Genomic DNA, 118,745 nt, shown 5'->3' with positions numbered 1-118,745 from the left:
AGAAAGGCTCTTGGTATGTCAGAAAACAGTTCTTCACCCTTAGCGTGTGTGGAAAGATCAGTTACTACCATCATGGTAGACATGGTATTAGATTTCAAAGCACTTTGTTTCTCTTATGTCCCCCACCTTCAACATGTCTCTGACGTCAGAGCCCTCACCTTTCCTGTCTTCTGGAAATAATACAGTAGTTAGAACACGGACTCCTATATTAGCCTGTGTCCAATCCTGGCTCCACCAATGAGCTTTGGAGTTACTTCAGTTCTGTCTGACTCGATTTCCTCATCTGTAGGTGGGGATTATAACAGATTCAATCACTGTGTATTAGTACTTGCCACCTGGTATGTTCTTGGTCAATTTCTTCACGTTTAAGAATTTTGTCACTCTAGGTACCCAGGTTGCTCCAGTTGAGGTTAAATTAGCTCTAATGACTGGTTCATTGATTCTTTGACAGTTATTGAATTGACTGAACAGTTATTTGGCACTGTGTGCCAAGGACCATGCAAAGAACTATGAAGACACCAGTGGACCAAACAGATCAAAATCCCTGTCGTCACTTGGGTAGTGACCAGAAGACACACTAGACATAAACAGGTAAAACTCATACTAAGTTATTATATGCTAATAAGTTCTGAAGAGGAAAAAGGACAGATTTGGGGGGATAGAGGACTGAGTTTGCAGGTTGCTATATGCAATGTTATAGCACTCAGTAAACTCTATATAATTTTGTTTATTATTTAAATATATATAAGATTGTGATTTTAACTGGAACAGCAAACTAGTTCCATTATATGAACTAATTCCATATAACAAGGTTATCTGTTCACAAATTAAAAACATTTGCACAAACATTATTTTATTTAGCTCTTTGTGTTTAGTAAAAAAATGTCTCCATCTCTCTCACATATTTTCAACAAGAATACTTCGACCACTTACAAGCAAAGATTAGAGCCAAGAGCAAAGTGCTTTCTTTCAAAACCTTATTGCTATTGTGGATGATAGACACACTATTTAAACTCAGAGATGATGAACTAGGAAACCATGACTTCGGACTTAGCAAGGTTGTTTGTTTATCAAATCATCAGATCTGCATTTGAAAATATTGCAACATATACCTCAGACAAACATTCCAATTAAATCTTTCGCTAGAAATTTTACAACACAAAATGATTGCAAAGCCCCTCTAAAATAGTTTATAATAATATAATTTTGTATTTGAAATAATTAATATTTATTTTAATTAATTATTTAAGTCTTATTAACAGATTTATACCATTAAATATTTTAAATTTTAAAATGTAATCAAATATTTTAAATATAAGTAATAATATGATATACTATTAGCTGTAATAGAATATGATTAAATATCATTAAACAATGTAGTTTAATATTACTAAAAATATATTTAACAGTGTAACTTAAAACACTATAATATTTACTTTTTTATTTCAAAGACTGGGCTTGGAGAAGGAGGTTAGTTCAAACCACAGGCATCTGGACATTAATAGCCAACAGCCTAAGGTGGCGATCAGTGCCAAGCTTTCATATCATCAAGGAGGCATGAGTGTCCATTTTCTGCCTGGCAACAGCATGGTAAATTGCTTTGCGGGCCTCAATCAGGGTTCCCCTTTAAAAGGCAATCACTGAGAAAAAAAGTCTGCAATTGGAGTTTGGAAAATATGCTATTCGAATGTTTTTGTTTACGTGTCAGAGTTTAATTTCCCTGTTTGGATATACACACATAATTCAGGATGGTTCTTGTGGTTTTCTTCTATCATGAGTTTTGTATCAACACACAATATAGCTGTTGTGGTTAATTCACACAGAATGAGCAAGGTCTGTGCACTACACACCGAGAAATGGTTTATGTGGGCTATCTTGTTATAGTCTAAGACTCAAAAAAACAACTATTAGCATATCCACTTTGCAGTTAAGAAAACTGAGGTCTGAAAGGTTAAAAAAGTTTCTTAGGTTCAGATAGATGAAAGGTAGCAGAATTTGGGAATGAAACCCATATTTATCTAACGCTAAAGTCCATAACCTTAATCTTAACATTAACCTCGACATTAAACTGTCTTTAGCCAGGTGATGTTTTCAGTGGCTCATCAGCAATCTTTTCATCTTTCTGAAGTGGACTATCTAATTTATTGAATGGTCCTTTTAAGGTAGAAATGCATTTTATTTAGCACTATCAATTTAAAGTTTAGAGTAGTTCCCACTTCCCACCTTCACCCCCAAATTTAAAACAATGATAATAATAATAACAGGAGAAAAGCAATCCCTGAATTATAATATATTACATTCTGATTGTTGCTATAACTAATCATTTCTCAAGTTTTAGATTTGAATGAAGCTCTTGGAGGAATGGCAACATTTTAAGTATATTATTATCATTTGTAATAGTAACATTCTTTATATAAGACTTACATTATGCTAGATATTTCTCAGAATATATGAAATATACTACCTATTTCTCAAAGGAGTTACCAAGACAAAGATCTAAGACTAAACAGGGTTTGGACAAGAGACTAAATTTTGGCTTAAGTAAGTAAGTATTAGTCGCTCAGTGTGTCTGCCTCTTTGTGACCCCATGAACTGTAACAGTTTACCAGGCTCCTCTGTCTGTGGAATTCTCCAGGCAAGAATACTGGAGAGGGTAGCCATACCCTTCTCAAAGGGATCTGCCTGACCCAGGGATCAAACCCAGGTCTCCCGCATTGCAGGCAAACTCTTTACTGCCTAAACCACCACAGAAGCCAAAATTCTGGCTTACTGGGAACTAAGACTGTCCTTATGAATATGTCATTAGGTCAATCAGATTGTTCCCTGATCTCTAGAACTGTGAAAAGTTGATCCAACTAAATCCCTCTGACATGTGTGAGGTAACTAAACTTCATTGGCCTGTTCTAACCACCAACACCACTATGTTCACAAGATCACAATGTTCTGTGCTTTTGAGTCCTCTCCCTGGGACAACTCTGACAGCAAAGGAGAATTTATGAGTTAAGTGGGGATGATGGCCATCTCCGGACATGGGTTTGCGTTTTGGTCTTTGAGCCATTCACGAGCTCAAATTTTCTATCTCTAGTTTTGACTTTAAAATTTGCACAAATTTAGCAGTTTATTGAATTAACACTGGGCCCACCTACTTTCAGACTTCTTTAAATGAGATCACGTTTGTGTTGTTTAAGACATTTTCAATTTGTTACTGTGATTCTTAGTCAAGAGCTTCTAAAGTGATACACTATAATAAAAACAAAAGTATATGAAACGATAACAGATAAAAATGAAGCCTAACATCTTGCAGGTCATACAAAAGTGTTTGTGGGTGATAATAGTGGTACCAAACATGAAAATATTTACTGTCAAAAATTCACAATAACTCTATTTTTCTTTTTCTGGTAGCTTATCCTAATTACATGGAAAGGATGGATCCTAATTAAGCTTTAGGAGCACAGAGCTGTGATTTACTGGTAAGGTATGTTTCAGGTATTAAACAGTCTTACAGCCACAAAATTAAAAGATGCTTGCTCCTTGGAAGAAAAGCTATAACAAACTCAGACATCATATTAAAAAGCAGAGACATTACTTTGCTGACAAAAGTCCCTATAGTCAGAGCTATGCTTTTCCAGCATATAGTTTTTCTAACATTTCATGTACAGATGTGAGAGTTGGACCATAAAGACGACTGAGCGTCGAAGAATTGATCCTTCTTAATTGTGCCGGAGAAGACTCGAGAGTCCCTTGGACTGTAAGGAGATTAAACTAGTCTATCTTAAAGGAAATCAATCCTGAATATTCATTGGAAGGACTGATGCTGAAGTTATAGCTCCAATACTTTGGCCACCGGATGTGAAGAGTCAAACACCCTGATACTGGGAAAGATTGAAGGCAGGAGGAGAAGAGGGTGACAGAGGATGAGATGATTGGATGGCATCATTGATTCAATGGACATGAGTTTGAGCAAACTCTGGAAGACAGTGAAGGACAAGGAAGCCTGGCATGCTGCAGTCCATGGGGTTACAAAGAGCCGGATGTGACTTAGTGACAGAACAACAACCAAACTTGGTGCCCTATTTACAGTCAATATGGCTGTGTGTTTCAATATTATGTGTAGTGTGATTGTATAAAGCAGATCAACTACTGTTATCAATATTGTACTCTTTCAGTTGCTTTTATACCTACCTTGAATTCTCACTGAAATAGTCACTTTAAAACCCTGGCTCAGTTGTTTCGAAGGGACTTCTCAGCAGCGAATCCACCCCAAGCCATTTATTTCAAGTGTAAAAGAGAAGTATGATGTCTTCCATATGCCAGCTCCTTTCTGAATCTCAGCTTCCATCTGTTCCACTGGAAACTTGAATAGTCACAGTTTCTCAGAGGAACGAGAGAGCCTGTGAATGAATCTCAGGGGACCGAGCTGTGAGGGCTGTGGTGTGATCACTGCCCCCCTGCCCGCCAGGACGAGCACTGCCCTCATCACGAATGGACACTCCTTCTAGAGGCACAGACGCACAGCCCTCACTCCTAACACTGGACACCAGTTCAGACCTCGGATGCTTCATTGTGTTCAGACTTGGAAATGCCAACTAGACGGCCTCTGAGACTAATTCTATACCAATACACAATGTATTAATAAAAATCAGCTGCTCCCCTACCTAAAACACTTTGTGGCTTCCCTTTTCCCTTCAGACTGTCTAATTAATTAAACAGGGAGGCCATTAGTCTGAGTTGGCTCTAATGCTCTGGTGGTCAAGTTAAGCAAACCAAAACTTAAGCCTGTAAATGCCTCGAGGTTGAGAAATTGAAACCTGAGAACAATCCATCACGAACAGCCAACTGGGCTTTTCCCAAATGAGGCAACTGCTTAATCAGATACTTTCCTTGGGACTTCCCTGGAGGTCCAGTGGTTGAGAGTCCACGCTGCCAATGCACGGGGCCCGGGTCGGGGTTCGATCCCTGGTCGGGGAAATACGATCACATACGTCAAGCGGCACGGCCAAATAAAATAGATAAATAATTTCCTTGCTTTGTCTCTTCACTTAGCTGTGTGAGTCTCTCCCCTAGCTCCTGTTCGCAGAGCACTTCTACCCACTTCCCTCCTAACGAGTTCCGATGTGGCACTGCTGCATTAGAATCTATATTTGCTCACGTAAACTCTTAAAATTATTAATGTGCCGCAGTTTACCCTTTAACAGTTCAACATCTAAAACTCCCTAAAATGAATACGGTTTACAAGGGCCTCCTCAGCCTCCCTGCTCAGCTCCTCTCCCTCTGATCTCCTCCTGACATCAGCCTCCAACTGGCCAGAGCTCTTTCTGGTTCTCTTCTCCAGCGGCCTTCCCTCTCAGTCTGCACCACCTAGGAGATCCATCCCTTTCTCCATCTGACTCCTCTTGCCCATCCCTCCCACCACGTCCCCAGTGACCCTCCCAAGACTAGGTTGGTGCCCTCATTCCATGGTCCCCTGGGTCCCTCTTTCTGCTCACAGTTGGCACACCTGTAATCATTTGCTGATTAATTACTCTGCCAGTATTTGTATGAAGGCTGTATTCCTTACTAGATTATCAATCACTTGAGAGTAGAAGAGTTCTCACTGCTGACTCCTTGAACTAAAATTTAGCCAATAGGTTCAAGCATGTGAAATGGGCTGATATCTGAACATCACTTTCACATGAGTCAACCTAACACCTGTTCAACAAATACTTATTAAGCAAACACATTAAAAAACATTCACTGTGGTTTTAGGATTTCTGGGGGTGTGTGTGTTCAGCAATTGTTAACTGTTATTAAAAGAATCTCAAATCACGCTAATTTTAACTGTTATTAAAAGTGTTAAACGTTATTTTAAAAATCTCGTTATGCTAATTTTAAAAATGTACTTGGGTTTCACACACATCTTTTTCAAAGTTAAATACAATAATGAATTCTAAAGAACAGGTCCTACTTGAAATACATCAGTAGTTTCCCTCTACTGCTTTGATCTTAGGCCAGTTTTCTGTTCACGAGAGTTTTCTTCATTCTTCTGTAGATTTAGCCAAAACAGTCATACCTGGAGCTCCCGGGAGCCCCTACAGGTGAATTCCACAGGATCGCCCTCCTACCTGTGGAAGGAGGAACCAGGACCGGATTTAGATTTTGCACTGCCACACACCTGCTTCAGACACCATTCTTCACTTTCCCTTCCTGAATTGAAATGTTTAAAACCGCAACTTGTCCTCTCAGTTAGGAGCGCCTCTCCAGGGTTGCCTTGCCAAAACTCCCCTAACTTTTATACTGAATATACTGAATAGTTTACCCAGAGTGACAGTTCACCCAATCCAGCACTTGGTCAGTATCTGGGGTCACAACAACAGGAAAATAGGATGTGCGTGAACAACAGTCACAACAATTGTGTCTCAGGAGGCCAACCAGATGGCTCAAGACCCACCTGCCTTCAGTCCTTATAGCGACTCAACTCAGTGAACATGTTATCAAACCCATTCTACAGGTGAGGAAACCGAGACTTGAGCAGTGAGGTGCTGGAGTCAGGACTCAAACCCAGATGGATATATCTCTGACTCTCTCAGGCAAAGTTGCATCTGAAATTGAGGGCCTCCTTACTCTTTCAAGTCATTTGCAAGTTAATTGATTCCATAGCTTATAGACCTGAAAGGGGTTAATCATGGGAACTTTTACACATACGTTAATTTTTCACGTTTTTCCATATTATTCATCATTCTGCTTCCTGACAGTCTGCTACAGTGGAAGCATGACACTGAGGATCTATTCTCTTTTGTAAACAACTTTATTGAAATATAATTCACATACCGGACAATTCACCCATTTAAAGTGTGATATTCCATTGCTTTTAGTCTATTTACAGAGTTGTGAAATCATTACCACTATCTAATCTAAGAACATTTCGTCATTCAAAAGAGAAACCCATACCTATTAACATTCCTCATCCCCTCTCCCTTCAGCCCGTGGCAACCACTAATCTACTTTCTGTCTCTATGGATTTGCCTACTCTGGACATTTCATATAAATGGAATCACAACTGTGGCCTTTTAGGTCCACTTCTTTTACTTAGCGTGGTGTCTTCAAGAGTTATCCAGGGTTGTAGCCTGTATCAGTATTTAATTCATTTTTATTGCTCAATAACATTCCATTGTATGAATATACCACATTTTATTTGTCCATTCAACAGATGAGAAACTTTTGGACTGCTTCCACTTTGGGATGATTATGAATAATGCTGTTCATAACACTAGCTCCATTTGCTTCAAGCTCACCATACTCTCCTTTTATTCTCTAGTGATTACAATGAGCTTCCCTATGTCTGTGACAGATTACTAGAAAGAAAGAAGGCTAAAACCCCTGGGCAAGAGAGCAATATGTGGGTCACACTCTGGGTGATCAAGTCTTCCTGGTTTGTCCAGAAAGTGAAGTGAAACCGTTAGTCACTCAGTCGTGTCCAACTGTTTGCAACTCCATGGTCTACCCTTGGAATTCTCCAGGCAAGAATTCTAAAGTGGGTTGCCATTCCCTTCTCCAGGGGATCTTCCCGACCCAGGGGTCAAACCCAGGTCTCCTGCATTGCAGGCAGATTCTTTACTGTCTGCATTACCAGGGAATTCTGGTTTGCCCAGAACTTCTCCAGTTTTAACATGGAAATTCCTGCATCCTAGGAAAATTTTTCGTTCCGGACAAACCAGGATGGTTGGCCAATCTCAACTGGGACTTAGCTCAGAAAATAGACCCACTTTCCCAGAATGAGTTTTGTGGTTTCTGGTGGTGGTATAGTTAATTTTTTTAAACTGGCTTTTGTGGTACCTACTATCATTTTACATATTTCTGGTGATGGTATAGTTATATTTTTTAAACTGGCTTATGGAGTAACTATTGTTTTACATAGTTTCATTCGAGTAGAAAACCATTATTCTTTTAATTCCTGCATGGTGAACAATGCCTAAAAATTTTACAATTTCACATATACTACTTTAAAGTTATACATATTTATCTACTAGATGGTGAGTAGATAGATACTATTTGCCCTGCATTTTTATTTTCCTTGTTTGATATTTTTTAAGACTTTATCTTTGGGAGCAGGTTCACAGTAAAATAAAGTGGAAGGTACAGAGATTTCCCATATACCCCCAGCTCCTATACGTACATTGCCTCCTCCATAATCAAAGTCTCCCAGTAAAGTGGTATGTTTGTTACAATTGCTTGCCCTGAATATTTTTAGGCGGGGTACTAGTTAGTAATTAAAAGACCTCCCTAAAAGCTGAAGCAGGCTTCCCAGGAGACAGAGTGGTAAAGAATCCGCCGCCTGCCAATGCATGAGATGCAAGAGACATGAGTTCAATCCCTAAGTGGGGAAGATCCCCTGGAGTAGGAAATGGCAACCCATTCCAGTATTATTGCCTGGAAAATGCCCAGACAGAGGAGCCTGGCCAGTTACAGTCCACAGGGTCACTGAGAGTCAGACATGACTGAGCACCACTACCCCAAAAGCTGAAAAGCCTCATGTCCACAGGGTGGCAGTGTAACACTCCATGAAACCAAACGGAATTTAAGTAACACCTGTGTTAATAAAACCTGATCTTTATCTTTACAGGGAAATGGCAAAGGCCAATCAACTCCTCCAGAGATCAGTGGCTTTGTTTTGTGGGTGGTAAATGGACCCAGATGGTTAAGGATTGATGTTTCCAAACCACCCTGGAGCCCTAACAAGAAATACAAACTTAAAAAATTTTTTATTTTAATTGGAGGCTAATTACTTTACAATATTGTGGTGGGTTTTGCCATACTTTGACATGAATCAGCAATGGATTTACATGTGTTCCCCATCCTGACCACCCCTCTCCCACCTCCCTACCCATCCCATCCCTCGGGGTCATCCCAGTGCACCAGCCCTTAGCACCCTGTCTCATGCATCAAACCTGGACTGGCGATCTGTTTCACATATGATAATAGACATGTTTCAATGCTATTTTCTCAAATCATCCCACCCTCACCTTCTCCCACAGGGTCCAAAATTCTGTTCTTTACGTCTGTGTCTCTTTTGCTGTCTTGCAGATAGGGTCATCGTTACCATCTTTCTAAATTCAATATATATGAGTTAATATACTGTATTGGTGTTTTTCTTTGATTTATTTCACTCTGTATAGTAGGCCCCAGTTTCATTCACCTCATTAGAATTAATTCAAATGCATTCTTTTTAATAGCTGAGTGATATTCCATTGTATATATGTACCACAGCTTTCTTATCCATTTGTCTGCCAATGGGCATCGAGCTTGCTTCCGTGTCCTGGCTATTGTAAACAGTGCTGTGATGAACACTGGGGTACACGTGTCTCTTTTAATTCTGGTTTCCTCGGTGTGTATGCCCAGCAGTGGGATTGCTGGGTTGTTATGGCAGAAGAAATACAAACTTAATCAAACAGTTCAAAGGCTAACATTGCATGCCCTTGTTAAAGCTTTCTTAAACATTTCTTTTGACAAAATCTTAGAATCTTAGGGCCTTAAAAATCACAAAATTCAGTGTTTTCTGCCTTTTTTCCACAAAAAAACACAAAACACATTTTCAGACACTACACATGCCCCCGACATTTCATGAATTATAACTTCACTCCTTTCCCTCAATTTAAGGAAGAATTTTGAAATTCAGGTGAATGACAGGGATATAAGGATAATCTTGAATCTTGTCTAGTTTTTAATTTATTCATTCACTAGCTTCAGTACTTGCTTCATAGAAATAAATTACTTTTACATGCTTAACACCAAATCTCGACACATGGGTGTGTTAAAATTCTTAAACTGAGAAAACATAATTCTAGTCCAACCTTTCTTGAACATTCTTGAACCCCTTCCTTGAACATTCTCAAAGTTATCTGGAAAATGAGCACAAAAACAATTACCTTTAGTTTGAATTGGCTCTTTTAGCATAAATCCAATGCTGCAGACATGATATTCACAAATTTTTATATTTACTTTTGAAAAAAGAGTCTAGAAGGAAATTATACGTTTTACTGCAAAAGACAGCAGACTTGGAGTTTGGAAACTTTGTTCACATCATTAAAGGTAGGGGTAATGGCATGTCTTTGCAAGACGAAAAGACAACACTGAAATTACTGAGAGAAACCATTTCCCTGTCGTAGTTTCTAAGTCACGCACCAGGCCAGCGTTCACCTCTTGTTAATAAAGCAGCACTACAGATTCAACAAATGAGTAAAACTAAAGGAGAAAAAAGGAAACAGAGACTAAACAGGAATCTAGAGACATATATTCTGTCTCACTTTTTAATGTCAGGTCCCAACGTTCATGGCATAGAAAGCAATCTGATCTCTAAGGGTGCCTTGTGCTGCGATCTGTTTTCTTCTAGGAGTCTTCAGTCCTAATTTTACTTGTCTCTTGTTTGCCCATGTTTGACTCAGGTATTTATCATGACATTGCTGAAATCTGAACAGGTAGACAGTGACTATCTAATTTTCTCTAACTCTATCAAATTCTCTAAGAGAGAAGGTAGCATGTGTTTAAATTCTTGTCCTACTCTGTCTACGAACTTCTGTTTGGAAATTCTAAATGCCCACTTTTATAACTCTTGAAAATGGACACTGAATAGCTATAATTAGATTGAATAGTCATTTTTTGTTTTCAATATTGTTTTTATTATTGTATTAACAAGTGCCCTCCAGGACGGCAATTCACTGTGGCAGAGGATCTTTGAGGCCTAAAGTACATATCTAGGCCATGAAAGCTACTTTCCTCAAAAATGGGATATACTTTCTCTAAATTGCATTGCCTGATACATGTAGTGGGGCTCAGTCACTAATTAGTTAATTCCATCACTCTCTTCCACAGGAAGCCAGGCCCTTCCCACTTACAGTTTCTCAATAGATCCCGAAGTTTACATAACAACTTCCTGTTTGATAAAATAGGCAGTATAAGCACTGTTTTGCTATGAATGATGCTTTTGAGAGCTGTGTGTTTGCTGTTTCTTTTAGGGATGGTTGCTCACCTTTATAACAGATTTCAAGACCCATTCAGATAACTTGCCTATTGTTGGTTGCTCTGGAAAGCAATGCCCCTCTTCTGAGCTCATTAAGGTTTGTCCCCAAGAGCTTCCCCTGGAATTGCCTGCTTGGATCACTGAGAATCTGAGTTGCTAACAGAGGGGCCCTGAAAATCAAACTAGAACAGCCTGGGGGTGGCAATCAAAATAGCTACAATGCTTTGCTAACAAGTTGTTGCTGTCCAGTCACTAAGTCCTGTCCAACTCTTGCGAGCCCACAGGCTGCAGCCCACCAGGCTTCTCTGTCCATGGGATTTCCCAGACAAGAATAGTGGCGTGGGTTGCCATTTCTTCCTCCAGCGGTATCTTCAAGACCCAGGGATCGAACCCTCATCTCCTGCATTGGCAGGCAGGCTCTTTTCCACTGAGCCAGTTGGAAAGGCTCAAGGTCTAATCCTCACAACAGAGCATAGTAGATATTATCCACGGGTACAGACAAGGAAACTGAGGCTGAGAGACACAGAGATGTACCCAGTGCAGAGTGCTCTGGATTGGGGCTGATTCTCCAGCAGCACTCTGCGGTCTGGGGGCTCCTTCCCCAAGGACGATGGGGCTTCCCTGGGAAACATCTGTGTCTCTAGCCTTAGGGACAGCAGAGCAGAGGGTCACACGTCCCAACTCACAAGTTAGAAAGCTGGAGAGCTCCAGCTCCAGCCCCAGAACTGCTGAGACAGAATATTTGCCCTCCATCAAAATATAATCACTGGGGTTTGTTTGTTTGAAGAACATGTGGGTTCTATTTTTTATTGTGCTTAAAAAAAAAAAAAAAAAAACATAAAATTTACCGTCTTAACCATTTCTTAGTGCTAACTATATATGCACACTGCTGTGCAACAGAGCTCACAATTTTTTCATCTCACAAAAAACACCATAAAACAACTCTCCTTTTTCGCTTCCCCGCAACCCCTTCTACAAGCCTTGTACTTTGTGCGTCTCAGAGTCTGACTATTTTAGATCCCTCATTTAAGTGAAATCATGCAGTATTTGTCTTTTTGCCACTGGCTTCCTCTACTAAGCACAATGTACACAAGCTTCATCCATTTTGTAGCATATGACAGAATCGCCTTCTTTTAAAGGGCTAAATAATGTTTTGTTACATGTATAGACCACATTTCCCCTTTTTTAAGAGAGATATAATTGACACATACCATTGTGTAAGTTTAAGGTATACAATGTGTTGGCTTGATTGATACATTTAGATGTTGCAGTATGGTTTTCACTGTAGCTTTAACACCTGTGTCATGTCACAGTTTATTTATCTGTGGATGGACACAGGTTGCTTCCATCTCTTGGCTAGTGTGAATAATGCCATAATGAACATGGATGTGCAAATATCTCTTCAAGATCCTATTTTCAGCACTTTTGGATATATACCCAGAAGTGGGATTGCCAGAACATATGGTAATTCTGGGTTTTCTTTTATTTTTTGAAGAAACTCTATACTGCTTTTCATAGCAGCTGCACCATTTTGCATTCCTACTAACAATGCAAAAAGGTTCCAATTTTTCCAAATCCTCACCAAAACTTGTTATTTGCTGTTTTTTTTTCAATAGTGGCAACATTATTTTTTATTATGTATGTCTCTGACTCTTATCATTCCCTAACCTTGCCCCATTTCAAGGTTCTTTCCACTTTATTTATCTGTTTGTCTGAATTTTTTATACATCTGTTACTTCTATAATCTTTAAGGCAGTGAAGATACATTTTTAAAAAACCTGTTGCAGAAAGGTTGGCCAAAACCAACATTATTTAGGCATTTGATAACTTTGAGTATAGCATATGTGTTACTGAGTACTGAGAGAAATGATAAAATTGAATTGTAGATTTTTCGGAACAGTGTGGAACTGAGACTAGGAGATCATACTATGATCCAAATATCTCTCCATCATCACCTGTCTTCTTTATACCCACTCAAGTAAGGTTAGCATTGTTAGAAAAACTATCATCAGCTAAGGCATGTCCTAGACTGTCAAGTGAAAATCCATTTCCTTTGTTATGCAGACAAATATATTTATTAATTTAAGGTAAATAAAAATAAACATTGTGCTCTCCTGCCAACTTACACTTCTGCATAAATCTATAATCAAGTTGCTTAGAAAGGTAGAATTCAAATGTACTAGAACCTTATCTCATAAAATTAAAGACCACTTGCTGAGACAAAGTGATAAAATGATAAAGTTCCATAAAGAAAATGGTCTGCACTGAGGACCTATTATTGATGACAGACTATTTCCCACACATGTTTCTCCTTCAGTACTCACTATAGCCCTCTATATAAATATTACTGCTTTTATTATGTAAAATTTTTTCTAGTAAGGAAACCAATACTGAGAAAGGCCCAGTTATTTGCCAAAATTCATCCAGCTAGTAAGAGGCAGAGTTGAAATGTACATATTTGGGGTGCTTTCCACTTACTTAGTGACATTTCCATAAATGGAGAACTTAAAGCAAGTGAATACATAGAGCTTTGGATTCAATATCAATATTTTGTTTTTTTGCATCACCAATAAAAAAGCACACATTTTAATATAAAAAATATTGTAATTTCACAAGTGAAATCATAGAAGGTAAGACGTAACCCGATGGAGAGATAAGAGCGTTCTCATAGAATGGGGGCCAAAATCTGGGAAGAGCTAGTGTGGTCGGCAGGCTAGCGTTAGTAACATGTGCTCTAGTAGCATGCAGCTGAGCCGCACCCATCCCAGCCCCTCACTAATTCTGACACCAATGTGATATGGGCATAAGATGCACCCCATGTCTGTTGTAGACATTATTTAAAAATAAGAACAAATAGAAGTTCGATACTTTATGTTGTAGAGCTTCCCTGGTGGCTCAGTCAGTAAAGAATCTGTCTGCAAAGCAGGAGACTGCCTGAAATGCACGAGACCTGGATTCGATCCCTGGGTCAGGAAGATTCCCTGGAGCAGGAAATGGTAACCCACACCAGTGTTCTTGCCTGGGAAATCCCTTGGGTTCACAAGAGTTGGACATGACTTAGCAACTAAACAACTTTATGTTTTAGAATTCTGAACTGGCCCAGTGTCAAATCCACTCATGCTGATTATCATGTGTCCCTGCCGCTAACTAGCTGTGTGACTTTGACTAAGTCGCTTAACCTCTCTGGTACTATTTCCTTTTTCCAAAATGGGAACATTGGAATGGACAATTGTGCATTCTTTTCTAGAGCTAACACTCTAGGGTTTCAAAGTGTACTTTCAAAAATTTCCAAGGGCTCTCAGGATGATTGAGATCCCCAGAAGGATCACCAGCACAAGACCATCCATGGTCAGCCATGGTCTGCAGAGCCACCACCCCATACACCAATTCTTCCTGCCCAATTCCATCTTCTTACCCGGCGTTCCACACCCCCTCTCTCCTCTGCCCATCCTTCTTCTCTCCAGTCCTCCCCACACCCCACACTGGAATCAATCAGAAAAAAATTTTAGATAAGTATTTTTCTTAACTCACAAACATTGACTGATTACTTAGAATGGAACATCATTAGCCATTAACAGTGTTTGTCAAAACTAAGAAAAAGGCTCTATTCCCCTGAAAACGTGTTTGTGCTTCATTGAGGCACCTTATATATGACTTACCTTAGAACTGTATAACACTTTGGAGTTGCAAATGTTCTTATGTATAGTATCATATTCCTGATGAGCTTGAAAGGTAGGTTTTATTATCTCTCTGTTATAGATGAGGAATCCAGCAAAGAAAAATAGAACTATTTGAACAAGAGCTCACAGTTAGTAAATGACAGATCCAGACCTCCTAAATCAAGATCTTCTAGGGTGGGAATTTGAAAGTATACATTTTTACCTCTAATTTTAGTTTCTTAGAAAATCCCCTTCAGATGCATATACATCAATATTATGATTTTTAAAAGAGAAACACTACTCCCAAAAAATCCACTTCAAGAATTATATCCAGAGCATTGTTGTTTAGCCTCAGGATACCTTTAATGTTTTATGGGATTTTTTTTTTTTTTTTTTGCTTTTTTATTCTCCCAGTGCCACCTTCAGATAAGGTGTTCCACAAAGTACTTTTTGAGAAGATAGATGGATAAAAAGAAAGATAGATGCATAGATGACTGGATATATTAACCAAACAACAAATGAGTGAATGAATTAACGAATGGACTCAGACTATTTAGCTTTTCAATTATTGATGAGAAAATATTACCACATCTTTGTTAAAGCCATGTATTTAATCATTAATTTTAAAGCACATTTATCCACTTATTTAGTAAGCATTTGTCACTTTAATTAAGCATTATTAATTGGAAACATAAGATTGAGAATTACTCTCCTGCTTTTATTCATCCATTTAATGTGCCAAGAATTTCTGTTGCAAATCAACAGAGATCAATTATCTACCTCTTTAATGGACTGGAAAGTGTAAAATGACAAATTACTAAGCTTTTTTATCCATCTAGGATACAAAGAGGGCTTCCCTGGCGACTCAGACAGTAAAGAATCCACCTGCAATGCGGGAGACCTGGGTCCAGTCCCTGGGTTGGGAAGACCACCCTGGAGGAGGGCATGGCAACCCACTCCAGTATTCTTGCCTGGAGAATCCCATGGACAGAGGAGCCTGGCAGGCTAGAGTCCATAGGATTGCAAAAAGTCAGACACGACTGAGCGAATAAGCACAGCACAGCACAGAATACAAAGAACTCTGTATTAATTGCCCCAAAAGCTTTTCTTGTTTGACAGAGGCTTTCATCAAAGTTTAAGCTGCTAGTACTTACACCAGCTGACTTTTTTCCTACAAAGAAAAGAAGCAAAAAAGGCAATTTATCCAAGAACTATTAAAAGTAAAGATATATCAATAACGTGAAAGCAAGTTTTACTGGGTGTGTAGCAATTTGAGGTAAAGTTGGATTGGGTCATGAAAAGATTGTGGGAACCAAGAGAAACAGGCCTAACCAGCTCTTCTTGTTCCAAAGAATGGAATCTAAAATGAGTCACGTCTAACACTGGGAAGTGATTCCTTAAAGTCCCTATGATAACTTTACAGATAGTGAACAAAATTTCACCTGCTTTTAAAAATTTTATCTATGTGATGGGCAATATAATCACAAAATATTAATTATACATAAATAGTGATGTTCTTGAGGCAAAATCAAAACTCAGTTTTGCAAATTCTTGAGGAATTCACACAAAAACCTAACAGTGTTTTTCTGGTGTGGGTGAGGAAAAGGAATGAAGAAGACAAAAAATCCTAATTCTGCCCTACACTTCTGGAATGTTTTACCTCTTTACAATAATCACATACTGTATTTTAAGCAGAAAAATAATTCAAAACTTTATGCTCAGCTTCTGGAGTTTGCATGATCAATAGATAATTCCCAGCAAATTTCTACTGTCTATTACAAAGATGTTTTCTCATTCATAGTGATTCCTTCTAATTCAGGGCACACAGAGATTTAAGCAACTGAGTGAATATCAGGGCTGCAGAGATCAGAGTTCAGACACTGCAAAATGTGTGTTTCTAGTCCTATGAGAGGGGCTTCCCAGGTGGCACAGTGGTAAAGAATCTGCCTGCTGAGCAGGAGACATGAGTTTGATTCCTGGTCAGGGAGATTTCCTGGAGTAGCATATGGCAACCCACTCCAGTATTCCTGCCTGGAAAATTCCATGGACAGAGAAGCCAGTTGGGCTACAGTCCACTGCAAAGAATTGGACATGACTAAGTGACCAAGCACATACACACAGTCCTGCTAGAAACATTACTGCTGGCCCAAGTTTTCAAACACAGTCACAGTTTCCTCAGACTTGGACTGAAGAAATTAAAAGTTATTATCATTCTAAGTTGGACAGAGAATTTGCAAACCTAGCTACATATGTAATATAAATGTATTACAGGTTACTATTTAACTGTGTGTTTCTGATCAAAGTGTACAATTACATAACACAAAATATATATGTTGCAAAATCACAACATTCCCTAAAGCAATAGAGAACGTGAAATAAATACTGACAAACTACAGATACCTCTTTTGTTTAAAACTCTTACATGTTTCACTGGCTTTAGGAAAGGACTTGGAACTCTTAATAATGAACTTGGATTTATTACTTCGACAACTGTGGAGAAGAATAAGATATACATTTTTAGAAAAGTACCAAGAGTAGACTCTGTAAATATAGTAATTATTTTTAAATAGCATCATCAAGTCATAAGACTTTATCAAACAAGATTGGGAAATTAGGTGTGGTACATGAGCAATTTTTAAGATAGCTGAAGTTAGCTGTATTAAATAGCCTCTTAGTTTTAATGGCAATCTATTAAAGCTGTAACAGACATTTTCTTGCCTAACTGAACAGAATATATGGAGGAACACTTCACCTTTGTGCTACGGTTCAGGGACATCAGGGACTCTGCTGCGGGAGGCAAGCCGCGATGACTAAGGATTTTACACGCTGTCTGGCTCCCTTGTTACCTCCTTCGCTGCCTGTTTTTTCCAGAATGTCACAGCCCCTGTCTCACGTTCCCTCCTGGTATACCACACCCTAAGAACACAGTAATAATTGAAAGTAGCCAGCAAAAAGACTGATAAGCAAGCTCATGTAACTTTACTCACAAACCTGGGTCAACAAGCTCTGACATTGTGGTAGGAGATATCCAGGCCCCAGTCTGAGCTGCTGCCCTAGTCTCCTGCCAATGCTTTGTGATGGCTTAGCAGCAGTGGACCCTGACTGGGTGCATTCCTGCGGATTCCCTGACACATGCACAGAGAAGGCCCTCAGTCCAGGGGAAGGACAAAAGGAGGGAGAAGCCGGAGTCCATCTGGACTGAGAGATCCACGCCCACCTGCCTGCCTGCTAAGTCATCTCACCTGTGCAGCCCCATGGACTGTAGTCCGCCAGGCTCCTCTGTCCATGGAGATTCTCCAGGCTGGAGTGGGTTGCCATGCCCTTCTCCAGGGGATCTTCCCGACCCAGGGATCAAACCCATGTCTCACGTCTCCTGCATTGGCAAACGGGCTCTTTATCCCTAGCACCACTTGGGAAGCCCCTCCATGCCCACACCAGGACCAATTATAGAGGTGACTGGTCACAGACAACCCAGAAAATGCCCCTATATTAGCAACCTAAGCCGCCCTTATGGTGGGTAACTCACTCTGAGCTCACCTGCCTGCTCTTCCACGCACTTTGTTTCTTCAGACATACTTTGCTTCCAATAAATGTTTTCGTCTTTTTCACAGTCTTGGCCAAATTATTTCTTCAAAGAAGACAAGAACTGAGGTTCGTCGATTAATGCTTCACCCCTGGAATCAATGTCAAGCTCTGTTAATGGCTTCATTCCACTCTGGTGGTGAAATCATGACCTTTACGACTCAACTCAGTACTCAACAGGTTTTTGCCACGTCCATGCTGTATCTTGATCCAGGCTGGTAAGATGGTAGAAAAAATTAGTTGCCAAATAATAAAAGCAATGCAGTTCAGGTTAGGGAGTGCCTATGACAGTCACATTTTCTGGGTCAGCTCCCAATAAATAGTAGCCCTCTCCCCTGTCCCATTTTAAACAATTTAAGTAATAAAGTAAAAACAGAAGCCATTACCAATAGTCCTTGGTTGCAAATGTGAGATCCAACTAGGCCTGCTGACTAAACTACAAAATTAGGAAAATGTTCCCACCCAATCCTAGACAGCCCTGGACGGAAGCAGGCTTACATGATGGAGGCCTCCCTCCCAAGAAAACAGGAAACAGCTGAGTTGTGCATGCCTATTCTTTCTGATTTATCAACTCCACTTAGATGATGTTACATGAAATCATCTCAGCTTTCACTCTTCTATACAACCAGCCTTCCGTTACTCCATCTTTTCTTCATTAATTACCTTAGATTCAGAGGATTGAGCTAAGATACTCATTGCAAGTCACAGCGTCATCAATGTCTAGAGTCTATACAAAGCTCCTTTATGCTTGATTATTTATACACCACCCCTGTTTTCTTCCCCACTACAGGCAACAAAACTAATGTAGTTTATATGTTTTCTTGAGTTTACATGCAACTTGATAAAAAGCATTGTTGTTTGAGTGTGTGTTTTAAAACTTTATATAAATTTGCACACACAAAGTCCTATTCTGGGTCTTTTCTGTTTTTAATATCTGTCTATGTTGTTATATGCATATCAAGTTTATTTATTCTAAATGTTGCATGGTGCTCCAAGGTGTACAAACACCACATTTCACTTTGCTCAATCCCTCAAGTGATGGACGTCCTGATTCCTCCACATCCTCATGCGTGTCCCATTATGTTCCCAGCTGGGTCATAGAACTGTGGATACCTAATCTGATTGAGCACTGCCAAATTACTGTCCAGAATGGTTGCACCTGTCTACACTCCTTCCAGCAGTGCAGGAGGGTCCCTATTATCCAACGTCCCCACCAAATTTTATATAACTTTCTATTTTTGCCATTCTCACAGAGTATAAGATGGTGTTTCACAGCATTTAAAATTCATTATTGAGGCAGATGTAGATAACAGACTTATGGACATGGGGAGATGGGGATAGATAGGAGAGGGTGAGACTAATGGAGAGAGTAGCATGGAAACATATACACTAATATATGCAAAATAGATAGCCAGTGGGAATTTTCTGTATGACTCGAGGAACTCCACCTGGGGCTCTGTGACAACCTAGAGGGGTGGAACAGGGTGGGAGGTGGGAGGGAGGCTTCAGAGGGAGGGACATATGTATACCTATCACTGGTTCATGTTGATGTATGGCAGAAACCAGTACAACATTGTAAAACAAATATCTTGCAATAAAAACTTTTAAAAAATTCATTATTAAGTTTGGACAGCTGTTGATACACATGTTAGTCATTTAAGTTTCTGTAAATGATATGTTATACAATTTGCCTGTTTTCTGAAACAAGTCCTAGATTTTTTCAGGGTGATTTATATATATATATGAATATATTCCGAATGTTGGTTCCTTGTCTGTGTAGGAGTCACAAATATCTTCCCCCAGTCTTTCATCTACCAGTATGTCCAGAATGTCCATCTACCAGATTTTGTCCAGTATGTCCTTTGCAAAACAGACGTCCTCATTTTTTCTTCAAACTCCTAAATTATTTTTGCTTTATGGCTATCCTTTAGTTCTTTCTGAAACCTAAATGAGTTCATATTTCTTCTTATGACAGTTTAGTCTAGGCTACCTATATGTGCTGTTCCCTACACAATCAAGGTGAAAAGATTTATATGACCTGTTTTAGCTATATAAAAATAGTAGCTTTTTGCTTTCAATAAAAAAGCTGTTTTGTTTTAGTATTGGGGTAGTGTGGGCAGACAGACTTGATAAGTACAAAATATGAGTTGAATGAAAATATCCCCCAAATCCTACAGTGAATACAAACCGAATTGCTCCCGCCAATAGATTAATAAGTGGAAAGAGAGAAAGGGAACTGTCTGGACCTGCCCAAAAACTTACAAATCAAGCGATTCCTTGCTAAACTCACCTTTGTGTTCTAGGAAGTTTTGGTAGATTCCTGGGTCTTCCCTATGTGGACAATCATGTTTTCAGCAAACCACTACAATATCGTAAAATAATTAGGCTCCAATTAAAATAAATTAATTAATTTAAAAAAGGAATAGTTTTATTTTCTTTTTTTGTGATCTTATGCCCTTTCTTTTCTTTTTTTTGGGGGGGGGGGGTCTTACTGAACTGACTAGAGCTTCTAATGGTGAGAGCAGACATCCTTACCTTGTTCCCAATCTTGGTGGGAAGGCATAAGACTTTCATATTAAATATGATGTTAGCTATAGGAGTCCTGATAGATTTTCTTTATGAAGTTGAGGGATTTCCTTTCTATTTCTATTTTTCTGAGTTTTTTGGTGAGTGAGTGAATACCGAATTGCCAAATATTTTCCCAGCTTCAATTGATATTAACATGTACATTTTCTTTTTTAGCCTTCTAATATGGTGATGACAGTGATTTATTTTCAAATATTAAACCAGCCTTGTAAATCTGGAATAAGCCCCACTTGGTTATGGAATATAATTCTTTTTATACATTGCTAATTCTACATTGTTAGGGATTTAGAATATGTACTGTTGAGGAATATTGGTCTGCATGTTTCTGGGATGTTTTTTCTTTGTTTGTTTGCTGTCCATTTTGGAGTCAGGGTAAAGTTAGCTTTATAAGATGAATTGAAATTATTCCCTCCTTTTCTGTTTTCTGGGAAGTTTGTATATAATTGATATTGGTTTCTTTTAATGTTTGGTAGATTTCTCCAGTGAAAGCATCTGGGCCTGCAGATTTGTTTTTTGGAGGATTTTTACTTATGAAATGAATTTCCTTAATAGTTACAGGGATCTACAAAGTATTTCATATGGAGTGAATTACAGTAGTCCACATCTTTCAAGAAAAAAAGAGGTTTATTTCATCTAAGTTGTCAAATATATGTGTGTAGAGTTGTTTGTACTGTAAATGCTCCCTTGTGATGCTTTTGATGTCTGCATAATCTGTGCTGCTATCTCCATTTTCATTCCTAATATTGGTAATTTGTATCTTCTCTCTGTTTTATCAGTTTTGCTAGAGATTTGTCAAATTTTGTTTTTTTCCCCAAAGATCCAACTCTCTATTTTATTGATTTTCTGTAATTAAAAAAAAAATTTGCTATCATTGATTTCTGTTTTCACCTTTATTATTTCCTTGCTTCTTCTTGCTATGGGTTTAGTTTGTATTTACCTGTATTTTTGGTTTCTGTGTTCTTCTTTCCCTCCTTATATCCCAGGGTTTCTTCCATTAAAGTTCCCTTTCTATTTAAGGAATTTCTTCAGCCATTCTTTAAGATCTACTGGAGATAAGTTCTTATTTTTCCTTCCTTTGAGAATGTGTTGATTTCGTTTTCATTCTTAAAAGACATTTTCTCTGGATGCAAGATTCTGGTTGACTTCTTTCAGTACTTGAAAATAGTGTTCAACTTCCTTCCAGTCTCCATGATTTCTTATGAGAAATCTGCTGTCATTCTGATACTGTCCCCCACCATAGTAAGGTGTTATTTTCTCTTTCTATTTTCTAAATTTTTTGTATTTGTCTTTAGTTTTTAGAAGTTTAATTATGACTTGCCATTCTGTGGATTTCTTTGGATTTATAGTGTTTGAGATTCATGCACCTTCTTGAATCCTTTTTTTGTTTTTAAAGATTTATTTATTTATTTTATGGCTGCTCTGGGTCTTCATTGCTGTGCACGGGCTTTCTCCAGTTGTGGAGAGCGGGAGCTACTCTCTAGCTGCAGTGAACAGGGGCCTCTCATTGCAGTGATCTCCCTTGTTTCGGAGCATGGGCTCCAGGGTGCCTGGGCTTCAGTAGTGCAGCTCCCTGGCCCAGCTGTCCCGAGGCATGTGGAATCTTCCCAGACCAGGGATCGAAGCTGCTTCTTTTTAAATGACACATTTTGATAACACAGCACACAGTACATTCTAGAGCAAATTTTCTGCAGAGTAAATTAAGAGGCTTATAGAATTTCTATAATATCTGAACATGCACAAGAACAGGAAGAAATAAGCCTTACTGTCATCAAAGCCAGGCAGGTGGAAAAGAGACAGTTTTCTCCAGGGTAATAATCTGATCAAGCTTGTACACCAATAGAAGTGAGCCACTGACCCAGTACACTGTGCAGAAGCAAGCAGCTGAAACCTTAACAAAATCTGCAATTCCTCAGCTGGTCATTTCCACTGTTGTACTTCTATTCTTTGAGCATCCAAGCCGTTTTTCACACCTTAGTCAGCTGGGCATGATCAGCATGATGAGAACTTGCTATCCTTCATAAGTAGACCTTGTCCTCAAATCAGGTTGGTTTGTTGACTTGGCTCTGAGACGCTCATCCTGATAGTACTTCTGGCTGGTAGTCTTGACTTTTTACTTGGTCTCAGTGAACCTAACATTGCTCTCTTTTGTCTTTGATACTTCCCTGTCATATCTGCAGCTGGAAATCAGGTGTATTTGCTTCCTTCCAATGAAAAGTAAGACCAACCTCACTTCCCATGGAAAATTTGGTGACTGCAAGCTGGTGCACTGAATCTCAAATACATTCAACAGAGGAGAAAACTTAAGAATATGGGTGTCAAGATGTGAGCGGTCACCAGTCCCTAAATTTGATAAATAGTACATAATATCAAGTCCCACTGTTGAGTGTGTCCTAGTCCTCAAGAGATGCCTTAGGAATAAAGCCAACTGGAGTCACCTTCAAGTAGGGCCAGAAAACATTGGCCCAGGAAGTTGAATTTAATATCCTTGTTTTTAGTAGCTCCTCTGCTATAGACTGAATTGCTGTGTCTTCCCCAGAATTCATTTGTTGAAGCTCTAATCCCCAATGCGATTGTATTCAAAGGTGGAGCCTTTAGGAGGTAATCAGGTCATGAGGGTGCTGCTGCTGCTGGTAAGTCACTTCAGTCGTGTCAGACTCTGTGCAACCCCATAGACGGCAGCCCACCAGGCTCCCCCATCCCTGGGATTCTCCAGGTAAGAGTACTGAAGTGGGTTGCCATTTCCTTCTCCAATACATGAAAATGAAAAGTCAAAGTGAAGTCGCTCAATTGTGTCTGACTCCTTGTGACCCCATGGACTGCAGCCTACAAGGCTCCTCTGTCCATGGGGTTTTCCAGGCAAGAGTACTGGAGTGGGGTGCCATTGCCTTCTCTGCTCATGAGGGTGGAGCCCTAATGATCTTAGCCCCATAAACTAAGCCTGACAATCAGCGCCCAGGACAAATTTCAACACTTAAGTTGAGGGTTTGTGGCTGTTATGAGTGGGGTGTCTGTATAACATCTGTTAAAGACATGTAGTTCCAGGAGAAGTAAAAGGACCCTGGCTCAGCCTGTTTGCAGAAATGAGCCAGCCTCAAAATTCCCCTCCCTGCCTCTCAGCCAAACAACTCAGGTCTTTGGACTGCAGGTGGCAACTGTGATGACAGCAGAAGCTAGAACTCTCCTCCAAAATCCACACTGATCTTCCCCTCCATCTCAGTCTCCCACAAGAGAGTGGAAACAGGCCACTGCTAGTCATGGTCTCTTTTAAGCCTGGAGGGGGACGCTGCCCACCTGGGCCTCTTCTGAAGGTGTTTGGAAAAAGAACAAAATAGAAACTATGAGGTTACCCTAAATTTCACCCAACACACCACAGGAAACAGAAATAAAATTTCAAATCCATTTGGGAAAAAATAGTTTCAATAAATCACTTTCTTGGCTTCACAACTTGTCCAGCCTCAGGGGCTCTCTGAGTGTCCCCCAATTAGGTAAACTAAGAACCCATTCAGATCAAGTATACGAATGTTCTTCCAAAACTATTTTTTTAAACTACACAAATGTATTGCAGGCAGCTAGAGCTTGAAAGCAGGGATATTCTTTGAAAGTTAACACTGTAAATCAACAGAAAATGAATTGGAAACAGGATGAGGGAACATGGGAAAAAGTCTCAGCAGGAGAAAGCCTGACTCTCTCATTAACATCCAAAGAAGAAATGGAAATTAGAGAAAGGCCAGCTTAGGAGGCAAGCTAGACAGTGCTCTGTTAAGCCCTGTGCTGGGAGAGGATTTGGTCAGTTTATTCTAGCTGTGTGGCATTGGTGGCTTCCCTTGTGGTTCAGCTGATAAAGAATCCGCCTGCAATGTGGGAGACCGGGGTTCAATCCCTGAGTTGGGAAGATCCCCTGGAGGAGGAAAAGGCTACCCACTTCAGTATTCTGGCCTGGAGAATTCTGTGGACTGTATAGTCCATGGGGTTGCAAAGAGTCGGACACAACGGAGTGACTTTTACTCACTTCCTCACTCAGAGCTGGTGGCAGAACTGCACAGATGGGGATGACAAAGACTCTCTTCTTGATCAAACTAACACCAAACTCCTCCAAGCCCCTTTCTGATTAAGCCTCATCCTTGAGTCCTCTCTGACCTGCTTAGTCCAGTTTTAGCAAGATTTCTGCTAAGTCAGTTTAGGGAGAATCCCCCATCCTTAATGTCTGATTACCCCTGATATCTGATCGACTTCCTCATTCTCCACCTTTGATGTATAAATCCTTGACCTGCCTTCAGCAGGAATCCTGTTAAGTGGGTTCAACAAGAATCCCCCTCGCATTGATGTCTCCTCCTAGTATTGTCCCATGGATTCCTTGTCATTCTGCTCCTTGCCTGGAAATCCCCGGCTGTCTTTGCCATATTCAGAGGTGAACCTTGATCTCTCTCCACTATTGCCATACTCTTGACCCCTATTGCAATAGTCCTGAACAAAGTCTTTCTTACAGTTTTAATAAGAGTCAGAAAAAGATTGTACTTTAATAGGATTGAGAGGTGAGAAGGACAAACATCCTTACTTTGTTGCTTCTAACATTAGAATCCCTCAAGCAGTCAACTTTGCTTTTCTTTATGTTTACCTAACAACCTTTGATGGAGTCTAGCTCCCAAAGTCATTTTCAGGCTAAAGAGACTGTACCTCACCATCTTATAGTTCTCACTGATATTTAATATACTGGCATTGGTGCTGGTTTGTATGCTTCTGTGACTAACTTAATCATGGAGCAGTATACCCACGGCAAGCACATTGACAGAAAAGAAGTTTCTGGGCCCGCAAAAGAGAGGCGCAGAAGGTGAGACCTGGCCACAGTGAGCTACAGCATTTAGAATTACTGCTGGAGCTTAGATGACAGAGTGACTAGTGAACAACAGCAACCAGTTTTTGAAAAGTCAACAGGGAGTTAGAGATGAGGAACTAGTGTGGATAATACAAATTATTTTGGCCATTGCATTCAAAATTTAATCTTTCTTTTTTTGCACTGTTTACATTCTAAGACTCAATATACATCTTGTATTGTCACCCTTTATTGCTAAGATTTGCCCATGGCTCTATCCTGACTTGGAAATATAATTATAATGCAGAATCTGGTTCAGAGGTCCTGGTGGGGTGGAGACAGGAGTCTGTGTTTCTGGAAAGCTCCTACATGTTGCAGATGCTGCTGGTTCGGGGCACTTAGAGTATAAAAGGTGAGGTGTCATCGTCTCTAGTCTAGAGTATTGGTATAAACACCTAAATGGTCTCCCTGCCTCTTTTTCCAATCCATTCCCCATGCTGCAGCCGGTGTGGTCTTTCAAAAATGCAAATCTAACAAGTCCTACCAGTTTTTCTGCTTCCCATAACCCTCAGAGCCTCAGATCCTGCTGCTGTCTCCTTCCTCGCCTTCAGGCACCCACTCCTGTCTCACGCTCACTGTTCCAGCCCCCAAGAATTAGACTCCATTCCTGTAAGCACCTGTCAAGTCTAGTTCTCTGCCTTCTCACAAGTTCTTCTCATCTGACAAACATAATTTCTATTTCCCATCTTTACCTCTCCCATGTCCTCCCAAGTTATGAACCTTTCTCTCCTCTCTGATCTCTTCCATTCATTGTATTTATCAACCTATATAATTACTTGTCTCAAATTTCTATCAATAGATCATGAATGAGGGAGAGAGGTACCTGTATTTGTTTTAATTGAATCTCTGTCACATTGTTTCACATATAGAAAATATTCAAAATATATTTATTGAGTTGAATCAGAAAAGGAAGAGTGTTAAGGAAGCCGTAGCCTGTAAAGGTTTCAAACTGATACCTCATTTGGTCTACTCCAGACAGTCACAAACAGGGTTACTAAATATTAAGGACAATATTGATTAGGTCATCAAATTGACAATCTGAAGAACTGTAACTACTTTAAAATAAAACTAGGCTTGCAGTTCTGTTTAAATTCTGTCTTATCTAAACAATACAGAATACATTTTTTATACATAAAACAAAGGAGCCCTGACCAGCTGTTCTCAATTTTCACAGAAGGGCTAGCAAATATAAGCATAAATTATAGTTAGATATGCAAAATACAGAAAGATTAGATAGTAAGTAGGAGTAGGGGTTAGATAGCCTGTGAGAGACCCTTCTGAAAAATGTTTCACATGGTAAGTAATTTTTAGATCTTAGTTTGTGAGATGTTGTAAATGGATTCTAACAACTATAATCTTTAATAGCATCTTGGAACTTTACATGAACTTCAGAGATGCATTATAAAAGAAAAATCAAAATGGTACGAACTCAAGAATAAAACATGCACACAGGCCTAACATAAAAGTCTGTGTGGCTGAAGTATATCAATTCAATGAGGCTTATTTATTGTACTATATACAAAAGTATAATTGATAATCTGTTGCATTTTCATGTTTTTCTTTCACTATGCTTTTTTTTTTTGACTAGAGACTGTCTTTTTTAAGGAAAGAATGGCATCTGAAAGTACTAGGATCCACCTGGCCTTTTAGTTTTCTCATTACCTGATCCCAAAATTCCTGATCTGGCTCAGGATTCTGGTGTAAAATAAACTACTGGATTCCCATCAAGGTACTGTCTTAGAAATGATCCCCAAGGGAGCCCACCTGCCCCCACCCTAGGAATTCCTCCAGGTGAACAATGCTCCCATTGTTTATCTTCATTCATTATGCTCAGAGCCACACCTGGTAGAAGCCAGAAGCTGCCCATACCCACCTTCTTAGAAAGAATGAAAGAAAAAAAAAACAGGAAAAATGGAGTTAGGAAATGATTCAATGTATCAAAGTATCTTTTTGTGTTTTGTGTGCAAGAATATATAATATTCTCATGGGTGTGAATTTGCTTTCAATACAAATATACCAAACCTATTATTTACTGATTACTCACATGCTAGAATTAAAAAAAAAAAAAAATCTCCCTTTTTATTTCTTTATTTGTGGCTGCCCAAGGCCTTCTGTGGGGCTTCCCTGGTAGCTCAGCTGGTAGAGAACCCGCCTGACATGCAGGAGATCCCAGTTCGATTCCTGGGTCCCGCAAGATCTCCTGGAGAAGGGGTAGGCTACCCACTTAGGTATTCTTGAGCTTTCCTGGTGGGCTCAGATGGTAAAGAATCCGCCTGCAATGCGGAAGACCTGGGTTTGATCACTGGGTTGGGAAGATCCCCTGGAGGAGAGCATGGCAACCCACTCCAGTATTCTTGCCTGGAGAATCCCAGTGGACAGAGGAGACTGGCGGGCCACAGTCGACGGGGTCGCAAAGAGTTGGACACGACTGAGCGACTAAGCATAGTACGTCACTAGGGCTTCTGTAGTTGTGACCCCTGGGCTTAGTTGCCCCATGGCATGTGGAATCTTCCCGGACCAGGGATCCAACTCATATCCCCTGCATTGGCAGGTGAATTCTTAACCACTGGACCACCAGGGAAGTATGCTAGAACTTCTTATACATATTTTATCTTGTCTTTGTGACAACCAGGAAAGTTAGGTATCATACTCCCCAGTGAAGAGAAATCCAGAGAGAATCAGTCCCAGTCAGTGGCTGATCTGAGATCCAGACTTGTATCAACCTCATTTCTAAGCCTAAATTGTTTCCTCTAAGTTCTGCTGCCTTCCAGAAAGCAAAGCCCCAAAGATAATCTCATTGGAAGTTTCGACTAACTTTATTTAGTCAAAAAAATAGAGGAAAAAAGGAATGCATGTGTGAACAGACTCTATCGGGGGTATCCAAAAAGCTCGTGACGGACTGATACTGGACCTTAGAGAGGCTATTGGTACCCGCCCCGCACCCACCCTCGTCCCAATACATCCGCCTCTCTGCTTCCGCTGGTGTTGTTACCCAGGAAAACCGCAGCGCGCGGAGCGGTAGCGAGAAGGTTATGGTAGAGAGCTGAGGTCTAGCGATCTGGAGACGTCGGTCTTTAAAATGTGTATTCAATCTGTCCTCGTTCACTTCCACTACCTCTTTCCCACCCAGCTATTCGCTAATAGCCTTGTAATTCTCCCCTCTTCCAAACTGTCCTCCCCCAAACCCTCCTTCACCCGCCAGATAATCGGGATATGTCATTCCCTCTCGTCTGAACCCTCTGCGGCTGCTCCTTGCTCCGAGGATGTTTAAACACCCTTCCAGGCCCTCCGCGTTCGGCCCCTGCTCAGTACTCTGGCTTCCCACTCCCGGCCATGAACTCACCTGTTCGCCTTGCTCCCCCCACGCAGGCCCTTTTCTCCCTCAGCTCTTCTGCGCAGCAGGCAAGTTCTCCTGTCCCCCGCCTTCAGCTTTCCCGAGCCCCATTCTGAATGCTCTCTGAGCCTCAGCTTAGATGCCTCTTTTTAAGTGAAGCCTTTCGTGTTTAATTCCTACCTGCAGTCTCGACTCCTGCCATCTAATTAGACCTTCCTGGGTGTACACTGGAGCTCTTCGTCTACGATTGCAATTTTCATTGCATACTTGCCTGATTATTTTTAATGTCTGCCAAGGGTCACAAAGTTTTACCGCCGTGCCTGGAAGGCACACTTCTGAAACCTAGTAACTTTTCAATGAATGAATGAATGAGGGAACTTGAACTGGATGTTTTCACCACCATCATCCTACCGTGACAATATTTCGAGTCCCCCATTGCTACTGTCAATGGCATGCTCACCCCGTGGGCTTAGCAACGCCCTGGAGGAGCGTAGGCGGCGCGCCCACCGCTGGCTCCGGCACTCCGGGGACGCCCCAGGCACAGTGCGGCTCGGGGCGGGTCTCACCGCCGGGAGTCCTCGGGGCTCCCAGGTTCACGTGCACCGGGGAGGAGGGGCGGAGGAAAAAGAGAGCGTGTGCTGGGAGATCCCGGGGCGCCTCCACCCCGGCGGCCCGCCGCCACCCGGGAGCCACTTCCTCCTCGGGGGCCGGCGTGTGGGGCGGGGCAGGAGACGCCCCCGCCGGGCTGGGCCCCGGGCCGCCCCAATGAGATTCGGTGCCCGGCCGCGGCTGCGCCCAGTCCAGGCGCTGCGCTCGGCCGCGGAGGAGGCGGCCGGCCGGGGCGGCGGCGGCGCTGCGCGCGCCAAGGGGAAGCCGAGCCTGCCAAGCTGGCGCCCGGCGGGGCCATGGTGGCCGGCGCCCGCGGCGGCTGCGCGCAGGCGGGGGCTGTCCGGCGCGGCCTCCTGGCCCTGCTGCTCGCGGTCTCCGCGCCGCTCTGGCTGCAGGCGGAGGAGCTGGGTGAGTGGAGCGCGTCCGGCGGGCGGCGGGCTGGGCCTGGAGGGACAGCGCGCGGGGGGAAGTCGGAGTCGCAGCCTGTGCCTGGAGTCCCGCTCTCTCCGGCCGATGGCGGCTCGGGTCAAAAATAAGTTACTGCATTCCGATCGCTCCCCAGCAGACTCCTTCCTTCGCCCGCAGACACTTCGCGCCTCCCAACTTTCTCTCTCCCCTCTCGGTTGGTTTCCAGACTTCCTGCCTCTGCGGGCCCCGTGAGAAGTGACATGGCCCGGGGGGTCGCGAGATGAAGACCCCAGGCTTAGGGGGAGGATGTTAGTGGGGGAGGCGCCTCTCAAACCTTTTGACAGAGCTGCTGCCCACAGCCGGCCGCCTCTCGTCCCTGCGGGGCGTGTGAGTTTCTGGCTGGCACGGATGGTTGGGAAATGATTCCCCGAGGTCCGCCCTGGGAAGCCGGCAGCCCCAAACAGGCCGCCCCTCTAGAGTGTGCTGCTGCGCCCCGACTTGGAACCGTGTGACTCGGCTCCTTCTTGGGTGTCTGAGCGAGTCTCCCGACCTGGCTGATCGTTCTCTGGTCCCGGTCCTTGCCTTCAAGTTGGACCTAATTAGCCCACCGGCGAGTTTACTGCTGCTTATCCAGCAGATGAAAGCAGTAAGCCGTTTTACCAGCTGTAGGCAAATCCTTGAATTTAGTTCTTTACTGATCGCGAGGGGCAGCTTTCTGCGGAGTTTTCCTGTGGTTTCCCTCCTGCCTTACTTTTGCCCCTCTGCAACCCAGATGATTTAATGGCAGTGCATCTATCCAGACTATTCTGACGGCTCCCCACCCCGTGTTTTCTAATGGGACAAGAACCAATACTAAACCAAAGGCAGGCATTTTGGTCACTGAACCCTGTATTCTCAGTCTGAAACTTTGATAGTCAAGATGTTGGTTTTGGTTCCTAAATTAGCTTACATACCTATTTGTTAGGAAAGAAAGAAAGAAAGAAAAACCCTAAAGTTTAGGCAAACTGTGTCTTGGCACTGTAGCAGAATGCTAGGAATGTTGTAAAATATTGATAAATGTGTGTGTTTTTATTAAATATGTAGGATTTTGATCATGGGTGTTTTAAGCCCGTAGAAAATGTTTCCCAGGTCATTGTTGGAAGACGCACCTTCAGTATTGGACATCTATGAATAGACCCAGCAACGTGTTCCTATACTAGTCTGGCCAGAGCTGTCACCATCTTTCCAAATGCAGTTTTTTTAGACGTTATATCCATCCAGACTGTTAACTGGGTGCTTTATAGAGCAGTCTCTGGGAAGCAGTGTGACTGCTTAGATTCTTAGAGCTTCACATTTGATACTTCATTGCACAAAATTGTTGGAAGAAGATGTCATGTTTCCATGAAGAATCCTGTATATTTAGAACTTTAAAAGAACCAATGAAGGCATAGGTATTCAGTCACAAAAGAAGTAAAACTTAGATTTGGCATATTTACTGAAAAAAATCCAGGAACTCAAGTTCTGATATCTTTTGAGTGAAGAGGCATAATCAATGATTTTTTAGTACCTCTCATGTCTGTGGTATTTCGGATTAGCCCTTGATCACTTGTTTTTCAAGTTTTCATAAATTTAAGCATGCAAAACCATTTTAGGTTTTGAAATATGCTACTGGGTATATAGCTGTTTGATGATCTTCAGTGATATTAGTGTTCTTAATGTTTAAAAAGTAAGACTCGTGCCTTAGCGTGAGTCTGGTTTTGTTGAGAAGACACTGTTTATTGCATTTTACTATCATTGTTTTTGAAGGCAGCTTAGTCTGCCTTCTTGGCATTCTTGGGAGTCTTCTTGGCTCCCCAACCTGCTTGATCACCACTGTCTCCAGAAGCTTTGTAAAGCCCCAAACCCAAAGTCTGAATCAGAACATCCAATGGGTGGGGCCTGGGAAGATGCGATTCTAAAAAGTTCCCACAGGTAATTCTGATTCAAATCAGCTTTGAGATGGTGGAAACATCTGATATTGTATAATGTTAATTATATATATCATATATATTATTATAACATATATCATATAATACTGTATAATGATAATATGATAAAGTGCTACTACCATCTGTGTCATAGACCATTTATTTAATATTAGACTTTTATTCATTGTATTAGAAAATAAATGTAATAAATTAATCTGAATATTTTAGGCCTAGTCAATGAAATTACTCATTTTTTTAAAAAAAGTCAGAATCTGGTGACCCCTGAAGCTATACTGGTTCCTTGTAATACTGCTGCTTGCCTATGTGCTGTTTTTGCTATATATATATATATATATATATATATATATATATATATTTTTTTTTTAAGTCCATTCTTCTATATTCACTGCCAGGCAGGCCCCAGGCATTAGGGCTTGATGAGCACAATATGGGCTGATTTTTGCTCCTTCTTATGCCCTGCTCCTCTGGACCCACTTAACTAACGTTAAGCATTTCCACAGATTGTTTCACATCATTTTGACTTTACATAATATCACATCTGGGGCTTCCCAGGTGGCCTAGCTGTAAAGAATCTCGGTGCAATGCAGGAGATGTGGGTTCCATCCCTGGGTTGGGAAGATCCCCTGGGGAAGGAAATGACAACCCATTCCAGTATTCTCACCTGGAAAATCCCATGGACAGAGGAGCCTGGCAAAAGAATGACTTAGTGACTGAAACAACAGCCCTAATGTCACATGTATGTTGATCATTAGCATTGTTTCAGTTTGTATAAATCCATAGGCTTGGGCTTAGGTCTTATTACCTTATTATCAATTTTGTGAAATAAAATACCTTTCATTCATGTGAGGAATTGGTGCTAACTAAAAATCTCTGATTCTCTCTTAACCAAAATATTTGGAAATGGATATTAAAGATTTCCTTCTTGTGGTTTAAGTATTAGGAGAATAAAAATAAGCAGTTAATCTCTGTGGAAACTTGTGAGCATACAATTAGATACAGAAAATTTGATTATAAGATTCTGCCCAACTCTTAACTTTTTACTTTCAGAAGTTCTGCTTTTAAGCCATCCATCCTTTACATTTGGTTCAACAGGGGACAGCTGATGTCTGATGTTTTGGGTGAGTGGCTTTTTAAAAAGTACTCCCAATTTCTTCTGGCACTTTCTGCATCAGTGCATGCAGTTATCCCAGATTTTCCTTCATCTTGAAGGTCTGTCATTTGGTCAATGTGATGAACTCTAAGTTCTGGTGGGCAGTGACTGGGACTGTCTTTATCTTCATAGCACCTGACCAATAAATGTTTCTCAAGTTGAACTGAACAGTGTCTTTTTATTTAGAAGATATTTTCAAATTGTCCTCCTTAGAGGAAACTAAGCAATGAAAGGTCTACCAAAGTTCTTATGAAGGCACATCTGATGCTTCCACTAATTAACTGTGTTTCGCAAGCCCAGCTCTCTTGGCATGCTTATTTCTATACATCAGGATGCCTTCTAAATGCAAGTGCGGCAGAAAGAAGGGAGGGTGGCCACCAGAACAATATGTCTTTTGGCACTAGTAGGTGCAATCTATAACTGGCACCCTGAAACATTAAGTTATACCATATATTTCAGAGGAGAAAAAGTTGTGCTGAAGGATTAATTAAACACATCAAAGGATGTTATTAAAACAGGATTTGAACTCTGAAGTGTCTCAAACTATACTTACCAACTTTTCATAAGTTGAACCCTTTTACCTTAGGGTACCAGAGCAGACTAGAAAATCATATTAAAAACCACAACTTGGAAATAAGCAAGACATTTGACATTTATAAGAAACTAGATTTTTATTTTTCAGGTGCAAGGGAAAATTAACTGCAGCATGTAGCAAAGATTTTAGTCATGTTAAGGCAGTGGGGTTACGGGACAGGGGAGAGGGACTTGTGAAGGGAAATATTTCCTAGAGAGTTTTGGACTTACTGCTATGCCTGTCCTGAATCAGGAAGTCAAATCTCTGCATATTGGAGCAACCAGTTGTTTTGAAATTTTAAGGAGGTAATGTCCTGTGCTTAGTCATGTCAGACTCTTTGCAACCCCATGGACTGTTGCCCGCCAGCCTCCTCTGTCTGTGGGATTTTCCAGGCAAGAATATTGGAGTGGGTTGCCATGCCGTCCTCCAGGTAAGGAGATAATACACAATACCTATTTGGACTTGCTGCTGGCACAGAGAACTCAGTAAATGGCAGCTACCTTACTAATCATTATTGTTTGTTACTATTAATTTGACACATACAGGGACCCTTTGTTCTGCCTCCCCCACTGCCTCCTGGAGCTCATTCTCTACCACACTGCTTGTTCCCAGCATACTGACTTCTCTCTATTTCTCGGTCGTATCAGTCTCCCTTCTAGCTCAGAGCCTTTGCATGTGCTGTTCCCTCTGCCTGGAACAGGCTTGTCCCCAAATGTCCACACTTCCTTCCCCGTTGGTCTTTCTTTGGACCTTGCCTTTGGAAGGAGACCAGCCCTAACCACCTGGAGCCCTCTCGTCTTCCCCAGAACTCCACATGCCCTGCTCCCTGCTTGCAGTTTTCTCCAGAGCACTTCGTATCTTCTAACAGAGTCATTTATACTTTTCTTTCTTGTCTGTCTCCCCTCCATGAGAATGTGAGGTCCATGAGAAGCCTGGTGCGGTGAATAGTGGCCAGCACATAGTGGGTGCTGGGTAGGAAATGGGTGCTCAGTGAGAGCAGGATGAGAAGACAGTGAAGAACCAGTTCCTGCCCTGTGGTTGAAGACTCCGAGCTGACTCTAGCTGAGAATCACAACCTGAACAAGACAGAGTATGAAGTTGTATGTCTAGTCCAACTGCTATTTGTAAACAGAAAGTCTGAAAATATGGATTTAAAATAGAGGAACTCAAACAAAAGCAGAAGATATTAAGAAGAGGTGGCAAGAATACACGGAAGAACTATACAAAAAAGATCTTCATGACTCAGATAACCACGGCAGGATGATCACTCACCTAGAGCCAGATATCCTGGAATGCGAAGTCAAGTGGGCCTTAGGAAGCATCACTACGAACAAAGCTAGTGGAGGTGATGGAATTCCAGTTGAGCTATTTCACATCCTGAAAGATGATGCTGTGAAAGTGCTGCACTCAATATGCCAGCAAATTTGGAAAACTCAGCAGTGGCCACAGGACTGGAAAAGGTCAGTTTTCATTCCAATCCCAAAGAAAGGCAATGCCAAAGAATGTTCAAACTACCGCATGATTGCATTCATCTCACACGCTAGTAAAGTAATGCTCAAAATTCTCCAAGCCAGACTTCAACAGTATGTGAACCATGAACTTCCAGATGTTCAAGCTGGATTTAGAAAAGGCAGAGAAACCAGAGATCAAATTGCCAACATCTATTGGATCATCGAAAAAGTGAGAGAGTTCCAGAAAAACACCTACTTCTGCTTTATTGACTACTCCAAAGCCTTTGACTATGTGGATCACAACAAACTATGAAAATTCTTCAAGAAATGGGAATGCCAGACCACCTGACCTGCCTCCTGAGCAATCTGTATGCAGGCCAAGAAGAAACAGTTAGAACTGGACATGGAACAATAGACTGGTTCCAAACTGGGAAAGGAGTACATCAAGGCTGTCTATTGTTACCCTGCTTATTTAACTTATATGCAGAGTGCATCATGCGAAATGCCAGGCTGGATGCAGCTCAAGCTTGAATCAAGATTGCCGGGAGAAATATCAATAACCTCAGATATACAGATGACACCACCCTTATGGCAGAAAGGGAAGAAGAACTAAAGAGCCTCTTGATGAAAGTGAAAGAGGAGAGTGAAAAAGTTGGGTTAAAACTCAGCACTCAGAAAACTAAGATCATGGCATCCAGTCCCATCACTTCATGGCAAATAGATGGGGAAACAATGGACTTTATAATAAAGTGACAGACTTTATTTTTGGGGGCTCCAAAATCAGTGCAGATGGTGACTGCAGCCATGACATTAAAAGCCACTTGCTGCTTGGAAGAAAAGCTATGACCAAACTAGACAGCATATTAAAAAGCAGAGACATTACTTTGCCAGCAAAGGTCCATCTAGTCAAAGCTATGCTTTTTCCAGTAGTCATGTATGGATGTGAGAGTTGGACTGTGAAGAAAGCTGAGGGCCGAAAAATTGATGCTTTTGAACTCTGGTGTTGGAGAAGACTCTTGAGAGTCCCTTGGACTGCAAGGAGATCCACCCAGTCCATCCTAAAGGAGATCAGTCCTGAATATTCATTGGAAAGACTGATGCTGAAGCTGAAACTCCAGTACTTTGGCCACCCAATGAGAAGAACTGACTCATTGGAAAAGATCCTGATGCTGGGAAAGATTGAAGGCAGAAGGAGAAGGGGATGACAGAGGAAGAGATGGTTGGATGGCATCATTGACTCGATGGACTTGAGTTTGAGTAAGCTCAGGGAGTTGGTGATGGACAGGGAAGCCTGGCGTGCTGCAGTCCATGGGGTTGCAAAGAGTCGGACATGACTGAGTGTCTGGACTGAACTGAACTGAACTTCTGGTGTATTCAAAGGCATTGGAGATGAAAGGAAAACTACTGCCAGGCTTTCAGGTCTGGAGTAAGATAGACTAAGGAGTAATTTTGCCTTTCTGTAACTGAAGAGTCACATTGATATCATCTTCCAGATGTTCATTCTCTGCTTTGTATATAAAATTTAAAAAAATTATTTTTCGCCTTAGGGGGTTCAGGAATGGAAGAGACTTAATTAATGAGGGGGGAAAGCCACATGGTGATTTTTAACCCAATGTGGGAATAAATTCAAACTGAGTCCTAGTTGTGGGATGGCGGTGGGGGTGGGGGGAGGGAATGGGAGAAAAAGAGGAGGAAAGTCTAAGATTCATGAAGGCAGGAATGAAACAGAGCCTTTTAATTCACCACCAGCACCAAGTTCAGGGTCTGGCTGATAACTGTTTCCAGATAACTGTTTCCTGAGTCAGCGCATGAACGCTGTGGCTGAGGTCTGAGAGAATGAGGTGAAGGGTAACAGTCACTTAAGTGTTTTTAGAGGAAATTGCACACATGACTATTATGATGTCCTTAGAGATACCGTACACGTGTTCCAGCAAATAACTAAATTCAACCCTGAAAAGGGCTGGGAATCTGAGACTCCTTTCCAAACAACACTCCAAAGCTGCCGTGTTAGGCGCTGGCCGTCTTGAGAACAGGGGAGCAGGTGGTATACTGGTTTGGGCCAGGTGAGCCAGTGGTCCCCTAAGGTCTGCAGGTGCTTATACCTTGAGGGCAGCAGGGCCTGCTTTGCCTTGAAGATCATTTGGGGACAGTTTAGGTATTTGTGACATGAGCACTGTGTCAAGCCGTAGAGTCCTCTATGCCTTGACTGTGTAATGCCACTTCTGTTTAACCTATTTATCTAGTTTTCATGGACTATCTCCAGGGAAGACGTAATTCCCCATATTTGCAGAAATTCTTTGTCTTGTATACGCTAGTATATGGTCATTTTAATTTTATATGGCTCCATTTCATAACTGAGAGTGTTTCATGAATATACCTAGAGGTTGTGTATAAATGATTTTTATGGAGCACTCTATTCTTGAGAAAAGGAAAAGGAAAAAACAACTATTTCATTTTTCTTTCTGAGGAACATCAAGACCAGTGAATATTAAAGGTTATGAGTTATGAAGTCCAGTTCAGTTTCGAGTGCCAGTATATAAAATTTCCTACAGGGAAAATGGTAGACATTTCTGTGGGTCTCACTTAAATTTTAAGTGGCTGAGTAGGTTTAATGCAGCTTTCTTATTGCTTTTCATAAAAGCAGGTTCACTTCAGCTTGAAATGTGGTTTATTTCAGTCCCAAGGAGGAATCTGTTGAGACATAATAGCTCACGAGACATAACAGCTCATGGGCCCACTGGAACATGAGATCTGTTTATTGGATTGCTCCTGCTCTGAGTTTAGAATGGAGGCTGCTTACTGTGAGAATTATATGGACCACGATTTGCCTTTTTTTCCATTTGCCCCTAGAAAGCCGCTGCTTTGCTTAAGAGTCTAGAATAGAAGGTAACTCAACCCAACAAAGAAATGGCCTGCTGTCAGTGCTAGCTCAGAAGGGTCGAAAAATCTTTGAGACCCTCTTGCCTTTTGGGTAGGAAATTCCTTTTTCTTCCCCCCAACCCAGCTTTCTTTTTTTCCTTTTTCATCCTCTTTGCTACAGTTACTGTGCTATATTATTAAGATCTTAACAGACACACTGCTTTTCCCCTGAGGTATTTAAAGTATATTGAAGACTTCATGGCATTTCTCCCCTAAAGATTTCATTTGCATTTATTAACATTTTCTTACATGGCCACAATGGCTTGAGCACACCTATAAATACTAATGTTAATATCTTAATATCATCTAATACTCAAGTCATATTTCCCCTGTTAACCTAGACATGTCTTTGGGCTATTGGTTTGTTTAAACAAGGATCCAAACAAGGTTCACACTTTGCAGTTAGTTATTATATCTGTTAAGTCACTTTTAGTCTACAGCTGATCCTCACCCGCCTACATTTTATTTTCCTGAAAGAAAGTCAGATTCAGTTATCTGGTGACACGGCTCACATTTTAAGTTGACTTACTGCTTCTGAGCGGTGTGTCTTATACTTGCACCAGTGCCTAAAGTATAAAGCTGAATTAGACCTACAACTGTGATTAGACTCAGGCTAAATGTTTTGATAAAGGTACCTCAAAATGCTGTGTACTGCTAATTGTATCACAACAAGATGCATTTATTATTACTGTTATTATTATTGCCCCATGCTTGAATGATGCCAAGAATGATCAGTGACTTCTGGAAATTACAGCTTGATCCCTCCATTATAAAGTTGCCTTTTTCCATATGACCTGGAAGTAGTCTGCAGATAGTAATTTCTTGCTCACTCACAGGATTCTTCTCATCAACATTTCAGCCAGTGGTTTAAGCGTCTGTTGATCATTGTTACCCAATCAGATTTTTTTAATGTAAATAATATTTTAAAACCTTACCTTTGTATTTTTGTAATGAATTTTTTTTTTTTTTTTTTGCCTCTAACTTAATTTAGTCTTGACAATTTTGAGAGGTATTGAAGGAACTGAGATTCAGAGAGACTGGATCATTTACCCTAGGCACATTCACTTTCTGTGCCTAAAAGTGGACTCAGGGAACACGTCCTACAATTCTAAGTGCCTTAGGATGGTCTCCTGACTCATCTTCAACAGATGTTCTTTCAGATGGGATCAAGTTCAAGAAAAGAAGCCTTGGAGGAACACAGTTTCAGGGGGTTATTTATGCAATAAAGTTTTAAATTAATAGCCTTTGGCTTTCTCTTAGAGGTGATTACCTTTGCCACAGAAATATTAAGACCTTTAAGTGAAAAGTGTCAGTCACTCTGTTGTGTCCAACTCTGCAACCCCATGAACTGTAGCCCACTAGGCTCCTCTGTTCATGGAATTTTCCAGGCAAGAATACTGGAGTGAGTTGCCATTCCCTTCTCCAGAGGATCTTCCCCACCCAGGGATCAAAGCCAGGTCTGCTGCATTGCACGCAGATTCTTTGCTATCTGAACCACCAAAAACTTCCAATTAGTAGCTAACCACGTGCTTTTATCCACTGTGATACATTCAGCAATTCAGAATACGGAATGTGCAATGACTATACAATTTTTAGGACCATGCAGTGTGACATGAATTTTATAAGGTTTACTTTTTTCTCACAAATCTTATGTTTCATACCTCATTAGATGTCTGATAAAATGCCATCTCTTTTCCAACTGAGATTTGCTGTTCTTTGGTGGGTAAACATTGATTGCTTTTTTCTTATATGTGGTGTATACATGTGTGTTCCCACAAACCTTCTCATCCTATTTATTCGTATATTTTTGATTGTATGTTCAAATAATTCCTAAATTTACACTCTTGTCCATGTGTCAGAAATATCATTCTGGCTTAAGTATAGATCCTGAAATTTATTATTTTCTGTCCTAGATGTATAAATGAAATCTAGAGTAAAATTGTGTCAGAAATAGATGTGTTCCAATTTTAGAAATAGATATTAAAGTAAAACCATACAAAACTTACATGTTAAAGATTTTTCATTTTTAAAAAAATTCACTGCAAGATCCCTGTTAATAATGAAGGCCTTTTAAGTCTCTTAGGCTTTCCTGGTGGCTCAGATGGTAAAGAATCTGCCTGCAATTCAGGAGACCCAGGTTCAATCCCTGGGGTCGGGAAAACCCACTGGAGAAGGGAATGGCAACCCACTCCAGTATTCTTACCTGGAGAATTCCATAGGCAGAGAAACCTGGCATGCTACAGTTCATGGGGTTGCAACACGTCAGACACGACTGAGCAACTAACTCTTCACTTCCTTCCCAAGTCTCTTGCTACTCAGAGTACATCTTAAAAGTACCAGCAGAATAGTCATTGTCAAGAGATTTTTGGACATGTAGAAATTTCAGGCCCTGCGTATTAGTAAGATTTTCAGGTGGTTGCCGTGCCCACTGAAGTTTGAGAAGCAGCACTTTATTCTACTGAAACCTTCATATTACAGAGCGGCTTTTGGGAGCTACACTGATGCAATCAAATAGAACAACCTTTGCTGAAAGTGAAATAATCACCTCTCAGGCTATTCCTTTAATAGTCTAGTAAAAAGCACTTACTTAAATAATTTAAAAGAGAGAGTGGTGAAATTTCTCATAAGTTTTATGAGAAACCCTGACTTAAATATGGCTCTCTTCCTCATGTTAATTTCGAGACTAAAAGAGAAGGACTATAAATAAATAATTGTAATGTGGGTTTTAATGCCAGTTGGGCTGCTTAGCAGTGGCAGTGTGATCCTGGGCAGTGTCTTAAATCTCTGTTTCCTCACCCCCGAAATGTATAACTTCAGCAATTGCAGCCTAAATGCTTGAGCTTCATGGTCTTCGGAATCAGACAGGTGAGGTTCACATGCCAGCTCCTCCACGGGGCTGACAACTCAGCTTCTCAGAGCCTCTGCTTCTTCAAACATAGAACAGGGATAATAGGAAGGACATGTGATGAAGAAAGGATGCTGTTTGCTTTCTTGGGTTGCATTGGAATTGTCCTGTCTTAAAAGATATGGGGTATGTACTTGGATGTTTGAGATTTTACTATTTATACACAGCTATTTGTATGTATGCCTGTATGTATGAAATGTTTTATAATTTTTAAAAAGGGAATTAATAACATATTAACCAAATATGATGACCCTGAAAATTAAATAAAATTAATATAAAGTTCCTTAGAACACTCAGTATGTCACTTTTTACAGTAGATGTTTGATAAATGCTACCTGTTAGTAAGAGCCTTTTCACAATTAATTTTATGATTTTTTCCCCCTGTTCTAGTAACTTTTTGGTTCTTAATAATTTTTAAAAAAACTGTCAAAGTGAAAATACCTGTGTGTATGAGGGAGCAAGAGAGAAACATTTATCATTTTACATTTTAAAAAATTTATTGAAGTTTAGTTGATTTACAATTTTGTGTTAATTCTGCTGTAGAGCAAAGTGATTCAGTTATGTATACACACACACACACACACACACACACACTCTTTTTCATATTCTTTTCCATTATGGTTTATCACAGGATATTGAATATAGTTCCCTGTGCTATACAGCAGGACCTTGTTTATCCACAGTTTTAACTTCTAAAACTCGGGCGAACTTTGTACTTGGTAATATTGGAATTTTGGGACATTGAGTAAAAAGTCAATATCTAGTTCCACTTTATGTGAATATCAGTAGTATGCATATTTAACATGGAACCAAGTTTAGAAAATATAGCACGTTGAGGTGGGAAGGATAGCTCTTTTATCCTCAGCTTGAGCAACTGCAGCGTGGACATGACATCAACATCCTGACATTATTAGTAAAGGTCAGCAGCCACTTTTCTCTGACTTCCTTATCCTGAGCATCTATTCAACAGTTATAAAGCAGTGATCTTAGGTTTATTTTGCTTTACAAACAAGGGTTTTGTTTTATTTTTTATATTTGCATCTGTGAAACTGAGACACTTCTTTCATACAATGTATCCAATTTGTTACCAATTTCTCTTGTAACTTAAGCACTTGTAACTTAATAACAACTTTGGGAAGTCTGACTTTAGAATATCAGTCAGGTATTACAATTTCAGCGTCTGGTTTTAGACCTCTAAAGTCTCAGATCCATCTCTCCACAACTGATCTTTGATCCCAGAAGCACTGTTTTGGGATCTCTGTGTGCCTAGGAGTTGGCCCATGTGTCCCACAGAACACCACTCCCAGGAGACGCCCAATGAGCAAGGAGGATCGTAATACTCCTTCCTTGGGAGTATTACAGTCTGCGTCCGCTGTTAGAGCAAGGGCTTTGAGATGTCCTGAGGTGAAGAAAAGGATTCTGGGAGCTTATTTGCCTTGTAACTCTTTTTTGGTGACATGGGTGTGATCTCTGTAAACCTAGGACCAGGGGATCCACAGTGCCTACTCTGACAGATGCTGAGCTAGCAGCTAGTGGCCCTAGATACATCTTGAGGAATGCATTCCAGTTAGACTTTCCAGTAATTTCAAGCACTTAACACACACAGCCTTATTCATCTTTACCATGCTTAGTTTGGGTTGGTCATTTTGAAGGAAGATTGATACAAACTTCTTAGAATCATAGAGCCAATGAGTGTTACAGTTTGGAAGAAGCCAGCTAATTCAAAACAATATTCTTGACACTTTGTGTATAGTATTTTAAAAGAAAAATATAGTAATTATAACACATTGAATTCTCGCCATATGCTCGCCTCTATGCTCAGTGCTTTACTAGCATTGGATCATCTGATGCTCATGGTCCCCCTGAGTTGGGCACTGTCACTGTCTCTGTGTTGCAGATGGTGAATTGACGCTTGGAGAAAGGGACTCACTCAAAGCCTCACAGCTTCCAAGGACAGAGGAAACCAGTGCATTGTGCTCTGCCACTTCCCAAGTATATGGAAATAGTTTATGAAATTAGAAAAAGAATATGTGTCTTCCCCTCACATCCACAACCCTTACAGTGATCTTTTTTCCTTTTTGTAGGAGTCACAAGACTGGAGGATGACCAAAGAACTATGGAGTTGTCACTGATTTTACTTATACCACATTAAAGAATAGCATTAAACTAGGTTTTGAGATTTTTATATCCATTGGGCATAAATGATGCTTTTTAATGTGCTACTATTAAAATTATTGATATCTTTGCACACTGATGGAAATAATCTCCCATTATGTAGGGACTCTTGGATAGGACCTCTTGAAATGATTTAATTTTCATGCATTCATATTGATTTGTTTTAAGTGGTTTTTTTTCTTTAGCTGTTAGGAAACATTGTGTTGAGAGTTCACATGGAGAGACTTTTGACAAGTCCCTTCTGTTCCCCTCCTTTTTTTTACTTTCATCTGCTGAGACATAAGTGTCATCTTCATTAAATTAATAGTTATACCTTTAGTACCTATTTTATACATAGTGAGAATAAAGTTTAAGGAGATTCTAGTTTGCAGAACTGTTTTGCAGAATTAGTCATGTGTTTCTAGTCTATAGCCATGACTCTCATCCATTATTTTTTCAGGAAAACTAAAGATTTAGAATAATTGAAGTTTTACCATCATAACTTCTGTTTATTTATTCTCACAAAGAATAAAAAAAAACTCTCCTCCTCTTGCTCTTCCATTCTTTTCCAGGCAACACATAAAGTAAAAAAGTTAAGCACAATTGGAGGGTAACAAAGTTTACAAGAGAGGATGGCTGACAGTGAAATTAGTAATAGCTTGGGAAAGCTGTTGGCCTTACCATCAGACAAAGAGCTCTGTAATAACTGCAGACTCCTTTTTGTGGTTGAAAAGATTGTAGTCATCAAGAGCTCACTTGGTCTCAGACATAGGAAGAAATGTTCTCACACCCACACAGGGGTGATGGTGTATGCATTGAGACCTGTTGTAACTTGAATATTACAAAGAGCAAAGATACAACTGTAATGAAATCATGTTCCTAGAAATGGTTTTACTTGTGATATTTTAGAGCATTCTTTCCCAAATGGCAACTTGGGACCCATTTGTAGGTGGTACATTTAGTTCACTTGGCACAACCAGTAGGCTTTTAATTTAAAAAAAGGAAGAAATGGAATAGAGTAGGAAATATCACAGTTCATTACATATAATAAAAAGTACTATAATATTAGGCTTTTATTATTTATGCAGATGTATGCATGTGCGCTTGCTTAGGTTGTGATGAAAAAAATCTTTATTCTAACTATGGGTCATAATAAAACAAGTTTGAAAACTGCTGTCTTGTTCTGTGGTCGAGTTAGTAATTAATCTTAAAGGTATTTTTGTACTAGTTGTTTAACTTCATCCAGATAATTTTCCAACAAGTGCAATTCAGTTTAAAAAAAAAAGTTTTTAAAGCCTGAATCATTCTTTGTAGTATTGCAGAACTTAGTCCGTATCAGATATGTCTTAATTTCACTTTGCTGTTAGTGGAACGTGACTTCTTATCAAAGGGAAATAGTCTTTTAAGGAAGTTATTGTTTTCCTTTCTTAGTGGCTGGAATTACAGTAGACTAAATAAATGGTGGACTCGTGTAGACAAGCATCTGGGATTTGTCTTAAGCTTATTTAGAAAATACCTTGTATAGCCATACTTCCTAAGTAGCTGATGTTAAAGTCTGCAAGAGGCATATCCGTTCATTTCAGGCATTTGGAGAGCAGATATTGGGTCCGTTGGATCTGTCATTTGACACTCAGGAATTATTGTTAACTCACCCCTCACCCCCTCTGACTGTGAGCTCCTTCAAGTGGGAACCACAGTATACTAAGTTCTGAGCTGTTTGTTGAGTAAGTTTTTAATGCCAGTTTAGGTATGTTGGTTTACAGAGACTTATACCTTAAGACTAATGCTGAACACAGCCTTTAATGTTGCAAAGAACATTAGGTGGATTTGGTAGTTTTAATTATGCTATTTTTCTGGTTTATATATAATGTACTCATAGTTTAGAAGATAATGGAAATCAATTCTAATCCCACACCATAAAAATAAACACTTTAAACCTTTTTTTTCCTTCATACTTATGTATGTGGTCAATATTGTTTTAAAATTAGTTTTCTAAAACGTGGTCTTAACTTTTCCTTAATATCAATTTGCTCAAAGACATCATAGTTTGACTCTTCTTATTTAGATTGTTTCCAAATGCTTAGAGTTAAAATGTTTAATGTTGGGGTCAAGATTGCTTGGGGATTTATAAAGCATTGAAGAGTACTTGCAGCTTTCTCCAAAATCTAAGCTTCAGACATCCAGTTTTATTTCTGTGAGTTGTTTTTGTGTGTGTGTGTGTGTGTGAGTTGTTTTGAGAAGGTAGAGGGTTGATGGCTCCAGGCGAACCCTGGGATTTAGGCCCCTCATGAACCCTTCACATATTCTTCAGCAGGGAGAAGTTTTCAGCCTAAAGAGAGGAGGAAATGATACAAAGTTTAGTCATCATGTGCTTTGGCAATTAAATTACAGTTCAAAGGAAGAAGATAAACCTGGTGTGGTAGAACTTTGAAGAGCAGACAAATTCCCTGTGGCCAAACTTCCTCCTTCCCCCTTCTTGCCCTGTTCGCCCCTTGATGGTGGGTAGGTGGCAGGTCAGTGTCCCTGTCCCCTCCCACCAGTGCATCACCGCGGCTCACTGTCCTGGAGTCCCCCTAACACCATGTGTAGCTTCATCCTAAACCTGATTGTATTTTTTTCCGCTTCAAGATTGACCTTTATTTCTCTTCATTTTAATTAAAAACAAAAAACAAAAACACCTATGAATACCTCATCACCCAGCTATCAGTTCAGTTCAGTTCAGTCGCTCAGTAGTGTCCGACTCTTTGCGACCCATGAGTCACAGCACACCAGGCCTCCCTGTCCATCACCAACTCCCGGAGTCCACTCAAACTCATGCCCATCGAGTCGGTGATGCCATCCAGCCATCTCATCTTCTGTCATCCCCTTCTCCTCCTGCCCCCAATCCCTCCCAGAATCAGGGTCTTTTCCAATGAGTCAACTCTTCACATGAGGTGGCCAAAGTATTGGAGTTTCAGCTTCAGCGTCAGTCCTTCCAATGAACACCCAGGACTTATCTCCTTCAGGATGGACTGGTTGGATCTCCTTGCAGTCCAAGGGACTCTCAAGAGTCTTCTCCAACACCAGAGTTCAAAAGTATCAATTTTTCGGCCCTCAGCTTTCTTCACAGTCCAATTCTCACATCCATACATGACCACTAGAAAAACCATAGCCTTGACTAGAGGGACCTTTGTTGGCAAAGTAATGTTTCTGCTTTTTAATATGCTATCTAGGTTGGTCATAACTTTCCTTCCAAGGAGTAAGTGTCTTTTAATTTCATGGCTGCAGTCACCATCTACAGTGACTTTGGAGCCCCCAAAAATAAAGTCTGTCACTGTTTCCACTGTCTCCCCATCTATTTCCCATGAGGTGATGGGACCAGATGCCATGATCTTAGTTTTCTGAATGTTGAGCTTTAAGCCAACTTTTTCACTCTCCTCTTTCACTTTCATCAAGAGGCTTTTTAGTTCCTCTTCACTTTCTGCCATAAGGGTGGTGTTGTCTGCATATCTGAGGTTATTGATATTTCTCCCAGCAATCTTGATTCCAGCTTGTGCTTCTTCCAGCCCAGCGTTTCTCATGATGTACCCTGCATATAAGTTAAATAAGCAGGGTGACAATATACAGCCTTGATGTACTCCTTTTCCTATTGGGAACCAGTCTGTTGTTCCATGTCCAGTTCTAACTGTTGTTTCCTGACCTGCATATAGGTTTCTCAAGAGGCAGGTCAGGTGGTCTGGCATTCCCATCTCCTTCAGAATTTTCCACAGTTTATTGTGATCCACACAGTCAAAGGCTTTGGCATAGTCAATAAAGCAGAAATAGATGTTTTTCTGGAACTCTCCTGCTTTTTCGATGATCCAGCAGATGTTGGCAATTTGATCTCTGGTTCCTCTGCCTTTTCTAAAACCAGCTTGAACATCTGGAAGTTCATGGTTCACGTATTGCTGAAGCCTGGCTTGGAAAATTTTGAGCATTACTTTACCTAGCATGTGAGATGAGTGCAATTGTGCAGTAGTTTGAGCATTCTTTGGCCTTGCCTTTCTTTGGGATTAGAATGAAAACTGACCTTTTCCAGTCCTGTGGCCACTGCTGAGTTTTCCAAATTTGCTGGCATATTGAGTGCAGCACTTTCACAGCATCATCTTTCAGGATTTGAAATAGCTCAACTGGAATTTCATCACCACCTCTAGCTTTGTTCGTAGTGATGCTTCCTAAGGCCCACTTGACTTCACATTCCAGGATGTCTGGCTCTAGGTGAGTGATCACACCACTGTGATCATCTCGGTCATGAAGATCTTTTTTGTATAGTTCTTCTGTGTATTCTTGCCACCTCTTCTTAATATCTTCTGCTTCTGTTAGGTCCATACCATTTCTGTCCTTTATCGAACTCATCTTTGCATGAAATGTTCCCTTGATATCTCTAATTTTCTTGAAGAGATCTCTAGTCTTTCCCATTCTATTGTTTTCCTCTACTTTGTATTGATCACTGAGGAAGGCTTTCTCATCTCTCCTTGCTATTCTTTGGATCTCTGCATTCAAATGGTAATCTCTTTCCTTTTCTCCTTTGCTTTTTGCTTCTCTTCTTTTCACAGCTATTTGTAAGGCCTCCTCAGACAACCATTTTGCCTTTTTGCAATTCTTTTCCATGGGGATGGTCTTGATCCCTGTCTCCTGTACAATGTCACGAACCTCCGTCCATAATTCATCAGCTATATAGTAACCATCAATATTTCCCCCTTTGTTTTCACTTATTTTCCTCTCCTCCCTCCCTTTTTTGCTGAAGTTCTTTATGGCAAATCCCATACTTCATGTCATCATGTCTTTTCAGCCTTTACATGTGTCAGTAGGCATCTCTTTAAAAAAAGGCATTTTCTCGCATAACTTCAATACCATTATCACACCCAAAAAAGTGAATAGTACTCCCGTGATAGTGTTTAATATCCCAATATCTTTTTTAAAATTAGTATCAGTATTTATTAAGAAGGATGAGATGTTTGGATGCCATCATTGACTCAATGGACACAAGTCTGAGCAAACTCTGGGAGATAGTGAAGGACGGGAAAGCCTGGAGTGCTGCAGCCCATGGGGTCACAAAGAGCTGGACACACTTGAGCAACTGAACAACAACAACATTTATTAATGGGCTTCCCCTGTAAGTCAGTGGTAAAGAATCCGCCAGCAATGTAGGAGATGTGGGTTCAATCCCTGGGTTGGGAAGATCTCCTGGAGGAGGGAATGGCAACCCCCTCCAGGATTCTTGCCTGGAAAATCCCATGGGTAGAGGAGCCTGGCAGGCTACAGTCGATAGAGTTGCAAAGAATTGAACACAGCTGAGGCGACGACTGACCACAAAAGCACACATTTATTAATAGAAATACATTGCATTTGCAAGTCCAATTTTTTAAGCTTACAGTTGATTTACAGTGTTTCAGGCGTACAACAAAATGCAATGGCTCACTCAAGGACATGTTACATGTGAGAGTCAGGGTTAGAACCCAGGCCCCTAACGTCTAAGGCTGAGTTTCAGTTTCTAGAGCAGCTCTCTGGGATCAGGATGAAAAGAAAGATTTCACAGTCAGTCCTCTTCTCATCCCAGTCAAAGATTAGGAGCAGGTGGTGAGGAACAACTCTTGACTCTCTTAAGGAAGACTTGGGAGGTGAAAGTGAAAGTTGCTCAGCCTTTCAGAGCCAAGTGCGTCCTCTGCAACCCCATAGGCTCTGCAGTCCTTGGAATTCTCCAGGCCGGAATACTGGAGGAGGTAGCCATTCCCTTCTGCAGGGGATCTTCCCAACCCAGGGATCGAACCCAGGCATTGCAGGTGGATTCTTTACCATCTGGGCCACCAGGGAAGCTCCAGAATACTGGAGTGGGTAGCCTATCCCCTCTCCAGCAGATCTTCCCGACCAAGGAATCGAACCACCCTTTGCTGAACACCTGAAATATTGTAAATCAGCTACATATATACTTTTTCAGATTCTTTTCCATTGTAGTTTATTACAATACAATATTGTAATAGGGAATATAATTCCCTATGCTATACAGTAGGTCCTTGTTATTTTATATATAGTAGTATGTATCTGTTAATCTCAAATCCCTAATTTAATCCCACAACACCCCTTCCCCTTTGGTAACCATAGGCTTGTTTTCTATGTTTGTGAGTTTACTTGTTTCGTAAATAAGTTTATTTGTATCATTTGTTTCCACATATAAGTGATATCATGTGGTATTTGTCTTTGATTTACTTCACTTAGTATGATAATATCTAGGTCCATCCATGTTGTTGCAAAGGGGATTATTTCCTTATTTTTTTTATAACTAGAGATATTCATATATATATACAAACAACATGTGTACACACATACACACACCATATCTTTATCCATTCATCTGTTAGTGGGGATTTAGGTTGCTTCCATGTCTTGGTTATTGTAAATAGTGCTGCTATGAACATTGGGATGCATTTATCTTTTTGATTTAGCATTTTTATCTTTTCAGGTTAATATGCCCAGGACTGGGATTACTGGATCATGTGGTAACTTTGTTTTTTTAAGGAACCTCTATACTCTTCTCCATAGTGGCTATACCAATTTACATTTCCACCAACAGTGTAGAAGGGTTCCCTTTTCTCCACACTCTCTCCAGCATTTATTATTTGTGGACTTTTTAATGATGGCCATTCTAAACAGTCTAAGTGGTACCTCATTGTAGTTTTGATTTGCATTTCTCTGGGAATTAGTGATGTTGAGCATCTTTTCATGTGCTTGTTGGATATCCATATGTCTTCTTTGGAGCAATGTCTATTTAGGTCTTCTGCCCATTTTTTGATTGGGTCACTGTTTCTTTATATTGAGCTATATAAGCTATTTTTTATTTTGGAAATTAAACCTCTGTGGGTTGCATTATTTGCAAATATTTTCTCCCATTCCGTAGGTTGTTTTTTTTTTTCATTTTGTTGATGGTCTCCTTTGCTGTGCAAAAGCTTTTAAGTTTAATTAAGTACCCTTTATTTTTGCTTTTGTTTCCATTACACTAGAAGATAGATCAAAAGAAATATTGCTGTGATTTATGTCAAAGAATGTTCTGCCTGTGTTTTCCTCTAGGAGTGGTCTTACATTTAAATCTTTAATCCATTTTGAGTTTATTTTTGTGTATGGTGTTAGACAGTGTTCTAAGTTCATAGTTTCACCTGTTGCTGCCCAGTTTTCCCAGCATGACTTATTGAAGAGACTGTCTTTTTTTTTTTTTTTTTAATTATTATTATTATTATTTTTTTTTTCCAGTGGGTTTTGTCATACATTGATATGAATCAGCCATGGATTTACATGTATTCCCAATCCCGATCCCCCCTCCCACCTCCCTCTCCACCCGATTCCTCTGGGTCTTCCCAGTGCACCAGGCCGGAGCACTTGGAAGAGACTGTCTTTTCTCCATTGTATATTCATGCCTATTTCATCAGAGATTATTTGACCATAGTGTGTGGGTTTGTTTCTGGGCTTTCTCTCCTGTTCCATTAATCCATGTGTCTGTTTTTGTGCCAGCACCATACTGTTCTGATTACTATAGCTTTGTAGTATAGTCAAGTCAGACTGTGATTCTTCCAGCTGTCTTCTTCTTTCTCAAGATCATTTTGGCTATTCGGGGTCTTTTGTGTTTCCATACAAATTAAACAAAAAAAAATTTTTTTTTGCTCCAGTTCTGTGAAAAATGCTATTGGTAATTTGATAGGAATTGCATTGAGTCTATAGATCGCCCCCAGTTATCTTTTAAAAATGGTTTGGCAAGATTGGATTTTTCAAATTATGGTCCAAATAAGATTCACATGGTTGTTGTGGTGCTTAAGTTTCCTTTAATCTAAAACACTTTTTAAAACATTTCTTTGTAAAATTCATTGTTGAAGAAACTGGGTCAGTTGCGCCTAGAATATTGCAGCCTGGATTCAGCTAATGACTTCCTTATGGTGTCAGTACATTTGTGTTTCTACTGTCTGTGTTTCCTGTAGACTGAAATTAGATGTAAAGGCTTGATGAGATTCAATTATTGATTCGCATGTTTTGCTTTTTGGTGAGAGCACACGTCATAGGTGAAGGTGTGTAGAGCACATTTTATCCTGTCAGGAGACTCGTAACATCTCATGGTCTCATGTAGTCATGCTGAGATCCATCAGTGAGTTTAGATGGTGCCCTGCCTGATCCTTTCATTTTGAAGTTCTTCTTCCACCTTCTACCCATCTATTTGTTCCATCTATTTGTTACCATTGCCAGATAATCTTATCAGCAAGTTGTTCATTTTAATAGACAGACGTTGTGAAAGACTCTAAAGAGAGCTCTGATAAGATAGCAGTGCAGCTAGTTTTCCAAAATTAAACACAAATACACTTATGTTACAAAATAAAATAAAGAGGTGAGACAAAACTGTTTTCAAAATTCTAGAATTAGATCATCTTGGAATTGTCATCTGGCATCCACCAATGCTTAAACAGCTTTAAGGCAAGTCCATATACATCTTGTGTTCTCATCTGTGAACTGGGTCATACATTATGACCCTCTCAAACTCAACACTCTGTGCTCCTTAGACAAATATGAGAACTTGGTTAGTGGATTTAGTACAAAAAGATTTTAGAACAAAAACTCTCTTTTATTGGTTATCATTCCATAGTGATCTTTTTAATGTAAGCATCTATAAATTCTTTAATTAAAGATAAGTAGAAGAACATACAGGATCACAAAATCTAAATAGTATAAAAAAGTATAAAATAGGAAATAAAAGCACCTTTGTTTTCACCCACTGCCAGTCAAATTTAACCAGACTGATAGGTTTGGTTTTTTTTTTTTTTCCAATTTTTAATTGAAATTTTTATTCTGAGATGATCACAGACCACATGCAGTGGTAAGAAATAATACAAAGAGATGTTGTGTACCTTTACCTAGTTTCCCTGTGATAGTATCTTGTAAAACTGTAGTATAATATCATGACCACAATACTGAAGTTAATACATTATATATGGAACATGAATTGGTAGACTTTTAAATAACTCTTGTCATCTTCCTTGTTTGTGATTCTTAATTAGAGCTGGGTTCTGAGTTAAGTGACAGAGTGTTAGGATGAGGTCATGGGAATAGTGTTTATCTGTTGTTCTCATTTGCTTTATTCAATATATGATACCATATGCTTTATTTATGCTCTGCTTTATTCAACATATGATACCATAGGCATTTTCTCTCCCTAGGCACTTCCTAGTTCCTCTTTGACATGTTTCTAGTTCTTTTTTTTCCTCAACTTTATTGACATATAATTGACATATGACATTGTGCAAGTTTAAGTCTACAAGGAGTTGGTTTTGTTGGTTTTATATGTTTATATATTTCAAAGTTATTTAACACCATAGCATTCATTAACAACTGCTGTCACCTCACATAATTACTGTTTCCTTTTTGTGGTGAAAACATCTAAGATCTACTCTCTTAGCAACTTACAATTATATACTATAGTACTGTTAACTCTACCTAGTCCTTTGAAGTAATCAAAACTATGGAAAGACTGTCGGTTGAAAATTCCTGATGTCATCAATATCCATGAAATACGTTTATTATATTAGCGCTTGCCCCAGAAAACTCCATAAATAGTCTTCCATAGGTAAGAGTGAAATTGCAACTTCTTATGACAGTTGTTTGCTTTTCTAAGGAATTACGACTTAGCAGTTCTTTTCAGGTTTTTTGGGAGAACAAAGACCTAGTTTCATTCTGCTACATTGTGAAAAGGGAAAACTTTCCCAAGAAAACACAGATCTCCTATGTAAAGTAATGATGGGAGTGTTGAAAACTTAAACTTGCTCCTATTCTGCCAGTGTCCCTGGGTGAAAGGAGTTTCCTCTTGGGCTTTAGAGTAGAAGGCATTGAAAAGAAGCATAATTACAGCCTTGAATAGAAGTGACCCCCTGGGATTTTCCTTTGTCATGACTTGTCACTTAAAACTTAGAATACAATGATCATGTACAGGCTGACTCACCTGTCATTGATCCTCATTTTATATGTAGCTATGTTGTCTAGGAGAAGTTTTCACTTTCTCTTTTCTTAATTATTTATTTTATGGCTATGCCACGCAGCATGCGTGATCTTATTTCCCTGACCAAGGATCCAGCTCAAGCCTCCTGCAGTGGAAGCATAGAGCCCCAACCATTAGACTGCCAGGAAATTCTCTTTTCTCTTATAAAAGCAGAGTTTCATAGTACTAAGAAAAGGGACATTTAAATGTTTGACCAGTGATATCTTGGTGGCTTAGAGAGTGTTATTTATATGTACATTTATATGCAGAATTGTACACTAACTAGTTCACAAGAAAAAAAAAATCAGCAGACTCTAATTTTGACTAATCAGAATGGGAAAGACAGGAGGAAGAGAAAAAACAACATTGGGATTTTTAGTCCAGAAATGATTGGAAGACTGAGGCTGATATGACAGAAAGGGAAACCCGGAGGGCAAGAAGATTTGGGCACAAAGGCTGTAAGTTTTGTTCTTACAATTGAGGTGATAGCCATATTTCTGGACTCAGGTTCAATCCCTGGGTTTGAAAGATCCCCTGGAGAAGGAAATGGCAGCCCACTCCAGTATTCTTGCCTGGGAAATTCCTTGGACGGAGGAACCTGGAGGGCGATAGTCCCTAGGGTCACAAAAGAGTAGGACAGGATGGAGCAACTAACAACACTAGTTATCTTAGAGTTGTTTCATCAGAGTGCTCAAAATCAGTGCCTTCTAAGGTGAGGCGAGTCGTAGAAATGAGTGAGCAGGAGCTGGTGGGGAGTGAGGGCATCTATCTCTATTAAAAGGACAGCTAGAATGCCTGCTGGTGTGATTGCCATGTCTTCTGGTTTCCAAGAGAAATTATGCATTAGATTTTTTTTTTTAACTAAAGCCTTTAAGAGCAGGTAAATAATTCAAGTTTTAAATCAAAACTTTGTTCCCTATGTGCTTCTGCAGCATATGCATTACTCTAGTATAATTTTCGTTTAATTCTCAACAATTTTGTACTTACTGCCAGAGAGCTCCAGAAATATGTTTTTGTTTAGTTGCTAAGTCATGCCCAATTCTTTACAACCCTTTGGACAGTAGCCTGCCAGGCTCCTCTGTCCATGGGATTTCCCAGCAAGAAGACTTGAGTGGGTTGCCATTCCCTTCTCCAGGAGATCTCCCCAAAGCAGGGATCGAACCCGCATCCAGAAATATATTTTACAGCTATCACCTCAAGCATTAAGAACCAAACTTACAGCCTTTGTCCCCAAACCTGCTTGCCCTCTGGGCTTCTCTTTTTGTCTTATCAGCCTCAGTGTTCCAATCATCTCTGGACTCAAAATCTCAACGTTGTTTTTTTCTCTTCCTGTCTTTCCCATTATAATAGGTTGAAACCCAAGTCCATTGATTTTTTTTCTTGTGAACTTCCTCCTGTTTTTCATTCCCTTTCCATCCCAGCTACCATATTTCTAACCCTCCTCCTGCTCTAGGAGGCACGTTCTCCTGCATTCTAGTTCCTATCTCGAGTCTTTTTCAAATACCTCTTTCATTATCTCTCTTCTCAAAATCCTCTGTGGGCCTCTATTACATAGTCATATAAATTCCACAACTTCTGCCTAGACCTCTAGTTTTCAGAGTAGTTTTATCTTAGCTGTTTATCTTCATTTCCCCTTGGAACTAACTTCCTGCTTCTTTAGGTCAACTCTCCCCTAATCCAAGGCTTCCTTGGTGGCTAAGATGGTAATAAATCTTCCTGCAATTCAGGAGACCTGGGTTAAATCCCTGGATAGGGAAGATCCCCCTGGAGGAGGAAATGGCAACCCACTCCAGTATTCTTGCCTGGAGAATCCCATGAACAGAGGAGCCTGGTGGGTTTCAATCCATGGGGTCGCAAAGAGTCAGACACGACTGAGGAACTAACACTTACACTTTTCCCCCAGTCCAGCCTCCCAGCTTGGAATCTTGAGAGTTCAGTTCAGTTCAGTCGCTTGCTCCTGTTAATTTCATGGCTGCAGTCACCATCTGCAGATTTTGGAGCTCCAAAAAATAAAGTCTGTCACTGTTTGCATTGTTTCCCCATCTATTTGCCATGAAGTGATGGGAGCAGATGCCATGATCTTCGTTTTCTGAATGTTGAGCTTTAAACCAACTTTTTCACTCTCCTCTTTCACTTTCATCAAGAGGCTCTTGAGTTCTTCTTTGCTTGGGCAGGGCTGTCCCTCCACCTTGACTGCTGGTTTGGCACAGATTCTCCCACCCCTTATTTTAATGAGGCCTCCAATACCATTTTGGGCTTCCCTGGTGGCTCAGTGGTAAAAGAATCCGCCTGCCAATGCGGGAGACCCGAGTTCTTTCCCTGGGTCAGGAAGATCCCCTGGAGAAGGAAATGGCACTCCACTCCAGTATTCTTGCCTGGAGAATCTCATGGACAGAGGAGCCTGGTGGGCTATAGTCGACGGTGTCGCAGAGTCAGACGTGACTGAGCTACTAAACGGCAACCATCACTGTTTGGACTGCAAGCCTCAGGGCAAGAAGGAAGTGGGATAAAAGAAGACCCCAGAGGAATCCTGTAGCAGGGGCTAGACTGGAGAAGGAAGAAGGCTGCCTAGGGCTTCAGATTCCCATGATGACCTAGCTAGGGCTTCTGCTATAGGAGGCTTTGGTCTGCCTTCTGTTACCACCACAGAGAAGTTCTTCTCCAACAGACTTCTGCTTTCTCTCCCTCTGGCTAAGGGCAAAAATTCTGGCTTTGTTTCTCTGAAACTGTACTAATTATAGGCATTTTGTGCTTTGAATTCAACGTATGCTCCTTTATCTTGCAGCCCACCCAGTTTTACATGCTGTCAGATAATTTGGTTGCTTTAATTTACTGGAGCAACTTGTTGGTCAGTTGATTAAACTTCCCTATTCAGAAAGCCTTAAGAGAATTCCTTATTTTAGTGAAGTAGTGAGAATTCACTGAAATAGATTCTCTGTTGCCCTCTTTGGCACTTTGTTTAAGCTCCTGCAATGGCAGGGGCGCCTAGAATTATAGTTATCTGGGCATGTGACTGTCTCCCATTTCACTTTGAGTGGTGAACAGCCATTGCTACTTGTATGTGTCTCCAACAATGCCATGTCTGGCAGGTGGCAAGCACAAAATTCATGATACGTCCTGAGTCTATTGTGTGTGCTCAGTTGTGTCCAGCTCTGCGATCCTTTGGACTATAGCCCGCCAGGCTCCTCTATCCATAGGGATTCTCCAGGCAAGAATACTGAACTGGGTTGCCATTTCCTCTTCCAGGGAATCTTCCCAACCCTGAGGTTGAACCTGCATCTCCTGCATTAGCAGGCGGATTCTTTACCGCTGAGTCACCTGGGAAGCCTCCAAATCTCCAAATCTGTGGCTGTAATTAACTGAGATATGAATGTGGGATGATTGTTAATCCCCAGTTGAATGACAGGCTCTTACACATAGTCCACTCAGCATGAGTCTCAGATTCTCCAGAAGCGTTTTTGCATACCTGATCCCATTTAATCAGGACAATTACCCCCAAAATGAATGGTATTTTTTTTTCCTCAGTTGCAAATTGTTTCATACCATTGGCTTGCTAATAGACAAAACTACTAATGGCAAATCTGTGAATGCCAAGGGCCCACTGTGCAAGTGTGGATGGGTAGATGAATAGATAATTAGAAAAATAATTTGATTAAATTATGTGTTTGCAAAGGGCTTACCATACTAATACATGAGACATTTTGATCAACAATGTTCAGAAGATTAAGCTGAGAAATAAGAGATGAAATAACCTGGAATAATAGATATTGTGTAATAATTAAAACAATTTTTATTTTTAGCTTTTCTGTCTCCATAGAAGAAATAAAATGCATAAGGTGAAGATTATAATGAACTTTCTCAGCTCTCGGTAAGAATTCATTTCACTTACTTCTTGTGTCCTTTTTTCCTTTACCAGGTGATGGCTGTGGGCACATAGTGACCTATAAGGACAGTGGCACCATGACATCTAAGAATTATCCAGGGACGTACCCCAATCACACTGCTTGTGAAAGGACTCTCACAGTACCTAAGGGGAAGAGATTGATTCTGAGGTTGGGAGATTTGGATATTGAATCCCAGACCTGTGCCTCTGACTACCTTCTCTTCACTAGCTCTTCTGATCAATATGGTAAGAAAAGAGCTCTCACTTTCTATGAGTGGGGGAAATTTTGAGATGTGGAGAGGAGGCAAGTGGTGTGTTCATGAGCGTCACAGCCTGGGGAGATCTGAAGAGAAACTTGCCCTTTGTAGACTCAGGGTTGTTCACGTGGATACACTTGCTTCATAAGCTGCAACAAAGACAACTGAGGAAGTATTAGCATTTTGTGTGGATCTTGGAGCTTAGTTTGAGTTTATGTCTTGCTGGGAAGAGAACTGGAGATGTGTATGTAGCATTTGGCTAAAATATCTACAGTTCATTCATTCATGTGATGAATACGCATTGAACAGTGGTCACGTGTTCAAGTATTCTGTGAAGGACTAAGTGGGATATAGCAGTGAAAAGACAGAGTTCCTCTTTTCGTGGCGCTTGTATTGTTGGAGGGACAAGTGGAAAACAACAAGCAAATGCATCTACAATGTGAGAGGTAGTGAGGAAGAAAAATAAGGAATAAGAAAAGTAAGTCTTCCTAAGGTGATGTCGAGTCTGGTTCTGAGTGTGTTTGTGTTCAGATGGGATAGTCAAGGAGCCTTCTCCAACAAGAGGGCATTTGAGCAGAGACCCAAGTGGACTGAATGAAGGCACACCACACCTATGTCTATGGGCAGGTTTCTGGGTAGGGGAATGGCAAGTGCAGAGGACAGTTTTCAGAGTAACCTTTTGAAATTAAGCTCTTTGTGGTTTCAATATGCTGTTAGCATACTGGTATCTGAACTGACATTAACAGTGACCCTACAGTCCTTAGCCCAAGGAAACAACTTGGATTTAGATGACTAGAAAACAAGAACAGAGTCTTATATATAGGTTCTTCCAAGGTTAGAGTTTTTCTGAAATTCACTGTGCATACAGCTCTGAAAATGATACAGGTTTTAAGCAAAACCCTGTCCACCTGCTAGTTTCGTAGGTAATTTCTCTCAAGCACACAGCTTTCTGGGCTGTCTTTACCTCTGTACCCAGAGAGTCTGCACTCCTCCCAGTGTGCTGCCTCCTCCCAGCGTGAAAGCCCAGACCAGCCCGGAGACTGTTCAGGGGTCTAAAGTTACCTAGCCCTTGTGGAGGAAATGGAGAAGGCAATGGCACCCCACTCCAGTACTCTTGCCTGGAGAATCCCATGGACGGAGGAGTCTGGTAGGCTGCAGTCCATGGGGTCGCTAAGAGTCAGACACAACTGAGTGACTTCACGTTCACTTTTCACCTTCATGCATTGGAGAAGGAAATGGCAACCCACTCCAGTGTTCTTGCCTGGAGAATCCCAGGGACGGGGGAGCCTGGTGGGCTGCCGTCTATGGGGTCGCACAGAGTCGGACATGATTGAAGTGACTTAGCAGCAGCAGTAGCATGGAGGGAAAAAACCTAAGTTTTGTTTTGTTTTGTTTTTTAATGCCTGGGAATATTATCTGTTGTAATGATGGCTCACTTACTCTGACAGTAAAGATGGTTGATTTCATAAAATTTGTTGTTGTTCAGTCACTAAGTCATGTCGGACTCTTTGCTATCCCATGAACTGCAGCAGGCCAGGCTGTCCTGGCCTTCACAATCTCTCTGAGTTTGCTCAAACTCATGTCCATTGAGTCGGTGATGCCAGCCAATCATCTCATCCTCTGTTGCCTCCTTCTCCTGCCTTTAATCTTTCCCAGCATCAGGGAAAAATTTCCTATGAGTCGGCTTTTCATATCAGGTGGCCAAAGTATTGGACCTTCAGCTTCAGCATCAGTCCTTCCAGTGAATATTCAAGGTTGATTTCCTTTAAGATTGACTGGTTTGATCTCCTTGCTGTCCAAGGGACTCTCAAGAGTCTTCTCCAGCACCACAGTTTGTGGAGAAGGGAATGGCAACCTACTTCAGTATTCTTGCCTTGAGAAGCCCATGAACAGTGTGAAAAGACTTTCATAAAATTAAATTGCAATTAACAAGTTGCAAGTTTTTAATTCCAGTTTGACTCAAAGGGGAAAAATGCAAATTCCAGGGGTGCTGGGAGCACTTACTGTTCAGGTAGCTCTGGTAATGGCAGGTGTATTAATTTACGGAGGCACTCTTTAGGGAATCCCTCACTAGCCGGGACATTCCCTCCAGATTCAGAAGGGGGCCCTGAGTGTCAGAGCTCCCGTGTAGAATGCGGGGGAAGGTGCTCCAGGGCCAGGACGGCTTTCTCATGGCTCGTCTCTCTGGAGAAGCATCTACTTTTCCTGAAGATGAACAGTTAATTCTACCAACTGACAGAGCAGCAGTCTGATCGTCTCTGTTGCTTTAGGTCTCAGCTTAGGGGCTGAGGTGAGAACTAGAAAGGGGGTCAGATTGTTCTGAAGCATGATTGGAGAATGGATGTGGCTTTCCCATGCATTTTTGATGTGTGTTCACAAACAGAAAAGAGGAAAAGCCTGGGATTTAACTGTATTTTGAGAACTTCCCTGGTGGCTCAGATGGTAAAGAATCTGCCTGCAATGCAGGAGACCCGGGCTTGATCCCTGGGACGGGAAGATCCCCTGGAGAAGGGAATGGCAATCCACTCCCAGTATTCTTGCCTGGAGAATCCCACGGACAGAGGAGCCTGGCAGGCTATAGTCCTTGGGTCTCAAAGAGTTGGACATGACTGAGTGACTAGCATTTAACTGCATTTTAGGAGCTGGGTTACAAGGTGATCATGGTTGGCATCAGAGCACTCTATTCCATGTTTCTAGCTTCTTGAATTTTCAAGTTAGACACTTCACTTGGAAGTGAGTAATGAATTGCCATTCATTTCAATAAAGCCTAGTAAATTCATTTTTCTCTTCAGATTTTTTTCCTACATAGTTATGCTTGTTTTTTAAAAACAAAATATATGCTCATTATAGAAGTAAGCATATTCATTGTATGCCAGGCATAGGTTTGGCCTTAGGTAGATTTTCTGGAATCCTCATATTCCCCCCTGCAAGGTTGTTACTGTTAACTTTTTTTTGCAAATAGAGAAACTGAGGCATGGTGAGTTTTGTTGTTTCATTCTTTTTTTTTTTTTTAACTGTACTGTGTAGCTTGTGGGATCTTAGTTCCCCAACCAGAGACTGAACCTGGGTCCTGGCAGTGAAATCATTGTGTCCTAACTAACCACTGGACTGTCAGGGAGTTCCCAAGATTTTTTTTTTTCAACTAACATGCTGAAGATCACACAGCTAGTTAAGGGCTGAAAGGAAAATTTATGTCTATGTCTCTGTGGTTTCAAGACATCTGTTTCCAGATGTCTCTTTCTCCCCAAGTCCCAACACCCAAAGAAAGCCTCATGCTCAACTGCCTTCCCCGGGGGCTCCGCCCAGTACTACATCAGACAGCAATTTTGCCTAAAACACAAGTGTAGTTAAAATTTTGGGTTGGGGATGTTCTTAAGATAAAATACTTATTGATGCTTAGAATTAGTTTATTTTGAGACTACTTTAAAGATTTCTTGATCAGTCACATTTAAGGCAAATCTAGTAGACAGGAATAATAGAAATTAGTAATGAAAGGACTACATGGAAAGGAAATTAGAATATTTCAATCCTAGAAGCATATTTTAGAAGAATTAAATGGCTCAGAGCCACATAGAGCGGGTATACACATGCATATGCATGTATGTTGCATCTGTATATTTGTGTCTTTGTATAATAATTCTGAAGAGCATTCTTGGAGAAGCTGCTTATTCATATATTTGTATTTATATTTCATCCAGTGATTTGAATATAGTAGATACTCTGTGAATAAATGATTTAAAAAGTAAATGGGCAAGTTCAGTGGCAAGGAACCAGTTAAGTAAAGCATATAATACTTATTTGCAATATTAAACAGCTATCTGTTAAAAAGACAGTTAAATGGAAAGCTTCTTATGATGATGTTGTTGTTGAGTTGCTAAGTTGTGTCCGACTCTTCTGCGACACCACATACTGTAGCCCACCAGGCTCCTTTATCCGTGGGATTTCCCAGGAAAAAAATACTGGAGTGTGTTGCCAGTTTCTTCTCCAGGGCATCTTCCTGATTCAGGGATTGAATCCAGGTCTCCTGCATTGGCAGGTAGATCCTTTACCACTGAGCCATGATGTAGTGTTAGGTGAAATATGAATACATAGTAATGTTATAATAATAGAAAAAAGCCTCTAACCAGAGTGAGAACATGACTGCAGCAAATTGTTAGGAGGAGGATTTTAGAAGGTTCAACTTGGTGTATTGTTTTTGTCTTCCCTTGACTTTTTTAATAAACGTTTGTTTCTTAATAAAAACAAGTAGATTTTCTTTGACTAAGATTACTGACTTTAGACCTATATTTAATGTAGTTAAAACAGTCCCCTGGTCAGTTTGAACTTCCTGGCATCTGCCAAGAAGGAAGAGGAGGCTGGAGTGCTTTGTTGGCCTGGGCGAGCTGAGGGAGTGGGCTTTCCTGTGGGGCTCTTGTCCCACTCCCTGGAGGAGGTGAGGCCCCTCTGCAGCCAGTGTGGCCCCAAGACTGTGGAGGGGGTGGTCCCAGGGACCCACAGAACCTGGAGGAGAGTGTGCACTGCAGTCCCCCTGTGGGAGAGTGGGGGTAGAAATACACGATCAGGAATACTGCCTGCAATTCCAGTATACTGGGCTCTAACAGTTACATGTGTGGCTGAAACAGCTAAATAGTTTTGGTTTATCCAGCTGAGATTTTTTTCAATTAATTGCTAAAACCCATTGCCAAGAGATTTTAAGACTCAACACTATCAGACTTTTAAATGTGGAGTTAATGTTTTGAAAAAGAATTATGTCTTCTGGCATTCATGTTTGGAAGCTCTGCCAAGAGTGGACATAGTTGGAATGTGATTCATTAACCACTGTGAATAAGCTGAGGTTGTACAGTTTTTAATCATTGTGCATGTAATTTATAATGGTTCCCCCTGCCCACCTCACACCGATTTTGTTTTAAGGGTTTGGTGCATATACTTTGAGTGCTTTCATTCATGTTAGTAAAATGTACTATAAACAGGTGTGACCCACATCAGCTTTCCCAGTGATCAAGCAAAATATACACCTGATCTCACTGATTGTTAAGAGACCTGATACAAACAATGTGGGGTTATTCTTCTTCTGTTTGTCATGTATTATAATTATGGCTGATATTTCAGATTCTAACATCAATTTGAAGAGTGCGCTTATATACCTGTGGCTGAATTAAGACACTGATCCTCCTTTTTAAAATACTCTTTAAACAGCCAGGAATCAACAACTTTATCAGGCTTACTCTAGAACATATGTTAAGAGCGAGGCATGAATCTTCAGTTCAGTTCAGTTCAGCTGCTCAGTCATGTCCGAGTCTTTGCAACCTCATGGGCTGCAGCATGCCAGGCTTCCCTGTCCATCACCATCTCCCGGAGCTTACTCAAACTCATGTCCGTCAAGTCAGTGATGATTTTCAGCCATCTCATCCTCTGTCGTCCCCTTTTCCTCCTGCCCTCAATTTTCCCAACAACAGGGTCTTTTCCGATGAGTTAGTTCTTCCCATCAGGTGGCCAAAATATTGGAGTTTCAGCTTCAGCATCAGTCCTTCCAATGAACATTCAGGACTGATCTCCTTTAGGATGGACTGGTTGGATCTCCTTGCAGTCCAAAGGACTCTCAAGAGTCTTCTCCAACACCACAGTTCAAAAGCATATAATTCTTTGGCACTCAGCTTTCTTTATAGTCCAACTCTCACATCTGTAAATGAGAGTATGATTCTCAAGATGTTTTTAAACATAAACTTTTAAACTTATAAACATTTTTGGATATAAAACATATATACTAACTTTTAAGATCATGTGTACTAATATCCTGGCCAAAAAAAAATTTAAGAAGTATCATACTTTTCTTAGAGATTTTTTTTCACTGTTACTAAGGGCATTTTGCATTTCAGTTTGAGGCCAAAGTAACAGAGACTTCCTTCAAAAGAAACAGCCATGTTCCTTCTTGGTCTAGAATCCAGTCAGGATCATGAAGCATTTAGTTGTATAGTTCAGTTCAGGTTGCTGCTTCAGGATTGATTCTCAATCTCCTCCCTTTTATATTTGTGATATAAAATAATAAGAAATTAGTTGTATAAAACATTAAGATATCTTGAACTTGTGGGGAGAGTAGGTGCTGATTCAGGCATTGTGTCGTGCCAATATACCTACGTTTAAAATATGAAATGTCTCATGTTGTTTTATTCATGAGACTGAAGAGGGAAGACTGTGGATTCATACTAAAGATCATTATTCTCAACTTTAAAACTTGTTAGGCACCCTGTAACCTTAAGTTAAGGTTAAGTTAATGTTAAGGTGATGTAATGGAACTTAATGTTAAGTTCCATTTCCAGTCTTGCTGACCACAAAGAAGTCACCCAGAGGTTTGTTTCTGCTACCACTGTTTGTGGGGACCCCAGTGAAACTGTCATTTCTGCTTCCTGATATTTCAAGATTTACTAGGTCCCAGTTTTCCATGAAAGCTGATCTTCCCCCAGTGGGTAGAGTTTAGGGCTGTTCCTCAACCCCCTGAAGGACCTGCTGGAAGAATCTTGGTGGGAATATTGGTCCCTTGGGATCTCAAAGGACCTTGTTCTGATGGAGTTTCATAGACTCCCACACCCAGGTCACTGTGGACCAGTAAAACCAGCCCTTCGGCATGGACTGAGATGAACACTTCTGTTTCTGTGTAGAGTTTTCACTTGGGCTTAAGAGGGCAGACTCCGGAATTAGACTGCCTAACTCCAAATTCCTGCTTTACTGCTTATTTTTAAATTACTTTGACCTTGAGCAAATGCCTTAGTTTTCTGTGTCTCCATATTCCCTTCTTCAAAATGGGCAAAATAACAATATCTGCCACATATGGGTGACTGAAGCACTTGTATATATAACTTTAAAGTAAAATGTGTGGCCCATAATAAGCACTCAGTCAACGTTAGCTACCATCATCATTCCCTCCCTCCTTCCCCTCCTCTTCCTGCCTCTCCCCTGCCTTTCCAGCCGCTCCTCCTCCTCAGTGGGCTAGAATACAGTCTAATGTTTGTCTAACATGTCTAAGTGCAGAGAACACATCAGTCCCTCTTGCTACCCCACGCGCTCTCCTTTCACCCAGAAGAGGCTAAGCTGAGGCAGGACACGCCATCTACACCTCCTGGTGCATCCCTGGTGACCCAAGTTTATCCAAATCAGTCCCAGCCTGTGGCAGGGGTTCCGTGAGTCAGAAGCAGCTTCATGGACAGATTTTCTCCATACAGCTTCATGAGATGAGCAGAGAACCCATGTTCCCTAAGCCCATAGTTCATTCAGTTTGGCTTATTTTGTTTTTTTTTTTTTTTTTCCCACTGCCACCACCAATTCACATTTTGTGTCTATTTCTTATAGAAAAAACTTCCTGATTTTCTCCTCTTTTCTTTCACCAGTCTCCATTCCCTCCAGGCCATCTAAGATTATCTTGTTAAATATTGTTGTGATGATTTCTTTATTTCAAAAATGGTTAATTGTGCCCCACTGTCTACAGACAATCACTAGCTTGGTGTTCAAGGCTGGCTCACTCACTCTCTTCCCCACCCACATTTCCAGCCACATCTCTGAGTCTCTGCATCCCAATGCCTTTTCCAAATAAACACATCAAACAGTTTCATGTTCAGTACTTTTGATGATGTCATTTCTTCTGCATGTCCCTCTCCTTTTCTGCCCCTTCTAAAACACACACACACACACACACACACACACACATATACACAGTGTGAAGACAAGCAAATCCAATGCTAGTTACCCTAGAACCTCCTCTGATGTTCAGCAGCTCCAGATACTCCTTCTCTTGGGCTCATGTTGTTTTTCTAAGCCTTCAGTGGAGCCCCAGTCTCAAGTGGAGATCATTATTTTAGCCTTTCAACTGATTCGGGGTTTCCTGAGGAAGGAATTGCATTTGATTCATCCTTTGAACATCCCCTGTTGCTTGTCATAATCTTACACTTGCAGACCCACAATCAACATTTAATGAATCAAATTGCATGCAGCTTGATTTTGGCAAACATACATTTAAAAGTCTATAATCTTATAAATTTGAGTATCTTTACTCACGCTGTAGGAAGATTTATAGTAAGATTCCTCTATCAATAAATATCTGCTCTGCATTTAAAGAAAGACTTGATTTACCTACAGTTTTAGGGCTCTACTTATTATATACAAAAGACCATGAAAACTGTATAGAAGGTTCCTGCAATAGAGCGTTCAGCTGTGCTCTACGCTGGGCTTTGGGGCTCTAGAGTTACTCACTTAACCCTCATAATAGCCCTGTAAGAGGGGGCCTATTATTAGCATCCACACATAAGGAAACTGAAGCTCAAAGAGGTCAAGTCACTTGCTTATAATCACTTAACTAGATCTGGGATTCAAGTCTGGACATTTGGCTCTAGGGACCCCATTCTTAAGCACCGTGCCATTCCCATTCAGGGTGATAAAAGCCATCTGATCTCGTGGTTTGTGCAGAAGTGAACTGTAGTTCTTGTTCATTATTTGCTGGAAGAAATGGAGACCTCTGCAGGCCTTCCCCTAAGGGTGGGTATCCTGAGAACCAAATGGAATTTTGAGAAATCACTCACATGCAGAGTGCTAGTATAAATTTAAGGCTTAAAAAAGTGCTTCTTAGTCAAGAAATTAAGGGAGACATCATGGTCAGTGAACCTAATTATAGTCAGTTAAATTAGCTGTGTTGCTAAATGACTTGGACTATGGAAAACCCAGGAAGTTCCAGAATTGTTCTCTTACATTTCCTGTACTCCCACCTCTACCCCCAGTATTTTTTTAACCATTGTCAGTGACTTAGAAATACAACGATGTGAAGTCAGCCATTAATATTTATATTACACCAGGAACAAGAGAAATGGGAAAAGTCGGAAATAATACTGAGTGTTTTGACTCATAACTACAACAAGATTTCTGTGATAATAGTTTAGAATGATATGTATCTGGCATATTGCAATAAGATCTAATCATTGTGACTTTTCTGTTAAGAGAATTCCAAATAGAGAAAAACACAAGATTGGCAGCCTCTATTTTATAGATGGTTTATGTCTCAAAGCCATATTATGGAGAATGCAAAATTCTTACAACTTCTGAAGATAAAACAAAAGCCTATGGAGAAGCTTTTGGAAAATTGTTTTGGGGTTTCCAACACCCCAGAAATGCATTTTCCTCTATCACTGGGGCAGCTTTGGTGGAAATGCTTAAGAAGGACTGCTTTTTCTTTTGCTTTGTTTTGCCTTTTATACCAAGATAGAATTCAGAAAGAATAGTAAGCATATGAAAAAGTTAGGTGACTTCCCTGGCAGTCCAGTGGTTAAGACTCTGCACTTCCACTGCTGCAGGGGGTGCTGGTTCCACCCCTGGTTGGGGATCTAAGATCCCACATGCTGCATGGCATGGCCAAAAATTTTTTTTAAATACAAATAAAACGTATCTCTTAAAAAAGTTGTATCAGCCAGAATGTTCCATGCTAGATGTCTCATTAACATAACCATAAGCCTCAAGGAGAAAAAATATTGGCCTCTTCCTTCTCCTTTTCCTCAAGCACTTCCCCAGAGATACACTGTGGTTCATTTCAGCAAATTGCCATCTTTTGTTGGGCAAAAAGTAATCGCCCAGGTAGGTTCTGGAGTGAAGGCACTTCTTGACCCAAGTCCCATAGCCCCAAGGAAAGCTGCACCTTTGTCTAGGAATCTGCCTGGTTCATTTATCATCTGTCACTGATATTTTGTCTGGGAACCAGAGACCAAAACTCTCCAGGGATACCACTTACATTCTTACGTGACTATGGTTTTAATGGCACAGTCCAGGAATATCCCTTTTTTATGCAAATGTCCCTCCTTTTCAAAGAAAATGGCCCTGAAAATTCTGTAATTTTGTACAGTGGCCTATTGCAATTAGCTAGCAGGACAAATCCTGCTATTTGACTGCACAGAAAAAAAAAAAAAAAAAGGAAAATGGACAGAAGTCCAATGGCGTTTGCAGCTTCAGCATTTCTGGAGATTGTTTTATCAGTGTACCTCTACACCCAGATCTGGGCCACATCAGGTACCACTTTCGTGGCAGCTGGCCGGTGGCACATCGTGTGGCTGGCTCTGCCAATGGCTTGCCCAGGGAGCATCACTTCATCTCATCGGCATGTTCTTATCTGCCATGAAAAATTAAATGTGTGAGTAAGATGGTGCTCATATGGCTAATGAAGGCTTTTAGGAGATTTTTGGTTCTCATTGCTCAATTTGATTTATGACAAATCTCTGGCGAGTTAGTTTTTCATTTGGTCTCTGTTTTCACCACTGGATCTGGAGAGGGAGAGATCTCCTCTTTGGTTTCTTTTAATGGCATGCATAGCATGTTTTAAACACATCTTTTCACAGATGAAACAATAATTTAGTGCCATCAGTTTCAAGATCAAAAGCACAGACCCATCTGAAGTGACTTGGAACCGTTATTAAACAGAATACTGCCTTGTATCCGGAGACTCAGGCAGACAGGCCATGGAGAATGCAGCATGAGGGTGAATTGCTGCATGGATTGTCAGATTGCCAGAGATTCCAGAGGGCTGGCTCCAGGCAGACAGTTCATTCTTCCTGGTAGGACAGTTGGCTTTTATTCACACGTGGGAAGATAAAGGGTTTCCTCTCTCAGCTGCTTATGGAACAGGGGATGTGCTGAGAGGAACTGGCCTACTGTGCTCAAAGCAGGCAGCTCCTAGGACTGCTGGCCCTTATTCCTTTTGTCCAAGGAGTCAGTCCATTGTCTGCCAGCTCCTGGTCTGATGTCTGGTGCCAAACGCCACATGCTACTCCATTTGGTATCACTGATGGATTTTCCCACAATCCAGGGTGACTCACGACAAACCACAAAAGGTAGAAGGATTTATTTCTCATGATTTTCTTACTACTTGATGAACTGCCTTTCTGCTGTCTCCCAGTCGGATGGGAATTTGGGACTACAAAGACGGAACCTGCTTCCCAGAGAAGGATAGAGGTAGGGAGGAGGGCAGAGTTAAACAGCAAGTCCAAGTTCTATGAAACACACAGCACTTCCAGTTGTAAAGCAAACATCCATGCAGATTGTGAGTCTTGCTTCTGGGTCTGCTAGAGTTCTTAAGAACCACTCAAAAGGGTTAGGGTTCAGCCTTGACTGTGAATTGTGGTAGTTTTACCAGCCTAGGAACATTGTGCCGGAAGAGAATATAACCACAGTCAAAGCTAGAAGTCACCTCTGAACCCTTAATGGGTTTCCAATGACACTGGCATTGTGTATTGTTCAAATACAGGTGTAGATCCTTTTTAAAAATTGAGACAGAGAGTACCTAAGAGTAAATACATCTTCTGGGCAGATGGGGTGGAGAAAGTCTTTCATAGAAAAAGATACCATCCTCAAGGGAGTCTGGCTGAAAACTGAGAACGCAGGACTTTCCTGGTGGCTCTGTTGTCAAGAATTCACTTGCCAGTGCAGGGGACCTGGGTTCAATCCCTGGTTCGAGAAGATGCCACGCGCTGCCAAACAACTAAGCCCGTGTGCCACAGCAGCTGAAGCCCACACTCGAGGGCCCACGAGCTACAGCCCATGAAGTCCATGAGCCTAGAGCTTGTGCTCTGCAGTGAGAAGCCAGCACAGTGAGACGCCCCTGCACCACAGGTAGAGAGTAGCCCCCACTCTCTGCAACTGGAAGGAGCCCACACGCGGCAACAAAGGCCCAATGCAGCCAAAAAGTTCATTAATTAAAATAAATTAATAATTAGTTTTAAAAAAAACTGAAAGAGAGAACTTAAGATAGGCTTGTAGGATCCTTCTGTGGTTTCTAATTATTTTTCCTTCTCACTGCCAGTCACACGTCTCTGTTTTCATCACTTTTCCCTTTTAACTCCAGGAATGCAGTTATTAACCTGGAGTCTGTGAAAAGGAATCTTTATCTGTCAGACCTTCAGACAAGCAATGATTTGAATGTTTTGCCAAAGGCAATAGAGCAACCAGTCCCCAGCTTCAGTTCCCTGCTCTGGACTAAAGCTGCCTCTGCTGTGTGGCCGCTGTGCCTTGATGAACCTATCAAATAACTTTGAATGATGGCATTTGTATAGACAGGGCATATCCTATCCCTGCTAAGGTTTAGTTATGTCTTTGCAGCATATCAATGAGAATGTGGGAAGGATGGTATCAGTGGGTTAAGGGTGATTAAAGGATGTGTGTGTTTACATTTTCTTTCTTTGAACTTCTTTCAGAAATGTTTACTGGGACTTTGGGGGGGATGCAGCCAAATTAGAGTTTTACTGTGTGTTTTTGATTTAGGAAATTATATGTATTGCTCAGCAAGTTAGCATGATGGCATGCACTCTTATCTTTACATGTAAAGTATTTAAAATTTTGCAGCCTTTCCTTTCAATTGTTCCATAAAAATCTAAAAAAAACACAAAACCCTCCAATTATTCAACCGTGAGAAAGTAGGACATCCTGTCATTTGCAACAGCGTAGATGGACCTTGAGCACATAATGCTACGTGAGATGAGTCAGATCGAAAAAGACAAATAGTGTGTGATCTCCATTTACATATGGAATCTAAAAAAAGACCAGTTCATAAAAACAGAAAGCAAAATGGTAGCTACCAGGGGATGGAGGGTGGGAAAATAGGATTGATGTTGTTTAAGGGTACAAACTTGCAGTGAGTAACAAATAAACCCTAGAGATTTAATGCACAGTTTAGTGAATACAGACAGTACTTTATTGTAATCATCAACTTGCTGAGAGACTACTACTTAATTATTGCAACCACTCAGAAGAAATGATAAGTAATATGATAGATATACTAATTTGGGAGAAGGAAATGGCCACCCACCCCAGTATTCTTGCTTAGAGAATTCCATGGACAGAGGACCCTGGCAGGCTACAGAGGACCCCCATGGGGTCACAAAGAGTCGGACACGACTGAGCGACCAACACAACACCACACATGCTTATTATCCCTACAGTGACTATCATACTAAAATACATAAAGATATCAAACTAGCATGTTGTCTGTCTTAAATTAGTGTTATACGTCAAATATATTTCAACTAGAAAAATGTCAAGTTCCCACTGATAATCAATTTAGACTTTCTTTTCCTCACTGTTTTTGTTAGAACTCGTTGGAATGCAATAGAAGTTTAAGGAGAAATTGGTATGGTGTCATCATCACTGTTTGGAGAAGTCTTCATGTTGTTATTTCTTCTTGGAAAAAGTAAATATGGGTTAGGAAAATATTCTGACTTATTAATAGCAACAAGTAACTAGTTATTTCATCTTTGTTGTTAGGTTTGCAAAGCAAGTATCTCACTTAACCTGTGCAAAGAACAAATGAATTTGAAACATATTTAAAACTGAGAATCAGTTGCAAAAGTCAAGCGCAGTAATGACTCACTTTAATTTTGAAAAAACGCTTCTCATTCTACTTTATTATACAAAAATGAATTTAGTATTAATTGCCTATCTTCTGTGCTTATGAGCACTCTTAAAGATAAAAAAATCCATATAGCTACCACACTAATGATTTTCTTTCCTTTCTTTTCTACAATTTTCTTGCTTACTTCTTCATGATATTCTGTAATGACAAGATTAAATATTTTGTGTATCTTTATAATCATGTTTTGTTTTTAAAAACCAACTGTTGCAAGTAGAAAAACATTTAACTTCGTTTAGATTCAGACAATATTTGGAAGGCTGCCACATGTACAAGCTGTTTGAGAGAAAGTGATGATAGGAAAGTCCCTAACCCCAGGGAATATAGCCTAAAAGGAAGACAGGCATTATTTGTTTGTTTTCGTATATTCATTTAACAGGTACTTAATGAGTACTTAAAGAGTTACTACATGAGTAACTCTTTATATCCTAGGTTCCATTCTAAATTATTTGCAAGTATTAACTCACATAAGTAAGTATATGCAAGTATTTCTAAAGAGAGAAACACTCTTTTTTGTTTGGAATTCATCATCATTTAATAATAGGGAGCAACAGAGATGTGTGGCATGTAAACACACAGCATCTCTCTCATTTCGTCACATTTTCAGAATATGACATCTGGACCGGACAAAGAGAAATCTGATCCCTTATACCAGGAGAGGAAGGCTGAGCTGGGTTCACAGTCTTCTTCTGCCTGTTTAAGCCGTCTGGGCCCTGTTTTGGCTTTGGCTGGTGTGACCAGTCATACTAGTGCTGACTTGGAGTGGTCTTCCCTTAACCTGATGCAATCATTGTTGTTGCAATTAGCTCTTTCTATGCTATTTTTTCTATTTTGGGAGAAGTTGATGCAGAGTACCTGCCTTCAAAATTTGTTTGCTGATCCCTGTTTTCAGAGAAATTATCATGTCTTGCATACTTGACTTTAAAGATGACAATTTACAAACTAAACTTCTACTTGAGTAGTCTTAGGAATTTCTTTTTTTTTTTAAGCTCCAAATCTCATTTTGTCTCTTAAAAGTTCAAAGAACTTCTTATTGCTTTTCAAGCAACATAGTCTAGAAACAATATGTTATACTCTTAATTGCATAATATATATGCTGTGGTATTTCAAAAGCCTTTAGAAATTACTCTGCTTTCTTATAAACTTCATTTTACAAATCAAAGTAAATTACATACATTAATCAGAAGTTACTGTTAAGAGTGGTAGAGAAGAGAAAGAGAAATGAGTGAACTGCATGAACATAGATTTTTCCCATGTATGGGACAGTCCTTAAATTGTGGAACTTTCTTTTCTTTATGTACATTTTTGTAAAAAAATTGAAGTATAGTTGATTTACAATGCTGTGTTAGTTTCATATGTACAGCAAAGTGATTTAGTTATGCACACATTTTTTATTCAGATGCTTTTCCCTTATAGTTAATACAAAATATTGAATGTAGTTCCCTGTGCTATACAGTGGTGGAACTTTCTTGGAAAAAGGGAATCTGTGAGTTTCTGTGAACAAATTTAGGAGGCCTCTGTGCTTAGTCGCTCAGTGGTGTCTGACTCTTTGCAACCCCATGACTGCAGCCCGCCAGGCTCCTCTGTCCATGGGGATTCCCCAGGCGAGAATACTGGAGTGAGTTGCCATGCCCTCCTCCAGGGGATCTTCCCAACCCAGAGAGAGAACCCAGGTCTCCCGCATTGCAGGAGGATTTCTTTACCAGCTGAGCCACCAGGGAAGCCCTAGGAAGCCCCTAGAATATATTTTTGTGATAACATTTTCTTTGCTATCTCTCTTAGTCTCTCTAGGCTGCTATAACAAAATATCATAGACCAGGTAGCTTATGCACAACAGACATTCATTTCTCACAGTCTGGAGGCTGGGAAGTTCAAGATCATAGTGCTGGTAGATATAGTGTAGTGGCTGGTGAGAACCAGTTCCTGGTTCATAGCCATCTTGCTGTCTTCACCTGCTGGAAGGGGCAAGCCAACTCACTGGGGCCTTCTTTATAAAGGCTCTAATCCCATTCATGAGGGCTTTGCCCTTGTTCAACTAAGCACCTCCCCAAGGCCTCCTAATACTATCACATCAGACATTAGGATTTCAACATGAATTTGATTGGGACACAATTATTTGGACTGTACTTTAGGCAAATGTGGGCTTCCCTGGTGGCTCAGATGCTAAAGAATCTGTCTGCACTGCAGGAGACCTGGGTTCGATCTCTGAGTCAGGAAGATTCCCCTGGAGAAGGGAACGGTAACCCACCCCAGTATTGTTGCCTGGAGAATTCCATGGACAGAGGAGAGGAGTCTGGCGGGCTACAGTCCATGGGGTCACAAAGATTCGGACACAACTGAGTGACTAACACTTTCATTTCACTTTTTTTTCTTTTAAGCAAATTTAGAAGTTCCTAGAATATCACCTTTGTAATAACATTTTCTTTACTATCTAACATATTTGTGTGTGTGCGTGCAGTCACACTCAGTCTTGTCTGACTCTTTGTGACCCCATGGACTGTAGTTGCCAAGCTCCTCTGTCAACGGAGTTTTCCAGGCAAGAATACTGGAGTGTGTTGCCATTTACTTCTGCAGGGAATCTTCCCAGGGATCAAACCTGCATCTCTTGCATCTCCTGAGTTGGGGTAGTTTTTTTTTTTTTTAACCACTGGCATCATCTGGGAAGCCCGCAATATATTTTATTTTATTAAACAATTTATTTATTTAATTTTGGCCATACTGCACAGCATGGGTGATCTTAGTTCCCGCACGAGGGATTGAACTCATGCCCCCTGCATTGGAAGGACAGAGTCTTAACCACTGGACTGCCAGGGAAGTCCCCTAATATATTTGATTTTTGTTAGTAGTGTGCTTACAAAAATAAAAACCTATATCTTTAGGTTGTTCATAATTAACTAGTTCCAGCCTGTTGCCTATCTAGAGTTGGCCACTGTCCCTACCTTGGTTTGTCTGTATAATTAAGTTTACCATCAGTTTCTACCTCTCAGTCTCAGGACAAAGCAAAATTTCAGTCGGTAAAGATGATGATTCCTATGTGTGTGTTGTTTGGTAAATTTGACCTTTAAGGAAGAAAAATACATAAACAAATTCTTTGTCCTGGTCTAAATTTTGAAATGAGCCACCAGCATGCTTTGTTTTCAGGTCCATATTGTGGAAGCATGACTATGCCCAAAGAACTTCTGCTGAACACCAATGAAGTAACTGTGCGCTTTGAGAGTGGATCCCACATTTCTGGGCGGGGTTTTTTGCTAACCTATGCCAGCAGCGACCATCCAGGTATGGCGGAATAACCAGCATGAATCGGTAAACCTATTTATCTGTCTTAGAATTCCTCTTGCTAGTCACCATCTTTGGACAGAATTGGGACCTCAGAATCAGAATTGAGATGTCAGGGAAGAGAGGAACACAGTGTCTTCATAGGTATTTAGTTAGGTCTGAACTGAATGCTTTCATAGCACATGTTAGATTGATCACTGACTTATATGGGAGAGGGTTGACTTAATTTTCCAAGAAACCTTGGATTGTATATCTTTAGGGATATGCATCTGACCCTTCTGAGGTCTGGCTGTTCTCTGGAGCTCTCCCCCAACTGCTTTCTTAGTCCAGGAGACAAGCCTTTTAACCAGTGATACCCCCCGCCCCAGCCCTCATACACACTGGCACACCAGCCTGGGAGCACGCAATGCGAGAAGGATGAGGTCACTGTCACTGAGTGCCCCATTCATCAAGCTGGCACATCAGCAGGAGAGAAGAGGAGCATGAACACAGATGGGGAAGGAAAACATAGCCTCTCGTCTAGGGTCAACTCCAGGGTCTCGTCTGGGTCAACTCCAGAGTCATTTCCGTGCAGCCCAGGGTCTCTCCAGGGCCTCAGAAGTGTCCAGAGTTTCTGCTCAGTTCCCTCCAGCAGAAATAACTCTGGGAACAGGGTACTCCATTTATTTCCTGCTCAGTCAATCAGATCTGAGCAATTCTAGCAGGCCGCTGCATGGCCAGTGATTAGCATAGGTTGCTCCCTAAGAACCACTGAAAAGATTAAGGAAAGAACAGCAGCAAGTGTGGAATATTGGAAACTATCCTAGGTGCATCTAAAAGCACCCAAATCCACAGCATCTTCGAGTTTCCATTCTTAGTATAAGTTCAGTTCTATAAGTTGCTTCAGAGAGTACCTTTCTTTTAAGTCTTTGGACCTCATTGATCAAAGCCGATAAGCACTTTGTGTTCCAGCTAAACACCTGGCCCTGTGGTCGCTTGGATGCCACTAGATAAACTATCAAATTAAAATGTTCCTGAACCTTCTCTGTAAACCACATGGGCTCTTGAAATTGTTTTCTACCTGCCAGTAGAAGTTACATGATCTTTGTAGGTGTGTAGTCAATAGTAACGAACCAATGTTGTTCTTTGGTTGAAAGAAGATTCTGTTACCATCCACTGGATAAATGGTGAAGAACCATCATTGATGGTAGAAAAGAAAGATGAACTAATGAAATCCTGGGTATAGTGTATCAGTTTTTATTTACTTTTAAGCAGAAAAGTTCAGATAACTAGAGAATAAATAAATGCTTCTCAGAAACTGTTTCATTTTAAAAGAAATCTTTAGAGCATGAGCGTCCTAACTTCTATTCAGTCTGCTAATTGCAGTTGTCTTTATTTATGACAGATTTAATAACATGTTTGGAACGAGCTAACCATTATTTGAAGACAGAATACAGGTAAATACACTGTCCTAGTTGTGCTGCAGTCATTTGTTGCTGAATATTTTGTTTTCCTTGACGTTAAGCCAGATAAAGTACCTTTATTTGTATTTAATTTAAAAAATCATCTGTGTTGTAATGAATCAGGAATATTTGAAATGGTTTCTTATACAGCAGAGATCAGCAAACTTTCTGTCAAAGGCCAGGTAGTAAAGATTTTAGGTTTTGCAGGCCATGCAGTCTTTTTTTATCTGTTCACACAGTTCTGTGCCCTTTGTAGTGCAAAAGCAGCTATAGACAGTATGTGTGTGAATGAATGTGCATGGCTGTGTTCTGATAAAACTTTATTTAAAAAAAAAAGTGCAGGTTGGATTTGACCCATGGGTCATAGTTTACTGACCCCTGACTTCTACTCTAGTACCTGTGTGCCAAAATGGGAGTCTAGAGTGCATTTATTACCTGGCCAGCATTTGGGAGTGACTTTTGTGATTCTGGAGGGGGTTCATTTTCTCTTTCCCACAGGAAAGAGACCTACAGAGAATAGGAGATGAAAGGTTTCACTCCAGCCTTACTTTAACTGGAAAAATTACTTGATCTCTTTGATGTACATTTTCTCATTTCTAAAACAAGAGCCCAGAGGGGATTTCTCAACCTTGGCACTACTATTGTGGACAATTTGTTCTTATGAAGAGCTGGTCTGTGCATTGTGGATATTTAGCAGCATCCCTGGCCTGTGTGTGCCAGTTGTGGTAAACATCTCCAGACATTTCCAAATGTTTCTGGGTGTGCAGAAATCACCCCTAGTTGAGAACCACTGGTCTAGAAGTCATTGTCAACAAAAACACTAACAACAACTCTTAACTTCTTAGAGTGTTTCCTTAGTGCCAGGTACAACTCTCTGGATTTCATATATCAATAGCTACACAATAAATAAGTGTACTCCAAAAGTTAAGCTCAAGGGTCCATGGTCCTATCCATCTAACATTTTAACAAATGAGATTATTTTATATTCAGAATCAACTCCACTATTTACTAATATGAAGTCTAGTTCAGAAAAGACAAAAACAAAAATGACCAATAATTAGATGTTGCCCTTAAAGTTGCTGTTCATCCAATGTGGACATTCACCAGCATTTTCTTTCCAGCCATCTGTGTATAGCCCCAGTGGTGCCAAGGCCTTCGGGCATCAGTAGTCATTTCGTATCCTCTTAGAGAAAGGAATATGCTCAGCCCCACAGTGTGATATTATGGTGCTGGATCATCTAAGTTGTGGCCCAGCCGATTTGTAATGTTTAGTTAAAGATGAGGTATGATGACTAGTACAGAGCCATAATCCTTCATCTATCATGAAATGTAGAAAATGTAGAAAGCTGGAAAAGTCAAATAATTTTTGTAATTCATTTGGTGGCAGCACCTGATTAATGTGACCATAGATTCATCTGACAGCAAAACTGGACTAGATTAAACATGAGGCTGTTTTATCTTTATCCTTTTGGCCCAATACAACTATCCATGTATTTGGTAGAGATATTGAAGTTCTGATTAATATTTGCAGACCTCAGTAGGGTTTTACATCATATACACTGTGAGCACTGTTTTACTTTTCCAAAGTCCTTCAAATTCTGAATTCTCAAATATATTTGGCTCTAAGGGCTAGGATAAGGAACTGTAAGCCTGTAATAGGATTTCCGTTATTTCTGTTTCTTAATTCCTTGATTATTGCGGCAGTGCTGGATTCCATTAGGTCAACGGGGAAGAATTATAAACCATGTACTTGGGTAGTTTTGATAATTAGGTGTTGTCACACATCTAACTTGCTAAGTCAGCAGGAGGAAATTGAGAGGAAATGAAATAAAAGCAACTGCTATTTTGGAATCTGTTTGGGCTGGTACATTCTTCTTGAGCAAACCAAACAAACATTATTGTAATATGATATATATAGAAACAAGGGCTTATGGCATTCATCTTCAAATCTGTCAATGTTTATCCCAACCCAGGGATCAAACCCATGTCTCCTGCATTGCAGGCAGATTCTTTACCACCTGACTCACCAGGGACGCCTTTAGATTAATCTGTGTTTTCACAAATCAAGTTTCTGATTTGTCATTAGAGGAAGACGTTCCTGCATGTTGCATGGAGAGAAAATACTTTTAAGTATAATTTAATACTTTTTAATTTAAGCAAGCCTTAATAAAATATATACTCTACTTTTTTTTTCCCAGCAAGTTCTGCCCAGCTGGTTGTAGAGACATACCAGGAGATATTTCTGGGAATGTGGTGCATGGCTATAGAGATGTAAGTAATTGAGGGTAACTTTTTTTTTTTTTACCATGAAACATTTATTAAAACCAAGAATTTAATATCAGAACATTGCCATTAACTTAGCCACCGACTTTATTTGAATTTCACTAGCTTTCCCACTGACATCCTTTTTTGTCATTTTTAAAAACCTTTTTATTTTATACTGGAATATAGCTGATTAGCAATGTTGTGATAGCTTCAGGTGTATAGCTAAGAGGACTCCGCCACACATACACACGTATCCTTTCTCCCCAAACTCCCCTCCCGTCCAGGCTGCCACACGACAGCGAGCAGAGTTCCCTGTGCTAATATAGGAGGACCTTGTTGTTATCCATTTTAAATACAGTGGTGTGTACATGTCCACCCCAAACTCCCTAACTATCCCTTCTCCCCATCCTTCCCCACGGGCAGTCATAAATTTGTTCTCAAAGTCCGTGAGTCTGTTTCTGTTTTGTAAATAAATTCATTTGTACCATTTCTTTTTAGATTCTGCTTATAAGGGATGACATCCTTTTTCTGTTCTAGGATCCAAGTCAGGATATCAAATTCCTTTTAGCCAAAAGTAGTTTGATACTTTATCTTCCATGACTTAGCATTCGATGGGGACAATTTTTTCAAAATCTTGCTTTAAATGAGTGCCTCCCATTTCTTGGTATCAATTTACTACAGTGCTTGACTTTCCATTTTTCACTCGTACTAGCAGTGATGCTGTGAAAACCTTTGTACTCATATCTTTGTTCACATCTTACATTGCTTCCTTGAGATATTTTCTCTTCCCCCACCTCCAGCTTTATTGAGATAGAATTGATATATAATATGATTTCCCTTGAAATATAACTAGTAGGTCAAGGTCCTTTGATATATGGCAGGGAAGACATTAAAAAGTTAGTGCTTGTTGCTCTGCCTAAAGTCTTTACAAACTAAAGTCAAATAAGATGTAAAACTTTGTAGATAGATGCACAGTTCTCTTTTCTGAGAATAAATGAAATAATAAGTATAAAAACCAAGGTTTTTCATGCATTCATTCCTATTTTTAGCATTTCCAATTAAGGATACTATAAATGAAACAAAACCCTTTATTATAACTTAAGAGTATAATTCCATCCAATTTTTATAAGAGGTCATCCTTTTGTTATAATTTATTTATTGATTTTACTACTCCAATTGCTTCAGGTAATACAGCCAAAGACATGAACATTTTACAGCACAGAATAGTGACATTGTATCTGGGACCAATGAAGCCATTTGTCCTGCTCTTTTATATTATTCCCCTCCCTCCTTGCACCCCAGTTTCTTAGGCCTATTGAAACTGGGTGATATACATTGCTCCCAGAAAAAAATAAACTCACCAGAAATCCTTTGTAAGTATATGTCTTACATTCAGATTCACAATTCTTCATTTCTTACTATTCACAGATTTCTATCCTGGAAATCTGATACCTGATTTTAAAAAATTTACATTACTATTTCAAATGGTTGGGTTTATAGCTTATGGGAAGGGGCTTGAGTTATTAGAAATATGAAAATCTGTATAGTGATGGAACTTTCCTACAATTTATTAACATGTCTTTATGCACAGGGAAGACATACATGTTCTAGGAGCTTGATCATTTATCTCCTACAGGAGGAGGAAAAATTGGCTTTAATTTTGCTTTCAGTACCTCCTGATTCTGGAAGCAGCAGGTCTGTGACTTTGCTCATCGTTTCCTTTTTCATGTGTTTTCTTTATTTACAAGATTGACATAGAATGTTCACTTAGCCTAGAAACTGAATTTGAAAATGATTTATACTACCTCAGTTTGAAAATTACTTGGCACAGGCTGAAGTACTAAATGACTTTAGGAAGTAAACCAAAAGACATAAAAAAGTTGAGGTATAGTTTCACCTCCTAGCAATGTATACTTTTAACTTATTATTTTCCGGGCCTGTGTAAGAAACTTAAGAATTCCATGCAGCAAGAGAAATAGCGTTGTTTCTTTCTTACTTTAGCTGTTTACCCTGCCTCCTCTGGACAGAGCTCTCCTTTTCAGAGTAACAGGTAAATGGTTTCCTGGGTGGTACGTGACCTGCAAATGCTGACAAACAGGTTTCCTGTTTGACGCACTAGCTGGTTTTATACCATTTGCTCTCAGTATGATTTTATCTGGAGGGAAAATTTGTATTTTGAAAATGCATCTCTTCAAAGAAGTTGGACTAGTGTCTCTCTTTTGTATATGTTGATATTGTGAGTATATTAGATAACTATTGCCACATAACTATTACCAAAAACTTGGAAGCCTGAAGCACATGTATTACCTCTCATGTTCTGTGGTCAGGAGTTTGAGCACGCACTGCTGAGTTCTCTGCTTCAGGGACAGCCACTCAGCAGGTTCTATCCAAGGCGACACGAGGGTGTCACTGGGGCTGCAGTTTCATCTGAGGCTCCGCTAGGAAAACATGTGCTTCTAAGCTCACATGGTGTTGGCAGCATGCAGTTACTGATGGACTGTTGGATAGAGGACCTCAATTTCTTCTTGGTTGGAAGCTGTCCTCAGCTCCTTACCATGTGGACTGTTTCAACATGGCTACTTGTTTTTTTTTCCCCTCCTGATAATTTTCTTTCCATTTCCTGTATACCACCTTTATTTATTTATTTTTTAATTTTATTGATGTATAGTTAATATACAATTATATGGGCTTCACTGGTGGCTCAGACATACTTCACTCAGTATGGCAGTCTCTAGGTCCATCCTGGAAAAAAACTGGTATAGACGATCTTATATACAAAGCCTCAATAGAGACATAGAGAACAAACATAGGGACACCAAGGGGGAAAGCGGTGGTGATGGGAGGAACTGGGAAGTTAGGATCAATATATATACTGCTGATACTGTGTATAAAATAGATAGGGCTCCCTAGTGGCTCAGACGGTAAAGAATCTGCCTGCAGTGCAGGAGACCTGGGTTCGATCCCTGTGTTGGGAAGATCCCTTGGAGAAAGAAATGGTAACCCACTCCAGTGTTCTAGCCTGCAGAATTCCATGGACAGAGGAGCCTGGCGGCCTAATAGTCCATGGAGTCACAAAGATTTGGACATGAATGAGTGACTAACACAACACAACACATAAAATAGATAACTAGCGAGGACCTACTGTATACAGCACAGGGAACTCTACTCAGAGCTCTGCAGTGACCTGAATGGAAAGGAAATCCAAAAAAGAGGGAGGTGTAAGTGCAGCTGATTCACTTTGGTGTACAGGAGAAACTAATCGAATATTGTAAAGCAACTGACTCCAATAATAATAATAAGAGAATTGGTTCATTCTGTGTTGTTTCAAAAGGCAGAACGAAGATCCAGGAGGCCACTTTCCGTAGCATATAAGGAATAACTGAACAATGCAAGATGGGATAGGGTGTCTCCAGAAACAGTGGGGCCCTAATCACTGAAAGTGTCGAGTGTGGAGATTATAGCCTTTGCCACGGTGGCCTGGATGTGTGGGGAGGAGAGGGGACAGTCTGTCAGGAGGTGTCACAGAAAACTTTCACGATCATTTAGAATTCTGAAGATTCTGTGATTCTGTCTCCTTGGCTGGTGAATGAAGGCATCGTACAGTGTAGGCTTAACATGCCAGTTAAGAAATACAGACTTTAAGCTCTGCCTTACCTGGAAACCAGAAATAAAAAGCGCTCAGAACGGTTTTTCTCTTGGCAGCTTCTCCCAAGCCTGCTGACTGTACCGTCTGCTTTTAAGCAGAACACATCCCTTAACTAACTTGTTTCAGTAATTCTCCATTCCCCCCAAATATTCAAGAAGTACTGTAAGTTAAGGGGAGACAGTGCAAAAAGTGTGTTCCTGATTTAGCAGAGAAAGAGAGAAACCCAGTTGCATACACCCAGAAAAAACCAGAGGCAAATAAATACATCATATTGATGAGTGGTTGTCTCTGAGTGATGACAGTATAGTGATTTTATTTTTTCATATTTTCTAAAATTTCTATGGTAAATGTATATTACTTTTCTAAGGAAAATGTTATCATGGTCATTATGAAGATTGTAGTGACACTAAAACAATTCATTGAATAGACTGAGGAATACATTTTTATAATTTTGAACATGTGCTTTCTTCATTTTTTTTTTTTTAAATCAATTATTTATTTATTTTTGGCTCTGCTGGGTCTTTGTTGAAGTGCCAGGGCTTTCTCTAGTAGCAGTGAGTGGGGGGCTCCTCTCTCTAGGTGTGGTGCACGGGCTTCTCATCGCGGTGGCTTCTCGTTGCAGAGCACGGGTCCTAGAACACAGACAGGCTCAGCAGTTGTGGCACGTAGGTTCTAGAGCACAGGCTCAGCGGTTGTGGCCCACGGGCTTAATTGCCACATGGCATGTGGGACCTTCCTGGACCAGGGATCGAACCTGTGTCTCCTACATTGGCAGGTGGATTCTTTACCACTGAGCCACCAGGGAAGTCGTCTTTATATTATATTAAAGTGAATCTAAAACGTTTACTCTTATTAAATTTTATTTTAATACTTTGTCAACACTTTTTAGTACACGTTGTTTTTTCTTAGAGGAAGACTTAAAGAAAATGTTCCTGTTCTGGGATGATTTGATAATTTCTTTGAGTCTTCTCATGCTGATCTGCTTGGTCATCTTTTGTGGCTCAGAAACTTCAGAGATGTTTAATTCCACCAACTTCCAAGTTCATGAGCCTTGCAGGTGTTCTCCTCAGCTGTCCATTGCATTCCCTTTCCTGAAGAAATACGTTTAAATTTTTTTGTTTAAGGCAATCACTGATTAATATAGGCTTTCCCATATTTATATTTCAGTGAAGTGTAGATCCCCAAATAGCTAGAAGACAAAGTATAAATCTATTGTTCAAAAGGAAAATGTTTAAAAATCCAGTTCAGTGAGTGTGAATTTTTAAAGGTCAAGAAACAACAGTTAGAACCCAACATGGAACAATGGACTGGTTCAGAATTGGGAAAGGAGTATGACAAGGCTGTTCATCTAACAGCTTATTTAACTTATATGCAGAGTGCGTGCTAAGTTGCTTCAGTTGTGTCCAACTCTTAGTGACCCCGTGGGCTGTAGCCCATCAGGCTCCTCCATCCATGGAATTTTCCAGGCAAGAACACTGGAGTGGGGTGCCATGTCCTTCTCCAGAGGATCTTTCCAACCCAGGGATCAAACCCACGTGTCCTGCAGATCCTGCACTGCAGGCAGATTCTTTACTGCTGAACCACTGGGAAAGCCCGATATGCAGAGTACATTATGGAAAATGCTGGGCTGGATGAATCAGAAACTGGAATCAAGATTGCCTGGAAAAATATCAACAACCTCAGATATGCAGATGATACCACTCTAATGGCAGAAAGTGAAAGGAACTAAAGAGCCTCTTGCTAAGGGTGAAAGAGGAGAGTGAAAAAGCTGACTTAAAACTCAACATTCAAAAAACTAAGATCATAGCATCTTGTCCCATCCCTTCAGTGACAGATTTTATTTTCTTGGGCTCCAAATCACTATGGATGATGACTACAGCCTTGAAATTAGAAGATACTTGCTCCTTGGAGGGAAAGCTATGACAAACCTAGACAGCATATTAAAAACAGAGACATCACTTTGCCAGCAAAAGTTCATATAGTCAAAGCTATGGTTTTTCCAGTAGTCAGGTTCAGGTGTGACAGTTCAACCATGAAGAAGGCTGAGCACTGAAAAATGGATGCTTTCCAGTCGCGGTGCTGGAGAATACTCTTGAGAGTCCCTTGGACTGCAAGGAGATCAAACCAGTCAATCTTAAAGGAAATCAACCCTGTATATTCATTGGAAGGTTTGATGCTGAAGTTGAAGTTCCAATACTTTGGTCACCTGATGCATAGAGCCAACTCATTGGAAAAGAACTTGATGCTGGGAAAGACTGAAGGCAAAAGTCTGAAAAGGAAGGGAGTGGCAAAGGATGAGATGGTTAGATAGCATAACCAACTCAGTGGACATGAATTTGTGCAAACTCCAGGAGACAGTGAGAGACAGGAGAGCCTAGCATGCTGCAGTCCATGGGGTCACAGAGTCGAACATGACTTAGCGACCCAACAACAAGACCAAAAAGCCTCAGCTTTAGAAAACATCAATTTTATTTAAGTTGGTGGAGTGATTTTTTTTTTTTTTAAGGAAATAACTTTCCTTCCTGGAAATAACCCAGGAAAGGGCTTATAATTTTATCATGATATTATGGTAGCCAGATCTGGTGGTTATTCTCTTGGGGATGTATCTTATGTTCTGCCTTTAATATAATGAAAAACTATTAAACAAATACGTGGAATTTAATATGCAATAATATAATGAAATGAATTCCATAAAAGGGGCACATACCACTGGGTACGTCAATGCTAGGGACCATGGGAAATGAGAATATTTGTTGTCAATGAAGCTGATAGGTCCCATTGCTTGTTGGCCTGTAAACCTGTCGTCTTGTTACCAAAGAGGCCCTTGAACATGCCAAGTCCACTGAGAGCTCTACGCAGGGCAGGGATCCTGGAATGAAGACCATCCCATCCCCAGACTGAATTCAGAGGAAGCCAGGTGATCCCAGAGACAGTGGGAATAGGTGCCCAGCTGACCCCTGGATCAATCTGCCTTTTATTTGGGGCTGAGAAAGGGAAGCAGCCCTGCATCAACCCTATAATAGTACACAGGGTGCCCTTTAGAATCACAGAGCGATTCTGGACATCACCCAGTCCAGCCTTTTCATTGTCCAAGAGAACTGGGAAGCTGGGTCCAGAACAGTGAGATGACTTCACATCTGATAGAGCTGGAGACAGAGACAGGGTGATGAGCTAAATTGCTGAATTTACATTCAGGTTGTCTCCATTATAGCTAGCTCCTCTATTTTGTGCCCTAAGAGACTAAAACCATAATAAGACACCTTTTTAAAAAAAAAGAAAATTCATAAAAGATGAAAAGGCAAGCTGCCTTTTTAAAGATTACTATCTTCTAATTCTTTTTTTTCCCTCCAAATCAAGAAGGGGGTAGTATCTGCATCTGTTTCAGCATTCTCTTCTCTTATTTCTTCTTTGTCATGAGATCCTCCCCTTTTTTCACGATGATAGAAACCATTGGAAAACTGACTCACTTTGCCAAATCTACTCTAGTTCAGGAAATACGAGCTCTCTAAATTAAAGATCACAAAAGTTCTCAATTTTACGGCAACTGCATTGTTGCTGTTGTTCAGTCACTAAGTCCTGTCCGACTCTCTGACCCCATGGACTGCAGCACGCCAGGCTTCCCTGTCCTTCACTGTCGCCTGGAGTTCGCTCAAACTCATGTCCACCGAGTCGGTGATGCCATCCAACCATCTCATCTTCTGTCATCCCTTTCTCCTCCTGCCTTCAGCCTTTCCCAGCATCAGGGTCTTTTCCAGTGAGTCAGCTCTTCTCATCAGGTGGCTAAAGTATTGGAGCTTCAGCTTTAGCATCAATCCTTCCAGTGAATATTCAGGATTGATTTACTTTAGGATTGACTGGTTTGAACTCCTTGCAGTCCAAGGACGCTCAAGAGTCTTCTGCACAATTCAAAAGCGCCATTTCTTCAGTGTTCAGCCTTCTTTATGTTCCAACTTTCACATCCTTACATGACTACTGGAAAAACCATAGCTTTGACTATATGGACCTTTGTTGGCAAAGTGATGTCTCTGCTTTTTAATATGCTGTCTAGGTTTGTCATAGCTTTCTTTCCAAGGAGTGTCTATTAATTTTATGGCTGCAGCCACCCTCTGCAGTGATTCTGGAGCCCAAGAAAATAAAATCTGTCACTGTTTCCACTTTTTCCTCCTCTATTTATTATGAAGTGATGGGACCAGATGCCATGATCTTCATTTTTTTAATGTTGAGTTCTAAGCCAGGTTTTTCACTCTCCTCTTTCACCCTCATCAAGAGGCTCCACATTAGTCACAAAAATATGGTTGGTCTCATTGGTCCTCCTAGTATTATAACCTAAACCTAAGAAAAACTGTCCACTGCAGTAAGATAAACAGTGTTGGCATTAACACAAAGAGAAGCTCCCAAGTTCAGTTATGAAACACATTTTCATGAGCTGCTTTTATCTTTTTGGCACTAGCCATCACAGAGAAGTGAGGCGTTGCTAAAATTTATTTGGGAAAAGATCCTTCTGGACTGCTCAGTCCTGGGCTAATAGCCAGATCACCCTCCCACACCGATCTGGGCTTGTGGGGGCCTCTGGGTACCCTGTGAAAAAGTTCCATTTCTTTCTCCCCAGCCCCACTTCCAATCACAGGGCCACCTGCTAATCAGAGGCAGCCAGGTACCTGCTCTCGGTTCATCACCCCAGCCAACAGCCATGGAGGGCTGAGCCAGCTGTTAGACCCACTCAGAGGAGATTCAGGAAATGAGAAGGGGGCTGTGGGCCCTGGGTTGCTCTTCATTCGCTCTGAGACCTTCATCCCATTTTCTTGTCCACTGAGTGTTTTGCGGCTGATACTACCATTTTGGTTTTGAAAGTGAAAGTCGCCCAGTCATGTCCGACTCTTTGTGACCCCATGGACTATACAGTCCATGGAATTCTCCAGGAATCTCTGGGTTGGGAAGATCCCCTGGAGAAGGGAGTTTTGGTTTTGATGCCTTGTTAAATATCTAATTTTAAAATGAAACTGTGGCATGGAAGTTTCACCTTCTCAAATAATCCTCAAAATGTGTATTTAGTAAAGCAAATGTAAGAAACTGCTGTTGCTGTTGCTCAGTTGTATCCGACTCTCTGACCCCATGGACTACAGCACGCCAGGCTTCCCTGTCCTTCACCATTTCCCAGAGCTTGCTCAAAGTCATATCCATTGAGTTGGTGATGCCATCCAACCATCTCATCCTCTGTCATCCCCTTCTCCTCCTGCCCTTAATTTTTCCCAGCATTAGGGTCTTTTGTAATGAGTTGACTCTTCACATCAGGTGGCCAAAGTATTGGAACTTCAGCATCAATCCTTCCTATGAATATTCAGGATTGATTTCCTTTAGGATTGACTGGTTTGATCTCCTTGCAGTCCAAGGGACTCACCAGAGTCTTCTCTAACACCACAGTTCAAAAGCATCAATTCTTTGGTGCTCAGCCTTCTTTATGGTCCAATTCTCACATCCATACATGACTACTGGAAAAACCATAACTTTGACTAGATGGACCCTTGTCAACAAAGTAATGTCTCTGCTTTTTAACACACTCTAGGTTTGTCATAGCTTTTCTTCCAAGGAGCAAGCGTCTTTTAATTTCATGGCTGAAGTCACCGTCTGCAGTGATTTTGGAGCCCAAGAAAATAAAATCTGTCACTGTTTCCATTGTTTCCCCATCTATTTGCCATGAAGTGATAAGACTGGATGCCATGATCTTAGTTTTTTGAATGTTTGAAAAAGCCAGCTTTTTCACTCTCCTCTTTCACTTTCATCAAGAGACTCTAGTTCCTCTTCGGTTTCTGTCATAAGGGTGGTGTCATCTGCATATCTGAGGTTATTGATATTTCTCCCAGCAATCTTGATTCCAGTTTGTGCTTCATCCAGCCTGGCATTTCGCATGATATACTCTGCATATAAGTTAAATAAGCAAGGTGACAATATACAGCTTTGATGTACTCCTTTCCCAATTTGGAACCAGTCTGTTGTTCCATGTCCAGTTCTAACTGTTGCTTCTTGACTTGCATACAGGTTTCGCAGGAGGCAGGTAAGGTGGTCATGTATTTCCATTTCTTGAAGAATTTTCATAGTTTGTTGTGATCCACAGTCAAAGGCTTTAGCATAGTCAATGAAGCAGAAGTAAATGTTTCTTCTGGAATTCTCTTGCTTTTTCGATGATCCAACAGATGTTGGCAATTTGATCTCTTGTTCGTCTGCCTTTTCTAAATCCAGCTTGAACATCTGGGAGTTCTCAGTTCATGTATTGTTGAAGCCTAGCTTGGAGAATTTTGAGCATTACTTAGCTAGCATGTGAAATGAGTGCAATTGTGCGGTAGTTTGAACATTCTTTGGCATTGCCCTTCTTTGGGATTGGAATGAAAACTGACATTTTCCAGTTCTGTAGCCAGTGCTGGCATATTGAGTGCAGCATTTTAACAGCATGATCTTTTAGGATTTGTAAGAAACTGAGCAGCTATCTATTCTTGCTGAACAAGTCACCCCAGAACTTAAAATGATGGTTTAAAATGATAGCCGTTTTCTTTGCTGACCAGTTTGTGGGCTAACAATGTGGGTTGGTTGGTTCTTAAGCTCCCTTTGCCTAGAATTGCAGCTGCATTTGTGAGACAGGTCATCTGGGGTGGGAGTCTCAGGAGGCCTCACTGACAGTTGGCAGGGCCACGTTACCTGCTGCAGAACAGAACAAGTGCTGTGGCCCAGTTCAGCCTCGGTGTGGGAGGTGACCACACATGGGCGTGGCCCCCGGGAGGCATTGTTCACTGGAGAGCCACGGATACTGTAGATCACCTCCCTCCCTTCCTACCTAGTGGAAAGGTTCCCAAGTTAGTCAGCATAAATATATGACTCTGATGTCATTCTGAGATGGTTATCTAATACTTTTTTCCATTCCCTTCCACTTTTTATTTAAATGAATTATAATTTAGCCATATCATGGGTCATGTAGGCATCCTGACCACAAGTTGCAACAAAATGGAAAACTCCCACCATATGTGAAATGCATTGTTGAGTCACTTATAAGTGATGACGTTGCTATGTTTCAGACCTCTTTATTGTGCAAAGCCGCCATCCATGCAGGAGTGATTGCAGATGAAGTGGGTGGTCAGATCAGCGTGTTACTGCGCAAAGGGATAAGTCGATATGAAGCAATCCTGGCCAATGGTGTTCTCTCAAGGGAGTAAGTACTTAGCTTTTTGTTCTGAATGCAAGGTAACCCTGCAGGCGTATGTAATCAGCTCACAATTTTTTAAAGACAGCTGGCTTGTGATACCAAGGGCCTGTCAACTAGGAAAAATAAGTGTGAGTGCTTAGAGTAGTATTTATAGTGTCCATTTGGGCTTCCCAGGTGGCGCTAATGGTAAAGAACCCACCTGCCAATGCAGCCGACTTAAGAGATGCAGGTTCTCTCCCTAGGTCAGGAAGATGCCCTGGAGGAGGGCATGGCAACCCACTCCAGGATTCTTGCCTGGAGAATCCCATGGGCAGAGGAGCCTGATGGGCTACAGTCCATAGGGTCGCAAAGAGTCCAACACAACTGAAGTGACTTAGCTTGTAGCAATAAAATAGCTGTTTATGCTGATAAGTTAGTTAAAATGGCACATTTCTAAAGTCCCAGGGCAGCAGAACATTCTACTCTCAAGTGCTTCAGTGGGAGGGAATAAAGGCTTATTCCTCTCTAGTTTCTCCTGTTTATGTAAATTACTTATTATTGCCAATATTACCAAAGATACTGAAGAAGACACAGGACTGAAATAAACCCAAGCAGAACCACAGAAATCCCTAGAGGATCCCTAGAGACAGTCTCTTAAGGATGAATAATAGTTGAGAAGTGAAAAAAAAGATGGCTTTTGTTAACATTGTTAACTTCTGTTTGTGTTATCCTCTGATCATTTTGCTTTTTATGAAAAAAGTATGTCAGTTGCTTTAAACACTTCAACCTCAGTTTTTAATGCTTTCAGGTTTCCTCAGCTTCCAGAGAGGAAAACTAGAACTGTTATAACTAAAATAGGCTAGCCTTGTGATCCAGATGTCCATCCGTATAAACATGCAGCTAAGACTGGTCCAGAAGGACACTCCCTTTGGAATGGGTGGCCACCTAGTGAGGCAGCAGTGCTCCCCGAGCCCCTTACAGTTCGTGTCCTCAGGGATTGGCTCCAGGACTCCCGTGGATACCCAAATCCAGGGATGCTCAAGTCCCTTATAGAAAATGGCGTAACATTTACATATAACTATGCACATCCTGCCATGGACTTTAAATCATCTCTAGATTACTTATAATACCTAATACAATGTAAATGCTATGTAAATAGTTGTAAATACTATTGTAAATGTTGTGTAAAGAGTTGCATGTGGCAAATTCAAATTTTGCTTTTTGGAATTTTTTTCCCTGAATATTTTTACTCTGGTTGGTTGACTCTGGGGATGCAGAATCTGCAGATATGGCTGACTGTATATACACATGGTATGTGCTTATACATATGTACTATAAACATAAATTTTATATTATATACACATGTATTATATATGCTCACATATATGCACACATGTAAGTATTAACATTTTTTTTCACTTACATATTTACCTCAAACTCTTTGGGACATTAACATTTATATCCTGATTTATAAATGTATACCCTGATTTATGGGGAGTTTCCCAGGTGGCACTAGTGGAAAAGAACCTGCCTGCTAATGCAGGAGACATAAGAGACGTGGGTTTAATCCCTGGGTCAGGAAGATCACCTGGAGGAGGGCACAGCAGCCCACTCCAGTATTCTTGCCAGGAGAACAGAAGGATCCCATAGACAGAGGAGCCTGGCGAGCTGCAGTCCACGGGGTGGCAAAGAGTCAGACATGGCTGAGCACACAGGCTCCCTGATTTACAGTATTTATAGCTTAGAGTATTGCTTCAGCACAGTAAGCTTTCAGTGTCTGCTCAACTTTGACTTTTGAAGATCTATTTCTTTTTATGTTTTTTATGGTTTGCTCTACTGATACTACGGTACTATTTATCAGGAAGGTATCCAGCTGTGACCTAGATCTGCTGGGGTGCTATTTCTCAAATAGGAACAAAGAACCAGCCTTTGGCCTTAAGTTTGTTGTTTTTGGATCTCTTGCCTATGTTTGAATACATTTGCATGTTTCTTTTTTAGAAAAAAAGGATAGGAAAAAGTTAAACTTGGATTACTTGGATTTTATTTTACTTTTGAAGAAAAGTTATTTAAGCTATTGAATGACAGTAGACATAATGTCCTCAATTACTGCTGCTACATCAACTGGACTTACGACATTAGAAGTCACTTTATATAATTTGATATTAAACTTTAGGGCAAAAACAAGAGTCCAGAAATCTAAATCATAAATGAATTAGCAAAGTTTTGCTCCAAATTCCATATAGTTATTTGAACTAATTGAGTGATTTTTGCTTTGGTGTGCATAGATAGAAAGTCTAGAACTATATCAAGGTCCCTTCTCCCTTCTGGCTCTGTGGTCTTTTTGTGCCCAGCAGAAGAGAGTAAACTGTATGGTCACACTGTCCCTTCCACTGGTTTCCATTCCCAGGTCTTCAGGGAGCATTTGTTTTGATCGGTGCTGTTTTGCTGTTGGGGAAGCACTGTACATGCGGTCATTGAACTTCTGTTCCCACGCATGATTGTTTGGTGTTCAGGAAGACACACAGAAGGAAGCATTGCCGCTGAGGAAGAAGGGGTCCCTAAAGTAAATATCTAGGGTTCTTCTGGGATTCATCCCGGGTCAGGTCACTTCCCTGATCTGAGGTGACCAGAATGGAATCAGGAAGAGCCACTGACCTCACACAGAGGACGAAGGCTCAGACCATCTGCTGGGAGGGCTTTGTGTTTACATCAGACAGTTCGTGATGGCTTCTACAGCCCTGGCAATTCCTGGAATCTGATTCATTCACCCTAGTGTGCAAATGCCTCAATCCCATCCTCCCTAGGGGGTTTTCATTTTTAAAAGCAGCAGCTTACTTACCTACAGAATTCTCTAGGTGGTTGTATTTAATTAGTATAATTGGGTGAAATGAAAAAATATATTCCAGCTGATAATAGAGGAAAGACAGGCAGAGAGATCTTAGAAGCACAGCCTTCCCCAGCATCATCATCTTCTCAGGGTTAACTCCAAAGCTAACCTTCTTGCCTTAACTTCTCTTTTTGAGTCACAGAATAAATCTTTTAATGATTCATGGCAGTGAGAGCACATCCAGGCCATCAGGGAAGAGGCAGTATTATTTGGGCTTATCCAGCCAAACTTCAAGTCTAATACTTAGTGCAGGAATGTTAGAGAAAATGGAAAAATCAAGAAGAGGTTCTAAATACATGTTAATTTAAACATGAATCACAAAAATGTGAACTGCAACAGTGTGACCCTTTCTTTAAAGGTTAGGAAAACTGGGTCCTCACCCCCACTCAGCCACTAACTATGAACTGAAGGAGGTTCAATGATCCACGTGGGCCTGCATTTTCTCATGTATGAAATGGTTGGTCCCTGCGTTATGCTCGGCACGGATCATAATAGAACCTGAATTTCCGTGGAAAACCAAGGCTTACAGAGTCTCTTCCTGAGAGTGGACAAAGAATATGAAAGAAAAATCTGTTACTTAAGAAAAAACCAAAAAACAAAACCTTTGATATGAATGTGCTAATAGTCTTGTCCAGACTATTTTGGGATTCTCTGTGGATTTCACATTTCAGTACTCTTTGTCCATTATTGCCATAGTAATTGAGTCAAAACATTTAAAACTGTAAGCAGTACTGAGATTGTAAAATAATTGAACATGACAGTGATGTCTACCTTTTTTGTTTACCTCTAGTATCCAATACATAAAGTATGATGCATATAAGATGAATCTTGAAAATTTCAAGTTTTCTATTCATTCTCTGTACTGTCACAGCATTGAGTTGATGAGGGGTTTACAAAAAGATAAATGTGATGCCTTAGGAACCTCTTCTCTGCAGGAGACAACTGCAGAGCAAGGCTGATTTGATAAGTTCGCCAGGAGAGTGATACAAGTTGTAGAACTGGGGGGCCCCGAGGGTCCAGGCCAGCTGGGCAGGACTGTCCAGCAGCCATGGGGGCCCGGGTCAGGACCTGTCAGTGAGGCGCTCTGAGTTCTCTCCAGCTGCACCTTGTTATCCAGAGGCCGGAACTGCTTCACGGCTGGGAGTCTTTGCTGCAGGAGGCCGGAGTGTGACTGGAGAGAGAGACCAGGCCGAGGAGGCCCTCAGGCTGACACAGGGCCACTCAGGGAAGGAGTGAAGTCTGTAGTGAAGGCAGCAGATAACATGCCCATCCTCAAAGTGAGCGGGCGTCTTCATGTCTCAGTGGTCCTTGACGGCTGATCGTGAGTGGGGCGCGTGGGGGTGCCTGCCGAAGCAAAGAGCATGTTTAGGGCAGGCATCCTTTCTGCCTCCGTCACCACAGACTCATTAACTGGGGTTTCAGGGTGTTCTGGAGACCGTATATGTGTACATTCCGTCCCAGTACAGCGTGGCGTGATGGAAGAGCACAGAATTTTGATTCACAAGCAGTGCCTCCAGAGTCCTGGCCACTTGTCACCTAAGTGAGTTCAGGGAAGTTGCTTACCTTCAAATGGCCTGAGTTTCTTGGTCTGTGAAATACCAGTGACCGAGGGAAGAGTGGCCTTGCCGGTGCTCTGAGGACCACGTGAGGTGGGGGAAGGCTCTGAGCCCCATGCGGTAGCGCTGTACCAGTCATTAAGATCCAGTGAAGCAACTCACCTCCTCATCTTTGTGTTTATTATTTCAGCGGTTCCCTGTCAGACAAGCGATTTCTGTTTACCTCCAATGGTAAGGATCATGCTTTCCTTAAGAATTTGATAATTTAAAAATCTTCAGGGGTAGTCTATTCTTTCATACCCCTCAGATGAAATAGTTTTAAAGGATTATTTTTCTTTCCCCTCAGGCTATGTAGCACCAATATGCTGTGACTTAAAAATACATCTGCGAATAAACCCAGTTAGCACTAGGAAGAAAATATTTTTCTTTATAATCTCTCAAACTTTTGCCAAAAAGAATGAAAATTCATAACGACATTTAAGATAAATTCCTTTGTCAATTTTTAACACGAAAAGCTTTTGAGTAAATACAATTTGTATTTGTGATCAAGTTATTGAAAATGAATATATAGTATAAAGGCTTTTTTATAGCCCCTCCATCATGGAATTTATTCTGGGGAAATAGTCTCCCTCATACAAAATATTTGAGGAGAACACTGTAAACTTGTCTGCCCAGGAAGAGGACTGGCCTTTACCTGCTACCCTTGCATTGTCTTGGACATTGCTATAGTTAAGCGCCCAGGGGTGATGTTGGGTATGATGAACTGATCTTTGAGCACCTGGTGTACCTGCTTTTCAAGGGTACAGAGCATGAAGTTCCCCTTCTAATCAACCGAGAAGATCCTCATCATTAAGCTTTTAAGACACCTTGCGCTTCATTCAAATTAGGGTGAATTTAGAAGGATAGAATGGAAAATCTACAGTGGGGACAAAGCGATATCACTTTTAGGGGATATAAATTCTGTTAAAAAAACAGCAACAATTTCAAGACGCCAAAGTACCAACAAGTCAAATGGAACTCTGGATCATTAAAAACTAGTAGTTAAACAGTTGATTCAGTATCAGACTGGAAGTAAATCAACTGAATCATTCTAGGTGAAATGGGGTGTTTGTTTTGCTTTTTTGTTTTCATTTTGTGTCCATATCTGAAATCTTTTCCTGCCCTTTATCCTAGGCTGCAGCAGATCCTTGAGTTTGGAACCTGACAGACAAATCAGAGCTTCTTCTTCTTGGGAGTGGATCAATGAGACTGGAGATCAGGTCCGCTGGTCTCCTGGCCAAGCTCGCCTTCAGGACCAAGGCCCGTCGTGGGCTTCAGGGGACAGGAGCAAGAACCACAAACAGCGAGAGTGGCTAAGGATAGATTTGGGAGAGAAAAAGAAAATAACAGGTATGGACACAAGTGCAATTTCATGAAACAAGATGACTTGCCATTGAAATTGTTTTGAATTTGCATGAGTGTCCCCATCTCAAAGTATCATGTCTTGTTTAAAAGTAACAAATCTTCACCTTGTCTCTGTGAGAAGAACCTGTGTGGAGGGTATACAGATGGATGTGTGGATAAGAGTTACGGTATCTCTTTGCGGAAACCTTTTTAGGGCATGTTGTCAGTGTGAAAACTCATCTGTCACCAGGTTTCTAAATGCAGATGAGAAAAGCAGTCCTGAAAAATGATTTGAAATTTCAGGTGGGGGAGGGGAGGAAAGGAAAAGAAACCTGAAAATAATAATGCAAGTTATATATAACATATTTTTAAAACTAACCCATAAATAATATTTTCTTACAAGGAATTAGGACCACAGGATCCACACAGTCAAATTTCAACTTCTATGTAAAGAGTTTTGTAATGAGCTTCAGAAACAACAACTCCAAGTGGAAGACCTATAAAGGAATTGTGAATAATGAAGAAAAGGTAAGAGACACTCTGGAGGGAGGAACTGAGTCAGAGAGCAGGCCTCCGGATATTTTCATTAGTGTATTTCCAGAAAACAGATGCAAAGCACCACGTCCAGTTACTTAGCCTTTATGTGCAAAGCCTTGCATCTTCAATATCAGGCATGTCTATACAAATGCAACGGACATAGAATCCTGGCTTTGATTTCATATCACCAGGTATGAGTGGGTTGATCAAGACCTAGAAACTAATAGAATCTTCAGGTAAAAGTTACTTTGTTCCTACAGGTGTTTCAGGGCAACTCTAATTTTCGGGACCCTGTGCGGAACAATTTCATCCCTCCCATTGTGGCCAGATATGTGCGCGTCATCCCCCAGACATGGCACCAGAGGATAGCTTTGAAAGTGGAGCTCCTTGGCTGCCAGATTGCACCAAGCAGGACTCAGGGTGAGTGAAGGAGTTACTGAATTCGGGTCCCCTCCTTTCACAAACTGCTGTTACCAGTGTGGTTTCTCCAACATCTCTTCTCACTCAGATAATGACTCACTGGTGTGGCACAAAACAAGTGTGGATACTGTCGGTTCAACGAAAGGAGAAGATGAGACAATCTCAAAACCCATCCCCGCTGAAGAAATGCCCAAAGGTATGGCAGGGATTGTTCTGTGGTTTCTTAAGGAACATAGCTGATATTCCAGCCCATAGTACAGTAGCTTCAACAACATTCTTTTTTCCTCTGTCATATAAGTGTCTAGAAGCAGATGGTTCAGAAGTATCTGCATATGCATAAGATAGTATGTATCCACACTTTTCATTGGGATGTTTTGAGTAGAAACAGTAGAAACAAAAGCATGTGCCCTTCAAACACTGCGTAAATCTTCTGTAGGAAAAAAAAAACCAATAGCACATACACGCCATGGAATACTCTAACAACCATAAAAAAGTATATTAGAGAAAGTTCTCTGAGGCACACTGACAACTAATAATAAACATTAAAAATAATTTTTTTTTTCAGAATGTAAAATCATTTGTATATTAATTTTATACAATGTGGAAGATTTGAGATATATGTATATATATAAGAAAATAAAAATCATCCATAAATCAGAATCCATGGTCACCATATTCCACTGTGTATCCAATTATATTTATTTTTGTAACTTCAAAACAAAATGGCAGCATACCACATATTTTGTTCTGTAGCATGTATTTTTCATCTGACATTGTATTATGAGCATTTTCCAATGCAATTAAATAGTTGAAAAACACAGTTACTGATATCTTTATAGTATTTCTTCATATGGACATACCATCTAGTTAACCATTCCCCCGTTACTGGATGTTTGAACTGTTAGATTTTTCCCAAATTCCCACTCCTATAAATAACACCACTGTTAGTTACATAAATATTGTTCCCTTCTAACTTCCTTGTCCTCCGTTTCATGAACTACACATTTCCACTCCTGATCATCCCTTTATTTTCTTCCCAGGGAACAAAGAAAAAAGAAGGGTTAAGAAGAAACATTTCTCTTTTAGTTTTCATAGTTTCTACAAGCCTGGGGTCTTCCATGGCTGTTAAAGCGACCTTCTTCCTTAAAACAGACAGTTGTGAGAAGACATGGTCTGATGTTGGCCTGCATGTCCTTTCAGTCCACAGTTCCAAGGGTCTGGTTCCCCGGGCTTCTGTTCCCTACAGGTCCAAACCTGCCCTCCTGTCGGGGAAATGCTTACCTGAGCCACACTGAGAGTTCTGCACTGTGCTTACATCATCTACCTGCCTGAATAAGGCCAGCTATAAACCTCCCCAACCATTTTGATTTTTAGTCTAATATGACCCAGGCAACAAACTCAGTAAATGTTAATCCCAAGGAACATTGGAAAGTGCCTTTAGGGGGGAAAAAAAAGATCAATTTTATTTTCCTAAACTTTAGCTGGGATTCTGAGTCCTCTCTTTTTGCTTTCCAGTATCATTACATGTCTAGCATGTGTTCTTTTTCCCCATATGTTAAACCAGTGAGGACTTTTCAAATCAGTGTTCAGTTTTAGATCATGGAATTTGGTCCCTCTTCATTTCTGTTGTAATGTGGTGGCTTTTCCCCTTTTCAGGATTAAACATCACAACTATTGTTATTCCACTGGTGCTCTTCTTCGTGCTGGCTGCTGGAGTGGGAATCTTTGCAGTCCTTAGAAAGTATGTGACTTCACATTTAAAAACATTTTTATTCTAATTATGTCAACAATCACAAAAGTTTACTGCTCTTCATATGTTCATGTGTAGAAAGCAGCATCACTTCTTCGAAAATGTTAACTTATATTTTTAAAACAAGTTGGAGAGAGGGAGAAAGTATCAAGTATTATTTCATGAGCAGTACTTATCATTTAGAAATCTTTTCAGTGGGATTTTTTTGTTTTAATAGGAAGAAGAAGAAAGGAAATCCTTATGGGTCATCTAAGGCTCAGAAAACAGGTTGGTTGAAAAAACTATTACAGTTTTATTCTGTCTTTGAGGACATGAAAACCCACACTTATATGGTTAAAGAAATAAGATTTAATAGCTTTAAGTTAGCAAATCTAACAGGAAAGAATATATTGTATCCTATCTCTTAATTCAGAATCTTCATAGCCAGTTTACTTTTACCTTTGTTCAACATCATCCCATCATTTGTCAAAATTATTTTTTTGGCAACTGGAGTTTGGGTCACCACACTGCCTGTCACCAAGAAGATAGCACCCCTTGAGCCTTGTGTTTCTCATTCCGGGAAATCAGGGGAAGGACTGGCAGGTTTCAGAGACTCCTTAGGACTCGGGATGCCCTGCAGTAAGTCAGCTGTGGTCCAGAGAGGGGCCAGCAGGCAGGACCCCTGAGAATCTCAAGGCCACCGTAGGGTGCCACCCTCAGAGGCTCTGAGCCACCCGCTGTGTGGACTCTTCAAGGTCACAAATACCCTGTCAGCTCATATTAGGGAAGTTCATGCCTAGGTGGTCTTAAACGGGATAATCTGGGGGCTGCTGGGTACACAAGTGCGCCTTACAGGCACAGCGGGAAGCGTGGTTTGGGTGGTGTGTGCGGCTGTTGTAACAACCTCAGCAGGCTGTTCCCACCACACACCTGGAGAGTGTGGCTGTGCATGTGTCACAGGCAGCTGGCCAAAGGCAGCCTGACGGCTGACCTCAGGAGGAACCTGTTGTGGAGTAGCTGTGTTATACTCCCGAGATAGTTGTTTCATGTTATCTTTATTCCAGACTGTTGGAAGCAGATCAAGTATCCCTTTGCCAGGCATCAGTCAGCCGAGTTTACCATCAGCTACGATAATGAAAAGGAGATGACACAAAAGTTGGATCTCATCACCAGTGACCTAGCAGGTAGGTACCAAGTCTGTGACCGTGCTATGAGGTGCTGCTTATGGGGGAGGGGAGGCCAGGAAGAGAAGTGCGACTAAAATCTTCTGTTTAGACAGGATCTAGTAAATCACTAATGTGTGACATTTTCTCTCTGTACTCTGTAGAGAGTCACAAACTAACACTGAACTATTTTCCCAAAGCCCCATTTAGCCTAGACTCTTACACCTGCAGGGCCTCTAATGACACCCAGAGCGATGGTCCTCAAGTACCACTGAAATCTGGAAGCCCTTACTTAATCTATTTTTGTTACTAAGGTTTTGATTAAGGCACTAGGAAAGAGGGACTAGAAAGATGAATTCAGCATAGCTCCTGCCCTGAAGAAAGAGGAAGGAGGAGATGAAGCAGTCTGTTAGAATGGCCTTAGGGTTTTGACAAGCCATTGTGGAGTCACTGGATTTATGAAGAAGGATCTATTGTTTGGTTTTTCAAAATGTCTAGTCCATCAAGGACCAATAGTTTTGTAAAATACAGTATAAATAGTAAGTGAAGTTTTAAAAAGAAATTGAAAAAATTGTTTTAATTTGTTAAAAACATTTTGGCCATGCCCTGTGGCATGTGGGATCTTATCTCTTACCAGGGATTGAACCCCTGCATTGGAAATGCAGAGTCTTAACCTCTGGACCACCAGGGAAGTCCCACAACAGTCATTTTCTAACCCATATGCTCCAGGAACTCCTTTTGTAGGTGGCTTCCATCTGTGCACCCCATTTTTCAGGGCTTAACAGCTGGGAAGCATCCTCTTTCCTCTTACCTTACTTACACTGTTGGTGACCAGTTCTTCTGATGGTAGTGGTTTAGTCGCTAAGTCATGTCTGACTCTTGTGACCCTATGGACTGTAGCCTGCCAGGCTCCTCTGTCCATGGGATTCTTCAGGCGAGGATATAGGAGCAGGCTGCCATTTCCTTCTCCAGAGGATCTTCCTGACCCAGGAATTGAACCCAGCTTTGCTGCATTGCAGGCAGATTCTTTACCAACTGAGCTATAAGGGAAGCCCTATTCTTCTGAAACCTGTCCCCAAAGTGTGGTCTTTCCAAAGCTGCTGCTAGTCCCCTAATTTATGACATTTTTGTTTCATTTCTCTGCTTTTTAGTTTTATCTTTCCCTCTTCTGTCTCCTTCCAGGGTTACCTCTCTGCCAGTCACTTATGCTTCTACACAATTAAACCAAACTTCCTGGCAGGGCACTCACTGCCCTCCATGATCTAGGGTATAGGTAACAACTCGCACTTGGGACATGTGTTTGCATTCTGGCCCCACTGGTTGCTACCCATGTGATCCTGGAAAAATTATTTAAATTTCTCTCTGCTTCAGTTTTCCATTTGTAAAAGTACTATGAGGAAACTACCTCATAACACGTTTTTCCAGAGGATTTAGCTAGTTGATATCTAAATGTTATAGAATAGCGCCTGGCGCCAAGAAAGGACTCCGTAAACGTGAGCTTTATGATTATCACTGTTGCTGTCTGGTCACCCAGTTGTGTGCTCCTTCTCACCTCACGGACTGTAGCCAGGCTCCTCTGTCCATGGGATTCTCCAGGCAATACTGGAGTGTGTAGCCACTCGCTTCTCCAGGGGATCTTCCTGACCCAGGGATCGAACCCGCGTCTCTTAGGTCTCCTGCATTGGCAGGCAGGTTCTTTACCACCAGCGCCACCTGGGAAGCCCATGATCACCATTACCGTTGTCATGAACTCCCGACCTATTACTCTGGTCTTGGCTTTCTATTAAATTTCTCCACATCTCCCCTACTCTGGTCACACCACCCTGTTCATGGTTGTTTAACAGGTTGTTCACTCACTTTCCCCTTTCCTGACAGTATTATCAACTCCGAAATCTGGGCTTTCAAGAGCCAGTTTAAGAGCTCCATGAGTTCTTAAGAGTTCCCTCATACCTCTAGGTGTGGTTAGAGGTCATCTCCACCTCTCGAGGCGTGGTATCTGTGCTGTTTACATCCCTGCCTTTCTCTTCCGCCTGGTACACGTCAGGCACCGGGCAGAGCACCCCCTCTGCAGACAGCCGGGTACCAAGAGTCTGCTCTTTGGGTTTCAGATTACCAGCAGCCTCTCATGATTGGCACCGGGACGGTCACCAGGAAGGGCTCCACCTTCCGGCCGATGGACACCGAGGCGGACGCTGCGGGGCCGGGTACCGAGGCTGGCGGCCACTACGACTGCCCCCTGCCGGCCGGCCGCCACGAGTACGCACTGCCCTTGACCCACGCCGAGCCCGAGTACGCCACGCCCATCGTGGAGCGGCACCTGGCCCGCGCGCACACCTTCTCGGCGCGGAGCGGCTACCGCGTGCCGGGGCCCCGGCCGGCGCACAAGCACTCCCTCTCCTCCGGTGCCTTCTCCCCAGCCGCCGGCTACCAGCGGCCGCCGAGCCCCGCGCCCGCGGAGCCGGGCTACGACCAGCCCAAGGGCTCAGCCGCGGGGCGCGCCCCTCCCGACTGTCAGAAGCCCCAGGTCAGCCCCGCGAGCAGCGCTGCCTACTTGGCCCCCCGAGACTGCCTCAGACCCCTCAACCCGACGGCCGTGACCGCTCTTCTGTGAACACCCACACTGTGAACGACACTGCTGCTGCGGTACTGAGCGCCGGGCCGCGCGCCGCCCTGGAAGCCGATGCGCTCGGGAGAGTGTGCGTGCGAGTGTGGTGTGTGCGCGTGCGTGTGTGCGCAGTGGACCAGGATCCTGCGGGGGAGTCGGAGAGCCCCCCGTCCACACTGTTTACAGAATTGTGCAGCTGGTTTTGTTCTGACCCTGAGGGCCAGCGTCTGTTGGGTTTTGTGGGCTAGAAAAATGAACATTTTTCAGATGGCGTTTTCATTTCTCTAACTGTGATCCTGAGCTGCTTCGGTGTAAAATGTGCAATCTGTACAGAGTTGTATTTAACAAGAATTAAAGTAACTTAAGTTTGCTTTAGCAGATTTTCTTTCTGCAGGGAGGTTAAGTGGGAGAATGCAGCTGTTGCAAAAACATATAATAGTATGCTCACTTTTTAAATATATTTTATCTGATACTGTGTTAGCAGCAGGTCTGTTTAAACTTAATCTTGTTGTTATTATGGCTCATTTCCTTTCCTTTGATATGGAAAACTAAAAGCATTGTTAACATTCTTCTCCTGGTAGGAATGAAATTACTTGAAGCCTGCAAGCACACCGGGGTGGTTGTTTGCAATTACCACTGCAGATTAACAAGAACAAACAAAATACTGGCACCTCAGCAGCTGCCCGTTCCTGAGACCCCACTTCAGGTGGGGATGTGCAGTGGCCTGTCAAGGTGTGCAAGGACCAGGTCTGTGGCCTGCTGGGGACCTCACTTCCCTCAGCCTGCGGAACCTGGCCCTCTGAGCAGCTGGCCTTCCTGACACTTTGCTTCCTGCTCACCTCAGACCTGGCAGATAACTCACTTTCACATGCAAATCTGCCTTTTCAAACTGTCTGCAAAGCCAACTGCTGAGACTTAGAGCAACCAAAACTGCTCTCTCAACAGAGTGAAGGGGGCACAGCAATTACTCTAAATTACTGTGTCAGATGCCTTTGTACCTCAGATGAAAAATACTGCTGAGGTCAGACGCCCACACTCTTCATGACTTTCGTCGGAAACAGCACATTGTACTATTTGAAACACAAAAAAGTTATTTGAAGTGTGTTATTAAAAGTGACTGAAGCCAAATCTACATAGAGCTTTTTCTACTGAGATGGCTGGAAACAGCTAATTTTGTAAGAAAAAAATTTTCCCTCAAGTAGGTGTCTATAATTCCAGATTGGCCCTGACTTCAGCTGTACCTCACTGTCCAGTGGTTTTATCTGAGTTTGCTTTGTAAGTTCACTGTGGGCGGGAGTGTGGGGGGCGGTGTGCGAATTTAACCTCTTTTGTCAAAGAGGAAAGTGTGTGTTTTTGTTTTAATAGAAAATGTGGACCAAAAAATTCTTTCCCTAAAAATGTGTAATGCTAGTTGTATGACACTTTCTGTGATACTGAGGTGCTGGAGGTCACAGCAGATTATCTGTGGTTACTGTGGAGGACAAACCATTTACCTTGTGAGTTTACATGGTTTTCTATGCAGACTAATTGTAATAAACTATGCCAAACCAATTACATACCCGTCTCTCATAGGTGTCCTGCTTGCTGGCCTACTGAAGGCACGGGAGGCTCTGCTCCCATAAAAGGGCACGTGGTACAATGGGAAGAGCATTCGTGGCTTCCACTGGTTGGTCCTAAGCTGGAAATAGGGACAGAAATTAGGGAAGCTGTCAGTTGTTAATAAAGTCCTAGTGATCTGGGGTCAGTTGTTTCAGGCATTTTAATTTGGCTTCCTGCATTGCTTCCAGAAGTAGTGGTCCAACTTCCTACAAGCCTGACTTACAGCAGGCTGGCCTCTCTACCTGCTACTATGGATAATGAGTTGGTTTCCTATGCTTATTGCTGTAGGCTGCCAGCCAGAGTTCTGGTTTTATTTATGGTCTGCCCATGATCCATCTGTATATCCAATTTGTCATTACCTAACCCTGAGCCTCAGTTTCCTCATGCATAAAAACGATGTGAGTGTGCCTTCCTCCAAGGCTTAGAGATAAGAACTGTGACATTTGGGCTGTATGTATTTTTAACATTAAAATACTAGTCCAAAAAACCAGACTTCTCTATAGTGGAGCAGTGTCCATCTATCCCATTTCTTTCCCGTATACATGATGCAATCATGACAGAAAGAGCGAGGACAGGACTTTGTTTTGGAACACCACTTCCTCAGGATGGCCTCACTGTGTAGCCCAGGATGGTGAGTGGAAAAGTCTGTCTGATACACCCAACACAGCCAAGCCTAAGCTACAGGATAAGAGCAGGAAAATACTAGGCTTTTTCTTTTCCGTTTTGCAACATTAGCACCTGTGATAAGGCAACTGTCTGTTTTTTTCTATGTTATCAAATCCTACTGGAAGGCAAAGATTGCAGTCTGTCACTTCTTACAATTGTGGCAGAAAGATCTCTGCTCAGACAGACAAGACTATGCCATCCACAGAGGTTGCTGACGCTACTCTGGCTTCTATTACTATGATTTACATGTGCACTAACTCATATTTATAATCAGCCTAGAAAACATCTAGAAAGGATGCTAGAGATTTCTCTTGTTTGTTTTGCACTGCTTTAGGTTCTTAGCAGAAACTGAAATCATATTTATCACCATGAATAACCTTTCACAGAAACATCACCACAAGGCCTTTCATAAATACATCAGTTTAGCAATCCAAGTGTAGCCACCAGCTTGGCCTCATTATTCTCAAAATGCTTCTTGCATCTGTTTATGCACCAACTATTTATTAAGGTTCTGAGAGCCACGCTCACCCTGTACTTCCTTGAGAGAAAGCACAAGCTTGGGCGCTTACCAGGACCTGGGAGAGGCTGAGTCCCACTAATGAGGAGCCAGGGCTGAATAAGTCCTCCCAGCGGTCTCTGCCCCATACTCAGCCCATCCAGTCACCTAGAAGTGCCCTTCTCAAAGCCACACTGCTGTGTTCATGGCCCGCCACCGATCTTTCACCTCCAACTATGGGTCTGTCACCCAGCCTCTCCCTGTTCTGGGAATAAATTCCCCTAGAGGTTTTAAGGATTTCCACTCTGCTTTTGGTATTTTGCAATTTTACCACTTGGACTGAGTGAGTGAAGTCACTCAGTCATGTCTGACTCTTTGTGACCCCATGGACTATAGCCCACCAGGCTCCTCTGTCCATGGGATTCTCCAGGCAAGAGTACTGGAGTGGGTTGCCATTTCCTTCTCCATGGGGTCTTCCCGACCCAGGGATCGAACCCAGGTCTCCTGTGTTGCAGGCAGATGCTTTAACCTCTGAGCCACCCGGCCCTATTACCACTTGGGGTTGCTATAAATTCATTTGTATTTACTTGGGACTTGTGCTTCCAGAATCTTAGGATTCATCTTTATGAACTATGAAAAAGTCTCAGCCTCCCTTTTCCAATACTACTTGCCTCTGCTGTTTTCTTTATTCACTCTTGGGATTCATGTGGATGCTCACTGGGTCTTCTCATTCCATCATGTGTCTTTTTCCCTCTCATTTTCTCTTTATCGTTCTTGCTGCATTCCAAGTAAATTCCTGAAAGACAGTATAGCATAGTGGTTGAATGCATCGTGGGCAAGGAACCAGAACTTCTCTGCACCTGTTTCCTTGCTTGTTACCTGGGGAAAAAATATACTCTCCCCCTACCTATAGCTATTGTATTAAATGAAGCTTTCAGAGCACTGTCTGACCCACATGAAGCACTGTATAAGATAACATATTATACTCCAGTCTACTAATTTCCAGTTTTGCTATCTGCTATTTAATCATTGAGGTTTTAATGTCAAAAAAAATTTCTGGAGGGTCTACTGATTCTTTTTCAAGTCTTCCCTTTTCTACACTGTCTTGGTATTTTCTATGGCTTTGATTCCTTCTTTTATTAATCATGTGAAACCTACTCATTTTACATTCTTTTTTTCTGTCATCTTCATCTCATTGAGAATAAGAGCCACAAAGTCTGTGTAATGATTTGTAAGCCTCCGTCAACACTGCCCAGTAAAACTTTTGCAAGAATGGAAATATTCTGTGAGTTGCTCCATAGGGTAACCACCAGTCACATGTGGCTGTGACTGAAGAAAAATTGTTTTAATCTTGTTGACTTTTCACTTATTTAAATGTAGACAGCCAGATGTGACTACTGCGTTGGACAGGACACCCCCCACCGGGCTGTCACCTGTCTGACTTCATCCCCCACCTTGTTCACCCCACGCCAGCAACACGGAGCCCCTGGCTGTCACCTACCCATGCTAGGGACATATTCTGCACTTGCTCGTCTCTTCCTGGAAACCTCTTCCCCTGGGCCGCTGCAGTTTGTTCTCTCAGCCCCATCGAGTCTTGTACTCCAGCAAAAGCCCCTTAACATCTCCCTCTCCCTGTCAGAAAACTGCACATGGCTCCGCTAACACGTTTTCTATCTCCTTTCCTGCTTCACTTTTCTCCTTGATGTGTGTCACTGTCTAATCCAGCACAAGTTTATTTTCTTGCTTATTATTTGACTCTCCCACTAGATCACATCCCAGGAAGGAAATGACTTTTGCCTCTTTTGTCCCCCACATATATTCCCAGCACTCAGGACAGTTTTCAAGAAGGATCTGCTCAGTGACCGAAGAACTTCCGGAGGCTCTGTCTGGTCTTCATTTCTACCGACTCTTGTTTGTGATGCTTTGTGTCTGTGTGGTTCCAGTCTTCTGTCTGCAGGTCATCTTCAGCTGGGATTTTTCCTCCTGCTGAAAACTCTGTGATAATGTCTTTCTGAGGGGTTTGGGAATTTGTCAGGTACACCAGGTAGGACTGCCAGATAAAATAAAGGATACCCCGTTAAGTCTGAATTTCAGATAAGTAATTTTTTAGTTTAAGTATGTTCTATGCAATGGGACAGATTTATACTAAAAAGTTATTCATGTCCTATAATTTGTATCTGTCAGATCTGGCAACTCTAATACCAGAAGTACCAGCCACCTTGCACCGGTTTTTAACTTTTGGATTGAACTTTTCAAAAATTGTGCAATATACACCTTCCTCCTGATTCCCACTTCCCCATCCACTCTCTCCTTCAGCCCCATGCAAAACTCTCTTCCCTTATGACTCAGCCAGTTAGTCTTCTCCATGTGTCACCTAATATCTTCCAAGCCATTTCCCCCATTCACTGAGGACATCACCTAGCTCAGGTTTTCTCCAATCTTTCTCTATAATCATGTGGAAAAGTTCAGTGTCAACATGTTAACTTTTATGATTTTTTTGACGTCTACTCTAGAAACCTTCTAGAGGTTTCCCTGGTGGCTCAGAGGTTAAAGCATCTGCCTGCAATGTGGGAGACCTGGGTTCGATCCCTGGGTCAGACAGATCCCCTGGAGAAGGAAATGGCAACCCACTCCAGTACTCTTGCCTGGAGAATCCCATGGACAGAGGAGCCTGGTGGGCTACAGTCCGTGGGGTCGCAAAGAGTCGGACACGACTGAGCGACTTAACAACTAACAACAACTAGAAACCTGCAGTTCATTCAAACCACCTCCCTATATGTCCAGACTTGTTATCAGCAAGAACTCCAGCTCTGAGATCTTAATAATTCTATCTCTGCACAAAATCTGTTCTCTGATTCCTTAGCTTTCATCCTTAGCTTCCATATGGATTCACTGATCTCAAGAAGAGATTTAAAATTTATTTAATGCCTGAGGCTAAGTCACTTCAGTCATGTCTGACTCTGTGCGACCCCACAGACGGCAGCCCACCAGGCTTCCCTGTCCCTGGGATTCTCCAGGCAAGAACACTGGAGTGGGTTGCCATTTCCTTCTCCAATGCATGAAAGTGAAAAGTGAAAGTAAAGTCGCTCAGTCGTGTCTAAATCTTCGTGACCCCATGGATGGCAGCCCACCAGGCTCCTCCCAGTCCATGGGATTTTCCAGACAAGAGTACTGGAGTGGGGTTCCATTGCCTTCTCCAATTTAATACCTAGATCCCACCATTTTCCTCTGGTTGTTAAACTTTTTTGGTTTTCTTTTCTTCCCCATCCATCACTTAAACTATTTTGTCTGAGCATCTTCACTCCATGGTCTTTCCAGGACTGACCTTAAGGCCCCAACGACAGAAGTCCCCTTCAGGATGCCGCCTTCCCATCTCCATCAGAGCAGCAGGAGAACAAGGCATAACTGCCCACATGGAGCCTCTCAAGAAAACCCCAACCACCTCAGGCTCATTACTCCTTACCCCTTTACACATCTTGGGTTACTTCTTTCCTCATCTCTTTCTGCCACTCCGCACAATCTCCCTCTAGAGACCTTGCCACATCTTTCATCTAGGCAAGTCATTAAAATCAGATCCGACAACTCCCTGTCCATCCTCTCCCCACGAAAAGCTGCATCTACTCCAGTCCTTCCCTCCTGTGTTGATGGAAAAAATGTTTGAAACCTTCACGCACCAATTTCTCCCTCATTTCAGATTTTGCTTCAAGTATTTCCATTTCCTTCATCTTTAATTTCTGTTTCCGAACTGATATCTTCCTTTTGACCTATAAATGTGTTCAAATCTCTCACAAGTGTGAAAGGATTCTTCCTTAATATCCCAAGTCCTTCTAGTAAACAATGACCTAAGCCTAGAATTTTCATGTGCCTTATCTCCCACTGATTCTTTTTTCCAGTGAAATTTTTATTTTCTATAATAGCCCTTTCCACTGTTTCAAGTCTTCTTTTACATTCTTTAAGGGCATTTTAAAAAGATTTTAATGACCCAGATAACCATGATGTGATCACTCACCTAGAGCCAGACATCCTGGAATGCGAAGTCAAGTGGGCCTTAGGAAGCATCACTATGAACTAGTGGAGGTGATGAATTCCAGTTGATCAATTTCAAATCCTAAAAGATGATGCTATTAAAGTGCTGCATTCAATATGCCAGCAAACATGAGAAACCCAGCAATGGCCACAGGACTGGAAAAGGTCAGTTTTCATTCCAATCCCAAAGAAAGGCAATGCCAAAAAAATGTTCAAATTACCGCACAATTGCACTCATCTCACACACTAGCAAAGTAATGCTCAAAATTCTCCAAGCGAGGCTTCAACAGTACATGAACAAAGAACTGCCAGATGTTTAAGCAGGATTTAGAAAAGGCAGAGGAACCAGAGATAAAAATGCCAACATTGGATGGATCACTGAAAAAGCAAGAGAGTTCCAGAAAAACATCTACTTCTGCTTTATTGACTATGCCAAAGCCTATGACTGTGTGGATCACAACAAACCGTGGAAAATCCTTCCCCTGACCACCTTACATGCCTCCTGAGAAATCTGTATGCAGGTCAAGAAGCAACAGTTAGAACTGGACATGGAACAATGGACTAGTTCCAAATTGGGAAAGGAGTACATCAAGGCTGTATATTGTCACCCCACTTTATTTAACTTATATGCAGAGAACATCATGAAAAATGCGAGGATGGATGAAGCACAAACTGGAATCAAGACTGCTAGGAGAAATATCAACAACCTCAGATATGCAGATACCACCATCCTTATGGCAGAAAGCAAAGAGGAACTAAGGAGCCTCTTAATGAAGGTGAAAGAGGACAGTGAAAAAGCTGGCTTAAAACTCAACATTCAAAAAACAAAGATCATAGCATCCATACCATCATTGATGGCAAATAGATGGGGAAACAATGGAAACAGTGGGAGACTATTTTTTTGGGCTCCAAGATCACTGAAGATGGTGACTACAGCCATGAAATTAAAAGACACTTGCTCCTTGCAAGAAAAGCTATGATCAACCCAGATAGCATATTAAAAAGCAGACATTACTTTGCCATCAAAGGTCCATCTAATCAAAGCTATGGTTTTTCCAGTAGTCATGTATGGATGTGAGAGTTGGACTATAAAGAAAGCTGAGTGCCAAAGAACTGATGCTTTTGAACTGTGGTGTAGGAGAAGACGCTTCAGAGTCCATTGGACAGCAAGGAGATCCAACCAGTTCATCCTAAAGGGAATCAGTCCTGAATATTCACTGGAAGGACTGATGATGTAGCCGACTTTGGCCACCTGATTCGAAGAACTGACTCACTGGAAAAGACCCTGATGCTGGGAAAGATTGAAGGCAGCAGAAGGGGACAACAGAGGATGAGATGGTTGGATGGCATCACTGACTCAATGGACATGCGTTTGAGGAAGCTCTAGGAGTTGGTGATGAACAGGGAAGCCTGGCGTGCTGCAGTCTATGAGGTCACAAAGAGTCAGGCACAACTGAGCGACTGAACTGATGCAAGGGCATTTTAAATAGTTTTCATATAAGTTCTTCACATTTTTGGTTTCAATTTACGCTTAGGTATTTTTTGTTGTCGTCACTGCAAATGGTCCCAAATCCCTCCTTTTACATATCAAGAATCAATACAGCCCTTGTGGAAAAAAGCATAATTCTGTTCTAGTTGTATGACCAAAAAAAAAAAAATTATTCTACATCTCTCTGATTCCATTTCCTTATTTCTAAATGGAAATCCTAACAGCGTATACCTCATGGAGTGTAGTGAATATTATGAGTTAATACATGTAAAACCTTTAGAACTGTGCCTTGCCCCATGACAAGCACTACGTTGGTATTAGCAGTTACAGACATATATTTTAATATGGAATTAATTTTTTGTCCAGATCTATTTGTTTATATATCACTCCTTTACTAAATTCCTTATTTCTAGTAGTTTTTGTTGACTTAGTTTTTTGGAAATGTGACCATAATGCATGCAGATAGTGCTGGTGCAACCTCCTTTATTTATGGTCCTTCCCAGGTGGCTCAGTGGTAAAGAATCCGCCTGCCAATGCACGAGACATGGGTCTGATCCCTGGGTGGGGAAGATCCCCTGAAGAAGGAAATGGCAACCTGCTCCGGTATTCTTGACCAGAAAATCCCAAGGACAGACGAGCCTGGAGGGCTATAGTCCATGGGGTCACAAAAGAATCGGACATGACTTAGTGACTAAAATAATAACAGTAACAAGAAAACATATCTCCCTACTAAGCATGACGCATAGTTTTTGCGTTTTGGGGCATAGATTATGTTGGGCTGTATGTTGTTATGCTATGTTCCATTTTCCCCCACACCAAGAATGGGTGTTGAATTTTGACCAGTGCCTTTTCAGCATCTATGGAATTAGAAGCAAATGATTTTCTTCCCTAGGATCCCTCTCTAGACTCAGCCAAATGATTTATTTGATGCCCTAACACATGTGGTCATGGTGTATGAGTCTATCAAAGTGCTGCTGAAATCACAGTGATAATATTTTACTCAGAATTTTTGCATTAATACTTTTTTCAAGATAGCCCTTTCATTTTTTGTGTGTGTCAATCTTTCTCCTGTTTTTTTTTAGCTAGACAAAAGTAATTTAGAAGTTTTCTTTTCTTTATAGGTTCTTCTCTTGCTAGGCATTAGAATTATCTGCCCTTTAAAGGTTTAGTAGTATTGCCCCTTCAAACCATATATTGGGATAATTTGTTGGGGTTGGTAGCAATCTGATGATTTTTTTTTCTATTTCTTCTCCTATGGATATCTATTTAGATTTTAAAACTTCAGTTTTGGTAAATTATACTCCTTTAGAAAAGTTGCCAAATGTATTCATATGGAATTGACCAAACAGTCTTTCATTATCCTTCTAGTTCCCTCTGTTTTTATGGCTATTTCTCCCTTATTTCTTACATCGTACATTTGCCTTTAGCACTCTCTTTTTCATGGTTAGTATGCCCAGCACATTGTCTTTTGCCCCTGAAAAACCAGGTTGTTTTTTTTAGTTGTTGTTGTTCAATTTGTTTTCTGCTTTCAGAAGCTGATAATCTACTTTTTACAGCTGTAGGCAGAGGTAAAAATCCCCTCAACTATGGTGAGGATGAGAACAGAAAGGCACCTGGTGACAAAGCCTCCTTCCTTGAATGTCACAAACACTACTTACTGAAGAATACGGGGACCATAAGCACACGCAGAGATTATTTCTGTGGAGGGGAGGGAGAATGCTACAGTCTTAAGGATTTAGAAATCTACTTATAACTTTAGTGGGTTCCTGCATTCAACAGTCATTCAAATAAAAAAAAAAGTATTTCTATTGAAACTCAAATCCAGCTCAATCATTTTTTTCCAACCATCATTTTAAAAAATCAACATAGAATCAATCACAGGTTCCATTAATCCTTGAACCATTTAATAAAAATAACTGTCGGGAGAGCAAGACTGAAAAATTGATAATTTCATCTGTATTTCCTTTTATGGCCTATTAAAGATGAATCAAGACAGGGATTTGAGTCCTGCTTTTGACACTTATACTATCTGTATGACTTCAGAAAGTAATATCTTTCCAAGTGCTCAGTATGTTCATTCTCATAATAAACAGTATTTTATTTGATAATCCTCATAAAGCCTTCCAGCTCTAACAATAGGTGGAAGTAGAATATTCCCATTTGGAATCTTCTGCCCCCTGCTGGCATTTTATCAAACTTCAGATTTTACCTTTCCAACGCACAGAATCTAAGTTTTAGCTGTCTGTTTCACATACTGTGAATCTAATTTTCCTTCTTACAATCTATTCATCTATCATCCTACTTAAAGGCCAGAGGTCATTCTTTTAGAACCAAATACCCTCTTGAACTTTAAAACAATCTTGTTATTTTTGCTGTTTAAATCTTCCTTCTCCCCTGATTTCTTTTAAAGTTTTGTTGCAATCTACACTATTGGGATGAATTTATGTCATTTTTATGGTTCTATTTTTATTTTATAAAATTTGAGGCTATTTTAAATTGGTATATACAGATCAGAATTACTTCAACATTGGAATTGAAGGATACAAAAAAGAGGAACAAATTTAACCAAGGAGGTAAAAGACATAAAAGCAGAAAACCATAAAACAGTGATAAAGGAAACTGAAGATGATTCAAAGAAACGGGAGATATCCCATGCTCTTGGATTAGAAGAATTAGTACTGTTAAAATAGCTATACTATACTATACAAATTTAACTCGATCCTTATCAAAACACCCATGACATTGCTCATAGAACTAGAATAAATAATAGTAAAATTTATACAGAACCACAAATGACCCCAAAATGTCAAAATGATTGTGTGGAAAAAGAACAAAAGTGTAGGCATAATCTTTCCAGACTTCAGACAGTAATACAAAGCTACAGTAATGAAAACAGCATGGTACTGGTACAAAAATATACATATAGATCAATGGAAAAGAACAGCCCAGAAGTAATTACACATCTATGGTCAATTAATCTACAACAAAGGAAACAAGAAAATACAATGAGTAAAAGACAGTCTCTTCAACAAGTGGTTGTTGGAACAGTTGGACAGCCATATGTAAATCAATGAAATTAGAACACTTCCTCACACCACATGCAAAAATAAACTCAAAATGGTTTGCCATGACACCATAAAACTCCAAGGAGATAACAAAACATTCTCAGACATAAATTGTAGCAGTATTTTCTTAGATCAGTTTTCCAAGGCAAAAGAAATAAAAGCAAAAATAAAACAAATTAAAGGCTTTTGCATAGCAAAGGAAATCATTAACAAAAGACAACATACAGAATAGGGAAAAATATCTGCAAACAATTCAACTGACATCAGTATCCAAAATAGATACAAACAATAACTTAATATAAAAAAAAAATCAAACCCAATTTAAAAATGCACAGAAACGCTAAACAGACATTTCTCCAAAAAAGATACATAGACGGTTCTCCAAAGAAGACATACACATGGCCAAAAGGCACATGGAAAGATGCTAAACCTTGCTAATTATTAGAGATATACAAATTAAAACCATAATGTGGTATCACTTCACACCAGTCAGGATGGCCATCATCAGAAAGTATACAAATAATAAACACTGGAGGGAATATAGAGAAAAGGAAACCCTCCTACATTGTTGGTGGAAATGTAAATTGGTATAGCCACTATGCAAAACTGTATGAAGGTTTCTTAAACAACTAAAAATAGAGCTACCATATGATCCAGCAACCCCTCTTCTGGGCGTATATCCAGAAACTATGAAAACTAATTTGAAAAGATACTTGCACTCCCATATTCATAGCACCACTCTTTGTAACAGCCAAGACATGGGAACAACCCAAGTGTTCATCAACAACTGAATGGTTTAAGAAGATGTGGTACACGTCTACAGTGGGATACCATTCCACCACAGAAAAGGATGAAATATTGCTACTTGCAGCAACACGAATCAAACTAGAGTATCACACTAAGTGAAGTCACACAAAAAAAATTATAACATGTAAATGTGAAATCTAAGAAATAATACAAACGAATCTACACACAAAACAGAAACAGATTCAAGGACACAGAAAACAAACTTAGTTATTACCAAAGAGGAAAGGGAAGGGGGACAGATAAATTAAGAGTATGGAATTAACAAATACAAATTACTATATATAAAATAGATAATAAGGATTTACTGTATAGCAGAGGGAACTATACTCACTCAATATCTTATAGTAACTTACAATAGAAAATTATCTGAAGAAAAAATATATATTTAACTAAATCACTCAGTTGTACACCTGAAACTAAAACAATATTGTAAACCAACTATACTTAAACTAAAAAATAAGAATAGTTTCTCCATGCCTGATAATGCTTTTGTTCCTTTAAGTCTATTCTAAGATAAATATAACTATCTTAGCTTGCCTTTGGAGACTATATACTCAGTTTATCTTTTCACTTTTAAACTTTCTGTTTCCTTATGTGTGTTCCTTATAAACAACTTTTTGTTGCATTTTTCTAATTTGAATTCTTTCTCTTAATGGACAGTTTTAGTCCTTGACCAAGCACTTTTAAAATCTAATCCCAGTAGCACTCTCTTGGTTTCTGCCAGGATATGCTAGCTAATCTTACATTTTTGATATAGTCTTCTTTCCCCCTTACCAAGCCCAGCACATTTGCAGCCAGGAATTAACCCTAGTTACAGACCTGGCAGCAAAGAGAGGAGATGGGCAGTTACTCTCTGAGGGGTGGGGGAGGGGAGGAGGGTGGGAAGAAGAGGAAGGGTGGGTAGCAGCCTCCACAGCATCTTCTAGCATAAGCTGAGGTGACTTAATAGGAAGGGTGGGCTACTTCCATAAGACTACAGGATGCAGTAGGGAGTGCAGAGCCGGCATCCATCCAGATGTCCCCATGGCATGTTTTAAGGTTCTAGGTTTTCCCTACCAGCACCCTGAATTTTCACAAAAGAAAATTTGGCTGAACATTCAAGTCCCTGAAGCTCTGTGACTGTAACAATTAGATGTTTGACCTGAACATCTGTTTCAACCCTTCCATCGCAGGAGAAAAGGCCTCCTTGTGAGTTCCCCTTGTGAGAATGATCTCTGTTCGTTCTGAAGGCAAGCCATTCACTATTACAGTAATCCAAGTCTATGCCCTGACCAGTAATGCTGAAGAAGCTGAAGTTGAACGGTTCTATGAAGACCTACAAGACCTTCTAGAACTAACACACAAAAAAGATGTCCTTTTCATTATAGGGGACTGGAATGCAAAAGTAGAAAGTCAAGAAATACCTGGAGTAATGGGAAAATTTGGCCTTGGAGCACAGAATGAAGCAGGGCAAACGCTAACAGAGTTTTGCCAAGAGAACTCACTGGTCATAGCAAACACCCTCTTCCAACAACACAAGAGAAGACTCTACAGGTGGACATCACCAGGTGGTCAACACCGAAATCAGATTGATTATATTCTTTGCAGCCAAAGAGAGAGAAGCTCTATACAGTCAGCAAAAACAAGACTGTGAGCTGACTGTGGCTCAGATCATGAACTGCTTATTGCCAAATTCAGACTTAAATTGAAGCAAGTAGGGAAAACCACTAGACCATTCAGGTATAACCTAAATCAAATCCCTTACAACTACACAGTGGAAATGACACATAGAGTCAAGGGATTAGATCTGATAGACAGAGTGCCTGAAGAATGATGGACCAAGGTTCATGACATTTTACAGGAGGCAGGGATCAAGACTATCCCCAAGAAAAAGAAATGCAAAAAGGCAAAATGGTTGTCTGAGGAGGCTTTATAAACAGCTATGAAAAGAAGAGAACTCAAAGGCAAAGGAGAAAAGGAAAGATATACCCATTTAAATGCAGAGTTCCAAAGAATAGCAAGGAGAGATAAGAAAGCTTTCCCCACTATTCAACACAAAGAAATAGAGGAGAACAATAGAACGGGAAAGACTAAAGATCTCTTCAAAAAAATTAGAGATACCAAAGCAACTTTTCATGCAAAGATGGGCACAATAAAGGACAAAAATGGTATGGACCTGACAGAAGCAGAAGATATTAAGAAGAGGGGGCAAGAATATACAGAAGAACTATACAAAAAAGATCTTCATGATCCAGATAATCATGATTGTGTGATCACTCACCTAGAGCCAGACATCCTGGAATGCAAAGTCAAGTGGGCCTTAGGAAGCATCACTACAAACAAAGCTAGTGGAGGTGATGGAATTCCAGTTGAGCTATTTCAAATCCTGAAAGATGGTGCTGTGAAAGTGCTGCACTCAATATGCCAGCAAATCTGAAAAACTCAGCAGTGGCCACAGGACTAGAAAAGGTCAGAATGAATTCCAATCCCCAAGAAAGGCAATGCCAAAGAATGTTCAAATTACTGCACAATTGCACTCATCTCACACGTTAGGTAAAGTAATGCTCAAAATTTTCCAAGCCAGGCTTCAACAGTATGTGAACTGTGAACTTCCAGATGTCCAAGCTGGATTTAGAAAAGGCAGATGAACCAGAGATCAAATTGCCAACATCCACTGGATCATCGAAAAAGCGAGAGAGTTCCAGAAAAACATCTATTTCTGCTTTTTGACTATGCCAAAGCCTTTGACTGTGTGGATCACAACAAACTGTGGAAAATTCTTCAAGTGATGGTAATACCAGACCACCTGACCTGCCTCATAACAAATCTGTATGCAGGTCAAGAAGCAATAGTTAGAACTGGACATGGAACAACAGACTGGTTCCAAATTGGGAAAGGAGTCCGTCAAGCTGTATATTGTCACCCTGCTTATTGCAGAGTACATCATGAGAAATGCTGGACTGGAGGAAGCACAAGTTGGAATCAAGATTGCTGGGAGAAATATCAATAACCTCAGATATGCAGATGACACCACCTTTATGGCAGAAAGGGAAGAACTAAAGAGCCTCTTAATGAAAGTGAAAGAGAGTGAAAAAGTTGGCCTAAAACTTCCCATCACTTCATGGCAAATAGATGGTGAAACAGTGGAAACAGTGACAGAGTTATTTTTTTGTGTTCCAAGATCAATGCAGATGGTGACTGCAGCCATGAAATTAAAAGATGCTTGCTCCTTCCAAGAAAAGTTATGACCAACTTAGCTTATTAAAAAGCAGAGACATTACTTTGCCAACAAAGGTCTGTGTAGTCAAAGCTATGGTTTTTCCAGTAGTCATGTATGGATGTGAGAGCTGGACTATAAAGAAAGCTGAGCGCCAAAGAATTGATGCTTTTGAACTGTGGAGTTGGAGAAGGCTCTTGAGAGTCCCTTGGACAGCAAGGAGATCCAACCAGTTCATCCTAAAGGGAATCAGTCCTGAATATTCCTTGGAAGGACTGATGTTGTAGCCCACTTTGGCCACCTGATTCGAAGAACTGACTCACTGGAAAAGACTCTGATGCTGGGAAAGATTGAAGGCAGGAGAAGAAGGGGACGACAGAGGATGAGATGGTTGGATGGCATCACCGACTCAATAGACATGAGTTTGAGTAAACTCGGAGTTGGCGACGGACAGGGAAGCCTTGTCTGCTATAGTCCATTGGGTCGCAAACAATCAGAGATGACTAAACGACTGAACTGAATTAAACAGAACTGTGAGCTCCCCAGAGGTCCTCTGGCTGTCATTTCCGTATTAACAGCTTGATAACAGCCTGGGGTTTCTCATTATCCTTCTGTAGGTCAGCAACACAACCTAGCAGTAACCAGCCAATTCTGCTGTTCTCAGAGACACTGTTCTTTCCACATTTATCAAATGCCTGCCTCATTGAACTTCCACAGAATTCTTCTCCATGGAGATATTTGCCTAAGTTACCACCTGTGTCTGGGGTTCTAAGAACATCCTCAGGTTAAGCAACTTGCTAGAAGGACCCACAGGACTAAGCACAGATCTGTGCTCACAACTATGATTTATTACAGAGAAAGAGCACCAAGCAAAATCAGCAAAGGGAAAAGCTACATGAACAAAGTCTAGAGGAAGCCATGGATTCACACATGAACTTAATTCCTCCAGCAAAGATGTATAATATGTATAAAATAGCATCCACCAAGGAAACTGGCCTGAGCCTGGGCATAGGAGTCCAGGGTTTTTATTGCGCCCAGTTAAGCAGGCACTCTCTGTCTAACATGTACGAAAATGCATGATTCCCAGAAGGAAAGCAGGTGTTCGACATAAATCCCATTGTCTGGACAAACACTTCAGGCAGAGTAAACCATCCTTATCAATTAAGAGAATGGGGGAACACCCATGAAATCCAAACTGCTGGACATATGTGAGCCTTGCAAGCAGGCCTCTCTAAGGGTAACAGATCCAGGCCTGCTTTGACAACTCTTCTGCACACCATCTGTGACATATTTAGTAACTGACCACAACCTTGCACCTGGGCCTGTATGGATGCCTCTTACCAGCCAGGCTGGCATCCTCGGCATTCTTTGGAACAGAGATGAATCAGCTCCTATTCTCCTATTAACCGGTTTTCTTGGCTCTCACTCCTGGGCTACTTGTGTTAGTCTGGATCTTCCAGGAAGCAGACGCCTAGACCAAGAAGGGATCAGCTATGGAACAGAGTTACCAGGGGCAACACTGGTGAGGAAAAGAGTCGGGGTGCTGGGGTTGGCAGGAGGCAACCAGGCCCTGATGCAGGTAAACAAAAGAAGGAAGGTTGAGTGAAAGTGACTTAGCGACTATAACACAATCTTAAGGGAGTCTGGCAAGACCGTCAGGTAGTCTTAATACCAAAGTGAAGGAGTCATCTCCCTGCCAGGCTCGGTCCCTGGCTGGCAAGAGGCAGAGACTGTGCGTTAAGGCAGGGATGACCAAGTGCAGGTGCTACAGGGCCTTCAGGCCCTTACGTCCCCTCCTGCTGGAGGGCTGAGAGATGCATTCTACTGGCTGCTAGAACCATGACTGTAGCTCTCAAAATACACCTGAAAAAGGTTTATCAGACAAATATTTAGCACCAACAGCATGTCTCAGCTAAAAGAAAAAAGTTAGTTATAAAATCCCCTAATCTAGAACACTAATTAATAATGAAAATGCAAATAATCTTCTCTATTTCATAAACTGAACAATATCCTATGGAGAGAATTTTGGGGAAAAGACTTTCAAACTGCTTGGTGAATTGGGAGCTGACACACAGCATACAGTATTAGGACTGAATCAAAGTTACTCAATGACAAAAAAAATAAATATGTTTATATGTTCATAAAGTGAAAGCGTTAGTGGCTCAGTCATGTCCGACTCTGAGACCCCATGGATGACAACCCTCCAGGCTCCTCTGATCATGGAATTCTCCAGGCGAGAATACTGGAGTGGGTAGCCGTTCCCTTCTCTAGGGGATATTTCCAACACAGGAATCGAAGCTGCGTCTCCTGCACTGCGGCAGATTCTTCACTGTCTGACCCACCAGGGGAGCCCCAAATGTTCATCATGCAAGTAAGTTTCTGAAATATGATTTACATTCATTAATACGTAAGAATAAAATACCATTTTTGAGTTTTTCCTCCTGACTGACCTCAAATACTCTTGACAAAGAAATAGCATTCCTACATATTTTACAATATTTTACACCTAGTTCTTAGGTTGACTATAAATGACCACATGTAAACCTTGTGAGGAGCAAACTGAACAAAGT

General features: G+C 41.0%; 1 protein-coding gene across 2 annotated transcripts; it reads left to right on the top strand.

Annotated features, from left to right (window-relative positions):
* The first annotated feature begins 29,929 nt into the window (after positions 1-29,929).
* Positions 29,930-102,387, top strand: DCBLD1 (discoidin, CUB and LCCL domain containing 1). Of its 2 annotated transcripts, XM_061132059.1 has the most exons (15): positions 29,930-30,041; positions 57,102-57,314; positions 73,893-74,027; positions 75,412-75,463; positions 77,668-77,740; positions 88,445-88,578; positions 93,185-93,225; positions 94,168-94,383; positions 94,781-94,905; positions 95,175-95,334; positions 95,423-95,530; positions 96,991-97,075; positions 97,302-97,351; positions 98,128-98,247; positions 100,335-102,387. In XM_061132059.1, the coding sequence occupies exons 1-15, from the start codon at positions 29,930-29,932 to the stop codon at positions 100,835-100,837; spliced, it is 2,127 nt and encodes a 708-aa protein (XP_060988042.1). In that variant the 3' UTR covers positions 100,838-102,387. The 2 variants fall into 2 exon arrangements, with proteins under 2 accessions (XP_060988042.1, XP_060988043.1); XM_061132060.1 differs by lacking the exon at positions 100,335-102,387 and having other exon boundaries at positions 97,306-97,351; positions 98,128-98,211.
* Positions 102,388-118,745: the final 16,358 nt, after the last annotated feature.

This window comes from Dama dama, chromosome 28 (genome assembly GCF_033118175.1).
Source record: "Dama dama isolate Ldn47 chromosome 28, ASM3311817v1, whole genome shotgun sequence".
NCBI classification, from domain to species: Eukaryota; Metazoa; Chordata; class Mammalia; order Artiodactyla; family Cervidae; genus Dama; species Dama dama.
This window is presented reverse-complemented; position numbering and strand designations above follow the sequence as displayed.

What these genes read in the sequence shown, in the direction of transcription:
- DCBLD1 (XM_061132059.1), top strand. Translation starts at nt 29,930, where the DNA reads ATGGTGGCCGGCGCCCGCGGCGGCTGCGCGCAGGCGGGGGCTGTCCGG. An exon ending in TGGTGCATGGCTATAGAGAT is followed by an intron (nt 77,741 to 88,444) that starts GTAAGTAATTGA and finishes GCTATGTTTCAG; the next exon opens with ACCTCTTTATTGTGCAAAGC. An exon ending in ATCTTTGCAGTCCTTAGAAA is followed by an intron (nt 97,076 to 97,301) that starts GTATGTGACTTC and finishes TTGTTTTAATAG; the next exon opens with GAAGAAGAAGAAAGGAAATC.